Source organism: Labeo rohita, chromosome 16 (assembly GCF_022985175.1).
Source record: "Labeo rohita strain BAU-BD-2019 chromosome 16, IGBB_LRoh.1.0, whole genome shotgun sequence".
Taxonomy (NCBI): domain Eukaryota; kingdom Metazoa; phylum Chordata; class Actinopteri; order Cypriniformes; family Cyprinidae; genus Labeo; species Labeo rohita.
The window spans coordinates 13,647,279-13,765,039 of record NC_066884.1 but is presented as its reverse complement, the minus strand read 5'-3'; the positions used below and the strand labels follow the sequence as shown (position 1 = coordinate 13,765,039).

At 37.0% G+C, this 117,761-nt stretch overlaps 4 protein-coding genes across 14 annotated transcripts; 1 reads left to right on the top strand and 3 right to left on the bottom strand.

The window, feature by feature from the left end:
* Positions 1–6,932: 6,932 nt before the first annotated feature.
* On the top strand, positions 6,933–14,294 carry prss35 (serine protease 35). 2 transcript variants are annotated; one of them, XM_051132384.1, is made up of 2 exons: positions 6,933–7,171; positions 12,614–14,294. In XM_051132384.1, exon 2 carries the CDS (start codon positions 12,627–12,629, stop codon positions 13,899–13,901), a length of 1,275 nt encoding a protein of 424 aa, XP_050988341.1. In that variant the 5' UTR covers positions 6,933–7,171; positions 12,614–12,626; the 3' UTR covers positions 13,902–14,294. The 2 variants fall into 2 exon arrangements, with proteins under 2 accessions (XP_050988341.1, XP_050988340.1); XM_051132383.1 differs by lacking the exon at positions 6,933–7,171 and adding an exon at positions 7,997–8,227.
* Positions 14,295–20,631: 6,337 nt separating this feature from the next.
* Positions 20,632–75,690, bottom strand: snap91a (synaptosome associated protein 91a). 7 transcript variants are annotated; one of them, XM_051131388.1, is made up of 28 exons: positions 74,849–75,689; positions 59,790–59,932; positions 53,394–53,469; positions 53,177–53,279; positions 51,306–51,399; positions 50,937–51,048; positions 50,734–50,840; positions 50,165–50,206; positions 43,275–43,336; positions 42,535–42,547; positions 40,349–40,485; positions 40,156–40,238; positions 39,308–39,322; positions 38,822–39,013; positions 37,026–37,106; positions 34,480–34,725; positions 33,757–33,837; positions 33,441–33,509; positions 30,840–30,947; positions 30,197–30,268; positions 29,563–29,742; positions 25,816–26,052; positions 25,704–25,728; positions 25,332–25,425; positions 24,986–25,072; positions 24,767–24,886; positions 22,273–22,367; positions 20,632–22,189 (listed from the first exon to the last, which is right to left on the bottom strand). In XM_051131388.1, the coding sequence occupies exons 1-27, from the start codon at positions 74,976–74,978 to the stop codon at positions 22,281–22,283; spliced, it is 2,796 nt and encodes a 931-aa protein (XP_050987345.1). In that variant the 5' UTR covers positions 74,979–75,689; the 3' UTR covers positions 20,632–22,189; positions 22,273–22,280. The 7 variants fall into 7 exon arrangements, 5 of the variants coding, with proteins under 5 accessions (XP_050987345.1, XP_050987346.1, XP_050987348.1 ...); XM_051131389.1 differs by having other exon boundaries at positions 25,816–26,037; XM_051131391.1 differs by having other exon boundaries at positions 38,822–38,941.
* A 4,422-nt stretch (positions 75,691–80,112) lies between these two features.
* On the bottom strand, positions 80,113–109,058 carry dop1a (DOP1 leucine zipper like protein A). Of its 4 annotated transcripts, none has more exons than XM_051131168.1 (38): positions 108,720–109,058; positions 107,116–107,308; positions 106,844–107,025; positions 106,595–106,765; positions 105,361–105,550; positions 105,144–105,242; positions 103,032–103,131; positions 102,557–102,666; positions 98,811–98,925; positions 98,590–98,710; positions 98,372–98,491; positions 98,186–98,297; positions 97,735–97,764; positions 96,387–96,620; positions 93,513–94,065; positions 93,059–93,330; positions 92,827–92,979; positions 92,618–92,718; positions 92,257–92,522; positions 90,068–92,180; positions 89,211–89,322; positions 88,808–88,990; positions 88,210–88,335; positions 87,989–88,123; positions 87,837–87,892; positions 87,643–87,747; positions 86,513–86,579; positions 86,241–86,385; positions 86,050–86,129; positions 85,326–85,435; positions 85,060–85,209; positions 84,894–84,955; positions 84,614–84,766; positions 83,117–83,253; positions 82,939–82,994; positions 81,827–81,991; positions 81,500–81,629; positions 80,113–80,964 (listed from the first exon to the last, which is right to left on the bottom strand). In XM_051131168.1, the coding sequence occupies exons 2-38, from the start codon at positions 107,251–107,253 to the stop codon at positions 80,662–80,664; spliced, it is 7,455 nt and encodes a 2,484-aa protein (XP_050987125.1). In that variant the 5' UTR covers positions 107,254–107,308; positions 108,720–109,058; the 3' UTR covers positions 80,113–80,661. The 4 variants fall into 4 exon arrangements, with proteins under 4 accessions (XP_050987125.1, XP_050987127.1, XP_050987126.1 ...); XM_051131170.1 differs by having other exon boundaries at positions 102,557–102,639; XM_051131169.1 differs by having other exon boundaries at positions 108,881–109,058.
* A 2,196-nt stretch (positions 109,059–111,254) lies between these two features.
* On the bottom strand, positions 111,255–115,087 carry pnrc2 (proline-rich nuclear receptor coactivator 2). The gene is made up of 3 exons (XM_051131322.1): positions 114,906–115,087; positions 114,183–114,400; positions 111,255–113,977 (listed from the first exon to the last, which is right to left on the bottom strand). The coding sequence occupies exon 3, from the start codon at positions 113,954–113,956 to the stop codon at positions 113,489–113,491; it is 468 nt and encodes a 155-aa protein (XP_050987279.1). The 5' UTR covers positions 113,957–113,977; positions 114,183–114,400; positions 114,906–115,087; the 3' UTR covers positions 111,255–113,488.
* Between the last annotated feature and the right edge of the window lie 2,674 nt (positions 115,088–117,761).

Genomic DNA, 117,761 nt, shown 5'->3' with positions numbered 1-117,761 from the left:
CACAATGGTTGCCGGTAAGGGTTTTCTGCTGATTTTAACAAGCAAATTATATCACATTAAATACCTCAGCAGGGGTGAGCCGAGGGAAACACACACCTCAGATCCTGGTGAGTTTCCAGAGAACTGAAGGAACACACACAGACTTGTGAGCTCAGCTGATGTCAGCGACAGAGAGTTCCAGACAGAAATTATCATCAATTTTATATCCTGCTCTTCTGAAATGCAAACTTTTAACTGATAAAAGAGCAGAGCAGGTGAGTTATGATGGACTACACTACACTGCCCTCCATAAGTTTGGAAATGCCCCTGGCAAAGTGTGGTTTTGGATGATATCAGCATAAATTCTTTTCATTTTTTGGTGCTTATCATTGAAGACCAGCAAGAATAATTTTCATTTTGATTACATAATAAAGGCAATATATACACGTCAAAGTCAAAGACATTTGCCAGCGGTGATGCCTGGTTACTGGTTTAAATTTGGCCCAGGTTTTTAAAAGACGTTTGGGTCAGCACACCTTAATAGCTTCAACAACTGATTGCCAATTAAGTTTAGAATACAATGAATTTAGGCCCAGATTATGCAGAGCTGTAATAGCTGCTAATAGTGGATATTATGATGAATCGAAAATTTAATTTTTTTCTATGTATAAACTGTTTATGTAAAAAAAAAAATGTTTTCGTAGTTTGTGTTGTCCCTTATCACTGCAAAATTATCACAAATAAAACAAGGATTCATGCAGATATTGTCCAAAACCCCACTTTTCTACACTGTAAAAAACAATTTGTTGAGTCAACTTAGAATAATTTGTAACCTGGCTTCCTTGAAATTTTAAGTTCAGTCAACTCAAAAAAAAGTTTGTTCAACTTGAAATGTTAAATTATACAAGTGACAACGTAGATATTTGAGTTGAATCAACTTAAAATTTTAAGGCAGCTGGGTTACTTACCATCTGTTAAGTTTAGCAAACACAAATATCTAAGTTCTTACTTAGTACAACTTAACATTTCAAGTTGAATAAACTTATTTTAGTTGACTGAACTTAAAATTTTAAGGCAGCCCGTTTACAAATTATTTTAAGCTGATTCAACAAATTGTGTTTTTTATTTTTTACAGTAAGGCGTTTTTCCAAACTTTTCGAGGGCAGTGTATAAATCTGTGTCTCAGGAGTGCAAAAGCAGCAACTCTAAATATGCATTGAAAACGCCAAGTCCTATGATGCTTGACCAAAATCTGTTCAGAAGTTACAGAATAAGCTGCAGGAAAATAGGAAGAGACGTGACTAACCACAGCTTGTTTTAAAATAAAATTAAATAATTGTTGCTATTGACATTGTTAAATGAAGGAGTAGTGTGTCATTTCTGGCACTGAAATTGAATGTAATCAAAAACTTTGTCAAAATGTATGATAATTAAACAATATTTTGCTGAATGTGTTTTTGTGCTGGTACATTTTTGTGCTGGTACAGGCTGGTTTAGGCTTGTCACAGAAGACAATAAAACCGCCAATAGGTGGCAGCAAAGTCCCTGTTTTGATAAATTTTGATAAAATTTAATCAATTCAAATCATACAATTTGCTCAAAACAGTTGATCAGTTAGACATTAAGCAAGTGGCTATCTTTATGAATGGATCATTGAATCATTGACTCACTCGATTTGTTCAAAAACAGATTAGTTCAGAAACAAAAAAGCTCCAACAGTTCTGCTTCAACTTTGTTTGGAAGTTCTTTATTTGCAAAACAGAAAAAGGACAATATTGTGTCTAAAATTGTCTTGCCTGGTGAAAAAGGCAAGACCTGGTGATGCTGGGATGCTGGTTAGGTATGTTTTGATGCTGGTTTAAGCTGGTTCTTTGTTGGTTTATGCTGGTCCTTTGCTGGTTTATGCTGGTCCTTAGCTGGTTTAAGCTGGTCCTTAGCTGGTTTAAGATGGTCGTTTGCTGGTTTATGCTGGTCCTTTGCTGGTTTATGCTGGTCCTTGATCAGCAACGTGACCAGCATAAACCAACAAAGGACCAGCATAAACCAGCATCAAAACATACCTAACCAGTATCCCAGCATTAAAACATACCTACCAGCATATGCTGGTTTTTTCACCAGGGTTGATATTGTAAATTGGTGTGTCTTGCCATTTTATTTTAATGTGTTATCTTAATTCTAAACACACTGTTTTGTAGTGTAAACAGTTTTACTATTTACTGCACATTGTTATTCCCTATAGAGAGTTTTCATGTGTAACCCCTCCACCCGGGTCCTACTCGCACACCGCTCCGAGCAAGTCTCCGGCATGGGAGGCGGACGCACTAACAAGGAGGCTAAAGGCTGCAACCCCTAGCGTCAGTCGCTAGTGCGTCTCTTGGGGTCAGGGGAGTGAGGTTTACTTTGTGCAGCACTTACCCGCTGGCCTCCGTTACACATGACGCGTCAACAATCGGCCATATTGGCTGCACAGAACATAAACAATGCCACTGAACCAAACAAAACTCTCATATTTTACTGATTATTGCTACTGAGAATGGTCAATTACTGTCATGTTTTGGGCTGTACTAATCCGGGAAAAACATTTGGAGTACTACAGACTGCCAAAATGTATAACAAATCAAGACTTCAAACATCCGAGTATTGCCAATGTGGCCATGCATCTGGGTAACTGATCAAATTGTGACGTAAGTGCAAACCCTCTATAGTGGCTAAATGAACCAGAAGTCTCATCCATAGGCTTAGTTCTGCATTGAAGAATAAAGGGGATAGGGAAATTCTAACTGCACTCTAATAGGCATCATCACGCAGTGAATGCTTTTGGACTCTCAAGATGTGTTTTTGTTTGTTTTTTTGCAAACTGAGTAATATACTCAAAAATGTCATCGCTTATTGTCTCTCTGTCCGTCACAGCACAATAATGTCATGTCAGTCAGGGAATTCTTTTTTGTACTCTTTTTTAAAAATGTCAAAAGTTGGGCTTGAACCATTTTGGATGAAAAATGATGAAAACTTGTGCGCAGCTCATCACAATATTGCATTCTGACTAGCCAATTGCCGTTATTTTGTTTTGTAAATTATCATACTCAGAGAATTTTAACGCTGCAATTCATAACTTTTGGCACTCTAGTGGTTAATAAACAGAACTGCATGCGTCTTGCAGAAGAACACTGTAGCTGGAGCTACTTCTCTCTGTTTATGTTTATAACAAATTACACAGATTCTGGGCTAGTCTGCAGCAGTTCCTACCATAACCAGTCTGAAATAGTCAGAATATAAAAAATTATTACAGGTGTACCATAGTGATTCAGGATAAGCCACAAACACGGTTTGGAAAAAGGATTCATGATGTTTTCACTTATTATATCAATTTTGTACATTTTGAACACAAAAAAATCTTAAAGGAAAGTCCACTTTCAAAACAAAGATTCACATATAATGTAAATAAATTGTATTTTTTTAATGAAAATAACCGATTGTTTCACTAGATAAGACCATTCTTCATCGGTTGGGATAATTTACAACCGCATTTGGGATCGCTTGAAGCCGTCTTTAAACTGCATTTTGAAAGTTCAAAATTGGGGCACCATATCAGTCCATTATATGGGGAAAAATGCTAAAATGTTTCCCTCAAAAAACATAATTTCTTTACGACTGAAGAAAGAAAGACATGAACATCTTGGATGACAAGGGGGTGAGTACATTATATGTGAATATTTGTTTTAGAAGATTCACAATTTGAGCCTTGATTCTAATAAATTATTTAAAAAACACTGTAAAAATAAAAATATTTAATATCGCTTCTATACCTAAGTGCAAAAATCGAAATATCTTTTATATATTTCTGTGCTACTAATCTGACAAAAACACTGACTTGTGCTCAGAATATCAACATGGAAAATTTTCTTCTTTGACTAGGATGCTGCTATGATTAATCTTCTCATGTGATCATGCAAAGTGTTTGCACGTGTTTGGCAGGGACTGATTGGATAACCAAACGTGCTATTACAAAACAGAAAATGAGACAGACTGAAAGATAAGGAGAAGCACAATGAAACCAGCCATACAGCCTAAAGTGACTGGCTGGAAAAATGCAAGAAGGCAGGTCAAAGGTCACACAAGGGGGAATAAGAGCTGCTTTTGAACTTGGTTCTTTGAAGTGATCCAGCACAAACAGTGAGGCCAATGTGATTTAGCAATTTACCGCTATATGTAAATACCTGACTTTCCGCCAGACAAGAAGCTCATTGGCAGTCATGCAGATGTCATAATATAATTCAAGCAATTTAACTTCTAATTTCTTGTCTGAGTATATTGAATTCTGTATGTTTATGAGTGTTTAAGGTACCTCTAACCCAGACGTTCTCTGAAAACACCTAAACACAAGTCTCCAGATCCTGACTGTGAGCGATTTGTATAAAAATCTTGTATATTTCACGCTAAAGATTTAGCAGAACAACTAAATAACCTGTGATCTTATCCAAAAGGACCCTTGGTGTAAACACTAGATAACAAACTCTTAGCATTCAAACACCGAAGGCTAAAGACTAAACAAAACTCACAACCAAAAATGGAAATCAACAACTATTAATCCTGTCATTGTAAAATATTGAACTCTTTTCAAGCCACTGACTTGAGAACACTTACATGTTGAATTGTAGACCAAGTCTGGGCCAATATCGGAGCAGAATGACTCCCTGTGCCAAATCGGTGTGTTTGCTTAGGAACCATTTCTGTTTAGTTTGTATTAGCTGTTTGCATGCTTGAAGTGCTCTGCTCCTCTCTTGTGTATGTTGGCAACTTCGCCTCAAGCACAGGAGGTCATGTCTCTTAGAGAAGTCAGTCCAAGTGTCTCACTTTAGCAGCAGTCCTGGTGGGCTACTTTTAACAAGACACTGGACATCCCTATAACTTCCTGCATGAAAATCTTCAGTAAAGAGTCCTTTTGAACTTTTTATTTATTAAAGAAAATGCTTTTTGAGCACCAAATCAGCGTATCAGGATGAAGGGTCATGTGATTCTTAATTTGAGAAATGTCTTGTCAGAATTTAGCTTTGCCATCACAGAAATAAATTACAGTTCAAAATGTATTAATACAGAAAACAGTTATTTTAAATTGCAAAAATTTTTTACAATATTTTACTGTATTTTTAATCGAATAAATGCACCTTCGGTGAGCATAACACCTTTGAACACTAGTGCATACATGTGTTTGCTTTGCTGCTTGTATATGTTTGCTATATAATGACACTGCAGCCTGATCTTTGACACTTTTGAATGTGTCTAAATATTTGCTGTCAACAAATTCAGTATGGCTAACCCAAAGTTATCCTCCAGCTAGTTCACAGGGCAGAGGGGGGCTGACTTGGAAAGCGGCTCCCTGTAAATGGCTCTCTCTGTCTGGCAGGAAGCTCTAATAAGCCGTGGAAAGGTGAAGTCCTGCTGAGATGGTTTATGGCCATGACCTGCATAAATAAACACCTGACTCTTTAATCTACACTACTTCACCTTCATCGACTCTTTAGGGATGTGTCTCAGCAGCCACTCAACACAAGACTCACGCTCCCTTGAACTCAAGCAAAATGTCTTCTTTAGCATATAAATGGAATCATGGATGCACCATTAGCAGCGTGAGTGAAATCTGACCACATGCTGCTACGTAAACAGGAATCCAGTCATGGCCAATGCAAGCCTACTTGAGAGGAGGTTAACCTGTTGTTTTTCCTACTGAATACTGTCAAGAAGCAAAGAAGCAATGCTGGTTCAAAGCAAATGCTATAGTTGCAATATTCAGTGGCACAATCTTCAAATACCATATGCTTGCACAAAACCTAGCGGTTCACCCCGGGTCATCAAGAGGTGGTTCCTCTGACAAAGAAACCTCTATGGAACCAGAGCAGAAATATTATGTAAGGCCATCCTTTCAGAGTGATGTTGTCAAACACCAATATGACAATTTATGGGTCCTGCTAGATATGAAAATAAAAAATGATCTACCTTCTATTGAGAGAGAGCTTAGGATGATCACTGTAGTGACACATTCTCTAAGTTGGAGGGTGGAGGCCACAGTCTAAAGCAGTGAGATCACCTTTCTCTGTTCAGACTTGACCGAGAACCTCACAGGGTGCTGATGTGAGCCTGCATTGTGGAACCTGAAAAGACTGACCCTTTCCCTGAGTCTGTGGGAAAAATGAGCAAGACTGAAAGCTGATTTGTGGAACTGAATGAGAATTAGAAAACAGAAATGAAAAAAGGGAAATATACCTGAATATATGTTGATGTATCACATCAAAGTCAGCTCTTGCATCTCAATGCCTCAATTCCGTGAAAAGAATTTGTGCACACTTTAGTGTGAAGTGTTTACACACAGCAGTATTGTTTGGTGGCCTCTTTAATTTCTTGAATAAAATACGACCTCATTCAAACGCTCAGAGCTCCCGCAGCTCATTAAGTGGAAACACTTTTGATAGTGTTGATCTTATTGAATCAAGCAATGAATAAACGGCAATGAAGGAACATTAGAAGGATTCCAAAGAGACTGCGGATATCTGAAGTGAAGAGTGAATAAACACAAAACCTTTTACGTCAATACGTCAATGACAAATAAGCATGTTAAATAGAAATTTAAAGATAAATCATGGAGTTTACAAAATATGTGGATTAAAAAATCACAGATATTGCCAAATTTTCATTGGGTTATTTGACATTAAAAAATGTTTATAAAAAGATCAAGTTATGTTTATAACAAAAGCATACTAACCTTGTCACAGTCATGAGCGTGTACAATTTCCTGTTCTCTACCAAAATTGCTTCCTTTACATATTTTTTTAAAGTAGTCTTTTGTATCACAAAAATATCCACCTTTTTCTTTAATGCAGAAGTAAGACTATGGGTGAGACTTCTGGTTCATTACCCCTCATAAAGTGTCATAGTCATAAGCCGTCATAAAGTGGCATCGCAGATCGTAAACAGTGCCACTGAACCCCAACGAAACTCGCATATTTTATTGATTTTTGCTGCTGAAAATGTTCAATTATTGTCATGTTTTGGGGTGTACTAATCAGTCGGACCAGGAAAAACATTTGGAGTAGTACAAACCGCCAAAAGTTATAACAAATCAAGGAGAAGAGTGCAAAAAGCTGTCTGAGGAACAAAAGGCGTTTGTGGTTGGCCAAACTGAACCGGGATTTCCAGGGTAAGAATCTTGACGACATACATGTTTGTTCTTATCATTTCCAGTCAGGTAGGTGAAATATTAGGCTAATATCTTAATTAATACTGCTTGTAGGTATCTTTACCACCTATTAACTTTAGTTTGTCAAAATATTCCGCCCTTTCCTGCTTCCTAAGGCCTTCTCTATGATTCAGCAGCTTCCACGCATTTTTTCAATGGTTTAGACAGCAGAAATTAGCAGAACAACGTATTCAACGTACATTAACCCTGCAGTCCATGTTGTTGTTTACATCCGAGTATCGCCAAATATTAATACTATTCGTTTTTTTTTTTTTTATATATAGTTTTAAATTACGTGTTTAGTCTCACTGTTATATATACGTATAAAATAAATTCAGAAAGTGGAAACGCATTCCTCACAGAAAGTCGGTTTTATCTCATTTGTAAATTATCTAATAGATTCAGACAAAAAAAAGGAACGTGACGTCATCGACCCAAACAAGAATCTGCATACATGTGCACGCTACTTTGAAGGCGTTCTTTTAACTCGCAGACCCCCTGCTCGCGTGTTTGCAACATCATGTACAGGGACAGAAGTGTCAGTGATGTGGGAACGGAACCGAACCACAATAAAGCCGCTGCTGCGCTATTGTGCTGTCAGTGGAACGAATCAGCGGAAAGCCCCTTTGAATTCTGGATATAAGCGACTCTTTGAAATGTCAAATAAAGATTTATTCAAATACAATGATTCATTAAATGCTGAACGCTCTCTCAACTTCACTTTCCCCGCTCCATCGTTGCAGAGCACGATGGTCCCTCCCCTATACGAAAGTCTTTGTGAAAAACTTGTTGGGACTTTTTTCCTCCCTTTTCCCTTAAACGTCAAGTGTAATTCATACCAAGGGCTTCGTCTCTGAGCTCTCCCTGTCTTGAAGGTGGAGCAGATATGAGAAGAAACGGACTATCAGCCCATCCAGCAGAAAACCCTCTGAGATGAAGTAACTTTTAGACGGTTCTTGGTTAAATAACAAGCATCTGTTTGCGGATTGAACATCTCCATCAATCGAATGATAGCAGGTATGACACATTTCACCTTCAGAGAGAGTTATCGCTGCTGTAATTTATTTATTTATTTTTATTTATTTATTTTGTAAAAGTTTTTTATCTACTAGTTGAAACACTTTTTGCATCATTCTTGCCTTTGGCAAGAAAAATAAAAATAATAGTATTGATTGCAAACTACTATGAAAGATGGACCAAGTTGTTTTTTTTTTTTTTTCAGGAAAGTTTAGGGAGTGCACTGAATAGGTTAAATGTATATATCTGTATATCAGTAATAATAATTAATGACGATTGGGGTAGATTGACTCCTCATCTTTATTTTTAAATCTTGCAATAAATAAATAAATAAATACAGCCGAGGACTTTTTGGTGAAAAGTTTTATCATAGTATTTTTTGTGCATTGGAGATGATTACCATAACTTACAATAGTCAATGCAAATATTCATATATCCATAAATGATTGATGGTGAGGGAAAGCTGTGCGCTTAAAGATCTGGCAACTTTGAATGAATTAGTTTTAAAATTTAATGATAAATGCGACCATTAGCGCCACCGTTTGGTTGTTGAAGTTGGTTGAAAAGTTTGCAAATGTGCAAGATTGAAATTTCTGTGCCTTGTAATGGAAAAATGGGATGATGCTGACACGGAGGGGAATTTCCTGCATCTGCCACTACAGCCAGTTTTTTAAGCCTCACTAATCTAAGCATCTCCAGATCTTTTTGAGCAAAGCAGATGTATCTACTACAGAAAAGGCATTGGAAATGTCATTGAAAATGTCATAGCGATATTTTAGCAGTGATGGAGGAACGTCAGATTGCAGATGCTGATTTTAGGAAAAGAACTGTTGATAGAGAGATCAGACCGAGTTTGTTTGGCAGACTTTTTAAGGCTCGAGCTGTCTGCACATTTTACATCACTGTCTTACTGGAATTTGTTTGGACCTTTGTAAGTGCTTCGCTTCTCATGGTCTTCTTCAGTAGGGATGCATCTGATTTGTCATTGCCTGGATCCACACACACATATTTTCCCCTTACACTTCCACTGAGGCCACACAGCATTGTCTGCACAGATTGATTCTCACAGACAGAGCGGCCAATGTAGATAATCCACATCGACGGCATGTCATAGTGAAGTGTGAGGTGGGAGAAGAGGGATTTCAGCTCCTCAGGGAAAGTACTGAAACGAGAATGCAGTAGCAATCTATATTCCAGCCCACCCTCTCCACCCCTAAACTGACTACAGATTAGAAAATGTTGCTGCAGTCTAGGTTTTTCTTGGGTGCAATGTAACATATGATGAATGTGTGAGAGTGGTGGCTGTGAAATGCTTGGCTTTGTGGTTTGACTTTTTTTTTTTTTTTTTCCTGTGCAACTGGATAATCATCTCCATCGTGTTGCGCTCACACAAAGACTAGGCTATAGATATACCTGAAAGGGACTTTGGTTTATACCTCTGTTTTAGCTTATGGAAGCTTGCTTTCAAAACGAGATAAAAAATAAAAAGGTAATCGGTAAAAGTTGATATCTTCTCGCAGTTTTGATTTTTCAGTTAACTAGCAATTTTGAAAAGAACAGCTGGAATTGTGGGATATAAACTCACAACTGCTGGAAAAAAAGATGAAAAGATGAATTATAAGATTAAAAAAGTCATAAATACCTTTTTAGTATTTTATGCCGTGGCTTGAATTAACTGAATTGTGGGATATAAATTGAGAATCAGAATACTGGCTTAGTATGCTGGTCTAATTTTGATTGTAACAATTCAAACTTACACCTCTAAAAATTAATTGATTGCTTTTGTTTTTGTCTCCAGTTGCTTTGAATTAGTGATTACTTAATAAACAAATGTAATTATAAATGCACTTATTACATGGCTCTGTGGAATACTTTATTGCCAAATAGTCAGCGTTGTCCATGCCAGTGCTGTATCAGTCCACGCATCTGGGTAACTGAAACTAGCACTATTTTCATGTCTCATATCATACACACCATCAAAATGGAAAGGGCACCATCTTGTGTCTTAGTTAACAAATGTAGTTTTTAATATAAATATATTTTAATATAATATTGTTGCAGTGTTCAACTTGTTGCTAGGCCATGTTTTGTATGATGTAATGGAATTCAGTATTCTAGCTTTACTGGTTAGCAGCTATGTATAAAGCTGGATAATGTAAAGTCAGCTGGTCGTTATTGCACAAATAAACCTGTCACCCTTATCAGGACCTTAACAGAAGTTTTTTCACTGATATGGAAAACCTGAAAATATAAAGATATTTAATAAATATTTATAAATTCATTAAAAATGTATTATTCATATTTGTGCTGAGGTTAGTGCACTCTCTATTAGATTGTTTGGGCAGTCCATATCCTCTACTCATGAATGATTGCAGAAAACATAGAAAAGCATTGTTCAAAGCTGTGGGAACTGGTATCCATTTGAAATCACGCATTTATTCCCATTATTTATGTGCATGATTTATGTGGTGCGTGATTGCATGTGTGACCTGCGTGGAAGAGTCAAGCATCTTTTCATCACTATGCAAACTGATGGTCTGGTGGAAAAAAGGAAAAAGTACTTATATCTAAAACTTTTTTTCCAGTTAAGGTTACCTGATACATAAATGAATGCATAAGCAGGCTGCTATTCGCTTTGTCCAACTACTGTACGTGTGTGTGGGTGAATGTGTGTTTAGATTAACATATTATTTTGTACTCTGATTTACTGGTAACATTACCATCCGCAGAACCCCAGTATATACTTATTACTGACATTTAGCAAGACAGTAGGAAACGTTTCCAAACCACTGACACAAAAAACTCAAGTCGGTGCCGACAGGGTCAATATTCTTACTTCCCCCGCCACAAACCTCCAGTCTACACAGGCAGCATCATTTTCCTCTAATGGCAGAATTTTCTTTCAGATGGTGTCGTTTAGGGATTTTTTAAAATGAGAGCATATTTGTGTGCTATTTGACTCATTTGTTTAGTCTCTAAAGCTGAAGCAGCAAATTTGGCTTTCAGTAATTATTTGAACTATTTCTTGAATACTAAAATATTATTGTGTGTATCTTAAAAGCAGATTCGAAGTTTTGGAATCTGTGGGAATACTATTGTTGACTTAACAAGTACATTAGGACTGGATCAAAATATCTGTGGAATGTGATGATGGGGAATGAGGTGAACTGTACAGTGTACAGTGTATACACTCACAGGGCTGTTGAAATAGTGCTCCCAAGTCTTATTATTTGTCTCCCCCTAGTGGTCATGACTGTTTTAATATAATCTTCTGTTCCAGATTTCAATACTTTCAGCCTTTCAGCTTTGCTCCTCCTGAGCCCCCCTTATTTATTATTTATGAATACTGATGAGCTGATGAAATTAATCAGGTGTGCTATATAATAAAGACATCCAAAATGTGCAGGCATGATATTACTGATTGCATGCAATGATACAACTAATTAGTGTAAAGCTAATTAGTGGACGCATATCCTAGGATATGCATAAAAACCTTTGGACTTTAGATGTCTGAAAACTGTATCTAAATGTAAAAAATGTGGAAAATAACAGTAATGTATGTATTAATGTATTCTTATATTTTTAACTATAACTGTTCTGGGCTTCTGTAAGCAAAGCTGAATATGGTTTATGGCACAGTAAATAATTTCCTCCCCCTTCTTTTGTTTATACAGAAGAAATTAAATGTCTCCGTATTAAAGTCCGTGTAAACCAATATTAAATATGTGTTCTGAGTTTGTCACCACAGAATAACGTGTTAATAACCACCCAGCCACATCTGAATTATAAAAAAAAAACTTTACGAGTAACTAAAATAAATAAATAATATATTTATATAAATAAAAAATATATGTTCTCTGCTCTGAAACACTGGGGGCGTGTCTGTTGTCGGAGCTGAAGCCACGCCCACTCGCGGGAAAGCTGCCGCCTGTTTCAACTGCCAAATACCGCTCAAGGAGACCAAGATTTTTTGTAAATTATCGCAGCCAGATAAAATGCAAAACTAGCAAACTGTAGGCTGTAGTAACTAACAATAATGACATCAACTGAGTGGGCGAACAACTGATGCTAATACGCTCTAGTTATTATAGTGTTAGGGGAGGGGCCATGCTCAGTGGCTCCAGTGCGTCATCGAGACATGATTTCAGGCCCGCCCAAAAAATCCTAAACACAAAAATAGTGAAAAACTGTTAACGGTCTAACTCCACAATACAGTACTGCATGGTTCACAATCTTTGTAACATGCTCTCAGCAATACATTTCTAAAATATATAATGTATTTATAAACAATTCTCTGCATTGCCTTTACATGGACTTTAAGGGTTAGCCTATGTAACTATATTTTAAGTGACATTAATTCTCTTTTTCTCTTTCTGTCTGGTCTAGGGGTCTCTCTGCAATGGGCCCGGTACCCTTAACGCTCCTGCTTTGCATCTCAGCACTGGCTGTGCTGGTGTCTGCAGCAGTGGACGAACCCACAAGTGACGATGACTACACCTGGCCACAGAGGAAAGTACCACTGGTACAAGAAAAGCAAACGGTGCATCTGGGCAATTCTGATTTTTTAGCCAAGCCACAGACTGAGCTCCATGGAATATGTGGCATTGAGTGCCAACGGGGTCTCCCGGAACCCAGTCTGAATGATCTGGAGCAGCTACTGTCCTACGAGACCATGTACGAAAACGGCACCCGCACACTCACCACCGTCACCGTACAGGAGTTAAACGTGAGCGACAACTGGATGGGAGCTTCTGGATCACGTACTCGACGCAGACGAGAAGTCTACGGCACGGACACACGGTTTACCATCGCTGACAAGCAGTACTCCTTGAAGTATCCGTTCTCTACGTCTGTGAAGATCTCCACGGGGTGTTCTGGTGTGCTGGTGTCACCCAAGCACGTCCTGACTGCCGCTCATTGCATCCACAATGGTACGGACTACCTGGATGGGGTGCAGAAACTCAGTGTCGGCGTGCTGAAAGAACGTTCACGTCGGAAAGGGAAGGGACGGAAAGGGAAAGGTCGGAAAGGTAAAGGACAGAGGAAGCAAAAAGAAGAAGAGGACGAGGAGGAGATCAATGACAATATAGAGATTGAAGAGAAGCAGGAGAGGAAGGGAAAAGGCAAAGGCAGGAGAAGCCGTAGTAGGCGCAGCACCACCTCCGAACAGCCTTCGTTCCGATGGACCCGGGTGAAACAGATGCAGGTGCCGAAGGGCTGGTTTAAAGGAATCTCGGAAAACGTCGTGGCTGATTATGACTATGCCATCCTGGAGCTTAAAAGGGCTCAGAAGACCAAGTACATGGATCTAGGTGTCATCCCTTCCATTAAGAAGCTGCCTGCAGGACGTATCCATTTCTCAGGATTTGATGACGACCGACCAGGCAACCTGGTGTACCGTTTCTGCTCCGTGTCTGAGGAGTCCAACGACTTGCTGTACCAGTATTGTGATGCCAAACCTGGCTCCAGCGGCTCGGGGGTCTACATTCGACTCAAAGAGCCTGGCAAGAAGAAGTGGAAGCGGAAGATCGTTGGAGTGTTCTCGGGTCACCAGTGGGTGGATGTTAACGGGATGCAGCAGGATTACAACGTAGCCGTGCGAATCACGCCCCCCAAGTACGCACAAATCTGCCTCTGGGTCCATGGGGACTCCAGCCAGTGTCGGCGCACCTGAGAGACTCCGTCAGCGTCCCGTCTGACTTGCTCTTAGCCACCCTTGTGCCTCCCATTTGTGCACTACACAAACTGCTGCATTCATCAAGAGTAAAGACTTTAACACATTTAGCATTGAACTTTTCCAATCTATTTTGATACCTTAATTTATTTTACTAGACAACTTTTGTCATGAATCAGTTAGAGCGAATGTATTTCTAGATTCGGTTGTCTTAATGAGAACTAATTCTGTCCTAAACTGTCGTTTTGAATTAGAAAATATACTTCAGTCAGTGTTGTTTGCTATGGGAGGCATTTGTTTTGTCTGGTAATCTGTCTGGATACCTTGAAGTAGAAAGCTAGATGACTAGTTGACTCGAGAAAAAAAAAAAATAATTTTTTTTTTTTTTTTTTTCTGAGAGAAGAAGCTTTGAAGTTTGTGGATTTTATTTCCCTTTTTTCTTCTTGATGAACACAGTGCTTGTGTTCTTTGAAACCATTTGTTCTTGTTATCATTATCATGAAATGTTATGATTGTGTGTCTTTGATAGCATAAACTGTAACCTGTCTTCAAGGGCTTCGATTTACAATTGTTCTGCTTTTTGTATCACAGTGCAGGCAATTCATTGGAGGTTTAACCCTTCCGATTCAGATGCCCTTGTTGACTTTTGGTGCTAATTTAATTTTAAATATAAAACATCAGAGGACCTGTTGGAGTAACAGTCTACTGTAGAACTGTAAGTATGTATTTAATGTAACACTCGCATTATGAGTTTCATATGATCATGTCGTTCTTAAAAAAAAATACACAGGGTTATTTAAATTTAGATGTGGTCGGTGATACATATCATTGTAATTATGATAAAGAGAAAAGCAATATAGCTTGATAGGAAATATAAATTGAAAATTTTAATATAAAATTGATGTTCTCAAAAACAGATGGCATACTTTTTCATTTTGTACAACTTTTTCTAAATGTTTGTTATTAAGGACCAAATAAACTGAGATTTATACACTGTTAAAAATTTTCCTGTATTTTTACAGTAAGTTACTGGCAGCAAGGTTGCCAGCAAGTTACTGTAATTTATTTTACAGCAATGTACTGTAATGCATCTGTACAGTATTGTACTGTATTTTTACAGTACTTTGTAATTTTGTTTCTACTTCAATTATTGTGTCATTATTATTGTGTATTGTGTAGTTGGAATAGCACATACAAATATTTAGTAAAATTGTGATACTACTGTAATTCAGAATAACATTACAAATCAAAAGACAATCCAAACATATTTACAAAAGTATTTTTATTAAAACATTTCAAAACATTTTAGCAGTGTTGGGGGTAACGCATTACAAGTAATGCGAGTTACGTAATATTATTACTTTTTCAACCATACTAATAAGCAACAGTTACTCAAGATAATCTAACATTTGTTTTCCTCAATACTGCATTTTAGTATGGTGTTTGCTACCCAGAGTACAGTGCATCAACAATTTACAGCCATGAAAGCATTTTAAGCGTGCAAGAATATAAATGGAAAAAAAATGGATGCATCTTGAGGGCTGGATTGGGTGTCCTAAGAGAGAACTTGATTTATCTTAAAAATATATAAAAATTAAACCATCTTAAAATTAACAAAAACAACAAGCGTCTCATAACCATCACCCCTAAATACAGGGCATGTGGGTGGCGGCAAACAAGCCACTGACCCTCTCTGTGAAATCCTCCATTTAAACATCATTTTTGACTGAATGAAGCTACTGACAAGCAGGGTTGATGACCATCATTCTGCACCACCGTTCTAATCTTCTGCTCACTCGCTGTCTGGCAGTACATTTATTCCCATATTTATTCCCATGGTGAAACTGAAAGAGTCATAGAACACACATAAGATAAAACCTATTATTCACAGCACCAAGAAAAATGAACGGACAGCATGGAGGAAAGAGTAAAAATTCTGTAGCATAGATGAAACAGATAAACTGCCTGCTGTTCTTCAAAAAAATCCTTCAGGTCCCACAAATTCTTTGGTTATTCAGCATTTTTGTATATTTGAACCTTTTGCAACAATGACTATGATTTTGAGATCCATCTTTTCACACTGAGGACATCTGAGGGACTCATATGCAACTATTACAGAAGGTTCAAATGCTCACTGACGCTCCAAAAAAGATCAGGGTAAATTTAACTTATTTTGTCTTCTGCCAAACATGTAAGTGCAGTATCTTCTGTAGCTTCTGAAGGGCAGTTCTGAATGAAAAAATAAGATATTTAGGCAAAATAAGAAAAATGTACATATCTTCAAAAGTTTTCACCCCTGGCTCTTATTGGATAATTTTTCCTTCTGAAGCATCAGTGAGCATTTAAACCTTCTGTAATAGTTGCATATGAGTCCCTTAGTTGTTCTCAGTGTGAAAAGATGGATCTCAAAATCATACAGTCATTGTTGGAAAGGGTTCAAATACACAAAAATGCCTGCAAAAAATAAAAATAAAAATAATTTGTGGGACCTGCAAGATTTCAGCGGGCAGTTTAACTGTTCAGGACAAACAAGGGATTCATGAACAATTATCACTACACAAAAAAATGGCTCTGGATCATTCAGGTAACAGCACAGTATTAAGAATCAAGTGTATGAAAACTTTTGAATGTGGTCATTTTTATAAATTCAACTATTATTTTCTCTTGTGGACTATATGTAAACATCTTTTATTTGAAATATCTTATTCAGGTCAGTACTAAATAAAAATAGCATGCATTTTGTATGATAAGCCTTCTTATTTCGGTAAAATAATTAACATTTCACAGATTCTGCAAGGTGTATGTAAACTTCTGACTTAGACTGTAAATAAAAATTCAATCAATTTAAATAATACTTACAAAAAACTGCCTTGTGACAGCGTTGCCCTTCCCAGGGTGCAAAGACAAGTGGACCACACTGTAGAGCTGCAAGAAATCAAATAAATTTGACTAAATAATGTGTTAGCCTACTTGTTGACCATCTATAGGCTAAAATCATATTGCCTATACATGTGTATTTCATACACTCCAACACTACATCAGAGTTTAAAAAAACAAACAAACATATCATGCTTGACATTGCTAAAGATTTTGGGATGCATTTTACTTCTCGTTTTTGACTACCAGATCATTAGTAAATGATAAAAGTAATTGTCCACTAATCATATTTTTATTATCATAATTATTTTTATCAATTCCCATGCTACAGAACTGGTCCTCCACCTAAATAACGTTAATAACCTGTAACGTTACCAATATCTCTGACCCCAAACCACCCATTTACATCGCAAGTTAAACTCTATTTCTCAACCATGTTTAAGTAAGCGACTATGTCCAATATTAACCGCGACCGAGAAACGGAATGCAAACATTATTAATATTATAATAATAATTTACAGTGTTTTAAATGTCAGAAAGTGCCGTCAGTTGCGGCGCTCATTATCCCTTAAACAGCGTTAACTTATATTAATTTTTAATTTTTTTTCTTTTGCATTTTAACAGTTTTTTTTTTTTTTTTGGAAAATCGTCAAACGGCATTATTTACGGCATTTTAAACATCAGAAAACGCCATCAGTTGTGACACTCATTATCCCCTAAACTAGACCTGGGCAAACTCGGTCCTGGTGGGCCGGTGTCCCTGCAGAGTTTAGCTCCAACCTTGATAAAACTCACCTGTTTGTAGCTTTCTAGTAAACCTGAAAACACTGATTAGCTTGTTCAAGTGAGTTTTATCAGGGTTGGAGCTAAACTCTGTAGGGACACCGGCCCACCAGGACCGAGTTTGCCCAGGCCTGCCCTAAACTATGTAACTTAAGTTTATTTTTTATTTTTTTCCTTTTCCATTTTACTACTTTTTTTATTTGAAAATTGTCAAACGGCGTTATTTACAGTATTTTAAAATGCAGAAAACGGCGTCAGTTGCGGCGTGTAAAATTAATTTTATTTTTTTCTTTTGCATTTTACTAGTTTTTTTGTTTGAAAATCGTCAAACTGCGTTATTTATGGAATTTAAAAATGCAGAAAATGCCCTCAGTTGCGGCGCTCATTATCCTTTAAACAGGGTAATTTACAGTGTTTTAAACGTCAGAAAGTGTTGTCAGTTGCGGCACTCATTATCCCCTAAACAGCGTAATTTAAATTAATTTTTTTATTTATTTATTTTGCGTATTACTTTTTTTTTTTTTTAAACGCTGTAACTATTAATTTATGTATCTTTTTCTTTTGCATTTTATTTGTTTTTTTATTTGATAATTGTCAAACGGCGTTATTTTCTGTGTTTTAAACATCAGAAAGCGTGGTCAGCTGCGGCCCTCATTATCCCCTAAACCAGACCTGGACATACTGACGGTACTTTCTGACGTTTAAAACACCGTAAATAACACCGTTTAGGGCAGGCCTGGGCTAACTCGGTCCTGGAGGGCCTACAAACAGAAAGCTACAAGCAGGTGAGTTTTATCAGGGTTGGAGCTAAACTCTGTAGGAACACCGGCCCTCCAGGACCGAGTTTGCCCAGGCCTGCCCTAAACGGTTTTATTTACCGTGTTTTAAACGACAGAAAGCGCCGTCAGCTGCGGCACTCATTGTCCCCTAAACGGTGTTATTTAAATGTACTTTTTTATTTTGCATTTTGCTAGATTTTTTATTTGAAAACTGTCAAACGGCGTCATTTACGGTGTTTAAACCTAATTTAGGCCTTTAGGTTAAGTCAGTATTTGGTCATACCTCAATTAAATTGCTGCTACCACTATTAACGTTACTACTTTTGCTGTGGTTGTTGTTGTTTACAGTTTCTCACTCACCACAAGACAGGAGCCGCTGACTCTTCTTCTTCCATCAAATCCGCGAATCCGAATCCGTGAGTTGTGGCCTCTAGTTGACACTCATCGCACATCGCTTTGTGTACTCCTTGCAGCAGCATCGCTTAATCGCTCGTTTGCGGTGTTGAATCGGACGTCTTTCTTCTCTTCTCCATAATCGTAGTATAGTGTGCGGTGGAGAAGAGATTCTCCCAGTCGGTACCACTTTTCACCCCATCGACTTCCATTCAGAAAAGCAAACACGTGCAAAACTTTGACGTTTCCCTGCATTGCAGCATTCAAGCTTCGTGAACTCTGACCTTCCAATTCGTATCGCGTGAAACCGTGTGACCAACAGTCAGCAGTGACCTCACAGTGTTGGGAGAAACTAGTCTTTTCGAAGCTTCGCATCAATTGAACCAGTTGCTGCGCAAAATGATTCACTAAGAGCCCGAAACACCACACGCTTGTGACGCCTGATGGTCAAAGGTGTATAAATGCAACAAGAACTCAGGCTAAAACGTGCATTAAAACAGCTTTTACAAACCCACTGCAAAAGTTTTATTTAAAATATAATACATGAAATGCAATAAAAATAAAAAAGAACCTTTAAATAAGTGTTTTAAGCATATTCAGGATGCGCGCGCAGCATGGTTGCAGAAAACCCGGGAGAGATCGCCTTTACGGCTAGAGAATTACACAGATAGGGTGCAAAATACTTAGATTTAAAAAGAGTATGGATTATATTAATTAGATGTCATTTTCAAAATGTTATTCGCATATTACAAGAGCTTGTCACCCAGCGATAAGCACTGTTATTCAACGAAACTGACGTTAGATAGTGGGATAATCTTACAGATCCGAAACAGGGATGACGTTTTTTCTGTGGGCGGCTCAAGTGGCAGTCTATGGAACCATGGGATAAAGGAATAGAAAAAAAAGGTAATTTGATTTTATATTTAAAATTCTGACTTTATTTTCGCAATTCCGAGATTATATCCCACAACTCTAGAGGAAAAACAACTCACCATTCCCCCTTTTCCCTCGGCTCAGAGTTTATATCCCACGCTTCTGGCTTTTCTCCCCCTCAGAATTTGTTAAATCCAGTTATAAAGTCTGAATTAGGAGATGTGAACTTGCATTTGTGAGAAAAAAAGTTAAAAGAAAAAAAAAAAAAATGTTATGTAAAAATGTTAATAGTAAAAGGTTTAAATAATATTTCATGCTGTAACTACAGACTACAGGGCTAATAAAGTACATCCCAGAATACAGAACAGCATATGTAAATATTATGTAGACCTATTTTTTAAATCAAATTTCTGCTTTAAAAGTAGAATAATCATAGCAGTTTTCATCCATAGTGTGTATATATATATATATATATATATATATATATAGGCATTTTTTGCACTAATATCTTGAATTTTAGGGCATAACTGCATTTGTGGAGTTGTTGCCCTGCATCGTACTTATTTGTCAACTGTCAACTATATGACATATAAAATGACTTACAGGTCTGGAGGCGGGGCCAGTATGTTAAATGCGTTATTTTTCATAACTAATTAATTAAGTTAATGCATTAAACTGACAGCCCTACTTGAAATACAACAATTTGAACATCTTAATTTGAAAAAAAAAAAAAATATTGATAAAATCATCTTTAAAGTTATCCAAATAAAGTTCTTAGCAATGCATATTACTAATCAAAAATTAAGTTTTGATATATTTACGGTAGGAAATTTGCAAAATATCTTGATGGAACATGATCTTTATTTAATTTCCTAATGATTTTTAGCATTAAAAAAATTGATCATTTTGACCCATATAATGTATTGTTGGCTATTGCTACAAAATATACCCGTGCTACTAATGTGACTGGTTTTGTGGTCCCGGGTCATATATATTGTGAAAACAGACACAGGAGGACGCAGGTGGGAAATTCTTCCCATCAGTGTTTATTGCATCTCAAAGGGCTTACATGCACTATGTAGGGGTGTCAAATATGAATCAATAAATGAAAATAAAATTTCTTTCAAGAGAATTGCAAAAGAGAGATCTAAAGATCTGCCTTTGTCATTTCCACGAGAGATCTAACAGGGAAAGTGAGTTACAGAGGCTCAGCTATACAGGGCTGTCAATCAGACCTTTCTGTAACACTGTTTAACAGTGACCTCCTGAAAACTTAAACAGATCTATCTTGTAGAGTATATCTCTGCTAGTGAACCTACGCTCTATTTTCTATGAACTCAGGTATTTTCATCCAATATATCTCCTCCACACTCTATTTTGCTGTGCAAACTACAGTACCAACACTCACCAACAGAGAGAGCATGAATTAACCGTTACGTGTAACAAACAAGGGTCAGGGTTCATATGAGCAGGAAAGATCGAGAACCAAACATGTGGAAGGGATCTTCTACAATTATACAAAATAACACTACATGTACCAGCTTCGGTTTGGATTTCATACAAGCACAAGTAACTATGAGACTCAAACACAGCATTCCACAGACTACAACTGTGAATTCTTGGGGGCTTTTTTTGGGAAACATCACCAAGAGGTCGCTGTACAATTGTTATTTTAAGATACTGCAAAAGACCTTTCTTAGAGATCATCTGAGATTTGTAGTCCAAGGATATTTTCTTGGGGAAATCCAAATAGAGTATGTAAACAGTGAATTGAACTAAAGTTCAAAAAATCCAAAAAATATAGATCTGAAAAACAATAGCAGTTAAAATACAAAAATGACATGTAATCACCAAGAGGGTTATCTAGGATAGTGGAGCCTGGATATGTTATTAATTTATACATAATTCATATATTTATATTTCATATATTTATTATTTGTAAACAAACATGTCAATCAATGATGGGAGATGACAACAACATGTCTTATAATCCGATTACCAGGTTCACATCAATAAGTTGTCCACAGATAAAAATTTGAGCAGAGGAGAGACCTTTTTTGGTCAATGAGGATAATATACACAGAGTACCTTCTGCGAACGATACATTGCACACTGCTCCAAAACTAACATACAACAGAAAGCGCTTCAACAACCTGTTTAGGACCTCTGACCCCAAAAGGGAAGTCTTAGAGGAACCATAAGTTGAGGGGATCGACATACACACGTCATTCATTTCAGACTTAAACACTGGAAAAGACATACATACATACGCATCTTTTTTAAATCGTTCATTTTCATTTGTGACTGTTTTTCTTAATAACTTTATTCGGTTTCGTTCAAAACAAAGGAGAACATCGAAATAAGCACATCTTCATTTTTCGGCTTGTTTTCTCTATGATTCACTTCACAGTTTGTGCTACAACATGACACGGGAAGGCTGGGCTGGGTGGGGCATAGTGGGCGGGGTTTGGGGTAATGGGGGCGGGGTCAGTTGATATCTAGCTGCAGGCTCCTCAGGCGTCTGGGGGTGTAAACAGACAGCAGACTTCTCTCACTGGAGCTCAGTCATTGAGAAAACAAGTACTGCAAACAGAGCACGGAGAAAACGTCACGTTAGTGTGTGATTTAGTGCCTCATTTATGCAGCCACTCGAAAGATAACGATACCTGGGAAATTATAAGAAGTCCTTGATGTTGAGATCTGCAAGGGGGTCCTTGGTGGGAGGTTTTTTGGGGCTCTGGGCAGCTGGCCCTGGAGACAACTGAAAAAGTAAAGGGTGCGAGAGGAAATGATGATGCAACCTGATTTAAAAAATACATACTCTACTGTTTGGGGTCAGTATGATTTATTTTAAAATGAAGAAATACTTTTATTCAGCAAGGAGGCTTTATATTGTGAAGGCATTAAAAAGTGTCAGTAAAGACTTTTGTTTTCAACATAATGAGAAAAGTTTCTTGAGCACCAAATCAGTATAATGGAATGATTTCTAAAGGATCATGTGACACTGAAGACTGGAGTCATCACAGGAATTAATAACACTTTAAAATATTAAAATAGAAAACTATGGAAAAAAAAATCTGACACTTTATCTCACAATTTGGACTTTATTCTTACTATTGTGAGTTTACATCGCAATTCTGTCTTTATTTCTTGCAGTTGTGAGTTTATATCTTGCAGTTCTGACAATTGTAAGTTTATATATCAATTCTAAGAAAAATGTCAAATTTACACCTCAATTCTGAGACCAAAAAGTCAAAATTGCAGGAAAAAAAAGCCAAAATTGCGATATATAGATTCGGAATTGTGAGACAAAAAATCAGAATTGCAAGATACATACTCACATTTGCAACAGAAAAAGTCAGAATTGCGAGATATAAATGTGGAATTGCGAGAAAAAAAGTCAAAATTACAAGATACAAACACATTTATAAACTCGAGATAAATTTGAAATTGTGAGAAAAAAAGTCAAAATTGCAAGATACAAACTTGCGTTTGTGAGAAAAAAAAGTCAAAATTCAGAAAAAAAGAATTGTGAGACAAATTTGTAATTGTGAGAAAAAAGTCAGAATTTCCGTCCTTATTTCTTGCAATTGCAAGAGTTTATATCTCACAATTTTGAGAAAAATGTCAAAATTGGTAAGAAAAAAAGTCATACTTGCAAGATACATACTAGCATTTGCGAGAAAAAGTCAGAATTGCGAGATATAAATTCGGAATTCGAAAATTTTTTAACTCAATTCTGAGAAAAAAAAAAAGCCAAAACTGTAAGACAAAAGTCAGAATTGCAAGATACATACAAAAGTTTTTATCTTGCAATTCTGACATTATTTCTTGCAACTGATAGTTTCTACCTCAATTCTAAAAAAAAAAAGAGTCCAAATTGCAAGTTCATATCAGTTCTTAGGAAAAAAAGTCAAAATTGCGAGATATAAACTTGCATTTATAAACTCAGAGATATAAACTTGGAATTGCGAGAAAAAAAATCAGAATTGCAAGTTTTTATCTTGCAATTCTGTCTTTATTTTTTGCAACTGTGTGTTTATATCCCACTATTCTGACTGTATAATTCCCCAGTGGAAGTTTACAGCAGTCAACATTTGAAGTGGATCAAAACCTTTCATCAAAGTTGTCCTAAGACCAAAACAATAGCTGTTCTTGTCTTACGACTTGTCAACTTTGACAAACTTTTCTGATCCACTTCAAATGTTGACTACTGTATATCATGCAATTCTGAGAAAGCCAGATTTGCAAGTTTATATCTCACAATTCTGACTTAATAACTCGCAATAGCGAGTTATTATCATGAATCCTGTCTGGTCTGACATTTCACATTACACAGACTGTTGCACCACACCCTGGACTACCTTTCCCATCATTCATTGCGCTGATGACACACACTGCTGTAACCAATGAAGCACACTATATAAGCCTTGTACTTCCTCTTTCTAGTTGTCGAGTATTGTACATTGCATTTAGCACTCTCCTAGTGTTAGCAATCTTTACGCCATTTCCTAGTTTCCAGTGTTTTGTCTGGTTTTCTGAGTTTAGCATTCTCACCTAGTTATCTCGTCTAGTCTGTTTCACTGCCTGCCCTGTATCTCTCGCGTGTTTATAGGATTACCCTTCTGCCTAGCCCCCCTGGATTATGTTTCGCCGTTGATCGACCCTCGCCTGTCTTGGATTACTCTTGTGTATTGTCCTCATATGCCTGTTTGCCGATGTTTGACCTTGCCTGGTGTTTTGACCCTGTCTCATCTCAATAAAAGCTTCCAATATGGATCCGCCTGCCTCAAGGGTCTTTCACTCCGTTACAGATTTAAACTCAAAGATGTGAGAAAACCAGAATTGCAAGTTTATATCTCACAATTCTGACTTTAATAACTCGCAATAGTGAGATATAAACTCAAAGTTGTGAGAAAAAAGTAAAAATTGTGAGACAAAAACTTGCAATTACCTGTTGTTTTTTTTTTTAATTCCATTGCAGAAACAGGCTTCCATAGAATTGTACTTGTTTTTTAATTTAATAAATGCAGCCTTGGTGAGCATAAGAAATGTCCCTCAAAAACATTAAAAACCTTACAGACCCCAAATGTTTGAATTGTAGTATATACTTGTGGATAGTGTTAATTTTTATTTATATTTATATTTTATGTTATTTACTGGCGCTCCAGGTGTTCCTGTTGCTGCTGGCCCTGTAAATGGTGGTCTCATCATTGGCTGACCCATGGGCTGACCCATCCTCACAGGCTGGGGCATCATGGGAGCTCCTGCTGCTGGGGCCTGAGTAAAAAATGAGAAGTGAAATATATCCATCTGTAAGTGCATATTGTAAATGCCAAAAACAGAGACTCTTTTAACCTTTTAAAAGTGATTTCTCACCATGCCAAAGCCAGGCTGTGCTCCCATGGGTGGCGCCATTGCTCCAGGTGGGGCGGCAGCTCCAGGGGCTCCCGGGGCAGAGCCAGACTAAACACAATCAGAACAGGACCACAATAAAATGCACAGTAAAAATATTTAGTGTGGAAACAGTTTTCACTCAGAAATTGTTAGTAAAATTCACAAATACAAAGAAAATGACAAGCACACAAGAAACATTAAATATGATGTTTTGAAAAACTGAAATAGTATTTTCTTGTAAAACATACTTCAATAATCTATTATTTACAACCACGAAAAATCATTTTCACAGTATATTTTAAAAAGTTAAGAAAAAAGCAAGCACTACCATCTGAGCGCCAGGTGTGCCCCAGCTAGTAGGGGCAACCTGAGGGGTCCAGTTAGCTCCTCCTGTCAGCTTCTTCTCATTCCACTGGTTGTCCCTGTACAAAACAAATAGCTGTCAGCCAACATAATGTGTAAATTATTCTTCTCGGTCCATAAATGCAGCTCTAGGGCCGCACAAAGTGAACATGATTAAATTGTGCTCCAAGGGAGAGCGAATCAATCAAGCTGCCATAACAGTCCAAATGATTTGTCAATACAGGTCAGGTTGAGTAATTCACATCTGTGAATAGACATTATGAATAAGTGACAAGATTAATAGGTGTCTGGAAACAACAGGGACATGGAGATGCACTGCAACAGACACTGAACTTACTTCTTTTGGCTTCCAACACCTAAGTCTACAAGAGAGGAGGAAACAAGATAAGTTAAGAGTCAGCAAATGGCGGTGTTTAAAATGACTCAGTCCATCATTATTCCATACGTACTTCCGACCAGATTGGCGAGTGAAGAGTCTAAGTCTCCTCCGATAGGTTTGATTGGTTGGGCGGCTGCTACGGGTGCCAATGTTGGGACCATTGCTGGTGCCATGGCCGGAGCCATTGTTGGCCCAGCGGTGGGCACAATTCCAGGTGCCAACGGCGTGCTCGCTGCAGCCATGGGGGTCCCGCCTGTGCTCTGAGGCGTTATGGCTGGCATCAGAAGGTCTTCTAATCCGTCAAACACTGGGGTTGGCAGAGAAAAGAGTGGGTTAGTATATCCAGCATGGATTGAGACCATTTAGCCTAGACTTGATTTGGATTTACTGTACAAATTGTCAGCAGCCCCATAATACACAAAGTCAGATGTAACAGGAGTAAAACAAAAGACAGAAACAATACAATGAAACATATATACACAACTGTTCAAATGTTTAGGGTCAGTATGATTTTTTTATGCTTTTGAAAGAAGTCTTCTATGCTCACCAAGATTGCATTTATCAAAAATACAGTAAAACCATTAGCATTGTGAGATATTGTGAAATAACTTTTTTATTTTAATCTGGGGTGAATTTCCAGCATCATTACTCCAGTTTTCAGTGTCACATGATCCTTCACAAATCATTCTAATATGTTTATTTGCTGCTCAAGAAACATTTCTTATTATTATCAGTGCTAAAAACATTGTGCTGCGTAATATTTTAATGGAAAATAATTTTAAAATAATTTCATTAATTTAATGCATTCTTTCTATATAAATGTATTACTTAAAAAAAGTACTGACCCTGAATTTTTGAACGGTACTGTATCAATATAAGAAGATAAATATTTCAGACCCACACATTGATCAAAACATTCAAAGAGGTATTCAAAACTGCATTCGGGAGTGTTTACTGCATGCACTGGAAAGTTGCAAACTTGCAACACACATCAACACATCTTTATAAACAGGATTTTCACTGCATTACAACATGGTTGTACACATTCTGTCAGACGGCAAAGAAATTATTTTCACTGAAGGACCAGTCGTACTGGATGAGGAGATGGGCTGAGATTCAACACCTCCCAGTCAATGACCAAAAACTTTAACACTAAAAGCAAACGTTTAGTTTTTCAAAAATGTTAAAGGTGCACCAAGTATTTTTTCAGCTTACAGTGGCTTTCTTCAAATTTTACATTTAAACAAAAGCTGAAATATCACTTTTTACAAAGGTTAAATTTTTTTTTTTTAAATGTTTCTGGATTACATTTTTTTTTTTTCATTTAAATTTTTCAAGACTGTTTTAATTGTCAAATAAAAATTTACCAGAACAAATCCAGAACAAAAATTTACAGATAATATACTCACCCCCTTGTCATCCAAGATGTTCATGTCTTTCTTTCTTCAGTTGTAAAGAAATTATGTTTTTGAGGAAAAAATTTCAGGATTTCTCTCCATATAGTGGACTTCTATGGTGCCCCACAGTCTGACCTTCAAGAAGTACTGACCCAGTGTTTACAAAGTGAACATGCAAAGGTCAAATGCCCTTTACAAAATAAAAAAGGTAAAACAGTGATGTAGGACGATTTTGAAGTTGGAGGAGAAAATGAGATGGGAGTTTTTCGACCTACCCTAACTGTCATGAACTGGAATACACAGAGCACACGCAGAGCTAGACAAGACGAGTGTTTAAGGTTAAAAAGTTAAAATTATACATTTTTTAAGAAAATAACCAATCGCTTTGCTAGATAAGACCCTTCTTCCTCGGTTCGGATCGTTTGAAGCTGCATTTAAACTGCATTTTGGAAGTTCAGACTGTGGGACACCATAGAAGTCCACTATACGGAGAGAAATCCTGAATGTTTTCGTCAAAAAAACATAATTTCTTTAACGACTGATGAAAGAAAGACATGAACATGAAATGAGTACATTATCTGTTATTTTTTGTTCTGGAAGTGAACTACTCTTTTAACAGCAGTTTATTAAAACTTTAACAAAAAAAAAAAAAAAAAACATTTTTAAGGCCCTATGAAATAGGCTTCATTTTTTCTCAAATTCCGTTTTATTTTTTTTCCAAATTCCTTTTTTTTCCAGTTTAAATTTTTCAGGATTCCGTTTTGTTCAGTTGAAATGTTTCTAGACTCTGTTTTAACGGTTAAATTAAAAAATATTAATCAAAAAGTATGTAAAAAAATTTACTTATGTATAAGTAAATTTTTAGGCCCTATGAAATACAGTTTATTTTTTTCAGAAATACTGTCTTGTGTATTTACATTTTCTGGTAAATAAATTCTATTAAGTAATTTTTCTGGTTAATATTCCTTAAAAACAATAATGTTTTAATAATAATTTTACCATTAGTAGTAGTACTATCATTACATTAAGCAATATATTACTGTCACAATTTCTTAAAGTAAAACAAACTTTTATTTTGACGTGTTGCTGTGAAGACCTTTAAGTTTCTGTTTGTATTTGATATGACTACAGTTTTTCTCAAATTAAGCAGTAAAATGACATAACTCTCAGAGCAGTTTTAGAGATTATGTTTATGTGTTCATGTACTCGTATATTGAGGCGGCAGAGCTTGAAAACACCGTAAGCGTCACACATGCTTCAGTATGTGTATAGTAAACAAAACCACTATTCATTAACAGAGATACACAAAACATGCAGGATTCATATTTAAACAGTATTTTTTGATTAAAGTGTACAACCAAAATTTGGCAAATTCCGTGACATTCTGCGTTATACAGTAAATTCCATTTTTAAGACTGGATTCCGTGTTTCTTTCCATTTTTTCGCATTGCGGAAATCATAAGGCCCTAGTTTCGTCTGTAAAAATTCAACATTTTTAGCATTTTGCATATGAATGTTATTTACATTAAAATAAGTTACATAATTTGTAAAATCAAATAGACTTAAACGAATGAATATAACATGATAGAAAATAAAAAATGTAAAAGACATCTTCTTCAAAATATTAAACCTATGACTAGAACAAAAACTGTGTAAAAAATAATACTGACTGTCAAATACACCTGCAGTATGGCACTAGCATCCAAAAACCTTTTCTTCAAACAAGATTCAGGCCAACAGGCGTCAACCCAAAACCACTGTCAAAGTACCTAGTGCACCGTGTGGAAAACACTGTTTCAGTATCAACAACACTAAGGCAGGCAATTCATTCTAATGCAGTAATGCACGAGATCTGTAACATGGGCGTGCAGGTCAATAGAATAAAGAGAGGTCAAAGGGTAAAGGGTGTGCACTGGAAGAACAAACAAAACAGCGCTAGAACATTCACACTTCCAAAACCCTTCAGCGTGATCGGGTTCATGCCGCAAAGCCCTGAGTTCCCTCGCCAACTCACCAATGGCACAGCGGGAGCAAGCAATAAGCCAGGTCAGTGTGCAAGAAGAGAGTTATCAGAAACGAAGCGACAGAAGAATGGGACAGATGATTAAGTTAAGAAAAGCAGTATTAGAGTTAAGAGAGCAAGAATGGATAGAACACAAAATGAAATGAAACAGGAGAAAAAGCACAGGGAGAATGCATTTTATAAGCGCTGTCACATCCTCTCTGTATTATTTAAGAAGGTCAGCAGATATAGAAGTGCTCATGCAAGGCAAAAGTGTGCTGAGCAGCAAGCAAGCTTGAAAAACACCTCGCTGTGTTCAAGAAAAACTAAAAACTAAAAAACAGTTTTGTCAAATAGGTCATTATTCATGTATAATGTAAGTATAATTCTGTTCAAAATACCTGATTTGATTTCTCACCTGATGCATCAAACCCACCAGAGGGTGCTGCGGTGGCAGGGGCGCTGTCTGCCGCTGGCGTGGCAGAAACCGGCACAGAGCCAAAGGCATCAAAAGCTGACTCCAGCAGGTCAGCTGGGGCTGAGGATGGCACTGGTGCTGGAGTTGGTGTAACCGTGGGGGCGACTGGTGAAATCAACCCTGCAGATGTCAACAGATAAGATGTCAAATCCAACACAAATCCATACATTGCTCACTTTTAGACTCTTGTCAGTTCTTAAATATTTAAACAGTTTGTTACGGTCCAGCATAAGAACAATATCAAAACATGGTGTTTCTGAAATAAAAAACTGCTACTTATGACTAGCTTTGTTGTCCAGGGTCACACACACACACACACACACACACATATATATATTAATTAAACAACAAAACATCAATAATTAGCACTTTAGCACTGAGGTGTTGTTTATTACTTTTATTATTATTAATATACGTTGATTAAATTAATTATTCATTACTATTATTTATTTATTTGTTTGTTTATTAGGCATTTACTGTATTAAATATGTAGCTGTGGCAGTGGCATGTCTAACTCCTCTATTTCATTATCAACAAAAAGTGTGTTTTCCCAATCAGGATATGTGAGTCATACCTCCAAGCAGGTCACCCGATGGTGCTCCGGGAGCAGCGGACTGGGACTCCCCAGTAGTGTCACCAAACGTATCTGTTCCAGAGACGGACGTCCCAGAGCGCAGCATGAAGGAGGAGAAGCATTAGTCAGCCATAAAGCTGCATACACACTGAGAGAGGGGCAGATGGAGAGAGTGAGCCGAGATCATACAACAGGCAGCACACTCCCACATCTCAACAAACACTGACACATGGATATGCGATCTGTGGATCTTCCCACACTTACAATGTACACATGACAACACAGCATGCAAATACACTAAACTCAAACATGCACCAAACAAACATCTCTCTTTCCATCGTCATCTGCTCACTTAACAGACAAAACAAACTGCAATAACTAGCCACTATAATTGAAAAACAGGGTTTCGAAACAGCTGGTGTATACTTACCACTTCATAAATTTAAAATCTATACTAAGAAAAAAAAACCTAAACAAGCTCAGCACAAATGAACAACCTCATCAAGCTCCAATGTTGTGCAGTCAGATGCAAAAACCTGATTATAATTTACTGGGTTACACCCCAGCGAAAACCCTGGAATATGACCATCTCTATAATTTGTTCTTCTGGATTGGTGTTTTGTATGAGCAAGTTTAGACACACCAAGGAGGTCCAGCACTGGTCCAGGTTCGGCTTTAGGAGGAGAGACAGGGGCAGCTGGAGCAGCAGGTGTAGGAGCCACTGGAGCAACAGCTGGAGCAACAAATGAGTCTAAATGAAAAAGAGAAAATATAGGGTGATTTTAATACTAGCAGTTTGGGATGTAACTGTAATGTATAATGGAAGTAGAAGTGCATTGGAGGAACAAACTAAAATACTAAATAATAATAGGGATTGTTCACTCAAACATCCATGATTATCTGTTTTCTACGGATCACAAAAGGCGAATTTATTTGGAAAGACTGCTTTACCATGCGGTTAGACTGAATGAGAACTGAAAATCAAAACACCATATAACTATCATAAAAGTGACTCATATAACTGTATTTCGAGTATTTCAATAGCTTTGTGTGAAAAACAGACCGATATTTAAGTTTTTAATCTTTTTTTTTACCCGCTGTAATAAATCATTGACTCAGCAAGCTGAATTTCATCAAATGATTTATTGAATAGACCCAAAAGAGAAGAATGACTCATTCACAAAGTGGACAAAGTTTCTGAAAATTAATGCTTAAAATGCTGTCATGATTCCTTGATTTAATTTGAGTACTCGATTTTTAAAGGGGTCATCGGATGCAAAGTTCACTTTTACATGTTGTTTAAACATTAACGTGTGTTGGCAGTGTATGTACAAATCTGCCCTATAATAATAAAAATCCATGCAGTGGTTTTTAATTAATCAGTAAAAATAATATCCCCTTTTTCAAATCGAGCCATTCTCAGATGCCTGTCGGTGTGGCGTACCTCAGACCCGCCTAAATTAGACAAGAATATCTCAGATTGAGCGACTGAGGTGTTGTGTTGCTGGATGTAATAATAAACATAGCGGTCGTCATTTACTCCCGACATCTGAGCCGCTATAGATGCAGTGGGTTACGTTTCTTTGTGAATGGAATGTGCCTCCCGATCTACATATATCCGTCTATGTTCACGCAAATCATTTGTGATCAAGCTTCACTTACAGCAGAAGTGACTGTAAGGGTTTTTTTATGAATCTTTGTGATCACCTTTCCTAATAAGGTGCTAGTTAGCAAGTTTAGCGGCTAAACGTGGCTAAAGTAAACAGGCTTGTAAGAAAGAAGAGAGGGGCGGGGCGAGCAGAGCTCATTAACATTTAAAGCGACCTCGACCAGAACAAGATCATTTTTGCAGAATTGATTCTGACAAGGTAAAAAGGGTGTTGTTTTACACCACCATTGAGAATTTTTAACCAAAGTATATTATAGACTTTTCATTAAGACCCTAAAGAATCATATCAACTTCTGGAAATTGGGCATCCAATGACCCCTTTAAAAAGCCTTGACTGCATTTTGCCCATTTCGAGTAACTGGCAAAATACCGGAGGTGGCGCATTCCATGGACGTGAATCGATGAAACTTTATTAGACCATTTTCTAAGGCTGCATGATGTATTAAACCCATTTAAAAAAAAATAATAAAACATAATGCTATTGTGAATTGTCAAATGCTATGATTCAATTAAATATAGTGGCTCCGTTCACAGTTAATGCTGCTCCAGACAAACAGTTATCATTTACATGTGTAACTTTACATGTTGTGAGTTCGGGATTATTTTAATGTTCATCTGGGAATGCACATATGCAATTTTATCAGATTTGTAAGGCAAATCATCATAAACCTACAAAGCACAGGAGAATACATCAATATCTTTCTCAATATGCTAACTGTTCATCGTGATTTCAAAATAAAAGTTTAAACCCTTGCTCCGCATTTACACATTTTGTAGTCCACATATTCAAAAAATTATCAAAAAACTGAAATAGCATTTCTGTAATAAAGAAATTGCCAAATATCGAAGGTTAAGTGGACATTTGAATTAAATGTTATTTAGTCAATATTAAACAAGGATTAAATCGCACTGTAAAATGCATTTGTTATAATGCATAAGGCATGTTAAGTCCATTGTTTATAATACCTTAGTATTTTCATAGTTTTGTTCAATAAAGCTATATGATTACTTGCTTTTGATACTTTATTTGAATCAAATATTATTGCCTCATTGCCATTATACATATATTTAAGTCATTTTAAAGGCTATTGTTTGCTTAAGTCTATTTTTATTACTACCAAAAATGTATTATAATTATCAAATTACTTGATTAATCATCAGAATCATCCTTAGTGACAGCCCTTTTTCTGACCCTGCATAGACAGCAACGCAACTGACACATTCAAGGCCCAGAAAGGTCATCAAAGTCTAAGGCAGAAGAGAAGTCATTATTTGTGCTTTCTTTGCACACAAAAAGCATTCTTTATAAAATTACGGTTGAACCACTGATGTCAAATGAACTATTTTAACAATGTCTTTACTATCATTCTGGGCCTTGAATGTGGTAGTTTTTCAGCAAAAATATTGTATTTGTGTTCCAAAGATGAACAAAGGTCTTACAGGTGGGGAATGACATGAGGGTAAGTGATCAATGACAGAATTTTCATTTTTTGGTAAACTTTCCCTTTAAGTATAATATAATAATTTATGGTAATATACAAAACATGCTATGTTTAGAGAGACAAGCAAACTCACCAGACAAGAGGTCACCAGTCACACTGGCCTCAGGTAAAGGTGAGGGCCCACGTGAGACAGCGGGAAGATCTTTCAGACCAAAGCAAAGCAGGAAGAGCAAGTGAAGGAGGAAACGTAAAAGAAGAGAAATCACTAAGGAGCACAAGCATAGAAAGGACACAAAGTCGTGCTTTTGAGGGCGCAAACATGCATAAGTCCACGCTGCACTATGAGGACAAACCAAGACGGAGTGGGCCAAAAAACAGATGAGAAAGAAGAAAGATGACACTAGAAAAGACAAGACGTTCAACAGAACTACGGGAATCAACTCCTGTACCTGCACCAAATAGGTCTACACTAGGAGTGGTTGCTTTGGGCTCTGAGGAGGAGCTTTGCTCAGGCATTGAATCAAACATATCTATAAACAAGGACACACATATGCGTTACGCTTTCAGTCAATGCATATCAAGACAGCTTTAAGTGAGTAAGACAGGAAACAACATTTAGATTAAAACATTTTGTTTTGTTTGCTTTTTTCCATAGTCACTCTGGAGCCTACACAATAAAGTCTACAAGTGTCAATGCAAACCACAGCATTCAGATTTGGTCAAAAACACCAGAAAATGATTGCAGGACAAATGTGGTCACTGCAAATCCTGGATTTTGACAGACTGCAGTGCAATTTTAGAGGCCAAATGTGAATCAGTGACATTGACCACCCCTCTTATTTGCAACTATTACGTTGTTACACAATAGCAATATTTACAATTACAGCTATAGTCTATTATGCTCACCAAGGCTGCATTTACTTGATCAAAAACACAGTAAAACATTCATTTTTTTTTATTTTGACAACATCAGGAATTTTCTTCAGCACTAAAAAAGGTGGTTAAGGCCATGATTCACAATCTAGAATGACCAAAACATAAAATATAAATCTAAATGAGAGGAATCCAACAAAAAAGAATCTTAATAATGTTGGGGAACTAGCTTAGCAAGTTAATATTATCATAATGCAGAGTAAAGCAAGACAGAGGCAGAATTCCAGCAGAGACATTACCACTAAAGAGGTCTAGTGTTGGCGGGGCCACGGACTCAGTTGTAGCGGATGTGGTGGTGGTAGTGGTAGCGGTGGTGGTGGCAGTAGCGGTGGGAGGAGAAGGGGTAGCTGGGGCCGCTGTTGGCGAGATGCTCGGCTCGGCGCTGGTAGGGGACGCTGCGGCAGCGACACTCTCTACCGGCTTCATGGCAAAGAGGTCCAGCTCTGGGGCAATGCTTGCACTCCCCTCGGATGGAGCCCAGGGGTCTTTATTGGGAAGGGTTGGGGGGTGAAAATGGAATGGGGAAGGTTTGTTAAATAACAAACACTGCAAAAAAAGAAACACACTGAAAGCTCATAACTTCAGGAGCACTGAAGTCACGGAGAGAGAGGAGATGAATGTTACCTTCAAAAGCACACTTTAAGACACCATTAATCTTAGTACTGCAACCACCTTAAACATACTAGAAAAAAGTTTTTATTCTGTTTTGCATAATTATACGTACCTCAGGATGCTTGCTGTCTATTGAGATACCATTAGTCACAAAAACAAGGAAATACAGTCTGAATGTCACAGGTTGCAGATCTTTAAAGTCATAGCAGTAATGTGGAAGCAGAGCTAAGTTAATGTTACAATAAAAGCACATATAATGGTTAAAGTAACTCTTTTTATGTTCCGTGACACAGTAGCTGCATTATGTGGACACAACCACTAAGCTTCTGCTCTTCTGATTTCATGACAATAAAAGTTAAGGTTGTTAGAATGAATCACTGATAATGAAAATATACGCTGGAAGGGAAATTAAAAGATTAATGTGTGCAGCTGAATTATTAGAAAGGTTAGTAAAGCAAAAATCATTTTCTTGAGAAGCATTTTGTCCTATTTCAAGTAAAGTATCTAAACATGAAGCAAACAGAAGCAACTCAGCACACATCTTCAGAAAATATATCTTGAACAAATTTTTTTTTTTTTTTCAAATCTAATCAAATTAGTATGGAATGCCCATTTCCGCCACTGAATAAAAAAAAAAAAAAAAAAAAAAAGTAACTGCAACTTTTTTCCACAATTCTGACTTTTCTTAGAATTGCGAGTTTATATCTCACAATTATGACTTTTTTCTTTGAACTGCGACATATAAACAACTGAATTCTGAAGACAAAAGTTATACAGCCTAAATTGCAAATATAAAGTCCTAATTCTAAGAAATAAAGTCACATTTGCTAAATATAAACTCTCAATTCTGAGAAAAAAGTCAAGTGCGAGACATAAACTCACAATTAAGAAAAGTCACAAATGCGAGACATAATTTCGCAATTCTGAGAAAAACGTCACAGTTGCACAATATAAACTTGTAATTCTGAGAAAAAAGTCACAGTTGCACGATATAAACTTGTAATTCTGAGAAAAAAGTCAAGTGCAAGACATAAACTCGCAATTCTAAGAAAAGTCACAAATGCGAGATATAAACTCATAATTCTGAGAAAAAATTCAAGTGCGAGACACAAACTCGCAATTCTGAGAAAAATAGTTACAAATGCGAGATATAAACTCACAATTCTAAGAAAAAAGTCACAAATGTGAGATATAAACTCGCAATTCTGAGAAAAAAGTCACAGCTGCACAATATAAACTCTAGAGCAAAAAAGTCGAGTGCGAGACATAAACTCACAATTCTAAGAAAAGAAAAAGTCAAAAATGCAAGATATAAACTCACAATTCTAAGAAACTGAACTGTGAGATATAAAATTACATTTCTGAGAAAAAAAGTCTGAATTAAGAGTTATTGACTTAATTGTGAGATATAAACACGGAATTCTGAAAAAAAATATTTTCCTTAATAACTTGCAATTGCTCGTGATTCTGACTTTTTTTTTCAGAATGTGAAAAAAAGAAAAAAGTCAGAATTGTGACGTATAAACACAATTCTAAGAAAAAAATCAGGATTTGCGAGTTTACATCCCTCAATTCTAACAAAAGTCAAAATTGTGAGATGTAAACTCGCAATTGCAAGAAAAAATGTCAGAATTTTAGAGTTTAAAAAAAAATTCCTTTTTTGTTTTATATTTTGTGGCAGAAATGGACTTCCATAAATTGTTTTATGTTTAAAATCAAAAAAAAAAAACTACAGGTTACAAGGTAAGAAAAATTAACAAGGTATATTCTCTGACAAGTCATATAATCATCAGTGTTGCTTTTCATGTTTAAAGGATGTGTACATCTTTTTATTTTAAAACAAGACAAAAACATTGAATAAAAATGATTTTTGCATTGCAAGGAAAGACATTTTCACTTGTGCCTGTAAAGCACAGTGTATGTGCTCAGGCAGCTCATGGACAAATTGATTTTATTTTGCTGTAACGTCGGCAAAAGCAGGTTTTAATAACTCAAGCGATGCAAACAAAATTGCATGCACTCTCACTCACACCAATAAACTGCTGACCACAGCGGTTGTTGGATTTCATGTTTCCATTCAAGCACGCATTCATACACACAAGCCTTTCATATCCATACACAGGCACACACAAATAAAAAGCAGGGTGGATCTTGTGTACGGATGAGCACCCACCAGATCCGGCACATGCATCGGCAGCAGCTGCTGGGGCCAGACCCTCGCTCGGACCATCGCCTGGGGAGGGCGCAAATGCGTCTGGACAGAACCAGACCAACAAAACCCAACAGAGAAAAAGAAACGGGAATGAAGAGGCGATTGAGAGAGAGAGATTTCAATGTCAGTGATAACAAGTGAACAGAAACACTCTATACATCCCAAATGGCGATAAAACAGACCAGTTTGAGCTGTATACAGCACAATTCAGTGTGTCCACATATACACACTGAGGGAAATGAATCAGGCTGCGTGCAACATCCTGTCAATGCCGTCAGGACCAACAAGTGAGTAAAAAAAAGTGTTTGGCTTTGACAGCATGGTTTCTGTTAGCTAAAGCCAAAGCAGTGATGAACATTGTGGCATATAATATTACAAACCCCATGAAGACCTGCATATGCAGGTATGAATTTATTCATTTATTAGCTGAGAAAAATAAAAATAGCTTGGGGTTGTTTAACTGCTGGTTGATTTAATTAGAGGAATATTAAATCAACTGCACAGCTTTGTGCAAAATGAGCCAACGCCCTACATAACATAGAATTATTCTGCATTTGCTAGAAAATGCATTAATTCCTTATGCATGTACTTTAGTGTCTAATTCCCAAACAGTTTTACATTCAAGTGTCAATTTTAAAAAATTACATATTTGAATGGAAAACAAACTGTGGATGATTTATTTAGTGATCTGTGTGTGTAATGTTGTATAAAACTTTTATAGACATTAACAGCAGAGTTATTATAAAGGATTAGTTCATTTCCAGAATAAAAATTTCCTGATAATTTACTCACCATGTCATCCAAGATGGATGTCTTACTTTCTTCAGTCGAAAAGAAATAAGGGTTTTGAGGAAAACATTCCAAGATTTTTCTCCGTATAGTGGACTTCAATGGAAACCACGTGATGTCACTAACGATTATTTTGGTAATTGCGTAATCTGTCAAATATTCTGACAATTAATTGAGTAATCGGATAATTATCGTGGGCTCTGTGTCTCACCTTGTTGCCCATTGCTCAGAAAGTTCCCAAGTGTATCATCAGCCTTAAAGGTTCTTTATGGAACCATTTAAACAAAAAAGGTTTTTCTATAGCATCATGAAGCACCTTTATTTTTAAGAGTGTAGTTACGTTGGAAAGGTCACATGTGACGTAGGCGGAAGTACCGTACCAAAGCGAACATGCGAAGAAGGTCAAATGTTCTTTATAAAAGAAGGTAAAACAACGTTGGACGACACGTGAAGTCGTAAAATCGCATCACAGACCTTGTGCAAGACGAGCATTTGTGGTTAAAAAGTATATAATTTTTTTTTTTTTTTAAATGACTGATCGTTTCTCTACATAAGACCCTTATTCCTCGGCTGGGATCGTGTAGAGCCCTTTGAAGCTGCACTGAAACTGCAATTTGGACTTTCAACCTGTTGATCACCATTGAAGTTCTTGATATGGCGTAAAATCCTGGAATGTTTTCCTCAAAAACCTTAATTTCTTTTCGACTGAAGCAAAAAATACATGAACATCTTGGATGACATGAGGGTAGGTAAATGATCAGGAAATGTTTATTCTGGAGGTGAACTCATTCTTTAATCTTGCCAGTATAGCAAAGGGTCATTACTTGTCAAATCGGCAAGTGAATACCCTGATCCCGAGTATCATAACTTGTCAGCTGAGTGACTTGCATGTATCCAAACTGACTGCTAAACTACCCACGAACTCCCATACTTGGTTGATAGTTGAGCCTGGAGATGACCTGACTGACCTCCAAACAGATCCATGTCTGAGATTGTGGCAGCGGGGGCAGGCACTGGCAGCGAGGCAGCGGCCGGGGCAGCGATGGCGTCAGCTGCTGGTTCGGTAGCAGAGGCTGCGGCAGAGGGAACTGCGGAGGCAGAGTCAGCCTCAGAGAGGGGCGCTTCAGAGCTAGCGGCAGCGGCAGGAGCGGCCAGAGAGTCTGGAACCCCGCCACAGCCAAGCCACAACCAAACCACAGCATTTAAAAAGACAGAGGAGGAGGAAAGAGAGAGGAGAGAGACAAGGAAAGGATGTAGACAGGATGAAAGAAAGCTCAGAGTTGTTTTGTGGAGAGATTTTAGCAAAATGACTTCATAAATCTACGGCTGGATCAAAAGAGTGTAGATTCGGACAGTGAAAATTTGTTCAGAATGTTCAGTGTAGACAAGATGCAAGAGTGTCCATGCTCATTCAAATTTTGGCTATTTTCAACCTGAAAGTCATTTTTACTCACCCTCACCAAGCAGATCTGAAAGAGAGAGGTGAGAAAGAAAAGAAGAAGAGCGTGTTAGATAAAAACAGATGTTTGATCTGTTTATGGATCATCTATGGAAGCCCGTTTCTGCCACTAAATAAAAAAGGTAATTGCGACTTTTTATCTCACAATTCTGACTTTTTTCTCGTAATTTCGAGTTTACATCTCGCAAGTCTGATTTTTTTTCTCAGAATTGTGTCATATAAACTGAAAATTCTGACTTTTTTATCAGAACTGTGAGATATAAACGCACAATTGCGAGTTATAAAGTCAGAATTGCTAGATATAAAGTCAGAATTGCGGGATATAAACTCACAACTGTGAAAAATAAAATCAGACTTTTTTTCTCACAATTTGCGACTTTATATCTCGGAATCGCAAGTTTATATCATGCAATTCTGACATTATTTTTCAGAACTGCGACTTTATAACTCGCAGTTGTGAGAAAAAAAAAGTAAGAATTGTGAGATAAGTCGCAATAACCTTTTGTTTATTTTTTATTCAGTGGTGGAAACAAGCTTCCATAATCATCTGATTCTACAGCAATTTTTCTTTCTACAGAATCTGCAGCTTACAACTGAGACTTGACAAGCTTGGGCAGAAAAGCTGAGGGGAGGAACATTTCCCATTAGTCTGTCATTATAACTCATTAGAGTGTTCACTCAATATACATTCCCCTAATTGGCCCAATTTGGGAAGAAAATTGTTCCTGCAGTTGCGTTCAATGGACTAGTATATAATGGTGATATGAATCATAAACACACCGGTAACAACCTAAACCTTATATTGAAGAATGTAATAAAACAAAGTACATGATAGCAGCTCACCTCCCCATGATGCTGTGGGAGCCGCTGAAGCTCCTGCGGTTGGAGCCAACAGATCAAAATCCACTAGATCATTAAAGCCGCTACTGTAGAGAGAATAAAGACAAGAGAGAGTGATGCATCTATAGTAAGGGCATTTCAGGAATGCTTGTGTTTTATGCATTATAAGATATTTTTATACATTTTTGTAACTTACTTGATAGTGGATGCAGCTGGTGCTGCTTTTGCAGGCTCTGCTGCGGCGGTCTCAGTAACCACAACTGCTGCAGCGGTGGGCTCTGCACTTTTTGCAGGAGTACCAGCAGGTGTTCCATTATTCGTTGGAGATCCCTTCTATACGTGTCATATTGGGTTTACCATATGTTTAATTTAATGTACAATAACATAAATTAATGTCTTATAATACTGTATAATATGATGCAGAATAATATACAGTCAAACCAAAATGTATTCAGACACTTTCAAAATTTCTCACATTATCACGGTTTTTCGCTATAGTTTAGAAAAGGGTAATAATATATGACAAGAACTGTGTCAGAACAAATTCATCTTGATAATGTCAGATAATGTTGATAGAAAGGTATGTAATGGATTACAATCAACCAAGCAATGCTTAATTTTGTTCAGTCTGTGGTGTAAAAAGTTTGCATTAGCAATTAAAGAAGAAACACTTAAAGAAATTATGTTTTTTGATGAAAGCATTTCAGGATTTTTCTCCACATAATGGACTTCATTGGTTTGAACTTCCAAAATGTAGCTTAAATGCAGCTTCAAAGGGCTCTAAACGATCTCAGCCGAGGAAGAAGGGCCTTTTCTAGTGAAACGATCTGTCATTTTTTTTGGAAAATAAAAATTGGTTTACTTTTTAAGCATAAAAGCTCGTGTAGCACAGGCTCTGGGATGCGCGTTCAGGTACTACCGAATCACGTCGAAAGGTCACGCCAGACATAGACGCAACTACAGGCCCAGTGTTTACAGAGCGAATGCGCAAAGACTAAGAAAGTGCAAGTATGTCAAACGCTGTTTACAAACAAAAAGATACAACGATGTCGGACGAAATCTGTTGTAGGAGAAAATAACATGGAGTTTTTCAACATACTCTACCTTTTTGAGCCAGAGTACACAGACGATGAACTTGTGGTGATTTGAAGATGTGATTCGTAGTAGTGATGGGAAGATCGGATCATTTTACCGACTCAGACCTTTGAGTCTCGTTCAGCAAAACGAACAAATCTTTTCGAGTCATTTCGTTCATTAGCAAAATCAGCATCACGTGACAGCCCCATAAGATGAACAAACGTCTCGAAAAAACCAAATACTCTGGTGAACTAATTCCAGTACAAAATGTTGCGCATGCGCGAATGAACGAATCACTCCCCAAGACGACTCGTTCTTCCCGAGTCACATTAAAGAATCAAGCTTTTGTGCTTAAAAAGTATACAAATTTTTATTTTTCGAAAACAATGACAGATCGTTTCGCTACATAAGACCCTTCTTCCTCAGCTGGGATCGTTTAGAGCCCTTTGAAGCTGCATTTAAACTACATTTTGGAAGTTCAAATTCGGGGCACCAATGAAGTCAATTACATGCAGAAAAATCCTGAAATGCTTTCCTCAAAAACCATAATTTCTTTACAACTGATGACAGAAAGACATGAACATCTTGGATGACAAGGGGGTGAGTAAATTATTTGTAAATTGTTGTTCTGGAAGTGGAGTTCTCCTTTAAGCAAAACATAGTCAGGTCAAAGTGTCTAAATAAATTTTGATCAATTTTACTGGTAGTCTACTATATGAAGAATTTTATTATATTAAGTATAATATGTCACAGCTTACTTTATTTTGCTATCCTTACTTACATAAATGAACTATAGTGTCCTGTACCCACTAGTAAAAAAAATGTCTGAATAATTTTTGGTTTGACTGTAAGCTCCCATTCAAAACTTAGAGGTCAGTAAGATTTTGGCTTGAAATAAATTTATATTTTTCATTCAGCAAGAATGAATTACACTGACCAAAATAACAGTAAATATATTTATAACAAATGTATTTCTATTTTAAATAAATACAGTTCTTATGAACTTTATGCTCCAAATATGCTCCAAATCAGCATATTAGAATGATTTCTAAAGGATCGTGTGACACTAAAGACTGGAGTAATGCTATTATAGGAATAAATCATTTTAAAATACATTGAATAGAAAATGGTTACATTATTCATTCATTCATTGGTAATAAATTTTTACCACATCTTTGATCAAGCCTTGCTGAGCTTACAAGACTTCAAAAACCTAAAAAAAATCTTAACAACCTCAAGATTTTGAACTATAGTGTAATACTGCATAATTAAATAGTTAAAAATGTAGTTTTACTTATTACTCACTTTAGTCGGTGACCTAGTGATAGAACATATAAAGAATATAAGAAAGGCTATTAAAATAACTTGTACAAAACATCATACTCAAAAGATTAAATGATGGAATTATAATAATTCATGACATAACAAATCATTTTCAAACAGCAGGCAGGTCAACAAGGCATTATTAATGAAAATAAAATATATTATTACTCTGCTACTTTTTAACATTTTTCTTGTAGAAAATATAAACAATTCCAAAATATCCCCCTCCACCCTGGGGCATGCATTGGGGAACATGGAGTACTCAGTTACAATGTGCACATGACACTAAAATTCATATTGAGAAATCAATCAATTCATACTGAGAAGTTGATCAATTCTAGGCTGGCACTGTTAGTTTGTTAAGTTCAGTCTGGTTCAGCTTGTACAGAGTGAACTTAATTCCAAAGCTAGACCAAAAATAATTCATTCTATAGAGAGAGGGAACTTCAGCATTTTAAAATGCTGAAAATTAAAATTGAAGTTCAACCATCAGTCTATAGAACCGTGAACACAACGACGACAACATCACCATTACAGTACGTAAATATAATCATGTTCTGTAGAAATACTTACTCATCACTGTTAACACAAGGAAAGGAGGAACAATATTACTCTTTGTAATAAAAGTTATTTTATTAGTAGTAAAAAGGCTTTTTTTCATTCAAAGCAGAGAGTCTCTCTTATTTTTACTTCATGTTATTCAAAAAATTTTAAGCACTTACACTTTCTTCCCCTCGAGCGTGTTGAGATGTGTCTCCAGAGATTCCAGAAGACTCTCAGGGGCCTACAAATCCACAAAACAATGCATTGTTAAAGTGACCTACGACTAAGGACACAATGTTCAGACTGCAAAACAAAAAAAGACAAAGTCAAGCTGCTAACACTAAATGAAGACAGGTAGAGAACAAAATGTATTAAAAATATAACTGTTAAAATTAAGACTATAGATACTTTTTTAAAGTAAGATTTACACTGTTTCAGATGCAGAGCACAATGCTTTAGTTTGTGGCCCCAGTGGGGCCCACAATGCACTGCAGCATGCTCACTCATGCATTCAGGCACAACAGAAAGATCCAGAGCACATTATTTGTTAGACATGCCACATAATCGCAGGTGGGTGGGTAAAAATCGCATCTCATGGGTAAAAATGTCATGCAGTAATAGCTAAATAGGCCAGACAAATCACATAAACTGCAATTATATATAAAAACTGGAACACTTTTGTGGTTAATTCACAAATGATTGCTAAAAAAAAAGCCTTTGGGCTAAGGCAATACGATATGATGTGCCGTAATACCACAGAGCATTTATTGATCATCAAGGTCTAGTCAAAATAAACACATCTAAAATACATGACATGACATCTGATGCCACAAAACCTTTGCAATTCTCAAATTTATCTTAAAAATGAACTACAGTTTGATCAGGTCTATGATAATATCATTATTAATGTCAACTACCTATCATATGTGACCCTGGACCTCAAAACCAGACATAAAGGTTTTTTTAATTGAGATACATGATGAATAAATGAGGTTTCCACTGATGTATGGTGTGTTAGGATATGACAATATTTGGCTGAGATACAACTATTTGAAAATCTGGAACCTGAGGGTGCAAAAAAAAAATCAAATATTATCACATATTGAGAAAATCGCCTTTAAAGTTGTCCAAATGAAGTTCTTAGCACTGCATATTACTAATCAAAAATTAAGTTTTGATATATTTATGGTAGGAAATTTACAAAATATCTTCATGGAACATGATCTTTACTTAACATCCTAATGATTTTTGGCATAAAAGAAAAATCAACCATTTTGACCCATACAATGTATTGTTGGCTATTTCTACAAATATACCTGTGCTACTTAAGACTGGTTTTGTAGTCCAGGGTCACATTTGCAGATAGAGTGGAGTGTCTTGTCAGATTTGGTGACCCTGATATACAGTGCAGCTTGAAAGTTTGTGAACCCTTTAGAATTTTCTCTATTTCTGCATAAATATGACCAAAAAGTTAATCAGATTTTCACACAAGTTTTGAAAACTGACCCAATTAAACAAATTAAATGAACAAACAAACAAACCCAATTAAATAAATGAGATGAAAATATATACTTTCATTTATTTATTATGAAAAATTATCCAGCGTTAAATGTTTGTGAGTTGCAAAAATATGTAAATCTCTAGGATTAGTAGTTAATTTGAAGGTGAAATTAGAGTCTATCTGTTCAGAATTGTTTTTAGTCAACAGGATGACAATTAGGTGTCTGTTTATGCCTTGTTATATTTAAAGAACAGGAATCTATTAAAGGAATCTATTAAAGTTTGTGAAAGTGAATCATGGCACAAACAAAGGAGATCTCTGAAGACCTCAGAAAAAGAGTTGTTGTTGCTCATCAGGCTGGAAAAGATTACAAAACCATCTCTAAAGAGTTTGGACTTCACAAATCCACAGTCAGACAGATTGTGTACAAATGGAGGAAATTCTCGACGACAGTTACCCTCCCAGAAGTGGTCGACCAACAAAGATCACTCCAAAACAAGATGTATAATAGTTTCCGAGGTTTCAATGAACCCCAGGATAACTTCTAAGCAACTAAAGGTCTTTCTCACATTGGTTAATGCTAAAGTTCATGAGTCCATCATCAGGAGAACAATGAACAACCACGGTGTGCATGGCAGGGTAGCAAGGAGAAAGCTACAGCTCTCCAAAAAAACACTGCTGTCTGTCTGCAGTTTGATAAAGATCACGTGGACAAGTCAGAAGGCTATTGGAGAAATGTTTTGTGGATGGATGAGACCAAAATATAATTTTTAGTTTAAATAAAACATGTTATGTTTGGAGAAAGATAAGCACTGTATTACAGCATATAACCTTATCCCATCTGTGAAACATGGTGGTGGTAGTATCATGGTTTGGGCCTGCTTTTCTGCATCTGGGCCAGGACGACTTGCCATCATTGACAGAACAATAAATTCTGAGTTATACCAGCAAATTCTAAAGGAAAATGTCAGGACATCTGTCCATGAACTAAAATCTAAAGAGAAAGTGGGTCATGCAGCAAGACAACAACCCCAAGCGCACAAGTCATTCTACCAAAAAATGGTTAAACAAGAACAAAGGTAATGTTTTAGAATGGCCGACCTTAAAAGTCAAAGTCCGGACCTTAATCCAATTAAAATGTTGTGGAAGGACCTGAAGCAAGCAATTCTTAGGAGGAAACCCACCAACATCATTTGGTTCAAGTGTTTCTGTACTGAAGAATGGGCTAAAATTCCGACAAGTCGTTGTGCAGGACTGATCAGCAGTTACAAAATACGTTACCTGCAGTTATTGATTCAAAAAGGGGTCACAACAGATACTGAAAGCACAAAGTATATATTTTGTCTTGTTTGATTGGATTCTCTTTGTCAACTTTAAGGACTTGTGTGAAAATCTGATGATGTTTTGTATTATTTTTATGCAGAAATATAGAAAATTCTAAAGGGTTCACAAACTTTCAAGCAGCACTGTATGTCTGTAGCAGTTTAAATAAAAAAAAAAAAAAACATGCTCTAGAATATAAAGCAAAGTAATCAAAATTTCGACATCACATTAAAATAGAAAGTTTTCGGTAACTTCTAATGCTGCCTTGCTGGAACTGATGACCCTCCTGTATGTCTAAAGCGGTTACATAAAAAAATGCTTGCTAAAGTATGAAACAGAAGAGTTTAGACATCACTAGGGTAAATTTACTGAACATCAAAGCAGTTCTTTGTAAAACAGACTGCTAGATGGTGGTTTGACCAATCAGAATTGAGTATTGCAAAGTATGATTCATATACAGGACCTGCTGCTGTTCATAAAAATAGTGTATGATATTTTCTACAATAATACCAGCAGTTGCAGCTAAACCAATCCTTCAGGGCAGGACTCTCAGACAATTATTCTGGCGCTCTAGCAGACAGATTAGTGATTTGAGAAGTGCCTCTGAGGACTGAGGATTGAGCTGAAGTGTTGGTCAAATACACCAATCCTCTAACCTCAGGCAACAACACTCACCTCCCTTTCCCATTCTCTAACTCTCTTACACACACAGTTAAACACTGTCATAGACATTTACAAAGGTATAATGAAGATTAATTTGCATACAATTAATCTATTAATTACCCTGTGCTCTATAGTGAGCTGATAACAGTGATTTTTATACAGTGTGTTAAACAAATGTATGAGGTTACGAGACTGGAAAGATTCTAGCCTGTCCCTTTCGCTCCTGTTAAACATGAGAGTTTTCTGTTGTGACACAAATGCTTAACTGAAAAATGCATGAGTGCTGAAAACATTTTTTGGTTACTAATTGCAGTGGGAGTGAGAGAGGTTGCATAACATTTAATGAATGAGACCAGGCTTTTCTCAAACCGATATTTCTTCACACTAATCGCAGCTAAAAACAAATAGTCTGCAAATTCAAATTCAGTTTGGTTATGTAGATTATGATTGCATGCACAACTGATCATGATCCATCAAACTTTGCATTGTAAAAATGCATTGATAATTCACCCAAAAATGAAAATTCTGTCATTAATTACTCACTCTTATGTCATTCCAAACCTGTAAGACCTTCGTTCATCTTCAGAACACAAATTAAGATATTTTAAATGAAATCCGAGAGCTTTCTGACCCTGCATAGACTTGTGTTGTGTTGCTGCCTATGCAGGCTCAGAAAGCTCTCGGATTTCATCAAAAATATCATTATTTGTGTTCTGAAGATGAATGGTCTTATAGGTTTTCAATGACATGAGGGTAAATAATTAATAACTGAATTTTAATTTTTGTGAACTATTCCTTTAAGTCCTTTAAATAGGGGCTAAGGGAATATCTAAATTGTGTATGAATATTAATACACCCTGTAAAAATTCATCAAATTTCTTGAGCTACACAGCTGTGCATCCCAGGCCCAAACCTAATTACAACCACTGCCAAATCCAGAACCCAGGCAGTCATGCACATCTCCCTCCAGCATGTCCTAAACTCTGATGATCCAGAATATCCGAAGAAGGCAACCCTCCTGCCCTAACATCACACACAGCATGCTTTCAGAGCAAGCCTCCCCCATTTCTGCCAGCATGAAAAACCCTCCTAATCTTATAACAGAGCTTCCACAATCATAAAACCATTACAGCATTATGTATTATACAGTCTGATTAGTTTCACAGCATTGCAATTTTCCATGAATAGGGTGCAAAATATGAAACTGAAACTGAAACTATTAAAAAAATTAAGTCACTTTATTATATAAATTAAATCTTTTTCAATAAATGGTAAGATCGCAGGAAGTGGTTAATATTTTAGTAAAAAAAATGTATGGATATTTTTAATTTCTAATAGTTGTATAATTTATTTGCAGGAAAGGCATCCAGCGTAAAACGTGCCAAATTGGCTGTGCGGATCGCTCCGCTGTGGCAACCCCAATAAAAAGGGAGCAAGCCGAAGGAGAGAGAGAGTTTTATAATTTAATTATTTCCTATCAATTAAAAAAGAATATTTGCTTGTTTTTTTAGTATAAGAGGCAGTCAACACAACAGCATTTATAATAATTGTAAAAATTTCTGTAATATATATATATATATATATATTTACAATTTAAAGGGATTAAAATATATATATTTTTTTTAAACAATATTTGTAAAAACTGAAAATTTTGTATAAAATATATATATATATTTTTAAACAATATTTGTAAAAACTGAAAATTTTGTAAAATTAATTAACAAAAAATGTCATGCTGTATGAAAGGGCTGAAATATTATTTTTTGGTTGTCATTTAAAAACAGGGTTACATTTCTTTTAATATGGTGAAAATAACATGTTAAATGATTAGTTCACTTCCAGAACAAAAATTTACAGATAATGTACTCAACCCCTTTGTCATCCAAGATTCTCATGTCTTTCTTTCTTCAGTCGTAAAGAAATTATGTTTTTTGAGGAAAACATTTTGGGATTTCTCTCCATGTAATGGACTTCTATGGTGCCCCCCAAATTTGAACTTCCGAAATGCAGCTTTAAAGGGCTCTACACAATTCCAGCCGAGGAATAAGGGTCTTATCTAGTGAAACGATCGGTTGTTTTCTGAAAAAAATACACTTTATATACTTTTTAACCTCAAGCGCTCGTCTTGTCTACCTCTGTGTGAACTGTTTTTTTTCCAGTCATGACAGTTAGGGTATGTCTGAAAACTCCTGTCTCATTTTCTCCTCCAACTTTAAAATTGTCCTACATCGCTGTTTTTACCTTTTTTTGTAAATGGTGTTCGATCTTCTTTGCATGTTCACTTTGTAAACTCTTTGTGTTGGTACTTCTGCAGCAATGTAGGAGGATTTCGAAGTTGGAGGAGAAAATGAGATGGGAGCTTTTAGACGTACCCTAACTGTCATAACTGGAAAAAAACAGAGTTCACACAAAGCTAGACGAGACAAGCGTTTGAGGTTAAAAAGTATATAAATAGTAATTTTAAAAAAAAAAAAATACTTTTTTTGAAGCCTCATTAAAACTGCATTTTGGAAGTTCAAATGTGGGGCACCATAGAAGTCCATTACATGGAGAGAAATCCTGAGATGTTTTACTCAAAAAGCATAATTTCTTTACGACTGAAGAAGGAAAGACATGAACATCTTGGATGGGAGTGAGTACATTATCTATAAACCTTGGTTTGGAAGTGAACTAATCCTTTAAGTTTGTGCACAAAAAGCCAAAATTACCACAATCTCTTACTAAATAAAAATAAAAAAAATTTGTGCCTGTAATGCTTTTAAAAAAAAGTCAGAGAACACCAAAGTGCTGCATATTCATGGAAAGTTCCTGTTATTTTCATATTTTGTTCATCTAAAATTAAGGCACTATTTTTAAATGTCACTCAATTAAATACTCCATTAGAGAGAAATTTACTGAAATACCCAAAATTGTCAGACATCTTTAAATAGTTTCTATGCAAATTGACATATTAAAGGGCTTAATGATTGTGGAAACTCTATTCTTGGCGATTCTTCAGCATTACTGGGATGCAAATGTGACTGCAGCTTGAGTTCTCGTCTCAGACAGCAAGCACTGCTGCTACTCCGCTCATGATCCTTCAGTCGCATCCAAGTTCGTTCTAAAATGAGATTTTGTGTGCAATTTGTTTGATGAGCGCTAATGAGGATTGACTTTTGCTCTCTCCTGAGCTGCAGGATTCTCCAAAGTGGAAAGCTCCACACGCTACTCACACTCTCAGCCTGTGTGATCAATCTGCACCGCTGAAATAAGAAGACAGGTACAGAATCTGTCAATCAGCCTTGGGGGGACAGGACAGAATGGATCCATGGAACACGTCCCATCTGACAAATGCCCCATCATGAGAGAAGAATGAGCTCTTATATGTAGCACATGGATGTCTGTGACTGGCCTAATTGGGCCAGGGAAGGATAACAACCTCTCAATTGGCTAAAACCACTGGGATTTGAGAGCTACGACTCATGCAACACATGTTAAAACAACACCACAACACAGACATGCATTGTTAGTACTGACGTAGAGAGTGTTGGCATCATGAGGAATGGAAAAAAGGCGGAAAATGCTGTTTAAATAGAGCCTTACCTGAGTAAGTTCAGGAATATCGTTTTTGTCAATTCCCACTTGCTGTTGAGAGAAAAGGTAAGATTATAAGACATAACCTTTGACCACCAATGCTATTTCACAGGGATTGTTCACTCAAAAATGAAAAATCTGATGTCGTTCTAAACCTGTAAAACCTTCGTTCATCTTCGGAACACAAATTAGGATATTTATGATGAAATCTGAAAGATTTCTGACCCTTGTATAGACAGCAACGCAACTACCACGTTCAAGGCCCAGAAACGTAGTAAGGACATCGATAAAATGGTCCATATGACATCAGTGGTTCAACCATAATTTTATAAAGCCATGAGAATACTTTTTTGCACAAAGAAAACAAAAATAATGACTTCCGTGTCAGTCTCCACCATGCATCAGGGTCAGAAAGCTATCAGATTTCATAAAAAAAAAATCTTAATTTGTGCTCTGAAGATGAACGAAGTTTTGTGATGATATGAGAGTGAGTAATTGATGACAGAATTTTCATTTCTGGGTGAACTATCCCTTTAACATTTTATGGTTAAAGCAAAGATATAAAATACATTGTTTACCTCAGCAATTTTGAGGAACTCTGAGACTCTGGTCATTCGTGTCAAGAATCTTTTATAAATTTCCAACGCATCTTTACATTGTCCTTTCTTCATTTGGAAAAACTTCTCTAAAAACAAGTACATTACAGTACATCATATAGCTGTGCCAAATCTTGCAGATGTCAAACGACCATCTTTGAAATCTCAAACATCTTGAGACTTACCTAAGAGATTAATGATGCCATCATTGTAGCAGGCATACAACTTGATCAGATCCTTGAAAAGCAACAGGAAGGCGGCGTTGATCACTCCGTTGACAAGATCTTTTGGATGAACCTGAAACAACAAAGCAAGAGAATTAGAATGAGAGGCAATGTTTCTACAAGCTGTAAATATATTTGTTCACCAGCTGTCAAAATTTAACTAGTAACACTACAGCACCAAAGCATAAATTCTGAAACCATCATTAAAATGTCAGTATGTGTATCAGCAAGAGTGTATTCTAACTAGACATGATGCCAGTCAAGTTTGAACCCTGTGTAGAAGCATCAGGTGTTATTACAGCCTGTGATAATGACAGGAAGCAGACTCACATCAAACTCCAGCAGAGCATCAATTTGACTCTGCAGCGTGGGCATGCCTTTCAAAAGCTTGTCTGTAGACATTGTTCTCATCACACCATCGGCACTGAGAAACACACACACATTGATGTGACATTCATTTCAAATGATATGTGTAATTAAACGGAATCCAAAGAAACCTCAGGTATAACAGCAATTCTTGGGGTTTTATCTAACATAAATGTTTAGATCATATTTTCAGCATATAAACACATATGTGACCCTGGACCACAAAACCTGTCATAAGAGACAGATTTTTGAAATTGAGATTTATACATGATCTGAAAGCTGAATAAATAAGCTTTCCATTGATGTGACATTATTTGGCAGAGATACAACTATTTGAAAATCTGGAACCTGAGGGTGGAAAAAAATCTAAATATTGAGAAAATCTCATTTAAAGTTCAAATGAAGTTCTTAGCAATGTATATTACTAATTAAAAATTAGGTTTTGATATATTTACAGTAGGAAATTTACAAAATAATAAAATAATATACTAAACTAAATATACCAGTTTTAAAGGGTTAGTTCACCGAAAAATAAAAATTCTGTCATTAATTACTCACCCTTATGTCGTTTTAAACCGGTAAGACCGTTGTCAAAAATTAAGATATTTTTGATTAAATCTGAGAGATTTCTGACCCTGCATAGACAGCAACGCACAAGGTCCAGAAAGGTAGCAAGGACATTGGTAAAATGGTCCATCTGACATCAGTGGTTCAACCTCAGTTTAATAAAGCTACAAGAATACTTTTTGTGTGCAAACAAAAAAAAATAGCAACTTTATAGAACAATTTGTTCTTGTGTCATGGTACTCTTGTGATCTTGCATCAAAGACTGACACAGAAGAAAAGTATAACGCACAAAAAGTGTTCTCATAGCTTCAAAAAATTACAGTTGAGCCACTGATGTCACATGGACTATTTTACAGATGTCCTTACTACCTTTCTGGGCCTTGAATGTGTCAGTTGCATTGCTGTCTCTTGGAATTCATCAAAAATATCTTAATTTGTGTTCTGAAGATGAACAACGGCCTTGCGGGTTTGGAATGACATGAAGTTGAGCAATTAATGACAGAATTTAGATTTTTAGGTGAACTAACCCTTTAAGGCCCATTAGCACCAAAAATGATAACTATAAAGATATCGAGAACTGATGCTAAGCAATACTAGCATCCATATCAATGCATGATAACGTTCTGTTTATAATAAGTGCATGCTACAGTTCTGTTATCTGCCACTTTAAATGCTTGAGCTCTTTAAAGCAGAATGAATTCTGATTAGCTGTCAATATTTTTATCGTTATTACCACATTCTGAAAGTAATTCCAACAACATATTCCACTGTGCTGTTACGGTTAAAGTTGTGGTGTGGACTCACACTGTTCTTTTCAATTCACAATGATTTTTTAAAGTATATCTCGTTATCGTTATAGTTATCATCCTTGATGTAAATGGCCATTCACTTCTAATCATCTGGCATGTGTTTGCGTTGTTAACCATGAGCTGTCATGTTCAGGATGTCTGAGCAAGCTAAATCAGCCAATTTATGTGCTGTACCTCATTCATTGTGCCTGCAATGAGACCTTGGTCGCCAACATGCAGTAGGCAGCCTGTGAGTAATGCCCCATTTTACTTATCAAAGGTCTTGCACACAATTGTACCAAGGGAGCAGGAAATGAAACTGTTTTTCTACAGCAGCATCACAAGGCTCTTTTCAGGCACTAGAGTTTGTCCTTGATTTCCCAGCATCCCACTCAAATCTGTTGTTGCTCAGTAGCGTTCCAATGCACTAGGCACACTTGTTAACTCAGGGTACAGCCCTGTAGCAGAGGACTCATTTACCCTTTCTTCACTCGGCCAAAGTCGAAAGCCATCTGTCTGTAGGCAAACGCTTTCTCGTTCAGATACCTGCTGTAGCGTCTGATAAACGTTGACATGTCGTAACCTGAAAGTACAAGCATTTATAAATACAACAGATTGTCAGAGAAAAATTCAAATGGGTATGACAACAGAGTTGGCGAAATAAGAATTCTCAGCAGTTATATAAAATAGTACTTACCATGAGAGCCAGTTTTGTCCAAAAAATTACTAAGATTGAACAGGGTGTTCCTGGAGGCTAGGTACTGGATGAACCTCTGAAGAAACAAAAAAGTATAGAATTTATTATAATACAGAATATTAAGATAATAATTCAGATGTTTTTCACAACATAAAAGACTACAATTTCAGGACTGTCCTTAAAACGTAATTAAATAAAAAATAAATTAAAAACATCAGCAACTAAGAGGGATACAGAGATAAAAGAACTGCAGAATTGTATGAAAACTGCAGTTTCAAGAAGAAGAAAAAATAATTTCTACAAACCCGATATCAGCATCTAATGACTAATCACTCAGAACTCACATTAAAGCTCTGAGTGGGAGTGAATGCAAATATGGAAATAATAGCAGAGGTTTTATCAAGAAAAACCAGCACACTCACTGAATTTATAAACAAATGCATGCAGCTTTACATATTTAATGTAAAATTGTAGGTAAACAAGACCAGGAAAAAAAAAAAATGAGCAACAAAAATTAGATGTACTGGAAATATCGACTAAAAATAATCAAACAAAACATGCTGTAAGATTCCATGCACAGTATAACGTCCTATATGTATTTTGTCAGTAAAAACAGTAAGATTTTAAATAGTTAAATATCTAAAATCTTTAAAACATGATAAATTTAAACTACCAGTCAAAAGTTTTTGAACAATAAGATTTTTAATGTTTTTTAAAGAAGTCTCTTACCAAGCCTGCATTTATGTGATCCAAAGTACAGCAAAAACAGTAAAATTTTGAAATATTTGTACTATTTAAAATAACTGTTTTATATTTGAATATATGTAATTTATTCATGCAATTTCAAAGCTGAATTTCTAGCATAATTACTTCAGTCACATGATCCTTTAGAAATCATTATAATATTCTGATTTGTTGCTCAAAAAACATTTATTATTATTATATTGTTGAAAACAGCTAAGTAGACTTTTTTCAGGTTTCTTTGATGAATAGAAAGTTCAGAAGAACAGCATTTTTCTGAAATGGAAATCTTTTGTAACGTTATAAATGTCTTTATAATCCCTTTTGATCAATTTAAAGCATTTCTGCTAAATAAAAGTATTAATTTCTATGAAAAAAAAAAACAACCTTATAATGACTCCAAACTTTTGAATGATACAGTGTATAATGTTACAAAAGCTTTTTATTTCAGATAAATGCTGATCTTTGGATCTTTCTATTCATCAAAGAATCCTGAAAAAAATGCACTTTACTGTTTTGAATATTGATAATAATTATAATAAGACATGTTTTTTGAACAGCAAATCAGCATATTAGAATGATTTCTGAAGGATCATGTGACACTGAAGACTGGAGGAATGATGCTGAAAATGTAGCTTTGATCACAAGAATAAATTACATTTTAAATTATATTCAAATAAAAAAAAACACAGTTATTTTAAACAGTAAAAATATTTCTAAATTTTACTGTTTTTGCTGTACTTTGGATCAAATAAATGCAGGCTTGGTGAAAAGAAGGGACGTCTTTAAAAAAAACATTAAAATCTTACTGTTCAAAAACAACTGGTAGTGTTGTATTTGTTTTTTTCTTAGCCCACTGAAATTTGTATTATTACTATTTATTTATTTTTATAAATGTTATTAGATTTATAGTTAAAACAAAAAGAGGTACGCTTATAGAAAATTAAGCTTAATTTAAGAAAAATAAGCTTCATTTTAGATATATCATCTACAGAAAGCCATATTAGGTAAAGCAATTTGCTTAAAAAATGTGTTTTATGATTCAATGTTTTACTTGAAAACGAAAAAAAAATACTGATGAAAGAACCTGATTTATTGCATTTTTGGATCATGAATAAGAAGGTATATAATATATTAAGTGATTTTTTGCAAACATATCCCAGCATTACATCATCTCAGTGTGCTGTGCCTTTTCAGTTCTACCTTTCAGAGTTTAACTGATGTGTCAGCTGATCAATACACAGGCTTGTGGGGAAATGAAGCTATGTGTAATGCACCTAACACTTTTAATCATCCAGGTCGGACTACTAACCATTTCAAATATCCATGTGTCAGGGTAAACACTTCCCTTGTGTATGTGACCTGTAGAAGCACAGCCTGATGTCGCTGAACACCAGAAGACGTTTTCCTCCAGAGTGTATGACAGTCTAATCACTTCCTGTCTGACTATCAAGCTACACTTCTGTCTCTCCTTGCTTCATAGCCACAACAACAAATTAACCATTAGGGGGAAGATTATCAAGCAGCACTTCTGTCCCCTCAGACAAAGCAGTCTGGCAGGTCACATTCATAATTAAAAAGCTTTCTTTAATTAGAATAGTGGAAAGTGAGCTCACCGACTATATATTATTGTTATGACATTTTCCCTCATTGCATATTCAGCAGAATGAAAGTCAATGCTTTTAGGAGTATTTTACATAATATCACATGCATATGGGGATCAAATCAGTCTCTATAGTCACGCCTATTCACACGTAACCCTTATACATGCAGCTTCATATTTATTCAATTTGAAGCTGCACCTCTCCATTTCTGAATTTCTATCAGTTCCTCTCAAGCTCTCAGTTCCTTCACCCTCCCTCAATTTACCATCCATTCTTCTCGCTCTTTATCTCATTCTGCCTTTCACTGCCATCTGCCTTTTCACTTTCCGATGTCTCTGTCACCGCACAGTGCCAGCCTTGACTGAAAAAGTAAACTGCGCTTTCAGAAAGGGAGAGAGGGCTGGAGCATCTGCCTGCCTGTCTGTCTCCGCTCCTATTCTGAGTCTGATGGGTGTGATAATGCTGATAAGAGGAAGCGGGAGGGCTTTAAATGCAATAGGTGGTCAGCTGTAGGGATAAACTCCTCAGAAAAATGTTAAAATTCAAGGCTAGGCTTCATAAATGTTTGTTGCACTGTTAGGTTTAAACAACACTGTTGATGTAGGTTTAATATTATGCAGACCCCGCATTAACATCTTTTAGTAATGCAAACATCAGCGACCCAAGCCAGAATTAATTAGAAAGAAACGCTTTTCCAAACCACTTTTTTGCATTATTGAGCCATTTAATACATTCTGAGTTGAAATGGGAATTATGTCCCAGCTCGGTGCAGTGATTTTCACAAACAACAAAATTCTGACTGCTTTCAGCTTTTAAGTGTTTGCCCCCTGTCCAGTGAAACCAGCATTCAATACCGTTTAAAGGTTTTTAAAGAAATTTTGGTAATAATTAGTTAACATTAGTTAAAGGGATAGTTCACCTAAAAATGAAAACTACCCCATGATTTACTTACCCTCAAGCCATCCTAGGTGTATATGACTTTCTTCTTTGGATTTGTAAAGAAAAATGTCAGAAGATTTCAATATAATTTCAATTGGTTCTCATCTGACCTATGCCTACATCCCAAACTAGAGATTAAAGTTTATAAAATTTGCATTAAATCGCTTAAAAAGCAGGTTATATGGGTTTTTGGAAAATATATTTTTTGCAGTTTGTAACGTAGCTATCCTTCAATGTAAACAGTCTGCAAAGTTGTTCATCAAAAAGAAAGAGTCGACTCTGACCTTAATGAGTCTTTATATTTTCGAATCTTCTGCCTGTTATCGATCTACATCACTAGGCAACACATTTGCATAATAATATGAACACTCTGACCTGCCCACAAACACTTCCGCTAATTAGTGTGTTTACATCATGTTGAGAAAACGCTGTGTCTTCCACGATACCACAGCAATACAATTCAAACATTTTGTTGTGTGCTCGTCATTTTACCGAGGACTGCTTCTCTAATCTTGTTTTTTATCTTTGTTGGCTTCTAATCTTCTTTATTTGGACTAACAAACATCTCCGAACCGCAACCTGTAAGTACGATTGATACGTTATGTGTACATGTTAGGGTTGTGACGATGAGGAAATTTCCCCACCGGTTAATCGACATGTGACAACACCGGTAATACCGGTATCACCGTGGGGGTGGGGGTTCCTCTTTTCCTCTTTTTTTCTGCGTTTAAATAGCTTATAAATGCGTGCGTATTATACTTTCACTTTCAGTTTTGCGGGAATTGGCAATTCGGCGTCAATTGTTTGAATGGACGACAACGAAAGTACAAAAAAATAAATAAATAAATAAATCACTGATATTAAACAGAACTTTTATTAACATAACGAAAAAAAAAAAACACAACGCCATTCTCTTTCTGTAAATTCGACTCCTCTCGTTCTCCTCACGTGATAAATGAAATATGACGCAATGTAGCCATGTTCAGTTTTTAATTATAGTGCATGCTCTCGTCTTAAGTAAATTATTTAGAATTATATTTTCCATTTTAATTCAAATAAATATTTAATAAAAAAACGAATACTTAAAAAATAAAAAATAAATAAAAATGTGGGGACGGTGTCACGGTGGAAAAGTGATGTCACCGGTGTTGCGTCTTAAAACCGGTAACACCGTCAACACCGTCTATCGTGGCAAGCCTAGTACATGTTCAACTGAGTGCTCAAAATAGTAAGTTGTCTGTGATAATATGTGATGTATACCTAGTGCAGATTTAGCTTTCCAAGTAAAGCACGATATTACTGTCTTACTGAAACTGTTTTGATAATATGCCATTAACCCACTACTTTCTAAGAATGTGTAGCCTCAGTTAATGAAGGCTGTTGTTGTTCTAATTACTATGTGTCATAATAAAGAACGGAGACATATTTTGGTTTACAAACTGTGTTGTTTCATCAGTTAGTCACGTTAGCACTCGGCTAATGTATCCACATAAATTGTTTTGTAAAGTGTTTACAGTTTAGCAGTTAAACTTTAGCTGTGGACACAATTCGCTTGCATATGTGTTCAAATGTTTTTATGTGATTATTGTAAGAATGGACTGGAGCACTATATTATTGTTTCAGTGCATGCTCTGTCAATGGTAACCAGGGTTGCCAGGTTTTCACAACAAAAACTAGCCCTAAACTAGCCCAATCGTGTTTTGAGGGGGGTCCCCTGTTAAAAATCATGTTTTTGTCGCGGTTCCCCTGGTAAAGTCGCAATTCAGGGGCTAAATGTGACAATTTTTGGAGTTGCTTTAACTCGCAGACATAAAAAATAACCGCAGACTTGGCAACACTAACTTGCTCGAGTTCAGTCACAACAGGCTTAGCCAGCTGACCAACCAGAGCAGAGTAGACTTATGAAAGGGAAGAGTTTACAGACATTATGCTCAGAACTGGTCTACATGGTCTACATGTTTAAATGTATTTTCTGGGAAAATTACAATGTTTTCTGACCTTAGATGCATTTAACCCTGTTGTAGGGGACTCTAACACAATATTAGGACACTTTGAAATACCATATGACCTGCTCTTTAAAAAGGCCTTTATTATCTACCTGGAGCCATTTGGAGCAATTTTTATGGTGGATGGATGCACTTTAATTGGACTTTAAAATCTTTAAACCTCATTCCCTGCCATTATAAAAGCTTGGAAGAGCCAGGACATTTTTTATTGTATTGGTCTGAAAGAAAAAAGTCATATAGTTGGTTTAGAGGGTGAGTAAATCATGGGGTAATTTTCATTTTTGGGTGAACTATCCCTTTAACTACATTAGTTAACATGAACTAACAAAGAAATAGGGCTGCACGATAAATCACATGCGATTGTTTAGTCAGTATGCCGGTTCTTTGATTAGCAGTAAATCTCCATCACGTGCGTTCAACTGGAGCGGCAATTAATACACAGAGCTGTAAATCACTGACTAGCTACACAAAATACCGCTCATAATCAGAGATGAATCGCATTCGATTATGAGTGTGATTTTGCGTAGCTTGCCACGTAATGGAGATTTACTACCAATCACAGAACTGGCTTTACTGACTAAATGTGCCTGACAATCGTGTCCGATTTATCGTGCAGCCCTACAAAGAAATATAGTACATTAAACATAGTTAACAAATGGAACCTTGTTTGGAACTAAATGGAACCATTGTAAAGTGTTACAGACATTAAAACCAGTAAATTTGTTCTGTAAATAATATTTCTTATTATTATCAATGTTGAAAATAGTTGTGCTGCTAAATAATGTAGAATTTTTCAAAAATTAACTTTAGAATGATAATACCACTACTACAGATGCCGCATATAATGTCTAAATGGACTCCTGACTCATAACCATGTAATTATTGAGATACAGCACTTGTGACAACTAGCCCCAGTTTGACCTGTACGCACACAGACAGACCTCAACTCAGCATATGCCCCACAAACAACTATCCATAACCTTTCCTGGTGCTCTGTCTTCATAATAATGACTTTCATTCAAAATTTCAGGAGACTGCCTTAATTCTTGTTTACCTCACAAGTATCATGCAAATAACATTGCAGTAATCAACTGTTTGATTCTCACCTCATTGCCATGAACCATCAGGTGGTGAGTGGTGACCAAAGCCTTAAAGACCACAATCCAGCTGGCATTTCCCGCTCTCTCAAACAGGGTATCAGCCATCTGAGGAATATTAACATTGGACTCCTGGGTAGCCTGGATCAAGTCTGTAAGGGAATATGAAATAGAAAGATCAGAGCGTATCTAGATCTTAACTTGAAAGCTTTTAACACTTCCTCCATGCTATATTATGGCATTCTGGGTAAAAGCAGTTAAAGGAAAGTAAAAGGAACCAGTGCTATTCAGTTTCACTCTTACTCTGTTTCTGAACTGTGCTTAGCATGCTAGTATATCAAATATACTATTAAAAGACATTTAGGGTGAGAAGGCCAATCCATGACAGAGTTCACAACATTAAGTCATTAGGAGTTTTATTCTCAATGTAGGTATGCATATAGTATCTATTAAGAGCAGCCTAGGCTCAGTAATGCAGATATGAAAGGAACAGAACAGGTTATAAATATTACAGCGCTGTCATAACATTGAATAATGCAGTGTGATGGGAACTCTGCGGTGCACCAGTGCATGACAAAATGGCTCATTCTCACATTCAATGTGACATCTGACAATGCAGCAAAATATGTTAAAGGGGAGCAATAAGGAGACTATAAAATACAGAAAGAGAAGAAGAGTAAACAGATAAAAGACAGAAAGACAGACAGATAGTTAGATAGACAGACAGACAGTGGGACAGATGGACAGACGGATGGACAGACTGGTAGTTGAAGAGATAATAGTATGAAAGTTAGATAACTAGACAGACCGATAGATAGTTAGACTGTTAGACAGACAGTTGGCTAGTTAGACGGTCAAGCAAAAAGATAGTTGGTTAGATAGTTTACAAACCGATACAGTAGTCAGAGAGAGTGTCAGACATGCAGATAGTTAGATACTAATAGATAGAAGGGCAATTTGTTAGAGAGACAAAGAGTTAGACATATAGTCAGACAATTAAACAGACAGGTAGTCAGGTAGACAGACAGATTTTTAGACAGAAAGACATTTTCAGATCGTTAAACAGGTAGACAGACTGACCAACAAACAGATAAACAGACCAACTGATAGACAGAAGGAGAATGTTGAAAAGTTAGACAGTCTAATAGACAGACATACAAAGTCCTTCTCTTTCACCACAAACCTTCACTACAGGAGGAAGTGCGCACACACACAGATTTCTATCAGTATCTGTCTCTAAGGAGATCATGACAAAGCAGCCTGTTTTCCTCCTACAGACCACACATCCACCATCCATCCTTCATCATCACGAACCACACATCACAGCACACATCCTGAAACCGCAGCAATGTCTGTACTCAAACATTATTTTTACATACTGTAATAGAGTCGCAACAATTCTGGTATCATTTAATACATGATTATGATCCAGTCAAGAGAATATGATGTATATTTCACAATGGAACAACTTGCATTCTCTCCTCTCATCACATAATATAAAGACAGGGTACATGTACAGGGTAAAAAAACACCAGGGGGCTGTGGGATGCAGTCACCTTGACTGAAAGAGGAAGGGTAAGCACACATTCATGGACAAGATGAGATTACATAATAGCAGAGACCATAATAATAGCCCATCCTCTAAAAGGCATGAAATGTTTCACATCACCCGGGTTTGGCACCTTAAAGCACATCAACACAGCCTGATGGGACACAATGAGAGGTCAGAATCACCTTCATATGTCACCTGAACTAAATCTAAACTTTAGAAAAATTAGTTCTACCCTAGTTCTTTTTTTATTTATTGCATAAATACTTCAGGCCATTGTACTCATACTTTTATTTTTTACACTGCCATTCAAAAGTTTGGGGATAGTAAAGTTTATGGTTTTATCCCGCAAAGATGCAACCAATTAATCAAAAATGACAATAAAGATATTCAGAATGTTACAAAAGATTTCTATTCCAAATAAATGTTAATTTATTGATAATAATAAGAAATTAGTATAATTTTTATGAAAGATCATGTAACACTGAAGGCTGGACTGGATGTTTACTGGACCAATCAACTGATTATCTGCACCGATATTAAGCATATCGGTATTGGTCATTTTCAAAACCAGTTTTCTGATAAAATAATTTAAAAGCATAAAAAGAAAGTTTTTGTCAGTGCCCGGTTATTCTTAATTTTGACATTAATTTTCATTCTCACATGACACATATATCAAAATATCGGTCTACTTGTTCTGTATTAATCAGAAATGATTATTGAGAAAATTACCTTTAAAGTTGTCCAAATTATGTTCTTAGCAATGCATATTTCTAATCAAAAATAAAGTTTTGATATATTTATGGTAAGAAAATATCTTCATGGATCATGATCGTTATTCAATATCCTAATGTTTTTTTCTAATCATTTTGACCCATACAGTGTATTCTAAATATATACCCGTGCTACCTACGACTGGTTTTTGTGGTCCAGGATCACATATTGGCCGACCCCTAGACTGGACTAATGGCTGCTGAAAATTCAGCTTTGCCATCACAGCAATAAACTACATTTTAAAATATATTCATAAATAAAATGTTATTTTAAATGGCAACAATATGCCCTGTATCAGCATTAACAATATTAACAATATTACTGTTTTACTGTATTTTTGTTCATATAAATGCAGCTTTACTGAGCATAAGAGATTTTTTTTCAAAAACATTAATATCTTACCAACCCCAACATTCTGAAAAGTGATCCTTTATATCAATTTCAATTCACAACGCCTACTGTCTCTAACAATCCAATAAACCCAATGGCTCCTTCAAGAGTTTGGTAAAACACATTTGTTCAGCCTTATAAACTTTGTAAGACGTAAAAAATTGTTGAATTCGCTTGATGCAGAGAAGCAGAACATCTCATGTACTGTACGGCCAACAGGGGCATTTTAAGTACTTGAAGCCTGCACCTGAGAATGATAAAGCCCAACCGTGCCTAAAACAAATTACAGTCACATATGAGTCATATTGTAATAAGTTTGAGTTTTGTGCAATAGTATTTCAGAGGACACAGTATCCCTGACTTAGCCCTTGCTTCCTAAATTATTTATGAAGAGAGATAAAAGGTGGGGGTGGAGAATCAGTAGTACAGTCAGATATGAAACCTCTCACGGTTCTCACTATACACATGGCAGGAATGCTTACACGTGCACAAAATCTTGAAAAAACAGCCAAACAAAAAAACCTTGACTAAGCCAAAGCGCTACACACAATACACAAATGACATCAGAGCGCAAACTGGAAATGCAGCGAGAAGCAGCTGCACTGCCAGCTCATATGGCAGACTGAAAAACTACCCTGCAGTCTCACAGCCTCTGAACTCCCCAACTATTATCGACCGTCAACTTGGCCCACAGGCCACTTTCCCTGTTCAATAACAGGAGCAAATTACAGTATCGGTGGCAGATCCATTGGCCACACACACTTTTGTTTTTCTATCATGGACTTCTATAGTTTTTATATTGAGCTCACTTACTATCCCCAAAACCAGTACTTCCCATGATATTTATAACTGGTCAAGGTCAGTATTTAAAACTTTAAAAGCCTTTCTTCTGATAAAAATTCTAAAAATGCAAGCTTGTTTTTTAACACCTCTTGCATATACAGTTGAGGTCAAAAGTTTGCACGCCCCTTTCAGAATCATTAAAAATGTTGATTATTTTACAAAATGCATGTTATTGTTTATTTAGTACTTACCTGAATTCACATAAAAGACATATAGTCCATAAGAGAAAATAATAGTTGAATTTATAAAAATGACCTAGTTCAAAAGTTTACATCCCCTTTATACTTAATACTGTGTTGTTACCTGAATGATCCGTAGCTGTGTTTTTTCGTTTAGTGATAGTTGTTCATTGTTGATGTGAGTCCCCGGTTTGTCCTGGACAGTTAAACTGCCTACTGTTCTTCAGAAAAATCCTTCAGGTCCCATAAATTCTTTGGTTTTCCAGCATTTTTGTGTATTTGAACCTTTTCCAACTGACTGTATGATTTTGAGATCCATCTTTTCACATTGAGGACAACTGAGGGACACATATGCAACTATAACAGAAGCTTCAAACACTCACTGATGCTCCAGAAGGAAAAAACATGCATTAAGAGCCAGGGGGTGAAAACTTTTGAACAGAATGGAGATGTGTACATATTTCTTATTTTGCCTAAATATCATATTTTTTTCATTTAGTACTGCCTTTCAGAGGCGATATGATAGTAACACGTTTCTCAGAAGACAAAATAATTTCAATTTACCCTGATCTTCAAATTCAAAAAGTTTTCACCCCCTGGCTCTTAATGCATAATTTTTCCTTCTGGAGCATCACTGAGCATTTGAACCTTCTGTAATAGTTGCATATGAGTCCCTCAGTTGTACTCAATGTGAAAGGATGGATCTCAGTCATTGTTGAAAAGAGTTCAAATACACAAAAATGCTGAAAAACCAAAGAATTTGTGGGACCTGAAGGAAAAAAAAATTGTAGTACAAAGATAAAACAATGGCAATATTACAAAATACAACATTATAAAGTGTATAAATCACTTGTTTTTCTAAAAAAACGTTGTCCAGGCCTGGACACCTTGAGAAGCATATGAAGTGACCATTTGCGGCAGAGAACGCTCTAGAACATGTACTTCAGACATTCAATTAACCTTCAGAGGTGTCATTACACAAGCACTTTCACCTAGACTGTAAAGGCCATTGTGGAGTAATTGCATCATGCATTTATGCACGCTGAGATAGCTTTTACAAATTAGGCACCAACATTACGTAGGTATCATGCCATGTGTTAAAATGCACAGAGCGGTCCGTTGCCGAGCCAGTAATTTTCACTCTTCTAAAGACATGAGTGGGAGGGGAGACAGACATGCTTAAACTGCCTGTTTCCCTGGCAACCGCAGTACTTAGTCTGGTGTGGGGAAACCAGGTCTCCATTGTTGAATATTAAGACACGGCAACATTTAATTAAGCAATGTACACAGCCATGGAGCGAGACAAGAGGCTAGTTAAAAGCCAGTTAACAGTGAGTGTCCTCCTGATAGAATAGCTAAAGACTGTAGAAGAAAACCCACCACCACTTCCACTTGATGTAACAGCATGTGCGCACAGGCCACTTCTAAGAGCAGTTCTGATCTGGGTTGTGACTCAACACGCGACTTATTCCTAAATGCTCTTGAACTTAGTAAGTGCACTTTAGTTTGAATGGCAAACCATTCAACGGGTGGTTGATATTTAATCATGAAACAATTGTAAAAAAGATATTAACATAGATTGTTTTGCACTAGTATTTTAAGTACCGCTCAGACATTTTGGTGAATTAGAAATCTGTTGATAGTATTCTGAGTACTGTTCATTCATTTTAGTGAATTATCAACTTGAAATAGAAAAACTGTTATCTGTAACATGAATGATTTATGGTTATTTTTACATCAAATATTTAGTAGCAAGAAGAAATGCAAGACTAAACCATGAAAATGACCAATATATTGATAATAACTTACATAACTTGACTGTTTAAATAAAGACACACTATTAAAATAAAGCATATTGTAAATAATCTTTTCCTTAAACTTTTTGAATGCATTCATTCCACCAGTGAATAAAAAATAAAGATAATTGTGGCTTTTTAATTCAGAATTCAGACTTTTTTTTTCTCAAAATTGCAATATAAACTCAAAACTGAGTTATAAAGACAGAAATGTGACATATAAACTCACAATTCTGACTTTTTTCTCAGAACTGCATGATATAAACTAGAAATTGTAAGTTATAAAGTCAGAAATGTGAGATATTCATTTACAGTTCTGACTTTTTCTCAAAATTGTGTGATATCAATTAGAAATTGCAAGTTACAAAGTCAGAAATGCGAGATATAAACACAGTTCTGACTTTTTTCTCAAAACTGCGTGATATAAACTAGAAATTGTAAGTTATAAATTCATAAATGTGAGATATTAATTTACAGTTCTGACTTTTTCTCAAAATTGTGTGATATCAATTAGAAATTGCAAGTTACAAAGACAGAAATGCGAGATATAAACACACTTCTGACTTTTTTCTCAGAACTGCAATATAAACTCAAAATTATGAGTTATAATGTCAGAAATGTGAGATATAAACTCACAATTCTGATTTTTTTACTCAGAATTGTGTAATATAAACTAGAAATTGCAAGTTATAAAGTCAGAAATGCGAGATATAAACATAATTCTGACTTCTTTTCTCAGAATTGTGTGATACAAACTTACTTCTGATGTTTTTTTCTCAAAATTGCATTATTAAGTTATAAAGTAAAAAATGAAATATAAACTCACAATTTTGACTGTTCTCAGATTTGCGTGATATAAACTATAAATTGCAAGTTATAAAGTCAGAAGTGGAAGACATTAACTCACAGTTCTGACTTTTTCTCCTAATTGCGTGATATAAACTAGAAATTGCGAGTTATAAAGTCAAACATGCAAAATATAAACGTACAATTCTGACTTTTCTTTCTCAGAATTGCATGATATAAACTTGAAATTGCAAGAAAAAACTCAGAACTGCAAATAAACTCACAATTTTGAGAAATAAAGTTGCAATTCTAAGAATTAAAGTCTGAATTGTGATATATATAAACTCACAATTCTAAGAAAATATTAGTCTTTTTTCCCTTGGAATTTCCCCTCGAGTTTATATTTTAAAAATTCTGAGGAAAAAGTCAGAATTGTGAGACAAACTCGGAATTGCAAGAAAAAAAGTCAGAATTGCAAGTTTATATCCCGCAATTCTGACTTTAAAGCTCGCATTTCTGCATTTCTGAATTCATTTCTCAGAATTGCAAGTTTATATCTGGCAATTCTGACTTCGCAATTGTGGGTTTACATCTCACAATTCTGTTGATGAGCATGTTGGAATGAATAACGGTTTTAAGGGTAGTGTGTTTGAATAAAAAATGAGACCTAAGTACAGTATGTGTGTATGGAGAAGAAAAACAGCCATATTCCACTGCACATGAATGAAGCCTGAAAAGCTCTATTTATTTATAGGCCTCTCCCTGGAGCAAAACAACTGAGAAATTGCCCATGTGCCATCACTGGCAAGCAGCGTGGCGACATAGCATCCAAGTAGAAACCAGTGTAAACCAGCCTGTACAGGAGAATATCTTCCTTTCTGTAGTGCAGATGTCAATGTATATCATGCTATAATCATGTTTATACTGTATATAAACATGATTAAAGCAAATGTTAAAGAAAATATTTGAACATTTTACAAATATTTAAGTAAATCACCTTTAACTTACAGCACGATCACAAGACAATTTTTTTTGTTCCATGAAGATATTTTGTAAATTTCCTACCATAAATATATCAAAACTTAATTTTTAATTAGTAATATGCATTGCTAAGAACTTCATTTGGACAACTTTAAAGATGATTTTTTAGATTCCAGTTTTTCAGATAGTTGTATCTCGGCCAAATATTTTCCTTTGTAGCCATACATCAGTAGAAAGCTTATTTATTCAGCTTTCAGATGATGTCCAAATCTCAGTTTTAAAAAATTGACCCTTATGACTGGTTTTGTGGTCCAGGATCAGATATTGAAAAACAGTCTAATGCCCAAATACATTAGAGCACATATTCCAATAGTTTACTATGAAACTGTAATTTTCCTTAATGTGTTTAAATGCGATTCAATTAAAAGATATTTGCAGTAAAATCAATATGAAATCCAAATGAGCCACATTTATTTTTCCTAATGGATAAAATCAAGTCTTGCCCTTCATTTTTTTCTACTCTGAAATGAAAATATCGCTTTTTTATCTTCTCTCCAAAAATTCTCTCAATGAAAACATTAATGGACTTTTTCTAAGCAGCAAATGTGTGCCAATATCAATTTTGCTTCTATATGTTTTGTGCACCTATATTTACCAGCATTATTAGAAACTGACCAATAAGTCAGTAGTTAATTTCATGTTATAGCTATTAACCAATATATGAACAATTATAATAATTTTTTAACATTATTAACATTTATAAACATTATTTTTGTCTAAATAAATAAATAATCAGTTACTCAACTTCTACAACATTTAGGTATCACAACATTATAATATGCAGTATAAAAATAGATTTCATATTGAGTTTTGCTAAAAATTACTTTAACAGTGTTATTAAACTATTAGTGTTAAACAGCAAAGATATTATAAATGTAAAAATAGCAGAAATAAGCAAGTACGGTTAAATCTAATACCAGACAATAACTGATATGGTATCATATGGTATCACAGAGTTGACGTTAAAAGTTTACATACACCTTGCAGAATCTTCAAAATGTTAATTATTTTGCTAAAATAAGAAGGATCATACAAAATGCATGTTATTTTTTATTTAGTACTGCCCTGCATAAGATATTTCATAAAAGACATTTACACATAGTCCACAAGAGAAAATAATAGTTGAATTTATAAAAATGACCCTGTTCAAAAGTTTACATACATTTGACATTTTATACTGTGTTATTACCTGAATGATCCACAGCTTTTTTTTTTTTCTTTAGTGATAGTTATTAATTAGTCCCTTGTTTGTCCTGAACAGCTAAAATGCTCACTGTTCTTCAGAAAAATCCTTCAGGTCCCACAAATTCTTTGGGTTTTCAGCATTTTTTGTGTATTTGAACCCTTTCCAACAATGAATGTATAATTTTGAGATCAATCTTTTCACACTGAGGACAACTGAGGGACTCATATTCAATTATTACAGAGGGTTCAAATGCTCACTGATGCTTCAGAAACAAAAACGATGCATTAAGAGTCAGGGGTGTAAACTTTTGAACAGAATGAAAATGTGTACATTATTCTTATTTTGCTTAAATATCTAGTTTTTTAGCAGTGCCCTTCAGAAGCTACAGAAGATACTTGTTTCCCAGAGGACAAAAAAAAAGTTGCATTTACCCTAATCTTCAAAGTTTTCACCCCCTGGCTCTTAATGCATTGTGCATCCTTCTGGAGCATCAGTGAGCGTTTGAATGTTCTGTAATAGTTGCATACGAGTCCCTCAGTTGTCCTCAGTGTGAAAAGATGGATCTCAAAATCATAGTCATTGTTGGAAAGGGTTCAAATACAAACAAATGGTGAAAAACAAAAGAATTTGTGGGACCTGAAGGATTTTTTCTGAAGAACAGCAGGCAGTTCAACTGTTCAGGGCTAAACAATAGACTCATGAACAACTATCACTAGAATAAAAAAAGCTGTGGATCATTCAGGTAACAGCACAGTATTAAGAATCAAGCATATGTAAGAGATTCTGCAAGGTGTATGTAAACAATTTATGGAAGCAAAACGATTTGCAAACACATTGCTGTTGACTGAGCATCAGATAAACATGAATGTGCTATTATAATCCCAGTGCTCTACTTTACCTCTCCAGACTAATCTGTAGTCCCTTGACCCATTCTAACCCCCTTCCCTATTTGGAAAACCTAATCTCAGTGTCCAGCATGACATTTATAATCTCAGTCCTCCAATGTGAGAAATCAGCACCACCCTATGTGGCCTAATCTCTAATGGCAGACCCGGTCAAGATCCCTCGCACCCTGCTCTGTCTCTTAAAGGCTCCTGGGGGCCCAGCAGTCAGATTACACAGGAAACACATCTCGTCTTGCATTATTCATGGCACAGCGGTGTACAAAACAGCACCCACTGATGCCACGTACACGTCTGCCTGTGTGATTTTAGCTTGATTAACCGGGTGACAAATTTAGCACTTCCACCACTAAACAAGCAGCACTACAAACATCTGTGCAATGAATGGACAGAAGAGCATCTCAAGTGTAACTATGTGCACGTGCTTGCACGAAATCATAAATGACTCATTTGGTTTTAAATTAGCAGGCACAATGACTAATGCACAATGAAAAAGGCTCCAAGGACGCAATGACCTCTAAGTCAGCTGTGTGGGGGAAGGGTGCTGGAAAAAATGGGAACTGGCAGAAAATAAGAATAGAAGGAGGTGTTACTTTGGTTGCGGTGGGGGTGTCCCTGTCCATGGTGCTGAAAGCACTCCACTATGCTTTGTTTTGATTGGATGAAAGCTACATTTTAATACTATGACATCACAGCACTGCTGATTGCTGAGTGACATCAGTGCAGCACCAGCTTTCACTCTTTCGCTTTCACACACTGCAGACAGAGTATCGCCAACATTGCACCATTTGATTTGTAGTTGCTGAAAGACACGGACAGAAAGAGCAAGCCAGAGCGACGCAGACAGGAAGAGATAAAGAGAAAAGAAAAACAGCAGAACAGAGTGAGACTGATTCACTGAGACACATCCTTAGCCAGGATGCATTATTCTCTCTTGGGTAACGTGGTGAGTTTGATGTATTTCATGAGCTGACGTAAATTTTACATTGATTAAGCTCTAAGAGAAGCTCTGTAAATCAGCACTTTGGTTAAAATGACACCCTGGTGGCCACGATAACCTCTTCATTTTTCTTGTGAAATTCAGATTAATGATTTTCTTCTCCATTAGTCCCTCCCGTCTAGCAGAGAATCAGTCATCCTTATGATTATTAGACAAAATGAATCTTTATTATTATACTGTTGATGTTTGAAACTCAAGTGCGAGTTTAAGCTTGACACCCTGCCCAGTTTGTCTGGCCCCATAGCCATTCTACCTCCAGCCTCCACAAATAGTATCGACATAGAATGAACCAGATGCTTATGAATATTTTTCATTCCTTGAATGGTTGACTCATCTATAAATATACATAGTACTGCAAACATGCATCTAACTAGAATGAGATTATGCTAAACAAAGCAGGACAAGAAAAATATCTAGTCAGCAACCAATGCAAAGAAAATCATGCTGTCATTTGATTCAGATTGCTAACATCTGCAGAAACACTGGCTATAACATGCTGATTTATTAGTCTAACAGCACTGGTACTTTACACGGTTTGTAGTACTCTGCCGTTTGTGTGTTCCTGTCAGTCTTCGAATTTTTTTGCAGTTTACATCAATAAACCAGCAGGTGGTGACAATTGTGAATGAATCACTGGTATCATTCATTCAACTCATTTGTTCAAAACACTGAAATGTTTAAGAAGGAAACTAATGGCTGTCTTTATGAGTCTTTGAATCATTTACTCAACTGAACTGATTGAGGAACAAAACACTGCCACTGTGTTACTAGACGATGCACAACAGTTCTGCTGGGCTTTCTTTGAATCCATTTTCGTTGGTGGAGCAAAAACAAAGAAACTGGCAGTAAATCACAATTTGTTTAGATTCTGATTCACAAGCTTGTGATTCGGTATCGATTATTTTGGATATATATCAGGTTCAGTACATGTTAAATTTTCTCAAGGAAAAACATCTCTTAACTAATGGCGTAAAATATACACGAGAGTCAGTTGGTACTACAATTCAATAATACTGAAGGTTAAAATTAACTGATTTGTATACAAAAGCTTAAGTAACACTTAATGACGTTTTTATAATAATAAAGTTACAATTAGGCTACATAATAATATTTCTAATCTAATTTGTTTTTTTTTTAAATATACACATTTAAATGGTGTCTGTTATAAAAACTTGAATTTATTCAAACATAAACACTGAAGAACAGTAAAAATATAATAAATATCTTATATGGTGCATATATTTAGCAAAATGCTCCTAAAATTAATTTTTCTGGCTGACTAATGAGTTTTTGGTCACCAAATATGTTCTCAAGTAAATGTGACATTATGCGACATATTGTTTACAAGTTGTAATACTAACATCTTTGCACATGAGATTGGATATGGATTTCGGTAAGTTGTACTCTTTTTTTAACATACCTTCTGTGTTCATTCATGTTTATTTTGTGCTGCAACTAGTATTAAAGTGAAGGGGACTATTAGTTCACATGCGCTTTGCGCTGCAGCATCTCTTGAACTGAGGCGTTAAAGTGATCTGTCACCCATTAAGCAGCGCCAAAATGGTATTTATTGTTTGAATATTGTAATACAACAGACAGAATTTGAAATCTGAGACTGTTTCTTATTAAAAGTAACAAAGCACAAAGCGTATTGCGATTTATTGGATGGGAGGTGCGCTACAATGTTCCGTTCATCAACTGAAAACAGGCTTTTTGGAATATCATTTCATAAAAAATAAGAACTGATTCATTCATATTTTTTAACCTGGCACTTTTCCTCCTTGAGGAAAAATTACTTCATAAATCTGCTAAAATCACTTTAGCACCACCAGTTTGTACAATGTTTTTGCAAAAGTAGTTAAGAAAACATGAGTTAGTTCTAGCATCATTTGTTTGCAGTTGCTAGTTGGTTTAATATTTAATTATCTACCGCAATGACACTAAGACATTTTATTGACACTAGGAAACTGCTCATGGCTACTGCTGCTTCTGGTGTCCCTTAATGAGCCAGACGACTCCAAACACAGGCCTGATGTAATGAAGCCTTTAGTATGCCCGAAATATGTTGAAATAAACATCTGTGCAGTTTCTCCAGTCACACGACATAAAATTGGGGCAATGAAATGCTAAAACAGCCCAGGGAGGGTTTGGAAACCTCAGAGGTGAGGTGAAACAAGAAGTCTCTATCTGCACCGATTAAGCAGCACAATCCACCCAGCAGGTCTGGGCTTTCCTGCTGTTAAGACTGACATTCTTCTCTTTCTATTCAGTGGAAATGTCCATGTAGCAAAATTCAAGGTAATCTTTTCATTCTTTGATTTTTTTTAAAATATCAAAATACTAAAAAATTACAATTAAGTCCATACACAATCTAAGACAAGCCACGTTATGATACTGAAATGAGTGTACATTACAAAATGGGAGGCGAACTAATGAGTCAGCACATTAATGAGATTGCTGACGAACTGACTGAACGCTGAGCGGTGCATACAAAATAATACTGAACAGTTTAACACTATAAATACCCTAGTAAAAAAAGTAATACATTTAAAATAAATTTATTTCATACTTAGTATAAATCTATTAACACATTTACTGACATATCACTTGAGACTTACCAATATAAAAGTTATATTAACTTTATTTGGAGTACTACTTGTGCACAATGCACATTTCTTAATGTTAATCCTAAAATGTGTTTTATGTCACTATTGATGAGGATTGCATAATCTTTAAATGTAGGGAAATGTATAAAAGTGTACCTGCTGTATACCTGCAATAGTTCCACTTTAGCATAATCAGATACACTTCAATATATCTTTTGTTAGACTTCAGCACTACTTCTGCACAATTAAAGTGCATTAAGTACAAAATTAGTTGTTCCTATTTAGCAGACTTTAGGTATACCAGTTTAGTATAATAAAAGTACAATTTCAGGACATTTTTATTAAGTACATAAATGTGACCCTGGACCACAAAACCAGTCATAAGGGTCAATTTTAACAAATTGAGATTTAAAAATGATCTGAAAGCTGAATACATAAGATGTTAGGATCAGACAATATTTGGCCGAGATACAACTATTTGAAAATCTGGGATCTGAGGGTGCAAAAAAATCCAAATATTGAGTAAATCACCTTTAAAGTTGTCCAAATAAAGTTCTTAACAATGCATATTACTAATCAAAAATTACGTTTTTATATATTTACAGTAGGAATTTTACAAAATATCTTCATGGAACATGATCTTTACTTAATATCCTAATGATTTTTGGCATAAAACAAAATCATTTTGACCCATACTTTTGGCTATTGCTACAAATATACCCCAGCGACTTAAGACTGGTTTTGTGGTCCAGGGTCACAAATGTGTCAAGTAGTATCATTGACACAAAATAATAGTATTTTTAATACATTTTAGTATTTTATTTTCACTAAGGCAAACTGAATAAATATTCAGCACAGAAAAATCACAGTAAAAAAAGCTTCCTGTGATTTTGTCCTGAGCCATGCAGTTTAATTGCTTATCTCTGATTTAATTGACGTGCTCTGATTACCCATGCTCCTCTGAGACAGATGTGGGTGTGTCACAGTGCTTAGGAGCTTGGGACACCTGCCACAAACGGAGACCTTTTGTGATGCTGATCAGGACAGTTTGAAAGCCATTGATTTAACACAATGCACCATATTTCAAAGAGAAAGTGCTCAGATTTCCCACTTTATGTTTACCGTAAATATCACATGCACTTCAATACACAAGTTTAATCTGGCAAATAGTTTGTTTTGTATCCAGTTTCTACCAACTCCTTTTACTACCAGAGGTCTGGGTAAATGATATGCTTATTTGTCAGTCTGTAAGATTCTTTTACATGACACATGGTAAGAGTTTTACATTTAAATAGAATATCACAGGAGTCAAATGTCAGTATCAACTTAATGTTTTTGGTGACCTCCTCACCTTTGACCTGAATGAGGAATGTATAATTCAGCAGGGGTGAATCTGAGAGGCAATGAAAGCGCACAGGGGCTGCCGAAACCATTCCAGGCCACCTGCTGCTGGAGGTTGATTACTTCTGCCTTTGACTGCACTTCCTATCATGCTACCACCACTGAGTACACTTACAGTAGACTTACAGTTAGTAGGCAAACGGTTCTACGGTTTATTATTAGAATAACTTGTAATGCAAAATACGTATTCCACCCAATATTGTACATTCTACATAGATAGATAAATAGATAGACGTTGAAAATGCATATGAATTTGTTTCCAAACAAATTACTTGGAAGAGTGAGATAAATAGTCTTTCCTTCCAGGCCATTCAGTGGACGGAAGCCATGTTCTCTGCTCATTCTGGTGTCTCTCTGCTTAGTGACAGACACAATGTGAAATGAGAGCCCATTAGTCACAGAACAATTGCATATCTCCATTCCACAAAACTGACACCAAAACAGCCCCAGAGGCCTTTCTAAGCAATTCAGTGGCATCTGATGACCTTTGAAGAGCCATTGCATGAACAAGATGGGCAAAGAGAGTTAATAAACCAATAATAAGTGAACAGAACCATGGTGCAGGTATATTTAATAGGCATAAACAAGGTGTAATCTTAACCTGAACCCACTTACATTCGAGATGCTTCTTTTTAGGTCCCATCACCTCATGCGTGGTCGCTTTACACACCGCCCGAGCGACCTCGGATCCGGTGAGGCTGTACTGCGCCGCGGCGATGCGGTCCGTCAAAGTCTGACCCGACATCTTCCTTCTCTCGTGGATTCAAACGCCCTTATTCCAGTATAAAAAGACACGTCGAGTTGCTCCAAAGCGTCCACAAGGATGAGGCCCTTTAAAATGGATTCCCAAGCACAATTTGCGATTTTAATATAATGTAATTGTTATCAAGACCAAGCTGAGGTGAAGTCTTTACCATGGATGATTAGCAACGGACATATTTAAGGCAATACTATGACATACAGAGCGAGACTCTGTTTACTATAATATAATTTCAGGTCAACGCCTGCGCCGTGTATTCGCCTCGTGGGGATGCGGGAGCATATAAGAGATGCGTAACGAGTATTTCAACCGCAAATAGTTATTTAGAAAGAGTAAACGCTGAGCATTAAGGTTATAAAAGACTATTTTTATAAAGTCTTAAAAGATACTCCTCGTTATTTGCGCTTTGTATTGGAAGAGGCTTTTACGATGATGCTCGGCTCGACCAGTCGTCCTTCTCTCCTCCTCCAGATCAAGGATTAATCTTCCTGACAAACCCCGTTGGATGTGCAGTCACCCAAACCTTCAAACGGCTTGCGTTGTTCTCCTCATCTCTAAAAAACGTTCGCCTTCCTTTTCATTCACCCCGTGGCTATGTCCAGTTTCGGACAATTGCTGAACAAGGAGGATGAAACGCAGCGATAACGGGAAGCCGCGGTCCCTGCTGGACTCAATATTTATTTATTTGTGCTATCACTCCGCCCCCACGCATGAGTCAGGTCACACGTCATTAAAAACCCAGATTGCGTTTTACTATCTGCGCCCAATGCAAGTGTGCTTTTTATTGCTATGGTAACTAGCGGTGGGGGTTTTGATTCATCCATCTCGAATCTTTTCAGTCAGTTCACCCAAAAGATCCGTTCACGGATTAGTTCAGTGGCTGTCATCTGTGATTGAAACAATGATCATACTGTTGACATACATTTGATGATCAAGTTTACTTGGTGTGACTTTTATTAGGTTGTATAAAACAACATGTCATGACCCTGGTGAAAAAACAGCATATGCTGGTTAGGTATGTTTTGGTGCTGGTTTAAGCTGGACCTTAGCGGGTTTATGCTGGTCCTTTGCTGGTTTATGCTGGTCATGTTGCTGGTCAAGGACCAGCATAAACCAGCAAAGGACCTGCTTAACCCTTTAATTGTCACCCCACATTTTTTAAAATAGGCATAAAAGTGCACTATCCAAACTTAAATTGTTGTAATTCATGAAAACTTTGGAATACAGATCTAAGGTTGGTCTCTTTTTAAAGAAGACAGTTAGCAGATAATGGCAGAAGTGGAATTTTTTCAAAATAAAAAATAAATTACTAATAAGTTATAGAAGTTTAAATTTACTAAGAAGAAAATGCGCTGAATCAATTTTTATATAATTTTATATAAAATACATATTTACATAACAGGTTTTACTCTAAATTTGATATCAAATTGAAGCCTTATGTCTAAATAAGTTATGTTTCAAATTTGAAGTTGATATGAAAAAAATTGAGGTTCCTGTGAAAGTTTGTTTAGGGCGTTATACCACAAACAGCCACTGGGTGCCATACAAACTCTATAGAATTTTTTAAAATGCATTCTTCTGTCACAAAAGTCTAAATTTCTCTGTCAGTTTTAATAAACATAAACATAATAACATATAAAAAGTTTGGATTCTAAAAGACCGTAATGCATTTTGTAATATGACACTTTATACCGCCGCTAAGGGGGAGGAGACCGCCAGAAGATTTTACAGTACCATTTACATAGTAACACAATATCCAATTTCATAGGATGATTCTTGGGCTTCTAAGCTTTCAAATGATATATAATTTATGATGATTACTAAAATATTTGATAGCGAAAAAGGACAACGAAAAAAAGAGTGCCAAGCGTCCCACAGGTGGGACGGTGACAGTTAAAGGGTTAAACCAGCACCAAAACATACCTAACCAGCATATGCTGTTTTTTTTCACCAGGGGAATAAATAAAATAAATAATTATTTTATTTAAATAAAGTGCCTACCTCATTTTAATGGTCTCATTTTACACATTCATAATCCACGAATTTTAGCAAAATTTGCGTCTGTACAGTTTACACACTTAAGTTCATCCAGTTCGTTCACAAACAAATGTCTCATTCAGTATTGAACATCTACTCGATTAAGTGAATTCGTTTGAGCCTAAATATTGAAAACTGCTTGTTTACAACCCCGCATTTGATTATGGATGTAGTCAGTTTTAAAGTGAAAACACAACGAGAATTCACAAAATATTCAAAACACCAATTTATGAACGAATTCGAATCTTTGAGTCAATTAATCGTTTTAGGTGAATATAACAATCAGTGTGGTTCGATTAATGTAAAAGCATACTGTAAAACTGCCCAGGTATGCATATTTTTTCTTATGCAAAAGTTTTTTGTTCATTTCACACAGGAACACTTCAGTTCCCTGGTGAAAAAAACAGTTTTGATGCTGGAATGCTGGGTAGGTATGCTGGTCCTTTGCTGGTTTATGCTGGTCCTTGACCAGCAACATGACCAGCAAAAACCAGCAAAGGACCAGCATAAACCAGCAAAGGACCAGCTTAAACCAGCATCAAAACCTACCTAACCAGCATTCCAGCATCAAAACATACCTACCAGCATATGCTGGTTTTTTCACCAGGGTTCATTCCCTTCGTTCTCAAACAAAATGTCTCGTTCAGACTCGAACACTCCATTTTAGTCAAACTGGTTTGAGTCTATTTACTGAAACTGCTTATTCACAGTGCTGTATTTGATTATGGATGTAGTCAGTTTTAAAGCAAAAAGGCAAGGAGAACTATTCATTCACAAAATATTCAAAACGCCAATTTATGAACAAATTCGAATCTTTGAGTCAATTAATCGTTCGAGGTGAATCGTTCTAGTTTAAAAACCTGGCACATTACAATCAGCGTGGTTTGCTTAATGTATAAGCATACTGTAAAACTGTCCAGGTATATACAGTACTGTGCAAAAGTCTTAGGCCACTAGTATTTTCACCAGCTAAAAATGGTTTAAAGCAAGTTATTTATATATCTTTTGCTGTAGTGTGTCAGTAGGAAACATCAGTTTACATTTCCAAACACTGTTTGCCATTCATTGTAATAATCTAGTGAGATTTTTGTTTGCACAGGCAGTCTGACAACAGCCAGTGCTCCACACAGACATCTGATCTCACCATCATCCAGTCTGTCTCTGGAATGACATGAAGAAACAGAATAACTGAAACAGACTAAATCCAGAAGAACTGTTTCAACATCTCCAAGATGTTTCAAATAACCTACCTGCAAAGCTACCTGAAAAACTCTGCACAAGTGCACCTAGGGCAAAAGCTACTTTAAATGCAAAGGATGATCAGATCAAATGCTGATTTATTTTAGTTAATAGAAGTTAATTGATAAAGAAAATCTAATCATGACATTGTTTTTGACAGGATCCTCATTTTATGTGCCTAACTGTCTGAACATTTTAACAGTACTGTAGCTTTGTAGGTATAGGTCTCTTAAAGCATCTTGGAGATGTTGCCACAGTTCTTCTGGATTTAGTCTGTCTCCGTTTTTTGTTTCTTAAAACAGACTGGATTGAATGATGGAGAGATCAGATCTCTGTTCTGACAACAGCCTGTGCTCCATACAAAAATCTCACTGGATTATTATAATTAATGGCAAAATTGATGTTTAGAAATGCAAACTGATATTTCCTACTGACACACTACAGCAAAAGACCGACTTTAACTGACTTTAAACCATTTTTAGCTGATGAAAATACTAGTGGCCTAAGACTTTTGCACAGTACTGTATGTGCATTTTTTTTTTTTTTACACAAAATGATTTTTGTTCAGTTCACGCACAAATGTAAGTTCATTCCATTCCTTCACAAACAAAATGTCTCATTCAGACTCGAGTTCATTCAGTCTAATTACTTAAACTGTTTATTCACATCGCCACGTTTGATGTGGATGTAGTGAGTTTGTAAGCGGAAACAAGCAACAGAATGATTCATTCACAAAAGACTCAAAACACCAATTTATGAACAATTCTAATATTTGAGTTCACAAACACATTCAGCGTGTGGTTTGCTTAAAGTAAGTATATTTTAAAACTAAAACGTATTTCATTATGTTTGTTCAATTAACAGTTTAAATATGGGGAAAAAACAGCTGTAGCACATATGAAACATTTCTGTTCCATTTCTCTTCTCACACTTATTCTGATATGCAACAATATCTATTTTTATTATGGCTTTGATTGTTTTCAAAGCAACATTACTTATAACTGTGCAAGTATGTGTATTTGTTTCTTACACAATGGGATTATTGTTCAGTTCACACACAAACTTAAGTTCATTTCATTGCTTCACAAACAAAATGTTTCATTCAGACTCCAACACCTACTGGATTAGTCAAATTTGTTCAAGTCTAATTACTAAATCTGCTTATTAACAAAGCCATATGTGACCCTGGACCACAAAACCAGTCTTAAGTCGCTGTGGTATATTTGTAGCAATAGCCAAAAATACATTGTATGGGTCAAAATTATAGATTTTTCTTTTATGCCAAAAATCACTAGGAAATTAAGTAAAGATCATGTTCCATGAAGATATTTTGTAAATTTCCTACTGTAAATATATCAAAACTTAATTTTTGATTAGTAATATGCATTGCAAAGAACTTAATTTGGAAAACTTTAAAGGCTAATTTCTCAATATTTTGATTTTTTTGGACCATCAGATTCCATATTCTGAAATAGCTGTATCTCGGCCAAATATTGTCCTATCCTAACAAACCATACATCGATGGAAAGCTTATTTATTCAGCTTATTTATTAAGCTCAGTTTCGAAGAATTGACACTTATGACTGGTTTTGTGGTCCAGGGTCACATATTTGATTATAGACGTAGTTTTAAAGCGAAAAAAGGCAACGAGAACTATTCATTCACAAAAGATTCTAAACACCAATTTATGAACAAATTCGAATCTTTGAGTCAATGAATCGTTAAAACTATGTAAAACGTATTGTAAAACTCGTATTGTAAAAAGCCGTACTTCGTTAAGTTTGTTCAATTAGATTAGTTTAAAGAAGGAAAAAAACAAAACAAAACAACTGTAACGCACATGAAACATTTCTGTTTTATTTCATCGCTCCCACGTACTCTGATATGCAACAATATTTCATTATGGCTTTGATAATTTTCAAAGCAACATCACTTAAAACTGTCCAGGTATGTGTATTTTTTTCCTTACACAAAAAGTTTGATGACACCATTGAAAACTAATCCAAAAGGAAATAAATATTAGTGCAAGTTTGATTAGTTATGGACATGAGGTCTGCTACAAGCCTTTCTGTGGATGAGGGAGTTCAAAAATGTTTTAAATTCACATGATATGTCTCTTTATTAGGCAAGTCACCACAATATGGAATGGCACAATATCATCATACTATCTTATGGGCTCAAACAAATGAAAGAAATAATCACAACGGGCCATATTTACAAGTAAAAGACTTTAAATTAAATAGCTTTTGGGAAAAAAAAAAATACATTAATTAGAAAAGCAAAAAATTTACAAACTTCTTTTTTTGTTTGTTTGTTCTCTTCCATTTTTAAAAGGTGAGGTGTTAGTGTTTTTGCCATAGCTCAATAGTTTTCACTTTTTGTTCATGTCAGGTCATGTTTTGATGAGTCCTTCAAGGAAGTCCTTCTCAACCATTTCTTCAATGTTTTGTCTGGCCCGGCTCCAGAAGACTTTCTGACTCTCCAACTTGCCATCCTTGCCAGGGAACGGGCCATCTCTGGGAGTAGGGCTGTGATATGGTCCTGAGCGGCTGTTGCCTTTACTGCTGAAGTCCTGGCTGAGAAGGTTGAAAAACGGGAGAAGCTGCTCCATGCTGCGGATCACGTAAAGGGTGAGCAGGAGCTGCCCGGGCTCCCAGGACAGAGTGCGTGTGGAGCAATCTTCCTCTGGATTTTTCTAGAGTTAATGGAGGCATTCCCATGAGAGTGATGAACATTGTAGGCTTGAGAGCATTAGCAAATATACTGAATAATCTATAAATGTTATAAGCCCTATGCTAATGATGTGGAATGAATCTCTATTAAAATAATAAGGCAACAACAGGACAGAATTTGAAGGTGACATATCATGAAAATCTGACTTTTTCTGTGTTTAAGTGCTGTATTTGGGTCCCTGGTGCATCTACCAACCCAGAAAATGTGAAAAAGAACCCAGTAAATTTTTTTGGTAAGCCTTTCCCTGCAAGCTGGTAAAAAAACGAGCCACTCAGACTCCTTTTCATTTGCATTTAAAGAGACATGCATGAAAACAGTGTGTTTCTGCTTCCACTCAAAATAGGCATTTTCAAAATGATATAATAAATGATCTATGGGGTATTTGAGCTGAAACCTCACATTCTGGGGACACCTGAGACTTATATTACATCTAAAAGGGTCTCCTTAAATAGATCATTTAAATGTACATTGTGGCAACTGTTAAATGGTTATATTACCTTGGCCCTTTTTCTTAGCAGCTTGGCCAGTCTAACAACATAGGGCTTGAACTCTCTCTGATGGGTCCCCTGTCTGCGAACCTCCAGACCAGAGTCATCTGAAGCTTCAGGGACGAAGGCCCAGCGATACCTGTGGTGTAGAGTATTATTATTTTTAATGAGTTTTATCAATGAAGATGAACAGAGAAACAGCTATTCCATAAGTTTTAAATGAATTTCAGAGTCTCAGGGTGGATTCGTTAATGACCTTTCAATAAAAAACATTGCCGTGTTGTACTAAAATACATTTCAAACATTCAGTGTGTAGAAACATGTATAGACACCCACATCTGGAACTGAGGCAGACTCTCAGAGGGCAGAGCGAGGGCCAGGTCCAGCAGCTTGCAGGCAGACAGGTAAAGGTTAAGCCAGCGCTGGCTGTTATAGGAGGTAGAGAAACCGTTGCCCCCTGAGTATGTTGTCTCAAGTCCTGCAACCGAGGGACCTGAGGTCCTGGAGAGAAGCCAGAAACCACATTCATCAGTATTCAACACACAACAGTCACCCATAATGCCTTACATGGCTCCTGTTTCTACTTCTAAAACAAAAACGAAAGATAAACCGGGCTTCGCACAAATACTGTAAAATGAAATGAAATGATTCACGATACATGAAGTTCCGATCGAAATCAAGATTCACAATTTCAAGTCCCAATCTAAGTCAAATGATTTGCAAACCCGCTCTGAAGTCCCGATCTAAATCAAATGATTCATGATTTGAAGTTCCAATCTAAATTAAAAGATTCCGATTTGAAGTCCCAATCTAAGTCAAATGATTCGCAAATCTGCTCCAAAGTCCCAAACTAAATCGAAGGATTCGCAATACGTGTTTTGAAGTCCTGCTTTGAAACAAATGACTGATGATTTGTGATCAGATTGGAGTGCTTCGAATCATTTTGCAACACACTGGTTTAACTGATTCAAAGGTTCAAAAAAGCTCAGTTTCACCCATCACTACGTGCTTTTGTAAAATCATTACAAGCAATGTTAAAATTCGAAAATGAATTGCTCTTTTAATTTGATCTGGTTTTTGCTTGTGAATCGCTTGAAATTAATGATCAAAGTCACAAGTTTGAATCAATCAAAGCGTTTCCAGAGTAAATGACTTAATTGATTCAGTACATCTGTTCCTCTTTTCGCATCTTCAGCTATTTACACAACATTGTTAGTACTAGGCTTACAGAAAAAAATACAGAAAAGCACTTATTTCATAGATACATTGTCTTTTAATAATTCAAGCACTTTTCAAGTACCTGTTCAAGAATATTGATATTTATAAGAGTTTTCCAGGCCTCAAATTTCAAAGTCAAATTCAAGGAAAAGCACCTTAAGCACCTTGCATGATCCCTGGATAAAACAGCTGAAATATTGAGATTTGCTACAGAATTAAATAATGGATACCTGGTGATGTCCTCATCTGCAGTGAGCTCCTGTTCCATGAGTAAGAAAACCTGAACCTGAAGGAAGAAACAAACAAGCCTAAGTTTACAAGGTTGATTCTAAAAGTTCACCAAATAATTATTCCTCCAAACTGTCCTCAGGAACATTTGTTATTTCAGAATCAGAGCTTACAACTTACCAGCTCAGTGATCATAGTGGGCCAGAGTGAGGTCAGGTGCTGGGGGGACATGCGCAGTAGCAGCACTCTGAAGAAGAGGAAGACCTGAGCATGGAGGATGGGCACTTGAGGGAGTCGCAGGCTCTCCACAAGACGCTCTGAAATTACATCAACACAGTTTAACCTTATTTTTATGCTTTGACAGAGTACTACTGTAATCATAGGGTTTTTACACACAGGTAGAAATGCATAAAATCCATTTTAAGCAGGGGTGTTCAATCCTTTTAATGGGGACAGCCATTTGTAGCAGTGTCTGAAACCATACTGGACATTATAGAGTGCACTCATTCAATCCCACAATGCGCTGCAATAATAAGTATGCAACCAATGTGCACTCAACTCTAGCCACTTGAGAATACCTATACAGTGTGAGCGTCATGCTAAATGAATTCCCGTATCTCATCAGAAGATGCTGCAGCACTTCTAGTGAACAAAGTGCTTGAAGTGCCTAGGGATATACAGTCAAAAGTTTACATACACGTTGCAGAATCTGCAAAATGTTAATTATTTTACCAAAATAACAGGAATCATACAAATTGCATGTTATTTTTTTTTTATTTAGTACTGACCTGAATAAGATATTTCACATAAAAGATGTTTACATATAGTCCACAAGAGAAATAGTTGAATTTATAAAAATGACCCTGTTCAAAAGTTTACATACATTTGATTCTTAATACTGTGTTGTTACCTGAATGATCCACAGCTGTTTTTTTGTTTAGTGATAGTTGATCATAAGTACCTTGTTTGTCCTGAACAGCTGAACTGCTCACTGTTCTTTAGAAAAATCCTTCAGGTCCCACAAATTCTTTGGTTTTTCAGTATTTTTGTGCATTTAAACCCTTTCCAACAATGACTGTATGATTTTAAGATCCATCTTTTCACACCAAGGACAACTGAGGGACTCATATGCAACTATTACAGAAGATTCAAACGCTCACTGATGCTCCAGAAGGAAACATGATGCATTAAGAGCCAGGGGGTGAAAACTTTTTGAATTTGAAGATCAGGGTAAATTTGACTTATTTTGTCTTCTGGGAAACATGCAAGTATATTCTGTAGCTTCTGACGGGTAGTACTAAATGAAGAAAAAATAACAATAGAAAAATTTTACACCTCTGGCTCTTAATGAATTGTGTTTCCTTCTGAAGCATCAGTGAGCGTTTGAACCTTCTGTAATAGTTGCATATGAGTCCCTCAGTTGTCCTCAGTGTGAAAAGATAGATCTTAAAAGCATATAGTCATTGTTGAAAAGGTCAGTACTAAATAAAAATAACATGCATTTTGTATGATCCCTTTTATTTTGGTAAAATAATTCACATTTTGAGGATTCTGCAAGGTCTATGTAAGTGTATAAGACATTGGCCTCCAGAAGCAAAATTCTGGAAAGTCAAGTGGTAATACAGCCTATTGGACTCGCATCTCACCATCCCCACTGAAATCAAAGAATGTGTGTACCTTGGATGTCTGGCAAGTACTTCTGGTACTGGTCCACCTCGCTGCTGTAGATGGTAAAGGCCAGTCGTTTCAGTAGCATGGCTCTCTGCTCAAGTTCTGCATCTCGGTTGGTAAAAAGACTCAGAGAGCTGCTCTGAGCCACGGCAACTCGTGCTGCACATGTACAAAATGTTAGCCTCCACAACACTTAAACAAAAACATCAGCTTGATATATCGATGATGATGAAGCAATAAGATGAGCACAGCTTGATAACCCATTTGGTAGAAAGAAAAGACTCACTCATCAGGTCTCTGAAAGTGGTTTTGTCATGAGTCATCAGGTGGTCTATGATTGCTCTCCAGCTGAAAGAGAGAGATGTGGTCAACTAGAGGTCACACTGCCCTGTGAGTGGCAGTAAAACCACAGTGACAAGAAGAAAGGACATGTTGTGCATTATAGGACTCACTGGCTGACGCAAGAGGAGTCCATCTGGAAAAAGGTATGATCCATAAACAGGTCGAAGGCTTCTTTCTTCCAGGCTCTCCGGGTGTACTGATAACCACTGAGGCTGCTCAACAGCTGGATACATGCACGATAACTGGGCGCATTGTGAGCACTGGTGGAAAGGAAGACAGAGCAACAAGATCTTGATCCCAGTTGTAGTTTTCACTTATAAAATCCAGCAACAATTCCTCCTGTGTCTACAAGTTTTGGATTTTAAAGACTAAATACCTATGGTTGCGCAAGTAGGGCACAACATAATGCATGAGGTTGACCAGCAGAGGAATCACTCTCTCCTTCTCATCACTGTAGAAGACCATATCTAATAGATGAGCCAGGACCTGAGAAGATACCCGTGCATACATAAGCACATTAATTCAATCCACAGAAAGCCAAATTACCACAACAAAGCAAATAAAGCAAAAACACAAGACAAACAGAACAGAGCAGATGTGAATGTTCCTGGTGCACTTCACACCACTGCAACATTGCAATTTCCCTACAAATGTTATCTGCTGCTAGATTTGGACTTGTGTATTTGAAGGAATAGTTCAGCCAAAAGTTAAAATTACCCTATCATTTATTCACCTTCAAACCATCCTAGGTGTATATGACTTTATTCTGTCAGACAAGTACAATCTGTGTTTTATAATGGCAGTGAATGGTTGTTGAAATTTAATAGTCCAGTATAAGTCCAATAAGTGCACCCATCTATCATAAAAAGAACTCCACACGGTTATGATGGATGGATGCACTTTATTGGACTTATATTGGACTATTAAATCTCAACAGTCATCATAAAGCTTTGAAGAGTCAGGACATTTTTTAATACAAGTCAGATCGTATTCATCTGAAAGAACTAAGTCATATTCACTTAGGATGGTTTGAGGGTGAGTAAATCACTTTTGGGTGATAGAAGGATAGAAAGAGTGTGAATGTGACATTCTGTGTTTACCTCAGCCAGCAATGTGAGGGCGTGAACACTGTACACAGATGGAGTGAAGCTGGAGGCCTCCATCACTGTGAGCATTAGATCTGAAATTCACATACTGTTAGTGACTCGTCATACACTCATGCAGATGTGCATGCTAACAGGAGTCGACGTACATTGGCTGTGCCTTAACACCAATCCACATAGTTACTGACCTTCTACATCGGCTTCCAGACTGGTCCCATCCACCATGATCTGAGGGGAGGGTTTGACCTCCAGGTTTCGCCTCAACCATGTGGTCTGTTCTAAGGATGAGCCTGCAATCGTGCCAATGGCCTCTACGATCTTATGGGTCACATCCTGGGGAATCATGATTTTGAGCAATTGAAAATACACATGTAAGAGAAACAGCAGAAACTATGTAAACCATGTCAAAAAATATTGTATTTTTAATGGAAGTAAGGGTGGAGAGTAAGTGAAGGGTCACCTGTAGCTCTCGCTGGTCCTTCTTGCTCTCCAAAGTGGGATTCTTTAGAATGAACTCATTCAATACACTAAAGAAAACATTAAAATGACCATTTTTAATACTTGCTGTTAATGTTATAGGTGTTTATTTATTGTTTATTATTTAACATTAGCAGCAATAACTATTTTTATGACAAGCACCGAGTGTGCAAATTTATAAACAATAAAATGTCAATAAATAAAGAAAATTATATACAATAATTTAACAATATTTTCTAACAATGTAACAGATATAGCAATTATATATGTTCTTTCAGTTTCATATTTGATAGAATTTTCTCTGGAGAAATCTTTTAAAACATGTCCAATAATAAAATATCTTGCCTAACGTCAGTTATTTCAGGACGTTTCAATAAAGTATGTTTTATAGTTAATGAAGTCAACAAATTGATCATCTTTCAATAAATACATACACTACCAGTCAAAAGTTTTTGCACAGCAGGAGTTTTAATATTTTTTAAATAAATCTCTTCTGCTCACCAAGCCTGCATTTATTTGATCCAAAATACAGCAAAAACAGTAACATTTATTCCTGTGATTTTAAAGCTGACATTTTTTGCATCATTACTCCAGTCACATGATCATTCAGAAATCATTCTAATATTCTGATTTGCCACCCAAAAAACATGTATTATTATTATTATTATTATTATTATTATTATGTTAAAAACAGCTGTGTAGAATTTATCTAAAAATGTATCTTTGATCACAGAAATAAACTTTATTTTAAAATATTTTCAAATAGAAAGCATTTATTTTAAATAGTAGAAATATTTCATAATATTACTGCTTTTGCTGTATTTTTTATCAAATAAATCCAGGTTTGATAAGCAGAAGAGAATTCTTAAAAAAAAAAAAAAAAAAAAAAAAAAAAATCTTACTATTCAAAAACTTTTGACTGGTAGTGTACAGTAGTTTGATTAGGTCTGTTCTCAAAATGAAACCAATAGGTAAACTTTTCATTTATAACAGGATTTGATTTATTATTAGACATATTCATTTCATTTGCCACCATTTATCTTGTAAGTAAAAACATGAAATGAATGCACTTTCAAAATTAAAGTATGGCTGTGCTAGTGAGAATGCACTTACCCTAGTATAAGGAACTGTCCTGGAGCAGGCAGACTGAGCTGCACAGAGTCCTTCAGCAGCGCCAAGAGTGATGGCCAGCTATCAACCAGACTAGACACTGGAATCCTAAAGGAAACGAGACATGGTCAGTGAGACTGACAGAGTAATTAAAAAAAAACATCTGGCATATCCTGATATTAGTATAGTTCACTTGCCTCTGCACATAAGCATAGAAAAACTGAAGCATGCAGACCTCCAGGGAAAGATGCTTCTGTAAATTTAAGAAAGGTGAGGTGAGTCTTAAATCCACCTTTAAAACCAACAGCAGTAAATGATTGGAGTAGTCAGGGTATATTTGTTACTATACCTTCTCTTTGGCGATGGCTGGGGGCTGCTTTAGGACTTCCTTCACTGTTGTTATCACCGTCTCAGTTCGCATGGCACTTACTGAACGAACAAGTTCCACAAGGAGAAGCTGTTCCTCACTAGCTATGGGAATTACCTAAAACACAGGCACAGAGATCAAAGATGTTTGTTGTGTAGTTTCAGGATACAAAAATAACCAGTGACTTCTGGTGTAGCTCATACCTTGTTTCTAGATGGAGTTTTAGCCTGCTTTCTTTCATTCCATACATAAGCAATAGCAGCCATGAAGTGAGCCCCATGATTCATTGAGATTGGACCCAGCAGCTCTAGAATTTGCTGTCTGAGATTCTGTGAACAACCAGTATAAACCCTTCTAGTTAGCAGAGCACATGGACTACAAGAAGGATTAAAGCACAGTCACCACATGTCTTAAAGGAATAGTTCACCCAAAAATGAAAATTCTGTCAATAATTTTTTACCCTCATGTCGTTTCAAACCTGTAAGACCTTCGTTCATGTTCAGAACCTAAAGTAAGAAGATGCAAGATTCTTATAGCTTCAGTGTTGAACCACTGATGTCACATGGACTAGATTAACGATGTCCTTACTATCTTTCTGGGCCTCGACCGTGGTAGCTGCATTGCTGTCTAAGCAGGGTCAGAAAGCTCTCAGATTTCATCAAAAATATCTTAATTTGTGCTCTGAAGGTGAACAAAAGTCTTACAGGTTTGGAACGACATGAGGGTGAGTAATTAATGACAGAATTTTCATTTTTGGGTGAGCTATCCCTTTAAGATGCAAGACCAGTCTTCTCATGGTACCTTTGTGGATCCTAGATTGATGTTGGAGGTGGAGCAGGCAGAGGCTGCAGCTGGTCTGTCAGAACTGTCAGCCAGATAGAGAATGCCCCACAGAAGGGTTACGGAGGACATGATGGTGTGCAAGATGGAGAGAATCCCCGCACGGGCCTCTGCAAGGTGTTTCTGATCTACATTTGCCTGGAGCTGTGGAATTCATGCATATAAAGATTAAAAAAACATCTAATTCAAAGCTCACCCCTAAGCACTGATCAATACTGAAAAAAACTGTGATTCTATAAACTTACAATAATTATTTTTATATTATATTATCGTTCATTCACTTGCTTTTTAATGTGTCCAATACATTCAGTATTCAGGCATTTCAAAGGCATGAAACACAAAAATGGCTAACTTGCTCCCTCACCTGGTGATATTGTGATGTTGGGTCTAGCAGACAATAATGGATTATGGCTGTCATTCCTTCTAGCACAGTCAGGATCAGGTCAGGAGGGATACACAGTGCCATCCACTGGGGCCTAGAAATAAACACAACGTACACACAAACACACATTGGCTTTTCCATTCATAAAGTATTACTTCAAAAGTGCATAGCATTTAATTTACATTCCCTAAATTGCCTTTTAAAGCCTGCCATGACTAAAAAACTGATGGTGGGCAGTGCCCACTTGTGGATGCAAATATACTACCACGACTTCAAGCCAAAATAATCACTTTTTATGACCTGTCTGTGATCATCCACCTTATTCTTCCTGTAAGAGGAGGCCCGGCCATTTGTACATTTTTGGGTCTGGATTCCAGTCTCATCAGCGTCCAGCTATTTCTAGCTGTATTTTTTGGCTGTTTTAACAGCCTGTTTTGCTGCTTGATATTGCAAATTGGTTTCAAAGTTGGAGGAGAAAATGAGACGGGGGTTTTTCAACATACCCTAACTGTCATGAACCGGAATACACAGAGTTCACGCAGAGCTAGACAAGTGTTTGAGGTTAAAATTATGGAAATGGTCTTTTTTCTTTCTTTTGTTTTTTTTTTTTTTTAGAAAATAACTCGTTTTGCTAGATAATACCCTTCTTTGAGGTTTAGAGCTCTTTGAAGCTGCATTGAAACTGCACTTTGGAAGTTCAAACTCAGGAGCACCATAGAAGTAGCCTCTCCTATCTGCATGGATACTCTTTATTGACAGTTTAATAATTTAAATGCAAACAGCTTTTTGAACTAGAAAATTTTAAATTTCTCTGCTACATAACTAAACTGGACGAGTACCTGGTGTCCGTGAGGCCCGTCTCGTAGCGGTATTGCTGGATAAGGTTGTCGAGGTTTTTGCACAGCTGAAGTGTAACTGATGCAACTACTCGCCGAAGAACTTTTCCCATGTATGGCAGAGTGGCTGTAATAAGGCCAATCCACTGTGGATGCATTTTGCAAGCATGATGCTGATGCAGGGCTCGGATCACAGCGCACAGAAACATACCCTGAGCCGTGATGGGTTGCCCATGCAGGTACTGCAGGGAAGTCATAGGTTGTTGCGGGTTGACATGCTCTACCTCGCCTCCAATCAGCTCAAACCCAGCCCCTGGGCCATTAGGTCCTCCACTGGACCCATTCGACCCTGGAACTCCCTCACCACCCTCATCCACTGGGAGCATCACACGGTGCTCCAAGACCACCAGGCTCTGTAGCAGACGCAGTAGTTGCGACTGTATAGCGCTGCAGTTGTCCAACTGGTCCTCTGACAAATTGATGACACTGTCTTCTGAAAGTCCTTCCTCAACTGCAGCCACATTGGTGCCACGGACATGGTGTTCGTGCCACTTCTGTACACTAAAGATGGTGGAAAGCAAACAGTGTAGCACTACCTTCTGCACCTTGCATTTGGACAGCACATCACAAATGAAGCTTGCGAAGCCCTTGGCTGAGCCCCCAGTGACCTTGACGAGCTCACTGAAGAGCAAAGTCAACACCTCCACGCTGGTCAGTTGCATGGCATGGTTGCCTGCAAGGTCCTGTGATGTGGCGGCCACATGGGCCGAGTAATAGCTGCGCAGAAAATACAGGCAAAGGGAGATGATGATCTCCAGGAACATGGCACTTCGGAAAGAGTGGGAGTGCGAGTCCTGCGGGATGGGGCAGTAGAAGTCTTTGCCCATTACGGAGACGCGATGACGTGCTAGCAGGTTCTGGAGAAGAGAGAGCTGTGGCGTGTATGTGTTGTTTATGCTGGTGGTGGAGATGGCGCTCACAAATCCTGCTGGTGAAGTGCGAAGCATGGCTGCAATGGCCGAGAGCGCGTGCAGAGTCCGAGAGGAGTCATAAAGCTGTAGATACAGCAGCACATGTTGGTATAGGGGATGGATGTTAAAACGAGGAGGTGACCCAGAGGTGCGAGAACCTCCTGCTCCACTAGCAGCCCCACCACCACCGGGTGAGCCTATGTCACTCTCAATCTCTGAAACCTCCCCTTCTCCACAGCTGTACCAGTTTTCCAAGTCAAGACTATCACCAAAGAAGATGTTGGGTGGCCGACTCTTCTCGGCTTGGTTGGTCTTGCGCCTCTCATCATCTTTCCTCTTGACTTTTTTGACTTTGGGCTTGGCTCCTGGGGATTTGTCAACTAGACGCTCCATAATCTTGCCCTTTAGGCTGAGCTGGGTGCTGCTGTGGCTGCGCTTGCGGTGCGGGTCATCAACTTGGAGACTCTGCTCGGTGCCAGCACTGCCACTGCCATCCGGCAGTGTAATGATCGAAGGGGAGGAACTATGGCGAGCAATGCCTTCCCGATGTTCCTCCTCCCCTGAAGCATCAATTGAGGCCACAGCCAGGAACTCCAAGGTTCCCCCTGCAACCAGTTCTGGAAGCGTTTTGGGTTGGGTGTTGGAGAAGGGGGCAAGGGTGATGCATGGCTCATTGGACATATCGGTGGACGAGTTGGAACTGTCAGAGTCTGTCTGAGGCCAGCCATCAGGAGATGGTGTTTCAGAGGAGTCTTTCTCCACCATTTGCACCACCCTGTCCACTATCTCAAAAAGCACAGCAGACACTGCCTTGTGCAAGGACTCTTCCTCTAAAGAAACCGATTGACAAAGTACAGGATCAGATATATTAACAGTGCTACCACCTCCCTCAAGTTCATCAAAGCTGCCATTGTCTACAGTGGATGACTGAGAGCCACTCGAATCTGAGCTCTGGGGCTCCCCCTGCTGATCAGGAGGTTGATATTCACCACAGAGCTGCAGGTTCTCACTGCTGAGGCTCAAGAGCGAAAGACTGTCACTCAAAGGGTTAACTGTCAGACTAAAGGGTTCCATATCATCCAATGGGAGGCATCTGCTGCATGCTGGGACACCCCTGTGGTCATGCCCTGATATCTGGTTATAATCTGCGAAGTAGACAAATGCATGTTTGTTAGTATATATTTGCAGATGCTATTTAAATTGCTAGAAGAACCCACTTACTTTCAGTACAGCCCATATCCCTCATATAAATAGGTTCAGAAGACTCTTGTTCCGGTGGGTTGGGAAAGACCTGGGTCCAGTGACGCTGTGCTTGAACCCGTTGTATGGATACACGGTGGGTTTTTGGGTGCAACAGTAAAAGCAGTAGAGGTTCAAGAACACGGGCTATGTCATGTCTCTGCAAAACCTGGTTCAGCCAGGCCCTGCCAACAGCACTTGCAGAGCCATCCCAATAACTGAGGCTGTCTAACATGATAAAAAGTGACCTACAAGAGGAAGAGAGGAGTGAGGTGGTTGAACAATCAATGAACAATATTTGTTTTTGTATAAGTAGACTTCATCTACCATAGATTGCTGTTACCTGTCAAAGGTCCGATTGAAAGGCGAGGACTTGTTGATATTCAAGTCTCGTGTTAGGTGCCAAAGAACTGAGAATTTTACATGAGCCTCCAGGCGTATTCTCTGAAATAAAATATGGTAATAGATGTGAAAACAAATCTGTGCATGTATAGTTATTCAACTCCATGCCAATTGTTAGTTGGGTGTCTGTGAGGTGCATGTATGACTGACCCTGTCCCGATGCATGAGCTGCTGGCTAATGACATCTTCACAAATGCTGGGGGAGGGAGCCAAATTGTGAAGCTGGTAAAAAAGCTCCACACTGCGCTTGTGGTGCTGGGGGGTCTCCTCTCCCAACTGATCCCATAAGATAAGGGCTACACTCTACAGGAGAGAAGTGAGAAGGTGATCAATATAGGAGAGGCTACAACAGAATGCAAATAAATAAAGAAACAATGCACACCTTGAAGAAATTGGTTTTCTCTGCAATGTACTTCAAGATACCCGGTGTGAGTGGCGGTCGAATCACTACTGCAACACGCCCCTGGCTCGGACTCATTGGCTGGCCCGAGTCTGGACTTGCCACACGCTCAGCTGTCACCATAGCTACAGACTGTGTGAGACCGACGAGGTCCATAACAAGTGAAATAGCCACCGCTTGAATACTGAAATCAACAGCTGAACAGCACGCATCCATCAGGGTCTGAAGCCACAACGCTGGCTGAACACTCTCACCTGTTGGACAAGCATACTCATTAACTGCCCCAAAATTCATTTGCATTAAACATACATTGTGCATTTACGTACGTCAGGAAATTATGCTATGTTTCAGGGTGGCCAAGGCGGTCAAGGATAACAATATTCTGGTAACACCTTGGTAAAGTTAAGAGTTAATAGCAACAGAAGATCATTTTCACCTGTCTGCTCCTCTCTAGTGGGCGAAGACTTCAGGTTTCCCTCAGCAATGTAGACTGGAAAACTGGAGCACTCCAGGAAAAGCTGGCAGGCAGCAGTGAATGCAGCCAGACACTCCATCTGCTCAGAAGACATCTGCTCCTCAAACCCACTTGTGCATCTTTTATCAGCCACCACAGTTAAAGTGTCCATTTCTGCACTGCAGTTCTTCCCTGCCTCTGTCTGCCCACCTGGGGTAATGTAAAGCCTCACTAGGCAAGAAAGGAACTGCTGGAAATGCTCAAGGCAACACTGCATCACTGGTTTGTCCTGGGGCTTGATGTGGGCTGAACCGCTGAGCGCAGATTTGGGTTTCGGTTTGGGTTGGATAGGTACATCTTCAGGGCTGGATGCATCATCCTCGGGAAGTTGCATGGTATCAGGCTGCTCCCCACGTTCTGCCTGGTACTGGATGAAGTCAGTGAATCCACTTTCTGACAACCGACTGCTGGAAGCAGTCTCACCATCATCAAATACATCAGTACTGCCAGAAACTTCAAGTGTGAGTGGTAGAGTCTGAGAAACATAGAGAATGAAAATGTATATTAATTACTATACAGCAAGGCATACAAAGCACTCCACATAGAGGACTAAAGGTCCAAATTGCAGTGTCAGTGCAGCTTTAAAGGGCTCTACATGGTTTAAAGGTCTTATCTAGCGAAACAAACGGTTAGTTCTTCATCTGTGTACTTCGGTTCAAAAAGGTAGGGGAAGGCGGAAAACTTCATCTCATTTTCTCCTGCAATTTCATAATCGTCCGACATTGTTGTTTTACATTTTTTTGGCTTTCTTTGCACATTTGCTTTGAAAACACTGAGTCGGTACTTCCGCCTACATCACGTGTGACCTTTCCAACCTGACTACAAAATGCATGAGGTCGGGCTAGTGCATATCAGTATTATTTTTATTTTGGTAGAAAACCACCTATTGTTTGGCTAAATAAGAACCCTATTCCTCGGCTAGGATCGTGTAGAGCCCTTTGAAGATGCACTGAAACTGCAGTTTGGACCTTCAACCTGCTGATCCCCATTGAAATCCACTAAATGGAGAAAAATTCTAGAATGTTTTCCTCAAAGCCTTCATTTCTTTTCAACTGAAGAAAGAAAGACATGAACATCTAGGATGACATGGGGGTGAGTAAATTATTAGGAATTCTTTAAGACCAAAAGCAGCCAGGCTGACTTTTTAAACATTCCGCCAACTAGTAGGTTTCGAAAATATGCAGTTTTGTAAAATCCTATTTGCATCATGTTGTAAATATATTGTTTTGTTCTCATAGAGACATGGATTTCTATGTCAAATCAGAGGCCATTTCTTGCTCAGAACACAGTCCTATACTTTCACATGAAGCCCTTCCCATCACACTGTGGGTTGGTTATAAAACATTCAGACGTCCACAACTAAGTGTTACAGTCACAGAACCATGTAACAGCGCAGAGACAGACTCAGGTGGCAAGCAGTGCACTGCATGAGCCCCAGAGGAGGGAAAGGCGAGAGCTTGAGAGGTTGGAGGCCATTTTCACCTGAGTGGAAATGACAGACTCTTGGGCCTCAGAGGCTAGACTTGGCTCCCACTAGAGAGAGAAACTCAGCTGTGCATGAACGTCTCATCCCTATTCCCTTGCTTGCTCTCCCTGCATGCTGGCACCATTCGGGGAGTCTGGCATAATTTCGATGAAGCTCTACTTATTATAGAGACACACAGTCCTAGTAAAGTAGCAAACAGGTCATGGCACACACACACCCTAACAAACTTATATCATGAGGGAAGACTGGACCCAGAGCAGGGAGTCAGTGTGAGACACACACCATCAGGCAAAAGGATGGTTGTTTCCAGGCCAGTGCTTGTATAGCAAACAGGCCATATTGGCTTGTCTTTAACAGACTAATGCTGTAGGGGCTGCTTTCAAAGACTTCAAAACAATTAGAGACATTCTGAGTTGATAGAGTACTGTTGATATTGGCAGTTAGATAAAGTACAAGTGATGTACAAAGTCAGAGAAGAAAAGAGTACATTTTAGCACTGGACTCTGAACAATTAAATCAAGCTACTGTTTAATCTACACTACATATTCCCTGAGTGGAAAGCCTAAACAAATTGTACATAAAGCACAGGGCAGAGATGAAAGTGACCATTTTATGGTTCAGTCTAGCACACTTGTGCACTGGTGCCAATGTATTTCCCTACTTGGGTTTGAATCAAAGCTTCTCTAAGCACTAAAATTCAAATTGGATTCTATTATTTTCATTTGATTATTTCATCATTTACCAAGGGAAGCCCATATAATTGACATTTATGTAAAAGAAAAAAGGCATATATGTGCCCCTGGACCACAAAAACAGTCTTAGCATAGGTATATTTGTAGCCATATCCAACAATACATTGTATGGGTCAAAATTATCGTTAGGAATCATTAGGATATTAAGTAAAGATCATGTTCCATAAAGATATTTAGCAAATTTCCTACTGTAAATATATCAACACTTAATTTTTGATTTGTAATATGCATTCATATTGGACTTCATTTGGACAACTTTAAAGGTGATTTTTCTCAGTATTTTGATTTTTTGCACCCTCGGATTCCAGATTTTAACCGACCTATTTAAACCTACATCCTACATCAATGGAAAGGTTATTTATTCATCTTTCAGATGATGTATAAATCACAATTTTAAAAAATTGACCCTTATGATTGGTTTTGTGGTCCAGGGTCACATATTATGCCCAAAATGTACTAATAAAGATGTAATTTGTTTAAATAGTCAGTCGTATATGTGAATTGGCTTGGGGTATGTATTCACCGAACATGTTTTAACAATTGATTGCCTGTTCTCACTCTTTTTTCATCTTTGTCTCTAGTGGAAGGGGTAGTTGCGGCAGAGGGTGGACCAGAGGGCAGCGCAAGGGGCGACACCAGAGGGGGCTGGACTTTGCTGAGGATCTTCGAGCAGAGCCGCAGACAATGGGTGAGCTCTCTGAGGCCCAGGGCCTGCAGGTGTGTGGTAAGAGCGGAAACCATCCGCAGCAGTAACTGAGGTAGGTGCTCTGTCTGGATCTCAATGTACGTTTCCTAGACAGACAACAAGACAAAAAGGCACGAGTGAGGCTCAGTTCATCGTTAATATTAAGGCATTTGGAGGTCCATTGCTGCATTACAGTCAGTACTACACATTAAGAGAGATGGTTAACAAAACTGCAAAAGCAAATAAGAACAATTTAGGTTTTATGTGCGGAGTAAAGAAAAGCAAAAACTTTTTAATTGGTGAGCACATGCAAGTTTGATTCTACCTTCCGCAACATCCATAGATAAACATGATGAGCGTTTCTTTCAAGATAATTACAGTTGAGGTCAAAAGTTTCAGAATCTTCAAAATGTTCATTATTTTACCAAAATAAAGGGATCATAAAAAATGCAAGTTATTGTTTATTTAGTACTGACCTGAATAAGATATTTCACATAAAAAATGTTTACAACATTTTTGTATATTTGAACCTTTTCCAACAATGACAATGAAAATAAATTAAATTTACCCTGATTTTCAAATTCAAAAAGTTTTCACCCCCGGCTCTTAATGAAAAGTGTTTCCTGCTGGAGTATCAGTGAGTGTTTTGAATTTGTGGGACCTGAAGAATTTTTCTGAAGAAAAAACACAGCTGTGGATCATTCAGGTAACAACACAGTATTAAGAATCAAGGGGATGTAAACTTTTGAACGGGTCATTTTTTTTAATTAATTCAACTATTACTTTCTCTTGTGGACTATATGTAAATGTCTTTTAGGTGAAATATCTTATTCAGGTCAGTACTAAATAAACAATAACATGCATTTTGTATGATATTTCTTAGTTTGGTAAAATAATTCTCATTTTGCAAATTCTGAAAAGGGAATGTAAACTTTTGACCTCAACCGTACATAATGGCACAAAGACCTTTAAATTTTACATCACTCCGCTTTTCTGTTTTTATAACATTCCAGACTCAGTACATGAGTGGTGTGAGCTGAAGTGGTGTTTATTTTTGTCTAAAGTGAGAAGCAGCATATTTTTTTTAAGGAAGCAGGAAGCAGAAAATGGAAAACCTGAAGTGATTACGGGCACTTTAATATGGATGTTTCTGGGAAGGTAGCCAAACAATTAGAGTGAAGTGAAGGTGAGGTGAAGAGGCAAGTAAGAGCAGTACCGTACCTGGCAGATAACCCTCATGCTTCTAGTAGGCTTCGAGGGAAGAAAAAGAGAGCAGAGATTTTCAGACAGACAGAAGCGAGCAGAGCAGAGGCCAGAAAACACACTGTAGAAACTCTGATTGGTTCACAACCAGTGTTAGAAAAACTAAGACCAAGATGATCTCTGAAACTTTCACAAGGACATCAACACACACATAACAAATTGTACACATGTAGAAAATGTCTGAGCTATAAGGCTAAGACAAATGAAGTGTTACTAAAATGTTTAAAAAGTAGTTTAGTTGGCTATGACTAAACATATAGAAACACCAGTGGAGATTAGACCATCTAAATCTGAATTTCTGTTTTTAGCTTTAAAAAATTACTTGAAAATGGATAACAAGGAAAAATAAAGCAGGGATCTAAACATTTCAGTTGCTAAATTCTCATAACTAAGTGTAAAGTTCACCAACCAAAGACACAATGTCCAACAAGAAGTCCACCAGCTCACAGAACTCAACCAATGAGCGTGCAGACATCTCAGAGCTCATAGTCTTTCCAGGATTATGACTGCTTTGAGTCCACCTACAAAAAGAAAAGAGGTTAAATAAGAATGGAACAAAAAACCCATTAAATTTTTCTCCCATTATCCCACATACCTGCAGCACTCCTCAAACCAGCATGCAATGTAGTCCCACATGTAATAGGGCTCAAAGGAGTTAAACAAAAGGTTGGCGGTTTTAATAAGCTCTGCTGTTTTCTTGTTCTCTCTAAGTTTGCTGAAAATCAACACCACAAAATATAAAGTTACACTGAAACTACTGCAATACAACTGCATAATTATAAAAACTATTAGTGAGACGAAGGCAGTACAGACCTGCTAAGCTGAGTTTGGTCTTTGCTGAAGGGGTTTTGGTTCTGAAGGTCCAACTCAGCACGGCACTGCGTGTGCAGCGTGCGAAACACTTCAATCAGAACATCCTCTAAGATTGCTGGGCCTAAATAAAGTAGACAAAAGGTGTCAAGGCAATTGAAAGCACTCTTCATGTGAGTCTAAGCATTTGTCTGTCATAGCAGACATGGCAGTAATGGCTGTACCCAGCTCAGGCTTGTCAAGAAGGCTGATGAGAATGCGAAATGGCTTTAAGTCGTGCATCAGGGCGCTCTCCTCCTCCCCTCCTCTAGCCTTCCCCTGCAAGATCCCGACCATGGCCTACAAACACACAGATGGACAAATTTAGACATGCACTCACAATAAAATCCTGGCCAGTAACAATAAATGATAACGTACATTGTGAAAAACATTTATTGGGGGTTCAAGCATGTAGCGCTGAAACCTTATTGTAATTGGTAGAATGGCCAGGGATCAGCAACCTCCAAGTAAAAACTGATTGTGCAGACGAAACCGTAAGTTGTAGAGACTTAAAGGAAAAGTCCACTTACAGAACAAAAATGTACTCACCCCCTTGTCATCCAAGATGTTCACGTCTTTCTTTCTTCAGTCGTAAAGAAATTATGTTTTTTGAAGTTCATTTAATGGACTGCGATGGTGCCCCGAGTTTGAACTTCCAAAATGCAGTTTAAATGCGGCTTCAAATGATCCCAAACGTAGTTGTAAACAATTCCAGCCGAGGAAGAAGGGTCTTATCTAGCGAAATGATTGGTTGTTTTTATTAAAAAAAATACAATTTAAATACTTTTTAATCTCAAACGCTCATCTTGTCTTGCTCTGCCTGAACTCAGTGTATTCTGGTTCAAGACAGTTAGGGTATGTCAAAAAACTTCAGTCGTATTTTCTCCCTCAACTTCAAAAATCATTTCAAAATCATCCTACATTGCTGCGGAAGTACTGACCATGAAGAGAACATGCAAAGAAGATCAAACACCCTTAACAAAAAAGGTAAAACACCAATATAGGATGATTTTGAAGTTGAGGGAGAACATGAGATGGGAGTTTTTCGACATACACTAACTGTCATGAACCGGAAAGAAAACGGAGTTCAGGCAGAGCAAGATAAGATGAGTGTTTGACATTAAAAAGTATATAAATTGTATTATTTTTATGAAAATAACCGATCGTTTCGCTAGATAAGACACTTCTTCCTTGACTGGGATCATTTAGAGCCCTTTGAAGCTGCACTTAAACTGCATTTTGGAAGTTCAAACTCAGGGCAACATAGAAGTCCACTACATGGAGAAAAATGCTGAAATGTTTTTTTCTCAAAAAACAATTTCTTTACAACTGAAGAAAGAAAGACATGAACATCTTGGATGACAAGGGGGTGAGTACATTATATGTGAATTTTTGTTCTGGAAGTGGATTTCTCCTTTAAAACTTGGAGGGATGGTAGTACTCAAACCGCCGACAAGATCTCCTAGGCTCACCTCAAACTGCCTGACAGGGGCACAACAGCAATCAAAAGTACGAAATCGCTCAAAACTCCTAAACAGTCAGTCGCAGAGTTACATTTTTTTTTTACCAAAAAAGTTGAACTTTCAACTCACCGTCACAAAGGAATGCCAAAACGGGGCGGTGCCAACGAAATGAGATATCTACCAAACTCAGAAACTGTATGCAAAAGCTCAATCTGAGGTCACAGGAAAAAAAATTGTGGCGCCTGGCCACTTGGTAGAGCTATAAGAGGGAAAAACTTTAAAAATGGCTATAACTACGCAACCATTTGTCTTATCATATTTGTCTTATGGTCCAAAGTGCATTTTTTCAAGGGCATAAACGAATGACCTTTGTGCTGTGTTTTACACATACATGCGATATTCGTATTATATAATAGAACTCCTCATTCCGGACAACTTCGCCTCTAGAACCACTGCTGTCAATCAAATCGTTTGTTAAATGATTGGGAAGATGTAAAAAAAAAAAAAACCCTAATTCTGTAAACTAGTCCTAAGTTTTGCCCTCAATCTGTAAATAAAAAAAAAAAAAAAAACACTGCGATACAATTCTTTGGACACTCTAGGTCAATAATTGTCAACAAGTGTAAAAAATGTATCCTTTAGGAAGCTATAACGGGGTTGTTTAGAAATGGGGCCTGGCCAAATTTACCAAATTTATCTTATAAAGCCTAAAGGAAAACTCAAAACTTAATGAAACCTGCTGACCACATGTGACAGGTGATTCTAAACAAGCATGCAAAGTTTCACGGAGACAGACAACAGCTGGTGCTATAACAGTCATAGACACTGAAAAAATGTAGTATTTCTACAGTAAATTACCTGGATTTGCCAAAAATGCTTTTTAAATCACTGATCGAGATGGTTACAGGCTTGTTACAGAATGTCTTTTTTCATATGTGTTTAAATGCCGTAAAAACCTTTAACCCTGGTAATCGCTGCTTGCACCTATATTTTGTGTTTTACTAAAGTGTATAAATTACTCGTTATTCTAAACAAACACTGTCCAACAGCAACACCACCAGGTAAAGTTACAGCTGGATTCTGCATCTCTCTTGCCTCCCCTGAGCCCATTGAGGTTTAAAAGACCCCCTAAAGCATTCAGTGGGTTTAGTGGGTGGAAATTAAGTCTGAATGGGGGAAAGTCACGTGAGAGGAGGCAACGCCTTCATCGCGATACAACTGGATATGACTGGTTAAGTTCAGCTGTGATTGGTTCATGCGATAAATCCTAGCTCTTGTGCGCATTCTGTGTTCACGAATCAGTCTGAATTAACAATTTAACAGCGTTAATGGGAAGACCATTTAAAAAAGTAAGTAAACAACTCACACATTTAGATATAACCATTTTATGTCAAAATAAGACTTAAAACGGCATGAAAGCATGAGCTGTGTGACTTTTTAGTGAGTAATCATCTTGATGAAATTTTAAGTAAATCTTTGTGTGTGTGACCAATATTTACAGAGCTCTAATGAACGATCCAAAAAATTAGTTAAAAGTTAACTATTAAAAATAGCTGAGCATAAGTTCACAAATAAAATATATTATTTAAATGCTTAAAAACACTAACTTGATAAGATTCATACTTAGCTGAAATAAATAGAATATTGATTACACTGTTAGATGTGTTAGAGGACAGCTAAGGTAATCTAAATGTAACTAAAGTACTCACTATAGATTCCTCTGCATTACCCTTGAGAAAAAAAGTTCTCTCCATCATACTGTGAATGCCTTTGTAAGTGTGTGTGTTCCAGCTCTTTAGGGATTTCACACTTGGTCTAACACATGGCTGCACAGACAGAGGAACAGACGGTCCCTGCAATAACCTACTTCCTAAACAAGCGAGATCCAACAAGTGGCCCAAACCAGATGGCTCGCAATCAAACAATTCCCCCTCCAATAAAACGAGAGGAAAATGCCAAAAACAAAACTCCCCCTGCTGAAGCCCCAAACTCAATCCCAGGGGTAGCAGGACGTTTTAAACGCATGGCACTGAACGGCTCTGTCTGTGCCTGCTGTTGGGACCAGTGTCTCACTACAAGCTAAACCATGCATGCAGACCACATGGAAAGAGATGGAAGATTCACAGAGTGGCTTATTGATGAAACGTTTGCATGCACCTGTGTGCCACTGCAGACATAATAAAAACAGTTTGATCTTACAACAAAAGGAAACTCAAAACTCAGAAAAAGAAAGATAACTTTTGAAGTTTCTTCAGTGCTTTTGATTTATCTGGGTCTTGAAATGTTTGTTTAGAATACGGTGAACAGCATTGATGCTCAAAGCCCAAAACAACAAAACGAGCCACATCAATCCTTAATTTGAGACATAACATTTGGATTGTACCCCTAACGCTACAATCAAAAAAATGGGTGAAACTCTCACTGTTTGGACTTTATATTCTGCTTTGAACTTATATGTTTTACCTTACCTGAACAAGCATGTCCTTCGAATAAGTGTTGAAGTAGTGTGTGACGTGCTCTTCGGGATTACTGAGTCGGGTGCTACGAGGGCCTGCTTGCCCACCATTGTTATCGAAGCCTGAAAACACCACCAAGCACAGAGACACAAGACTTGACTTGACTTGCAGAGACACAAGGAAATAAATGAGAAAGTGTTGATGGAAATGTGATAAAAGGCTACTTGTAGACATACAAACTTACCATATTGTTCATCCACAGTATTTGGACAGCAAATAAGAGACAAAATAAGATCAACCAAAACTAAATTTCAGCACATTTTAGTTGTTTCTATGAAGTTGTCAAATTAAATACAGTGTGCAATGCAACTACTTAGTTGCGATTGTTTTGTTAATTTTGTCTTAAATGATCAAATTGTTTCATAATTGCTTTTCCAAGGAAATTTGTTGCAGACCACAGTGTGTGTGTGAAGTGTGGATCTCTCACCCAGCAGCCAAGCATATAGTCTACGATTCAGGGACATGTCTCTTCTTAAAACGACGTGAAGTGCTGCAGACAGAATTCTGATCATGTCTGGACGTGTAGCCTGAAATGAACCACACAGTTACAGCACAAAGGATCTTAGTATTTCATTTCTATGACTAATACTTTAAAGGGATATTTCACCCAAAAATGAAAATTACCCCATGATTTACTCAGCCTCAAAAAATCCTAGGTGTATATTTCTTTCTTCTTTCAGACAAATACAATCAGAGTTATAGTTAAAAAAAAAAAAAAAAGTCTTGGTTCTTCCAAGCTTTATAATGGTAGTGAATGGCTGTTGAGATTTTTAAGTCTAATAAGGTGCATTCATCCATCATAAAAAGTGCTCAACACAGCTTCAGGGCTTAATAAACGCCTCCTAAAGTGCTTTGATGTATTTGTGTAAGAAAAATACCCATATTTAAAACTAACATTTATAAACCGTAATCTTTAGCTTCCGCTAACTGTCATACACATGTACAGCAGAGAGTGGTGTTCAAGCAGATGATGTAGAATGTAGGCATAGCTTAAGCTCCGGTGAGAAGTGATGAACAGTGTTCGGGGTAACACATTACAAGTAACCCAAGTTACGCAATAATATTTTTTTTTTAAGTAACTAGTAAAGTAACGCATTACTTTTGGATTTCTAAGAAAATATCTGAGTTACTTTTTCAAATAAGTAACACCAGTTACTTCTTTCCCCATTTATTGATTGACAGGTCTCCTGTAGGGAAATTGGGAGTAAACATGATGTTACTGTATTATAGACTAAATCAGAACATGCATTAATTCATCTCACTCACAAAAAACAGATTCAGTATTCCTCAAAATGAATAAAAACAGTGAAATGCAAACTCAGAATATGACGCAACCCTGCAAAAATTAAATATCTTAAATAAAACAAATATCCTTTATGTATTTAATCCCATTTTATAAACCAGTGTCTTTGCTTCTGACCTTCAATGATGCAATTCAACCATACTAACAAGAAAAAAATACTTTAGATAAACTAACATATGTGCTTCATTTTTTTTATATATAGCTGAAGAGTGATCTCCTGCATAAACTTACTTTTCTTTCAGCCTGAGGTGAATTCATTTCACTTTTGGTGTAAAAAGGCATTTACATTAGAATTGTTTTATATTAAAAACAAAGAAACAAACCCTGCCCAGATTTAAAAAGTAATGCAAAAGTAACGTAACGCATTACTTTCCATAAAAAGTAACTAAGTAACATAATTAGTTACTTTTTCAGGGAGTAACGCAAAATTGTAATGCATTACTTTTAAAAGTAACTTTCCCCAACACTGGTGATGAATGTCGATGCCCAAAGCAGAGAGCGAAACAAAACACTGGTGACGAATTAGAAGTATAAAACGAGGATTTGTAAAGAAAAATGACAGAGGATTTCATAATAAGCAAAAAGAAGACTAGTCTTCCTTTACTGTAAACAAAACTTGGTTCTTGTGAGACTAGTATATTCTCACCAGAGCTTGCGCTACACCTACATATTATGTCATCCGCTGGAACGCCACTCACGTACACACAACAGAAGCTAGAGATTATGGTTTATAAAAAGTTTTAAATACATGTATTTTTCTTAAACAAACACATTGACTCAGTTCATAAGGACTTTATTAACCCCCCGGAGCCATGTGGAGTACTTTTTATGATGGATGGATGCAATTTATTGGACTTTAAAATCTCAACACCCATTCACTGCCATTATAAAGCTTGCAAGAGACAGGACATTTTTAAAATAACTCTGACTGTATTCATCTGAAAGAAGAAAGTCATATACACCTAGGATGGCTTGAGGGTGAGTAATTCATGTGGTTTATTTATATTTTCAGGTGACTATCCCTTTAAACTAACATTTCTATTTTGTGACTAGTGAATAACTCATAATTCAAACCAAAACTATAAATATCTGATTTAAAGCTGGGCAGGTAACTTTGCTACGTGAGAAGCAACACAACAAGGTCTTTAAAAGATGGATCTCTGAGGGAAATTTAGGCATTGTTCCTAGCACTGGCACAAATAAAGGTGAAAGAGTCTTAAATAAATCAGTTGTTACCTGACTCATGTGGAAGGGAAAGCAGAACAGGATAAGATCCAGGGTGCTCCTCTGCACCAAAACACTGGAATCCTGTACAGATGTGCTGACTGCTTCCACCTAATAAAAACAATGACATAATCACGAAAAGGTGGTGTCCAATTTAACAATTTCTATATTTTGAATCATTCATTATTAAAAGCTGTTTTGCTTGCATTATGTCTATTGAACAGCGTACCATCAGTTCGATGTCACTGCCAATTATGTACAGCTGGTCCTCCATGGATAGTTTTCTGTTAAGGTGCAGTAAGACGAAGGACACTCCAGGCAAACGCACAGCAGGGCTGGTTAGGATGCTGCCCCATAGGGCACTGTAGAAGGCCGGCTGCTCCACAGCTGCAGCCACCTTTTCTAGCAGGGTATTGGTCCTTTGGACAACAGATGAAATAAGTTTTAAAGGAATAGTTCACCCAAAGCTGAAAAAGCTGGCATTAATTACTCACCCTCATGTTGTTCCAAACCTGTAAAATCTTCATATTTTTGATGAAATCTAAGCAATTTCTGACTCTGTTTAGACTGCAATTTAATAAACATGCTGAAGGCTCAGAAAGATAGTAACAACATTGTTAAAATAGTCCATATGACATCGGTGGTTCAACCTTAGCTTTATAACATTACGGTTGAACCGCTGATGTCCCACTGACTATTTTTAACGATGTTCTTACTACAACTTTTCAGGGCTTTGAACATGTCAGTTGTGTTTATTTTGTCCTCCAAAATGTGCTCCAAAGATGAACAAAGGTCTTATGGGTTTGGAACAACATGAGGAGATGAGCAATTATTGACAGACTTTTCATTTTTGGGTGAACTATCCCTTTTTTATTAGAGAAACACAATATATCAGGAAACTTATTAGTTGTCATCTGATACTGGAGATTGTTTTTGTTTATCTGCCCTATTAATACATTAAAATTTCGATCAATTAACATTTATTTTATTTACTTATTTTATTTACTACTGTTCAAAGGTTTGGAGTCCGTAAGAATTTTTTTTTTTGAAAGAAATTAATTGTTTTTCAGAAATGATTCGTTAAATATACCCAGAGTGAGAATAAACATTGTGAGGAATTTTTTATTTTTTTTTGCATGCTTCTTGGGCACTAACTCAGCATGTTTAAATGATTTCTAAAGGATCACATGACACTGAAGACTGGAGTAATGGCTACTGAAAATTCAGCCATAATAGGAATCAATCATATCTTAGTATAGAGTAAAACAGAAAACAGCTATTTTAAATTGTTATAATATTTTACTATATTACTGTTTTGCTGTATTTTTGTTCAAATAATTGCAGCCTTGAAGAGCATAAAAGTTCTAAAAGAAGCATAAAAAACATTTTTAAAAGGCATGGTTGTGTACATTTTAAATAAATATAAAACTAGTACATTCTAGGTTAAAAACCTTTTATTTTACCTGTCATAATACTCTGAGCCCTCCTCCAGACCAGGCAATACACCGGTCAGGAGTCCCTGCAGGCCTGGTTTAAGAGTCTTCCCCAAGGGCAGGTAGTAGGTCTCATATAACCCAAGTAATACTGGCTTCACAGACATAGCAGCATTGGATAGTAAAGGGAAGAGGCCAGAACTGAGGAGGGGGTGAAAAGAAACATATTAGGCACTAAAAATCACTGTAGCAGAAAAATCAATCTTGCACCATCTCTACCTATACAGGAAAAGATCCTTCGCAAGGCGTTTTGGTCCAATGATCTTGAAGATGATTTCGTAGGTCTCCAGGGCCTTGCGGTGAACACCGCTGGGCAGCGCCGGGTGGAGGCATTGGGCCAGACGCTTTCCAATAGTCAGTTTCTTAGGCACAACCTGATACTTGCCATTGTTTTGCAAGACCTGTTTACAAAATATAGAAAAATAAAATCAGTAATGCAACAGCCTCATTTGAAACTGCTTTTAATTGACAGAGAGGGTGTAGAAAGAGACCTTGTTGAGCTTCCCAAGCGCTGAGATCAGATCGGCCCATTCGCTGGAGTACTCAAAGTTTTTAAGGGCCTTATCTACTGCTGCCACATAGTTCCTATATTTTGAGTCACCGAGGAGTTCCAACTCCTCTGCATTCATCGTCCTACACAATGGGACTAAAAGCCAATTCCAAGGTCACGTACAAACATCACACCTTTGGTGGAAAGAAACAGAGATAAATGTGCAAAGGTTAAACTCAATCAATGGAATGTACGCAATGAATAATATTAGTGTTGATCACATGCTTGATAATGGAAAAAAGAGCTCACACCCAGATTCCAGTATGCGCAAAATGAAAGGGATAGGTTACCAAAAAATGAAAATTCTGTCATCATTTACTCATGCTCACATTGTTTCAAAACTGTATGAGTTTCTTTCTTTTGTTGAACACAAAAGAAGATATTTTGAGTGATGATGGTATGAATGGCTTTTGAGATACTATGGAAGTCAATGATTACCATCAAATACTTACTTCACATCAATGTTTTTCAAAAAATTTTTCTTTTGTACTCAACAGAAAACCTTGAAGGTGAGTAAATGGTGACAGAATTTAATTTCTGGGAAAACTATACTTTTACGCAGGTGGTATATTTAACCCTCAACCAAACACTTTACTTTTCAGAAGGGCCTTTACTGTTCAAAAGGGCTCACTATCACTGGCGGAGACGCTGTGAGAGGCTGTTTAATTATTAACAGGTGTGACTCAGTTGCAGTTGAGCCACTTTAAAGCTATAAAGGGCAAAGAATAACAATAACAATAAACCACTGACTGGGGGGGGACCCATATTTTACTGCACTCTAATCTGTTGTTGTTATTTCCAATGTTACTAAAAACATGAATTTCTTACAGAAAAACTACAGTATGGATGAAAACCATGTATTAAATCGACAAAAACATACTTCCTCGCCCTCATATTGTTCCAAACAATAGAATGTAGCAACCTCAATCATCATTCACTGTCATTTTCCACACAATAAAAATCAATGGTGACTGATGCTATCATCCTGCTCATATTTTCCTTTTGTGTTCTACTGAAGAGAAAGTAAAGTCATACAGGTTTGGAAAACATGAGCGACAGATGACAGAATTTCTATTAGAAGACTAACTGTCCCTTTAAGATGCACCATAACAGCCCACAGGTTTTACTATAGCCAAAACCAAAACAAGACTGTAAACATATTAAGCTGAAGCCTTTTTAAATCTTCCAGTTTTCAACTGAACTGAATTACATTTAAAAATCCAACACATTGTACACAGTATCAATCATTTGGCAGGTTGATAGTATTTCCCATGATCAGCTGATAGGGAACAAGAGACCATTATGTGATGAGAAGGCCCCTGTGAGGTCCTCAAAAACGGATTGACAGTGTGACAATGACGACTGAGTGGTTTATGCTAAACATATCTTCAAATCTCTCCACTTATTACCACATCTCCCACACATTTAGTGAGAACAACCAAACAAACACGATCAAATGTCATGAACACGCTAACTGCTAAGCTACTGTAACGTTACGCTCGCTATAGAGCAGCGGATCCTCTCCACTGAGCAGCTGCTGCTTACCGTTGTCAGTCGGACGGCGATTTTTTGAGAAGGTCTGACCTGTGAGGGGTGTTTTTGTTAGTCTTGTGGGCATGTATGGATGGATAGATGGATGAATGGTTGGATGGACAGGTTGTGAACGATGTACGGTCAGATGCGACGTCGGTGGTGGGTATACTGACAGCAATTAACGCTTTCCCGGACGCCGCTGGCGAGCTCACATATCTGCTTTCAATAAAGCCATCTGTTATACAATAGCGTTAATGTTGACATCAGTCCAGGTAGCGTTGACACTCCGCGGATAAAACCATTTTTGATGAAAGTCGTTGACAGGTAAAAATTTATTCTTCTGCGCATGCGCCAACAGTTCCTGGTTAAACAAAAAAAATACGTCACTCCTTCATACTAAAAGTTTGCGTGTTGGGCTGTACAACCAAACCGCGGAAATCAGTTTTTACGATTTATGAGTAAGAAATGAGATCTGTGGTTATCATTACAACGTAAATATACGCATTTATGAACGAAACGTGCATTTTAATTAGGTCTACACGGTGTTTTTTAACGTTGACTACAAAGTGAATCGTGTGTAATATACATTTATCGAGTTACTACCTTTAGCTCAAAAATATCTTGCTATTCACGCTGTATTAAGTGGTTTGAATTCAATTAGAATTAATAAAAGGTTGTTTCTGTATGAATTTACGCCTGCATCATAGTAATAAGCCTTTGTTGCCAGCTGATGGTGCTGTCGAAAACAAAACAGAAACCACTGCATATGATGTTGCGCACTTTTATTTCTGAAACGCTGTTAAACGAATTTTGTCAAAATACGTTATACGTTTTTTAAGATATTTGGTGAAATAACCACACGTTAAACGTCAGGGATGAATTCAACTTGCTGTAGGGGTTAGTTGCTTTTGCTCATACTTCAAAGTTATTATAGCCTTTTAACTTTATTATTTATCCTAAATCAGTTTTTGTGTAATTTAGTATTCATGTCCTGTTGCTGTCGGGGTAAATCAAATATTACAGGCTAACCAGAATGTAAACAGCAGTGTAAACGTAAGCACTGGTGAATGTAAAGAATTTTACAATAGTGAAGTTGTCATTGTCTGCCATTACGAAATAGTACAAGACGTTCGTGATACAAACCAGTTTCCCTGTAGCCTGAATTTTATGATTGAATAAACTTGGCTTCAAACGAGGAAGGTTTTTAATCACGCTCTCTAAAGCAAACATCACTTCAAACACCAACCCTTCATTTCCTGCATTTCATTTGTGTGTTGTAATTTTTTCCATCTCTTCTTTTTTTAGTCTACTGGCAGATATTTCAGAAGTCATCTGCCTGTTCTGTTATATTTTGTAATGATGTAATATAAAAATAAAAAAAAGTACCTCAGCATATTCAAATGTGATACTGGGCCACAAAACCAGTCGTTAAGGGTCAGTTTTGTTTAAACCACTGATGTATGGTTTGTTAGGATAGGACATTTGACTGAGACACAGCTATCTGAAAATCAGAGTAAAGTTGTCCAAATTAAGTTCTTAGCAATGCATATTACTAATCAAAAATTAAGTTTTGATATATTTACGGTAGATAATTTACAAAACATCTTAATGGAACGTGATCTTTACTTAATATCCTAATGATTTTTGGCATAAAAGAAAAATCGATCATTTTGACCCATATAATGTATTTTCGGCTGTTGCTACAAACACACCTGTGCTACTTAAGACTGGTTTTGTGGTCCAGGGTCACATCTTTATGATCAATTTAAACATTTTCACCAGTTGTTAAAAACAATGTTGTTAATGACACGATAACTATAAACCACCATTATAAAATGTTTCCAATGGGTGCTGCTGTCTACGTGACCAGACACAGAGTTCTAGTCCAAATAGATAAGTTTCATAAGCCACACAATAAATGGTTTCAAAATTCTGGGCCGAAGTCCAGACACAGTGTCAGTTGTCCTGTGTGCCCTGCTGCTCGTACTGGCAGCAGTGTTGAAAATTACTAGTGAAAACAATTATTAGTACATCCCTAAATTAATGGACCACAAAACCAGTCATAAGGGTTATTTTTCTGAAACTGAGATTTATACATAATCTGAAAGTTGAATAAATAAGCTTTCCACTGATGTATGTTTGTTAGGATAGGACAATATTTGGCCTAGATACAACTATTTGAATATCTGGAATCTGAGTGTGCAAAAAAATGTAAATATTGAATGCATATTACTAATCAAAAATTACATTGAGATACATTTACAGGAGGAAATTCACAAAAATATCTTAATGGAACATTTGGATTTTTGGCATAAAAGAAAAATCAATCATTTTGACCCATACAATGTATTTTTAGCTATGGCCATAAACATATCTGTGCTACTTAACACTGGCTTTGTGGGTCAGGGTCACATAGGCTTTTGTTATCTTAGATGAAAGTTCTATTAAATTCAGCAACAACAAAAAAAAAAAGCAATGAAGATAACATCCATTGTTTTTAAATGAAACTCAAGTCAACAGATGAAAAACAGCACACGTAGACAGTAGTGGGGGGAAGGGAAGGGATTTTATTTCTTTTCGTTTTTTCAGACAACCAAATTAAACAATATTTTAGCACATACCAATTCTTACCAAAAGGGCTTTTATTTTCCATTTCAAGTGACATTTTCAGGTTGGGATAAATTCGTAGCCAATTGTTCAGGATAACCAAATTTAGGAAAAGGACTTTTACACATTCCATTAAGATCATTTACTTTTTACTTTAAAGGGTTAAAATATAATCCGACATTTCTGGAGGTAAAAATGCAACAACATTGGCATCAAAACATTGGCCCGCGGAGGAAAAGACCAATGACTTGAGGCAAATGCATCACTGCTTTAAGGACTCTGGATAAAGGGCAAAAGGAGTTATAATGTAAAAAATTAAAACAATGTTTCTATTTGCATAGGCAACTCAAAAACAAAATGTATAAAAGTCCCTTTCGATTTCAATTTTTTTTTCCTTTTTCTTTTTTTGACTTGCACATAAAGCTCGCTCTGCCCCTACACGGTGCATTATACAAAATAAAAAATATTATGTGCAAGATCACTGGCAACAAATCACACAGTGCAGGGGTTTTGACGCACTATAGGCAAAATTTTCTCTTTTTTTTAACAAAATATTCTTCAGCATTTTAAAACAAGCCACGTCCTCAGCGTGACTTTTACATTCAGTGTTATTACTAAAAATACTTTATCTGCAGGTTTCAAACGGACCTGCACAAATGTACAATATGCTACAACATTTTATACATTTCATTATTTACATGGCTCTATTACACACATCAAAACTCATCAGCTTTGTTTTGTCATCTTTAAGATAGCTATTAATATCACGTTCTGCAAGAGAGGTAGTTTCCACCACACTCATAACCAAGTGGGAAGGGGTGCTTTTTCACATATCCACAGTTGAAAGAGCAACATTGTCTGAAACTTTCGAACACAAATGAACAGCAGTGCAAGAATAACAACAAGTGAGAAAGGGCAGTGTGTGTAAAATGTCGGCCGCCTGCCTTCTTATAAAACAAACAATGTAAACATGTCCTCACTGGACTTGCGCACTATTTCTCAGTTCCCCCGTGCCATAATACACACAATTCATAACGTAATGCTTGTATCGAAACCATCGCAGAGCAAACAAGGCTATGAGACGAGACCAGAGAAAACATCCTTCCTATGTTCTCCTATCATAACCCTCCTCCGCACATTTGCTCTGCGATCGTTCCAAAAGTACAGCGGAAAAAGAAACGAATTCCAAAAATGATTTGTCAACCAAAACCTTGATATAATGCCTTACCCGATGATTTTATGGCACTTGTAACCAGATCTGGTTAAGCAAGGGGGGGGGTCCAACAGAAAATTGCAGATTACTTAGCTTTGGTAAACATTAAAAATCACACTTAGTTTTCTAAGCTATAACATAAGGGATGCAAAAAAAAAGTTTAACGCTGCAATAGAGCTTGTGAACCTTAGTGAATTTCAACACCTATAGTGCAATGCGCACAGCGCCATTAGAAAAAGAAGTACAGGTGTTGAAACCACAAGGTCCGTTGTGCCACCTCATTAGGCTTGAGGTTAGTCAAAATGACCTATGTTCACTTAAGCTTGTTCCCCTTCATATACTGTTCGCTTAGGTCTCCCTGCAGAACGAAGTCGAGTGGCTTTTACTTCCCAAAAAGCGAAATAAAAAGAGATACCTGGAAATGCAGTATGCACTAGAACGCTACAAATGCTGCTGTGCTTAGCACCAAGAGGTTTCCGACACTCCCCGCATGATTAAAACTCAAGCCGAGAGTGCGCATCAAACCTCAGCGAGCGAAAAAATGTGAGGAAAATGGCGTGTGAATTTCGTCTACTCCTAAGCCTGGTTGAGAAGAAAAAACGCACTGACTGTCACAAACAGCCATCAAAAAAAGAACAAAACAAAACAGGAGCATAACAGAGCAATGAGTTATTACGGAGAACATCCAGTTCATCATTTGTCATGGCATACGGCTGCGCTAAAACTTCTCGACCACCCCTTAAGGCCACAGCGACGTAATATCTAGTCGAGCGGTTTCCTCTTTAAAAAAAAACAAAAACAGGTGATCGGGAGAAATCCTGGTCGTCACCCTATCAAGACATGAATCTAAAAATAGCCGTAAAATATATTACGCAGCTGGAGCATTCAAGAGGAGGGCGAGATGCCAAAGTGGAGCCTTCGTTTTTATATTGGCTTAAGAGAGCAGCGGTGAGTGACCTTCTTAGGCCTGAACCTTCAGGAGGCTCTTTAACTGAAAGGTCATCATCTCACGATGATCGCAAGCACCCATGGGAAGAGACACCCAGTGGCTCGGGGGCTTGGGTAGCACACTTGGGGATGGGGGCTCACTAAACTTGGCTCCAGCATAGTTCTGACCACACTGAGCTGACAAAAGTTTGTTCAGATGGGATACGGTACCCTCCCAATTCTGATCGTAAGGTGTGGTAAAACGAACAGAGGCATTCTTCTTGTCTACAGACGCGGCCTGCCACGCCTCAGGAGACCAAGAATAGCCGGTGCCCTTCTCACCCCTGCGATGGCCATGGTGATGGGGCACCCCTAAGGCTCCTGAGGAGGCAGAATGCACCACTCCATTCTGGTCTCGACTTCTCTGCTTGCCCCTGCTGATCGGGTGGCTCTTCTTGGGCGCTGGGCGATCTGGAATGTTGTATCTCTCGCCACCTCCCATACTGCTTTAACTGGATGTCACCTATTGGAAGACAAAGAGCTGTTTAATGAAAGGGAAATAAATACACATTCAAATTACAATGTTTAACAAGCACAAACTGGTTTTTAAACAGGCTTAAAATATTATTAAACGTCCTGTGTTGCAGGCTGACAATAACAAAGGGCTACGTGCAAAGCCAGACAGCCAGCTTGTCCCCGCCCATCCCCCACTCGCTTCCTCTGCTTACCTCTCTGTTGTAAAAAAGTTGAGTGCGTGGTTCTCTTCACTTTTTAATTTCTCTTCACCAATCGGGCTCCAGGTCCTCGAAGTAGTTGATCTACTTCTCGCTGCACATCTATGTCCAGCAAGATCTGAAGTTTTCATGTGCCAATCAGCGTTGTTTTGTCGTGTAACCGAGCTGAACATGAATTCACCTCGGCGCACGGTGCTCTAGAAGCCGTGAATCTAACAAAAGAAACAGTAATGTATTTTAAAACACTTTCTAAGTGCATTCGACTTAAGTAATATTTAATTATTTTCCTCAAGAATATTACGTCACAAACTAAACTAACGTTAGTTGTTTGGGTAAAGAGTGAAAAATACATTCGGGTCAAGCAATAAAAGAATGTTGCGTATAACTTTGTAATTTTAACAATTATATATTTAAACCACGATTAGCACGGAATAAACCTAGTGGGGATGGTATTACATAAACAACATCTAATCTTCAACCGTTATGCTCAACTGTCTTCACGGTTGTTATCCATAAAAAATAGCTTTTTTTTCTAAGTTTGAAATTGCATATCTTTTCTACATTGTTTTACTAACAACTTGAGTTTTAAATGATAAAAACAAGGCTATTAGGTCATGTTTTCTGGCCTCGTACCAAAACAAAGACTCTCGTACTCAACATGGCGTCAATACCGTCGACGACTCCCTACGTCTTCAACTCAGTAGAAAAACAACTTACCGACTTCCTCAGGCTTTGATGGAGTAAGCCTTTCGTCCTCTCTTGGTCTAGTCGGTCGGCTGTAGTTGTTTATGGAGAAAATATTTCCCGATATGTGAATCTTTGTTCAAATCCGAGGCTACAGCGGAATGATATTATTATCCTTCACCAGTTTGTCTCCGTCTAACAACAAAATGGATCCTCAACAAAGCCTAAGTAGTTCAGGCTTGTAGCGTGCTGACCAATCAGGGCGCAGCCCTGCCGACGTGCGACCAATAGGAGCAAAGAACACGCCTGTTGCCATCCTTCCTGCGTCATTGAGCGTTATGCATGTTTGTGGGGAATTTTGGTTTTTCCGCGTTACTGTAATCACTCAAAGGCATTAAAAATGATCACATGGTTTCTTCCGGTTGTTTTAATCTCAAACGCAAACACTTAAAGTTTAACCTAGTAAGGGCACATAATCGATGGGCACAACACGGATATAAGTGTATATGCCTAATGTACAATTATGTCAACAATGAAACGCTTTTTAAAGGCTTCAGATGGATAATTCGCTTATACACGTAAGATAAGTTTCTTAGGGATATTGCTTTTAAGAAACACAAGCAAAAAGGACTCATCTCATCGTTTGAGTAAACTTTAATACACTCCATATGTGACCCTGAATCACAAAACCAGACATGAGGGTAAATTTCTTTCATCTGAAAGCTGAACAAATAAGCTTTCCATATGTATGGTTTAAGATAGGACAATATTTATTTGGCTGAAATACAACTATTTGAAAATTTGGAATCTGATGGTGCAAAAAAAATTAAAAGTTCCAAATGAAGTTCTTAGCAATGCATATTACTAATCAAAAATGAAGTTTTGATATATTTACGGTAGGAAATTTACAAAATATCTTCATGAAACATGATCTTTACTTAATATCCTAATGATTTATGGCATAAACTAATTATTTTGACCTATACTATGTATTTTTGGCTATTGCTATAAATATACCTGTGCTACTTATTACCTGTGCTATTTAAGATATGTTGTGGAAATGGTTAAAGAACAGATCAGTGAAGAAATATGAGTATGTAGACATCCGTTGTATGTTAATAACCTGATAAAATAGTAAACACTTCACAAACATTATCATACTCATAAGAAAGGTGCGAATAGGATACAGGAAATAGGCCTAGTTTGTCTTGAGAACCATGAAGAAACATGACACATCCTCTAAGAAGTTTCACACACCACCTGCTGGCATGTGACAACATGTAGATAAAAACCCGTGAAGTGGTATCTACTGCCAATAACAATGGGAGGAACAGTGTTTGAAAAGCTACAGATAAAGGTGTTATTTTGGGGGATGTAGTATCTTCATAAATCAATGAATGAGCTTGGAGGAGGCATATGGGCCATTTGGTGTTCTTGAAACAAAATGTCTGCTTAGATTGTTAATGGCACTGTAACTCTGAGAAAGTTTTAAGCTGAACAGCTGTTAGAAGGCCACATTTAAACCTTTACCTGTTAACCTGTTTCCAGCCTTGTTTTATGTCAACAGCCTAAAAATGAATTATACAAATAACTTAAGCTAAGACAAATATGTATTTAACTTAGGTCAGACATTTGTTCTGTGACCTAACATTTTATTAATGTTTTATTGTGACACGCAACTAAGCTTTGTGTCACAATTTGCAGATATGAGTTGCAATGTGTCATAAAAACAGACAACTGCACAGTTTAGAGAATGCTAATTCAAAGAAAAAAAAAAAAAAAAAGAGCCTAAGTGATATTGGCTAATATTTAATACCTTTTAATTTCTTAAGTAGTCTTTTTTTAAACATAGGGAAGTTTTCAATGTTTTTAACTGCGGTTTATAATTGCTTCCTCATTTAAAATTCCTTTATATGTGGATTAAATATTCCTGCTTATGCCTTAAGCAAACCTGTTATATAATGTAGCGTTTGTTTGCCTGTTTAATCAAAGTCCGTATTTGGTGACGGAAGTGCACACCCCCTGGATGCAACCTTGGTTTAGAGGTTTCCAGTAGGGGCTTGGCCTAAGTTTGTATCCTATGTTTGGAAAGTAGGTCGGGTGGGAGGCTCTTGTCAGTCACACACGATATGAGAAGAGGTCAAATGACCAAATTTGACAATGTTATGGGGAAAACATCTACATGTACACAAGAAGCAAAACAAATACTTTATGATACTGTTACACCCAAAAGACAAATTATGTAAAGTTTTTATAACGCATATCTGTGTTAAAAAGCTATATTATATTATATATGTCAAAGTTTTTGTAGGTGAATAAATATATTATATAATACATACAGTGGCGTTGCTAGGGATTCTGGGCCCATTGCACTAATTTAGCTGATTTTTGCTCAGTGGGGGATAAGTTGTTGTGGATAGATAGATAGATAGATAGATTAGATTAGATTGAAATAGGTAGATAGAAATAGATAGATAGATAGATAGATAGATTAGATTAGATTGAAATAGATAGATAGATAGATAGATAGATAGATAGATAGATAGATAGATAGATAGAAAATACTTTACAAGCGCCACCTGTTGCTTAAAAAGAGTAGTACACTCAATATAATCACAGCGTTACATGAAAAATTATTTTTCCGTTTGTATATTGATGACAGGCAGACACAAAATTTTTAGTATGTATGGATATTGCTGGGATGCACTCGCCCAAAAATAAAACATCAACATATGTCTTTCTTTATTCAGTAGGACTAGTGAATTGTGTTACTGGAAGCTCAAAGTGATAAACACTAAAAAAAAAAAAACTTGTTTTTTACAGTTCCTCACAAAATTCGCATCCCAGAGAATAAGCAATTACAGGGTTGAAAATGTATTAAAAATTGGG

What these genes read in the sequence shown, in the direction of transcription:
- prss35 (XM_051132384.1), top strand. Translation starts at nt 12,627, where the DNA reads ATGGGCCCGGTACCCTTAACGCTCCTGCTTTGCATCTCAGCACTGGCT.
- snap91a (XM_051131388.1), bottom strand. Translation starts at nt 74,978, where the DNA reads ATGTCGGGTCAGACTTTGACGGACCGCATCGCCGCGGCGCAGTACAGC. An exon ending in AACACTAGACCTCTTTAGTG is followed by an intron (nt 33,838 to 34,479) that starts GTAATGTCTCTG and finishes CCTTGTTTATAG; the next exon opens with ATATGTTTGATTCAATGCCT. An exon ending in TGGTGGGTTTGATGCATCAG is followed by an intron (nt 26,053 to 29,562) that starts GTGAGAAATCAA and finishes TGCCAACCCCAG; the next exon opens with TGTTTGACGGATTAGAAGAC.
- dop1a (XM_051131168.1), bottom strand. Translation starts at nt 107,253, where the DNA reads ATGAATGCAGAGGAGTTGGAACTCCTCGGTGACTCAAAATATAGGAAC. An exon ending in GGCTCAGAGTATTATGACAG is followed by an intron (nt 105,551 to 106,594) that starts GTAAAATAAAAG and finishes TGTTGTCCAAAG; the next exon opens with GACCAATACCCTGCTAGAAA. An exon ending in GAGACAAAGATGAAAAAAGA is followed by an intron (nt 94,066 to 96,386) that starts GTGAGAACAGGC and finishes TATGTTTCTCAG; the next exon opens with ACTCTACCACTCACACTTGA.
- pnrc2 (XM_051131322.1), bottom strand. Translation starts at nt 113,956, where the DNA reads ATGGGAGGTGGCGAGAGATACAACATTCCAGATCGCCCAGCGCCCAAG.